Source organism: Lemur catta, chromosome 14 (genome assembly GCF_020740605.2).
Source record: "Lemur catta isolate mLemCat1 chromosome 14, mLemCat1.pri, whole genome shotgun sequence".
Classification (NCBI taxonomy): domain Eukaryota; kingdom Metazoa; phylum Chordata; class Mammalia; order Primates; family Lemuridae; genus Lemur; species Lemur catta.
The window spans coordinates 7,575,091-7,678,924 of record NC_059141.1 but is presented as its reverse complement, the minus strand read 5'-3'; the positions used below and the strand labels follow the sequence as shown (position 1 = coordinate 7,678,924).

Below are 103,834 nucleotides of genomic sequence, written 5' to 3'. Positions count from 1 at the left end.
CCGAGTAGCTGGGACTGCAGGCATGCACCACCATGCCCGCCTAATTTTTTCTGTATATATATTTTTAGTTGTCCATATAATTTCTTTCTAATTTAGTAGAGACGAGGTCTCACTCTTGCTCAGGATGGTCTCAACTCCTGAGCTCAAATGATCCTCCCGTCTTGGCCTCCCAGAGTGCTAGGATTACAGGCATGAGCCACCATGCCTGGCCATCCATGTCACCTTTTTAAATGGAACTCCGTGGGTTGGAAAAGTGAGGTAGAGAGCCTTTCTTCCCACTGTGTGTATTAGTTTTCTATTGCAGTGTAAGAAAGTAACGCAAATTTAGTGACTTAACACATTTAACATTTCACAGTTTGCATGGTTGAGGAATCTAGGCACAGCTTCATTAGGTCCTATGCTCAGGGTCTCATAAGACTGCAATTTAGTGGCAACCAGGCTGTGTTCTCATCTGAAGACATGACCAGGGAGAGTCCACGTCCAAGTTCATTTGGGTTGTTGGCAAACTCATTTTCTTGCAGTTGTATGACTGAGGGACTGACTGCTACTGGCACTTGGGAGAAAGCTGCCCAGGTCCTAGTGGCCCCCTGCAGTTCCCTGCCACTGTAGCTTTCTCTACAGACATTTCAAAACATAGCTGTTTGCTTCTTCAAGGCAGCAGGAGAATCTCTCACTCTAGTCTGCTAAGACAGCATCTTGTACCCGGTAATATAATCATGGGTGTGACAGCCTATGCCCTTTGCCTTGCTTTCTGGGCCAGAAGTAAGTCACATGTTCCACCCACGCCCAAGGGGAGAGGATTATACAAGGGGCCAGCTTAGGGTGTGTCCACCACAGTGTGTTTCCAATGTCTTTGGAAAAGTGACGGAGAGTTGATGGTGCCCTGCAGATAATGAGGTGGGTGAGTTTAGGCTAATGATCACCTTAGAGTCAGACACAGGCTGGGGGAGCCCCCACCCCAGCAAAGAATCCTGATGTCCTGTGCAGTGTGACCAGAGGGAGAAGCAGAGGAACTGGGGGTTGGGAGCCTGTTGGCAGGTCCTCCCCACCTGCAAGCCCGGTTTCCCAGGCTGCTCACCAGCTTGCTCTGGCCAGACCCAGTCACAGGGAAGTAGGAAGAGCTTGGCAGATGAGAGAACAGGAGCAGCCTGGGTAGTTGTCACCCCTGGGCAGGGAGGCATCTTCCTGTAGTGGCTGCGTCTCCTCCAGGGCTCCAGCTTGCATACTCGGACTCCTCCTGCCATGGTTCCAGCACCCACCTGGGGCCCCACTTCTGGTTCTGATTCCACCTCCTCGTCCCTGGGCCCCTCCAATCCCCGGGGTGGTGGGGATGTCCTTTACTGCCAGTCTGAGTTGCCATGTTCTCCCGTTTGGTCTCTCCAGCCTTTCCTCATCTGGGACCCAGTCCTCTGTGTCACATTGGCCCTGTTTGAAATCCCTGGAATGGTGTATGTTTTCCAGGCTTGTCCCCGGTGCAAAGGGTTTTCCTGAGTTGGCAGGTGTAGCCCAGTGGGGTGGATGGTTCGATAACTCGGCCTCAGTAATTCCTCCAATTCCTGCAGGGCGGTGATTAGGGTGAGCTGAGTGAGGTGCTCGCTCGGGCAAAAAAACCTCAGGGGGTGCCAAAATAGTAATCCAGATAAATGCTTTTTTAATGCAATGTTTTAAAATATCGAAATCAACCCCCCAAACATCTATGATGTCGCCCAATGAACTGTTGTAAGGTGAACACACCCGTATAACCAGCAGCCAGATTAAAAAGAGCACAGCCAGGGGACCCCTCCCAGGCATTACCCACCAAGGTAAACACAACCCCAGCTCCCGTCAGCATGAATTAGTGTGTTCATTTAGTTTGAATATTTTATAAATGGAGTCATACAGTGTACACTCTTTTGTGTCTGCACGCTTTTGTTCGAGGTCACATTTTAAAGATTCATCCATGTTTTCACTGGGAGCTGTAATGTATTTTCAAATAAGCATGACAGCTTCACTTAAAAACTAAATGTCACTTCTACAAAATAATGGAGGTTGTCAAAGAAAAGTGAGAAAGGACAAAGAAGAAAATAAAATGGACTGGGGCTGCCATCACTGAGAAGTTTGGCAGGTGACCTTTGGGGAGGATTTTTAGGTGAGCTTATGTTAAATAGTTTTCTTCCCATTCAAAATGGGATCACGCAGTGTGTACTTCCATAGAACCTGATTTTTTTCTCTCAGGAGCTTAACAGGTTGGTTTCTTCAATAGGAGCACAGTGTCTGGGGAGGAAAGGAATGATGTATTTGCTTCACCTTCAAGCTGCCGAGTTGTACAATGTCAGAAAAGTCACTTGTCACTTGCCTTCTGTAAACGTTGCTTCCGTGTCCATGTAAAGGGCATGAACTGGCCCTCTGCCTCCCTCTCAGGCCTGTGGGGCCCGCAGGCACTGCCCCTTCATGGGCCACCCCTGTGTGGACGTCTGGGAGCTCGGTGTTACTGGCTCAAGAGACGGTGCAGCCTCATGGTACTTTATGGCATTTCTACAGGATAACAAGGATGACAAGAACTACAAACTCTGAAAGGCAAATCTGCAGATGTCCAAGAGAGAAGAGGCTGTTTGGAATCATTGCTGAGACGCGAATGCTTGCCCACTGTCTATGGGAAACAACTATTAGGTATTTGAAATATGCAAACTCATACTCCAGGAGTTTGCAAGAGTGGGGAAAACTTGCAAAGCAGCAATGCCAAAAACGTGTCCTTACAGTGAACAATAGAGCTTCAAGGGGTCCAAAAGCCAGGGATGTAGGAGGAAGGCAACCTCCAAGACACGGGGCCAGGGCTCTACTGGGCTGCATTCCCTGCCCCCTCGCCCAGCAACCAGAAGGCGCAGGAGGCAGTGGACTTGTGGTAACATGGGGCGTTTTGACATCATTTCCACCTCCTCATTGTACAGAGGGGGAAACTGAGGCCCAGCAAGCTGGAGTGACAGATCTGGTGGGAAATGCTCACTGAGTACCTCTGACCAGTTAGCCACTTGAGGCACACACCATCCATTGAATTCTCCCAGCCCCATGAGGCGGCTACATTCTCCACGTCTGAGCCGACAGACAGGAAGCCGAGCCCCAGAGAGAACACGGCATTTACTTGTCTGAGGCTCCTGCAAGTGGCAGAGCTGAGGGACCAGCTCTGGCCTGGCCACAGGCCGGTCTATTTCTGTTTACCCCATGGTCCACTGAGAACAGGTGAGATGTTTTAGGGTGCTTAATTCAAGCATTTGTGGAACACCTACTCTCTGCTTGACGGAAATGTGCACCTAGCATCTGCTGCACACCAGGCCACGCTGCACTGGGTGCTGTCACGGGTGATATCTCATTTGATTATGGCAGGGCCTTGGGAAGGTGTGAGGGTGGCTCACTGAGGAGGTGGGACATAGATGGGCCTGGAAGGATGGGCAGTGTGCTTGCAGGTAGGGATAGCGGGAAACGGTACCCAGGTGGTGCTCAGACAGCGGAGAGTGGGCTCCGTTTCAGCCCCAGGGCTCTTGAACTGAATGTGCATCAGAATCAGCTGGGATCTTGTGCAAATGCAGGTCCCTGGGCCCCCGCTGCGAGAGGCTGATTTTGCAGGGAGAAACGCCCAGAAACCTACGCTTTAACAGGCTTCCTGGGGGTCCTGACGGAAGACAACTGTGGGTCACACCCAGAAACAACTCCAGTCTGAAGGCTCAATTCCACAGCAGGGCTGCCCACTGTGCTCCACGCCCGCAGCTGTCTTCCCTACACGGTGCCAAAAAACAACAAAACAGCAAAACCTGTGAATCTACTTCACCACATCGGCTGATATAAAAAGCAAATTTACTGGAATATGAAATAAACAGAACCTTAGTAACAAGGCACCTCCTGCGGGTGAACCATTTGCTATAATAATTCAGAGTTCACCCCTTTCCACTAGGGGGCGTGGTTTGCCTCAAAAATGGGAACCAGAATTGTAGTGGCAGAAATTTATAATCTAAAAACTCATTTTGCAGCACCGAGTCCTCCTCGATTAGTGGTTGAACGTGAACTTTTGTGCATCTTGGGTGAGGCTCTGTTCATCTAAACATCCACAGTGTGCACATCACAGAATCTCTGAACTGGGAAGCCTAAGTCTTCAGACAAAAATTCTTAAGATGATTTTACCAGCTCTTCTGCAAGTGAGAACTTCTTAGAGTAAAATTTTAAAACCCACAGTCCCAATGCCTGAAGGGGTGGCTGTGAGTACTGGTCAACAAAGCTTCTTATGTGTCACATGCAAAACCTCTCTGTTTGCTTTCCCTGTCACCCACCCTCTGGATCACCTCCCAATTCCTGTCCTCTAAGAGTAGCCCAAGTTCGTCTGTGCACAGCAACTCTTTTGGGTTCTAGAGTCAAACTGACTCGGGTTTGAGTCCCAGCTCTGCTGCTTACTAGCTGCATGGCCTTAGGCAAATCATCTACCCTCCCTGAGCCTCAGAACCCGACCTGAAATGGACAGTAAAACCCGTGGTAAGTATTAAATAAGTTGATGTGTGAAGTGCAAAGTGCCTACCACATAACAAGTGCTTGATACAATTCATTCCTGTTTCTCCTTTTAGCTTGGAGTCATGTAGCAGTTGTCAAAGGTCAAAATGGGTGCTGTGTAATCTTGGGCAAGTCTATGTGCAGCCCTGGGCCTGCTCCCCGTTATGCAAAATGAAAAACTTGACCTAGGTGCTCCTGCAGTCATCACATTCTCTGATTCTGAGTGGGGAAGAACAGCTGTGAGCGGTATTGCCTATGAACCAGAAGGAGGAACACCTGGGGGAATGCACGGTCTTATTTTCCCACAGTCTTCTCAGAATGAGGATGAATTAGAAAGAGTAGGAGAGACCTTTTTCCTCTCCCCTCTTCAGAGGGTTTTGCATCCTGGAGACTGGTGTGTCTCGTGGTTCCAGGGAGGGGAGAGGAAGTTCTTGCGCTTGTAAGCTAAGGGTGAGAAGGGGGAGTGCTAGGGCTGGCCAAGCTATTGGGGAGAAGAGTGGGCTCCTCAGGGATGGGGGGGGGTAGCTGCGGGCCCCACTTGCACACAGGGGATGGGTGTGGGATGTGGAGATTTTGGCCCGTAGACCCTGCAGCCTTGAGAGCTGGAATGTGGGAGGTTCTCCTGGAGGAGACAGAGATGGGAGGAACCTCTAGGAGGGAGGGAGGAAGTGTCCTATGTCTACTCTGTCCCATGTGGTAGCCACTAGCCAGTGTGGCCTTTGAGCACCTGAAATATGGCTAGGGCAACTGGGAAACTGACTGTTTAATTTTATCTAATTTTAATTTATTTAAATTGAAATAGCTATAAGTGTAAGAAGAAGAAGCAAGGTAACAACAGTGCCCACCATGGAGCAAGAACTGGGCACTTCTGGACTCTGGAGACCCCCCAGGGTCCAGAGGGGAGGAGCCATGGCTGAAGCCAGCCTGTGGCCTGTGGCCACCCTAGGTCTCTGCCTGGACTGCTGGGTGAAGGCCCCTCCGGGGCGGGGAGAAGCCATGCTCTGGAAAAGGAAGGGTCCAATGCCCGGGAAGCAGGACTTGCTGTGTACTGAGGGTACCATTATTACTTTGCTGCTTCTACTTGTACTGACTGCTATTTCAATTTAAGTAAATTAAAGTGAAATAAAATTCAAAACTTCATTTCTCAATCACACTAGCCACATTGCAAGTGCTCAGTGGCCACACATGGTTAGTGGCTGCCAAATGGGCAGGGCAGAAAAAGGACAAAAGGCTCTTGTGACTCCCTGTGACTTTGAGCTTTGTGACTTTGAATGAGTCATGTGAACTTTGCACTTTCCTTCCTTGATTTCACTCATTGCACAGATGTGCAGTGAGATACTGCTGGGGCCAGGCTTCGGCTATGGTTGCAAAGGTGAAGAAAATACACTTTCTGCCATGGTGGAGCCTACAGTGTCAGGGAGACAGGTGTTAATGGATTAATTTTAATCAAGACTGCCCAAAGGCCCTGCAGAGAGGGAGCCCAGTTCTTTGAGAGCATAAAGCAAAGCAATCTGACCTAGATCCCAGCAGGGGGTTCAGGACTAAGGAGGGCTCTCCCAGGGGAAGTGATGCTTGAGTGGAGATCTGAAGCAGGAATGGGAAGTAGAACAGTTCAGGTGAGGATGTAGAGAAATCAGAACCCTCCTGCGCTGCTGGTGGGAAAGTGCGATGGTGCAGCCGCTTCTGCAAACTGGCAGTTCCTCAAGTGATCATACGTAGACTTACGTGTGACCCAGCACTTCCCACTTCTGGGCATATACCCAAGAGAAATGAAAACTCATGTCCACGCAGAAACTTGCACACGAATATTCACAGCAGCACGATTCACAGTAGCAAAAAGGTGGAAACAACCCAGCTGTCCACCAAGGGATAAATGCAGCGTGGTCTCTCCACACGATGGAATATTATTCAGCCATAAAAAGGAAGGAAGGACTGAATGTGCTACGTCAGTGAACCCTGAAAGTATTATGCTGAGTGAATGAAGCCAGGCACATAAAAACATGTATTATATGATTCCATCCATGTGAAATGTCCAGAGGAGGGAAATCTAGAGACAGAAAGTAGACTAGTGGCTGCTTAGGGCTGGCGACAGAGGAGAGTGACAGCTAAAGGGCACAGGGTTTCCGTTTGAGGTGATGAAAATGTTCTAAAATTGAGTCACGATGGCTGCACAACTCTGTAATACTCCAAAAACCACTAACCCGTACACTTAAATTGGTGAATTGTATGATACATGAATCCTATCTCAATAAAGCAGTCTAAGGGGAAAAAGGAGGAACTGAGGGCTCAGGAGGAGAGTCAAGCCCAGACAACATGTGCAGGGGAGCCTGATGCCTTTAAAAAACAAGACGAAGGTGGCCCGAGTGGCCAGAGCCAGCGGAGCCAGCAGCAGAGGCCGGAGACGAGGACGGGTGTGACCCCGTGGGCCCTGGAGGCTGCATTAGGGATTTCGGTGTCTTTCTGGAGAGCAGGGAGGAGTATTCAAAGAGTCTTCAGCCTAGGTGTCTTGCATTTTGAGAAAGTCATCCCGGAGGATGTACAGAAAAGGAGTTGGGAGTCAGAGGGGGAGTGAGCAGAGTTCAGAGGCTTTTGGGTGACCCAGGCAGAGGCGAGGGGCAAAGCAGAGACCGTGAGGAGCAGTGGACTGGAGAGAGGGAGAGCTCAGCTCTGCTCTGCCCAAAGGAGGGAGGATCCCTTAACCTCCCTGCATGATCCCTTAATTTGCCCTGGTCTCCCAGTTGCCACCCAGGGGCGTGACCGTGGCCACTCAGGGGGAAGAAAGCTCCTCTGCCGTCACACACTGTGCACACCCTTCTGGAAGTGGTTGCACCAGTTTATTTAAAGGCAAGCATTCCCAAAGGACACTGGCTGGGGACAGCGTAAATGGGTTCTGTCTTTCTGCGGTCACTGTGGCAGCATATTAATAGGAAAGAGTTTCAGATGTTAACTACTGTGGTAGATGGTGACAGTAATGGCCCTGGTGAATTGTGTCCCTGTGCACACGCCCCTTGGCTTTGCTGCTCCACTCATCAACAAATGGGGTCTGTTTCTACACCCTCTTGAATCTGAGCTGGCCCTGGGCCTTGTTTTGGCCAATACAACGTGGCGGAAGAAACATGGTGTGAGTTCAGGAATTTGGAGCTCAGGGGCCCTCTTGGAGCCTTGGGACCATGTGGTGCAGCGGCCCGGGCTGCCTGCTGGAGGGTGTGCTGTCACGTGGGGGAGAACCAAGGGCCTCATCCGGCATCAATCACCAGACTTGTAAGGCCCTCTGGAACCTTCCAGCCCAGCCCGCCCATCAGTGATATGCAGCCTCATGAGTGACTCTGGAAGAAACCCTGCAAAGGATTTCTCCAGCCAACCCTCAGAATCATAAGAAATAATTGTTGTTTTAAACCTCTAAATTTTGGGGCAGTTTATTACCTAGCAAGAGATAACTGAAATATATATCCCTTTTGAGTAAGCAAATCCACATTAGGAATTTATACTAATAAAATAAAAATCTAAAAAATGGCCAACAATTTGGCTACAAAGGTATTCCTTGCAGCATTGTTTATAATACAAAACATCAGCATGATCTTAGATGCCTAACAGCAGGAATTAGACAAAAATAGGATATATCTGTATGCCAGGCAATCATTAGTATTCTAGTAGAAAGAATATACTGTTAATTGGAAAAATAAAACAATGTTTGAAGTATGTAAATATGATCACTAAAATATGCATATTTTAAGTATATTTTAATATGAAATTAATGGGTCCAAGAACATGTGCAACTTCAATTTGATATTGTACAATTGCTCTCTAAAATGGCTGTGACAATTCTTCTTCCCACCAGCAGTGAGGAGGACCCTTGCTGCTGCTTTAGGTCTGGTCACTTCCCACCAGCCACCAGTGCTGAAGGTCACTCGACTGACACATGTGAGAGTCAGCTCAATCCACTCAGAGCTGATGTGACTTAGTCAGAGGTTTCTTGAGCACCCAAAGACACTTTCCCCCGACCCATTTGCCGTCCAACCAAAGGGGCCTGATTTGCTCCCGGACTCCCTTAAGGAGAGGGAAACTTCGGATGGCAGCGTCAAGAACAATAAGCAGGAAGCCAGGTGCCATGGCTGCAGCTGGGAGCAGGGGGTTGTCCAATGTCTGCCCTGAGCGCACTATAAAGTGCTCAGTGAGTCTTGAACACAGTGATTAACTTCTCTTTAGTCTATGCCTCACTGAACAGCATGGCCAATTGCTTGGCTTCCCCAACATGAGTCACTGGATGTCTTACTGTGGCCTGAGCACGTTTCATTCTAGGCAGGTGCAACTGTTCGTTTATGTGCCCTTGACATACCCAGGAAGTGAACAATGCTGGTTCTCCTCCTCTCATACCAGCTCAGTATTGAATCAACAATGCTTTAGTTAACACAGTGAATGTTGCTCTAAGAGTCTTTTTTAAGCTGGATCAGTGCCAAAGAGTTAGATAGGTCCCCATTTCTTTTCCTGGCTATTGGATCAAGTCTTTGGGTCCCTAGGATGTGGGTCATCTCCTTAAGTAACAGGAAGTGTATTAACTCTTGGGTTAATTGAGAAACTCAATGACCACACCACATGTGAGCCTCCTACACGGGCACCCCTTGGACTGCCATAAAGGCCAGGGACAGGCAGGGAAAATTGGCCCCAGCTGTGCACTGCATAGCTCTTTTCTTCTAATGTGGGTCACTCCTTGAAGTAGGACAGTCTGCAGGTGTTCCCTTTGTGCTCAGACACTCAGCTCTTAACCCGTGAACGACAGACGCGGAGCAAAGGCTGCTCGGGCATGCTGGAGAAGCAGAGATGGCAGAGGGAAAAGCAGCAGGCCCTGCGCACACTGCAGACGCCTTGTCCTCCCCCGACTCTCTTGTACCATCCGTTCAATTTCACTGGGACCTGCAGATCTGGATTCCACCCCACCCCCTAGCCACTTTCTAGTGGGGTGACTTTGGCAAATCACCTCGCTTTTCTGAGCCTCAGTTTCTCCTCCTCAGAGGATGGAATGTAATGAATGGAGACGTGTGGGAGGCAGAATAATGACCCCGAAGATATCCGTGCCCTAAATCCCAGATCCTGTGAATGTTCCCTTCTATGACAAATGGGACCCTGCAAATGTGACTGAGTTAAGGCTCTTGAGATGGGAGATCACCACGTGGCTCTCCAGGTGGGCCTGTCGTACTCACAAGCGTCTTTATAAGAGGGAGACAGGAGCTCCAAGGGGCAGAAGGCAATGAGATCACAGAAGCACAGGCTGGAGTGAGGTAGCCACAAGCCAGGGATTGCCAGCAGTCCCTGGAAGCTGAAGGGGCGAGGGACAGATTCTCCCCTTGAATCTTCAGAAAGAATCAGCTCTGCTGACACTTTCTCTTTAGCACAGTGACACTGATTTCAGACTTCTGGCCTCCAGAATTGTAAGAGGATAAATGTGTGTCTTAAGCCATCAAGTTTGTAGTAATTTGTTACAGCAGCTGTAGGAAACTACTAAATAGTACCAGCTGCTTTGTAGAGTCCTGTAAAAATGGAAGAATTTGCTGAAATGCAGCCAGAGTCAGGTGGAGCCAAGTGGGGCAGGTGTGCCTGATGAGCCAGCCAGCCCTAGGCCTGCAGGTGTCCATTTGCATGAGCTTATTTGCAGGGAGGGAAGGTGCCTCCCAAGAGGGCTGAGTGTCTGTGTGGCTGCCTAGCTCTCCTGGTCACCCAGATTTGAGCCCAAGCCCAGTGAGCAGACGTTCCATGGACAACGATGACGGGACTGTTTTCCAAGGGACTCTGACAGCTCATGGATACAAGCTGTGCGGCTTTGGGGCCCAGATGACAAGGTGAGGCATAGACGGGGGAAGCGACATTTGCCCCATTTGTGTTGCCCACAACATGGCATGACTGCAGCCTGGTAGGTCCTGCCTGGCACATTCCGGCAGTCTGAAGGCTACATCTCAAGACCACGGCAGAGCTCAGCCTTGGTCACTGCCCAGGTGGCAGTGGACAAACACACCACCCTGCAAGCAGCAGGTATCACAAAGAGGTTTAACAGGAAGTTCTCCTGGAGCTCCCCATTGCAGGGGTTAAGCACAAGCCACTGGCATTAGGACTAACGTGTTCGTGCCCACTCACTGATACGGCCTTGGGACCCTCAGGCCAAGGCAGGGCCTGCCTGTTGGCATCCACCAAGTTTCCCTCTCTTTTTTTTTCTCTCTTGTACAAAATATCAGAGTATGAGAACACAAGTTTCTCTTTGGGATACCTGTTCCCTAGCAGGTCCACTGACTTGGGTTCACAGCACAGGTGGGACCACATCTCCCATTTTGTAAAGCATGTCTTATTCAGGGGAACTCATGTGTGATTTGCCGGGAAGGACACTTCCCGGTCCTGATCACTGCTCCTCCTCTGCAACACGTTTTCTGAGGCCACCTGGAGAGCCATGAGACACAGTGGCAAGCAGGATGCCAGATGCCACCAGGCTTCTCATTCCGACTCTGTCTCTTCACTCTCTCATGTTTTCTCCCTGCTACTTGCCACTCCCCAGGGTGGTCTTGCTCCTGCTGGCTTGTCCATTACAGCTCCACGAGCGCAGGGGCTTTTCCTCCTTCCCCGTGGAACGTCCGGCCCTCGGGATGCTGCCCAGCGCAGAGCAGCTCGCAAACCTCGCTGAGCTAATTAGCTGATGCCCGAGTGTGATGACTGAGAGTGGGGGGCAGGCACTGGGGATCTGAGAGGCACGTGGCACGTCTCCAAGTCCCCTGCTCACTGGGCTGGAAGATCTCAGAAACTGGCTAAGTGGAAGAGGCCTGGGAAGCCCACAAAGTGATTTTTCCACCATGATGGCCTGAGGGAGGGTCGTGGAAGCCCTGGAAGAGTCAGCCTGGTCCTCCAGCCACAGGACAGTTCACTGTCCCCTGAGAGTGCCGAGACTCAAGGCCAGAGGGCTTTCTCCTCGGGGCTTTCTCTTCCTGCTTTCTCCTTGGCGTTGTTTCATAGCATCTTCCCGTACCCACGGTGCCCTACCTGTCCTCCCTTCTCAAGCCTGGCTCCTCTGGTCAGGTGTTAAGGGTACCCTGGAAAGTTTCTTTTGGTGGCTCAGTGCTTAGGAAAATCTCACAGAAGTATCTTAGCATCGCCGTAAGTTTTCCTCTAAACACCTTTCTCAGGATGGGATGTTCTGAGTCATTCTAGAATTTTAAAATGTGTGGTACCAACGTGGGGCAGGAAGGGGGGCAAAGAAAGACAGAGAAGCTCCTCGTTTATGCAAGGTTGTCTCCTGCAAATCAGTCCTCAAACTCCCAGATGTTCTTGATCTCTGAGTCTCTCAAAGGCCTTCAGAGGCAGTGCTTGTGTGTGATAAGGACCAATTCCCCACCCCCCAATCCATCTTTGACACTTCTATAAAGTACAGTGAAAAATGAGTAACTGGAAAAACAAAGACTTAAAAAATGCAACCTCATTGATCATGCATGTGCCGTGGCAACATCGAAATGCTACAAATGTTTCTAAGTGCCTACTCCCCATTTCTGCAAATATCCCCCTGAGGATGGGTAATCAGTGTTTGTGCCCTGGACCACGCCACAGAGCACAGTCCGTAGTATAATGCACAGGCAGATTGCTTGTTTGTTTAAGGCTAGAATCCTGAAAGTGCTCTTTATTCTTTGGTGTATGAATTCTACAAAGACTGTCTCAGCAGAAAAGGAAACAGAAAAGCCGCTCAGGTGGTTTACTACTCACCCTGGTCTTGCTAGAGGGGAACAGTGAACTCCCTCCAACAAATGAGGGCCACCAAAGCCACCATCTCCTCAGCAGGAGATAGAGGTATTCTCGCTGGGTTGTCCAGGACTGCCAAGAAAGGGAGGAGCCACACCGCTATGAGAGGGGACAGGAGGTGGGGTTGGGTTGGGGACTGGACATGGCCCGGTCCCCTGCACCTGTCCCGGCAGGGAAGCTGGCCCACATGAGGGGAGTCGTTGCTGCCACATTAGTGCAGAGCTCAGGATGAATACTGGTACTGTGATTTCAAAGTTGTGAGGAGTCGATGTACAAAATGGTTAGTGGTAGTTAGGATGGCTTGAGTTGCTACGTGGTGTCCCCTTGAGACGTCACCTCCCGCCACCCTATTAGGTTGTTTCCATTGTTAGTGTCACCTTACAGATAAGGCAACTGGCTTCCAAAAGCCAGAGCGCCCCGCCCACGCGGTGAGGTGGTGAATAGCAGAGCTGGGGTTTGCAACAGACCATCTGGCTTCCCAGCGCCTTTATCTGCTGCGTCCCGCCCCCGCCCGGAGCCACGAAGGGGCTTTGGGGAAAGAGTTCCTGGCACAGGGCTCCCGGGGTCAGAGGCAGCCTCTGTGCATTGAAGCTATGTTAGAGCAAGAATTCAGCCACACAGATCACGTTATTTAGACCCGTGGGCCTCAAACTTGAGCGTGTGTCAGAATCACCTGGGGGGCTCCCAGCCCAGCGACTCTGAATCGGTAGGTCTGGGGCAAGGCAGAATTTGCGTTCAGCCAAGCAGTGGACGCTGAGGTTGCTGGTGCCTGGCTCACGCTTGGGGACTCCCTGGTGGAGAGACAGGAAGGACTGTGCTCTGACACACACCCTGCCTAGGGTTGTTGCTCACTGGGCGAGGCTGTCTGTGCGGCCGGGAGGGAGGCCCGATGCTCTCTCTTCAGTCCACTTCAGGGGTCCTCCCACCACCCGACCTGCGGGACTGCCTACACATTGTTCTAAAGGACCAGTGAACTTTGGGGCACAAGGGCTCAAAAGCAGATGCTCTAACACCTCCTTGGCCTGAGGTGTCTAGCCCAGTGCCAGGTGCACATAGGTGTTTGCTAAATGCCCAGGTGTATTGTCTCAGAATAGCAAATCCCATAAATTCCCGTATATCCCCCGAGTAGGAGGAAAAGTCCATAATACTTTTCGTCCCCCGGTATCATTTTACTTATCTTCAGAATTGGACGCATACAGACCCAGTCTAGAAATGACAAGGGCAATCAGAAAATAAGATTCCACAGGGAAATGGAAATTTTATGTAAGAAAATGAAGAAATCAACCCAGTACTTGCTCAGCCCAGGCAGCTGGGCTCTTGATGCACCGGAACCCAATTCTGCACATAGCGGGTGACACTGCATTGTGCCAACCCACTGGCTCTGACTGCCCTCTGGGTATCAGTGCAGGCCAAGGGGAAGACCTGGAATTCCACCCTTACCTAGGATTACACGGTGGCACCTTGCCACCTCCCAGAGTGGTGTCATAGAAGACCTGCTAAAACACAAGAGTTAAATAAGATCCAGAGCTTTAGAATATTATAACTGAATGTCCAATAAATGTTTTAATAAATAAAATATTTCAATAAAAAATCACTTATACCAAGAGCCAATAAGATCTCAACTTGAATTTTAAAAGACAACCGGCACCAACACCAAAATGACACAGAAATAGAATTTTCTGACAAAGATTTAAAGCAGCCATCATAAAAATGCTTCAAAAAGCAATTGCAAACATACTTGAATTAAACAAAAAAATAGAAATTCTTAGCACAGAAATCCAAGTGTCAGCAAATAAATAGAAGATCAAAGAAGAACCAAATGGAAATTTTAGTGCTGAAAAATATTAATATAATATGCAAAACACAACATAATATGTTATTGATGGACTCAACAACAAAATGGAAAAGACAGAGAAAAGACTCATGATCTTGAAGACAGAAACATAGAAATTACCCAGTCTGAACAAAAGAGAAAATAGACTGAAAAACAAAATGAATAGAGCCTAAGTGACCCACTGGATTATTAAAAAATTATGTCATCAGAGCCCCAGGAGGAGAAGTGAAACAGGGCAGGGTTGGAAGGCATTTTAAGAAATAATGACTGAAAATGTCCCTAATATGGCAAAAGTCATAAACTTACAGGTTCAAAAAGCTGAAAGATCCCCAAATGGGATAAACCCAGAGTAATTCATGCCAAGAAGCATCATAGCCAATTTTTGAAAACCAAAGACGAGTAAAATATCTTGAAAGCAGCCAGAGAGAAATGATACATTTCCTATAGAGGAAAAAACAAAACTCAAACAAATAACAAACCAAAAAACCCACTTGAATGACAGCGGATTTTTTCATCAGAAACCAGGCAGGCCAGAAGGAAGTGGCCCAACATTTTTTCCAAGTGCTGAAATAAAAGAACTATCAACCTAAAATTCCATGTCCAGTGAAAATGCCTTTCAAGAATGAAGAGGAAATGAAGCCATTCTCAGATGAAAGAAATCTAGAAGAATTTGTTGTCTGCAGACATACTTTAAAAGAATGGCTAAAGGAAGTTCTCAAAACACAAAGAAATGATGAAAGCAGGAATCTCGGATATTACACACCTATTCGAATGGCTAATATAAAAGAGTGACAAGACAAAAAGGAGGTGAGGACGTGGAGAAACTGGATCTCTTGTGTATCGCTGATGCAAATGTAATATGATACAGCCACTCTGGGAAATGATTTTGCAGTTTCTTAAAAAACTAAACATGCACTGACCATGTGATCCAGCAATTTCACTCTTGGATGTTTATCACAGAGAAATGAAGACTATGTCCTTGCAAAAATCTGGACATGATTGTTCATAACAGCTTTATTTGTAACAGCCCCAGACTGGAAGCAGCCGAAATGCCCCTCAATAAGCGAATGGTCAAATACACAGTAGGACGTCTGTACCATGGGATGCTGCTCAGCAATCGAAAGGACTGGACTATGAATATATGCAACAACTTGGATGGCTCTTAAGGTCAATCTGAAAAGGCCACATACTGTATGATTCCATGCATGTGTCATCCTCAAAATGTCAAAACTGTAGAGAGGTAGAATGTTAGTGGTTTCCAGAAGGGGTGGTTTCCAGAGGTTTCCAGAGGGGTGGATGTGACTATACAGGGTGGCATAAGGGGATCTTTGTGCCAGAATAGTTCCATGTCTTGATTGTGGCGGTAGTTACACTTACCTACAAGTGTGACAAAATGGCATAGAGCAATACATACACATTGTACCAATGTCAATTTCCTGGCTTCGATATTATACTGTAATTGTGTGAGATATAACTGTTGGGGGAAACTGGCTAGAGGGTACGGGAGGCCTCCTTTTACTCTCTTTGCAACTCCCAGGAAACTTTAATTATTTCAAAATAAACAGTGTTTTGAAAAAGAAGTACGTAGAGCATGATGTCATTTTGTAAAATCACTCAGCTTTATCTATGAGTGGATGTATCTGTGTAGAGAGGTATCTGGAAGGGTGTTCACCAAATTTTTGAGGGATTATTACTGAAAGGTAATAATCACATTGGGAGTGATTTTTCACTTCCTTCTTCACATTCTATGTATTGTTTGAGTTATTTTTAATTTAAACCCTAAAGTAGATGAAAGGGCCCTGACAGACACTGGGAAGAAGGAAAATGGGAAGGACACATCCATTCTGCCTTGGCCTGGGGATGACGCGGTGGCCTGGACTATGGCTAATTGGATGGATTTGAGGCTTTTGGCTCCAGGAGGGATACCTGCCCCCTCCCGTGGGGATAGCCCCCCCTCCCGTGGGGATAGCTCCATCCCGTGGGGATAGCCCCCCTCCCGTGGGGATAGCCTCTCTGCGGAGCCTGATACAGCAGCGACTGCTTCCCCGATCATCGGTCAGAGGCCTGGGCAATTAACCTACCCATCCCCTTACCCTCTTCACCATGCTCTTGAGAAGGACTCAGTTAATTAACTCACTTAATTTCAAATTCCCACTTGAGCTGGCAATTTTTAAATTTAGTTTTAAGCCCAAATAGAAAACAGAGAGTAAAGATTCTGCTGTTTCCATAGATGGTGGATATTAACCATCCCAACTAGTAACACTAGTAATTCAATCATAACCTCTTGAGCCCCAATGTGCAAAGCAATGATACCACCAACTCTTAATACATCATAGATGGACTCTTTTCATACAAGTACATTAGATAAACACATGCAGATTCAGTGACATTATTCTTGGTTTTGATGAGCAAGGATTTGTTCTGATTTTCCCACTGGGGAATTTGTGCATGTAGGATTATGGCATTAAAATGAATTGGGGTGTGTGTGTGTGTGTGTGTGTGTGTGTGTGTGTGTGTGTGTGTGTTGTGTTTCTCCTAAGCTCAGCACTCTTTTGTGTCTGTTAAGATAGTCATGCAAGACCTTGGGTCCTGGCTCTTCCATTTCCTAGGTGCATGAGCTCAACTTTTCTCATCTGTGGAATGGGACACATACCTAGCAGGGTTGCAGTTAGCTCTAAATGAGACAAAATGTGTAAAACTGGGTCTAAAACAGAGTCTGCCAACATGGTAACTTGGCTTTGCCTCATTTGTCTGTGTGTCCATCAGCAAAGAGGAGATGACAAACCTAGTGTCTTCATGGCCTTAAAGAAGTGGCAGGTCTGGGCACAAAGATGCAAAAGGGCCTGGAGGAGAGAAGCAGGTGACAGGTGCAGGGGGACGGCTGGCAGAACTGACGGGTTCTGCGAGGAGTTGATGGGAAGCTTTAATTGAACTGGAAGTGAGTCTCAACTTTATCCTGACAGCCTGTAGAGAAGGACGGGGATGTCACTCTCTAACCTTGAGCGAGTCTTTTCCCATACAAGGGCCTCCTTATCTGCAGAAGGCTGGGAAGAGGGGCTGGCGCTGCCTGGCTGCCTCCTTCCCAACGTGGCTGTGAGAAAGAGGCCAGCACTTGTGAATGGCTCCTCAGTGAGCGTCCTTGGCTGACAGGTCTTTGCTCCTTGCCCCGAGGGGGATGCCGTGACTGCCAGGGCCATCTCTGGACCCACAGGCTCACAGTCAGCAGGATGAGAGCCCTGCCCACCCCCAGCTTCCCTCCTCCTGGGATTCTAGCCTGCTTCCCCGGCTTGCCGAGGGCAGTTGCATGTTCTCTAGTGAGGCAAATGCTGCCCCCTCTTCCCCAGGAGGTTTGTGTCTGTGAAAGGGACGGCCCCCTCCGGCTGGGAGGGCACCTGGGCTAAGCTTCTCCACTGGCAGCTCAGAGTGGGCACTTTCTCTAGTCCACTTGGCCCCGGAATGTTTGCTTTTGTTGTCAAGATAGGCCCAGATGCACTTTCCAAAGAGCCAAAAGCTGCTTCTCTTCCGGAACTTTGTTACCCTGGTTACCTGGCAGAGACACCTGTCTGCCACTAAGGGAGGGCCTTGGAGATAACTAGTGCTTTACACATACCACAACGGGCAGGTGGGAGGGGGTCAGCCTCTAGGCCACAGGAGGACAGTCACTTCCCTCCTGTCCTGTTGTGCACTTAGTGAATCACTGTCTCCATTTTTCATTTATTTATTCAGGCACTTATCTGTTGCTTGATTTTATTCAGCTATCAGTTTGGTCATCCACTCATTGATTCATTCATTTATTCAGTTAGACATTCATTTGTCCACCAATCCACCCACCCACCCATCTCTCCATCCCTCCATCCATCTACCACCCATCCATCCTTTTATTTGGTCAGTTGGTAATTAGATCAGCCACGCAATCAACAGATACAAATGTACTCCCACATCCAAAGCAGTGAGGAGGAAGGGCTCTAGCACCCATTACCAGATTACTATGGGTCAGGTATGATGCCGACCTCTGAACTCACTTGATTTTCCCAGTAACCCCAGAAGCAGGTGTTAAGCTCCCCACCTACAGAGGAGGAAGAAAGCCCAGAGAGTCTGGATGGCCTGTTCAGAGACAGTCAACCCGTAGGAGACAGAGCCAGGGTTCCACCCCAGGTCTTCCCAGCCCTTCAGCCCGTCCCCTTTCCAGTTTTTGTTTAACATCACTCTTTACAGAGTTCTTTCACGTTCCCTTGACCCTGACCACGATCCTGAGAGGTGAGTTGTATTGTCGCCCCCCCCCCCCCCACCGTGCAAATGAGAAAAATGTGGCTCAGAGAGGCTGATGAGATTCTGAAGACCACATGGTTGCTGAGGACAGAATCTGGTGAATTGGTTTTGTTCTTTCCACAGCATTGTGTCCTCCAAGAATTAGCCCCATAGGGCAGCCAGCTCTGAGTGGCTCTGCCTCCTGGGTGTGTGGGAGAGAACCCTGGGTTCCAGGGAGAAAGCACTGATCATGTGCTGGGGGCCGGGGAAGGCTTTCTGCAGAGGGGGAGCCGAGCCAGACGTGAAGGATGGGGGAATGCTGCCAGGTGGAGTGCACCCCAAATGGGGCAGAGGTGCAGTCTGTTTAGGGGTTTCACTAGAGAAGAACACACCTGTGTTGGGCAAAGGATAATGAGGCTGGGATGTAGGTGGGGCCTTCCCTTCCAGAAACACGGTGCAAAGAGTCCGGAGAACTGACCTGACCTGCAAATCTGATCGCATCTCTCTCTTACTTAAAACCCTTCAGTGTTCTCTCTCCATTTCCCCTGGATAAAGCCCACACCCTTTGCCTGTCTTATGGTGCCCTGTGTCCCTGTCACTCTGCCTGTGCACCCAACCTACCCCCAGCACTCCTGCCTACAGGGCACCCTACCTCTAACATGTCTGTGTAGGTCCTTGGACGCAATGGCTTCTCCCAGCAATGACTCAGGGAGCAGCTTTTGTTTCAAGAAATGGTATGGGCAGGCCCGCCACTCCCTGGCTGGCCTCATGCATCCAAAACAAACAGTCTGGCGGGTGGCATGTGGGCACCAGAATGAAGAGAAGGAGGGCATTTCAGGATAATCAGGAGAGCTTCCAGAGAAAAGCTTTGCTGTCAGGAAGTGGAGATGATAAACCCAGGAATGGGGCTGGGTGGGGGTGGGTGTGTGCGTCTCCTCTAATGGCCCAAGAGACGCCATCATAAAAGCCACTTATTGAGCACTTACTATGGACTAAGCCCCATCTTCACAACTTCTGTGCAGCAGATGGATCATTTGCCTAATGAGGAAACTGAAGCTCAGAACATTTTAGTGAGTGGCTCAAAGTCACACAAGCCAGCAAGCAGTGGATTTGAACTCAGGTCTGTCTGGCACCAACAGCATCCCTCTACAGTAGCATCATGGGTCAAAAAGCTTGGATCACAGAAAAGTGCTCATTAAGATCTTTGCAAAAGATCAGTCATTTTAATATTTTTAAAGGAGTTTTCCTAAACAATGCTGATCATCTCTTTATAACTAAAAGCCTAAATGGATGGAGGACTGCTGGTCCGGAGCACTGGGCTCTCTGCATGGTGCTGTTGGGCTGCAGCACTGGATTGAGAACTACACTGATGAACCTACTCAATTGACATAAGTGAAGGACAAGAGAAATCAGAGGAAAGGAGTCCTGCAATGAAGCCTGGAATGGCCTCCTCTGACCAGCTTCCCTGGCAACTCCAAATGCCCCACTGGAAGGGGAACAGTAACTGAGGCACTGGAGCCCTGAGGCAGGGCCTGAGATGGAGCTTGGGCCATTCCAGGACTCCAGGCCCCAGTCCCTTGTGGCTGGGCTCACTGACACCCACCATAGGGCTCCATCTCCCGAGAGGCCTTATGGTACCCTGTGTCTAATGCTGAGCCTGGGGGCTTGGAATTCTTTTTGTTCAAAAAATTTAGGGGGTACAAATATTTTTTGTTACATGGATGAATTGCATTATGCTGAAGTCAGGGCTTTCAGGGTATCTGTCACCAGAATAGTATACATTGTACCCAATAAGTAGATTTTTATCCCCCATCCTTCTCCCACCATTCCTCTTCTTAGTTTTCAATGTCCATCACACTACTTTGTGACCACGTGTGCCACTCCTTTAGCTTCCACTTATGAGTGAGTACATGCGTTATTTGTTTTTCCATTCCTGAGATACTTCACTTAGGATAACAGTCTCCAGCTCCATCCAAGTTGCTGCAAAAGACATTATTTCATTCCTTTTTATGGCTGAGTAGCACCCTGTGTGCACATGTGTGTGTGTGTGTGTGTGTGTGTCACATTTTCTTTGTCCACCCCCCAGTTGATGAGCACTTAGGTTGGTTCCATAATTTTGCAATTGTGAGTTGTGCTGTGATAAACATTCAGGTGCAGGTATCTTTTTTATAAAATGACTTCTTTTCCTTTGGGCAGATACCCAGTAGTGAGATTGCTGGATCGAATGATAGGTCTATTTTTAGTTCTTTGAGGAATCTCCATATTGCTTTCCATAGTGGTTTCACTAGTTTACATTCCCACCAACAGTGTGTAACGATTCCCTTTTCACCACATCCGAGCCAACTTCTATTGTTTCCTGACTTTTTACTAATGGCAATTCTGACAGGGGTAAGATGGTATCTCATTGTGGTTTTATTTTGCATTTCCCTGATAATTCATGACGTTGAGCATTTTTTCCTATGTTTCTTGGCAGAGCTTGGAATTAAGTCACCTGGGGCTGCTGCCAGAAGTGAGCCCTGGGCAACTGCACATCTTGCTCATGCTGAGTCTGTTCCACTGGACGTCCAGCAGGGCTGTCCTTCATGGTCTCCAGTGCCTTTCCAGGACTGGGCTTGCCTATTTTCTGCCAGCCTCCCTTTCCACAGCCAGGTCTGCCCCCAGGCTCACCCACCCTCCCTGGCAGGGGCTGCCTCCCAGGCACAGGTCACCACTCCTTGACCCTCCTACATCCTGGACGCTGCACTGGGGGCTGAGGCTACAGAGGTAATTAAGACCTGCTCCCTGCCCTTGAGGAAATCCCGGTGCTCTGGGGAAAACACTACTATAATTTAAAATGGGAGCAGTGAGTTGCAGAGGAGAGAGGGCCGCTTCTCCTGAAGGCTCAGAAAGATTTCTCAGAGACTATGAGTTTTGACTAGGGTGTAACGTTTGCCTCTCAGTGTGGGCAGATTTTATTTGTGGGACGTTAGCGGGTGGGATGGGGCTAGAGGAAAAAGCCATTCTGGGCAGAGGAAGCAACATGAAAAAATCTACCGGAGGGAAAACAGCCCAGTGTCCATAACAGGTGAATGGGTAAACACACTATGGTATATCCATACCGTGGAATACTACTCTGCAATAACAAAGGACGAACTACTGATACACACAGCAACATGGATGAATCTCAAAATACTTAGGCTGAGCAAAAGAAACCACACATAAAAGAGTGCATACTGTGTGATTCCATTTGTAAAAAGTTCTAGAACATGCAAACTAGTCTGTGGTAATAGAAAGCAGACCAGTGGTTGTGGTCGGAGTGGATAAGGCAGGAGGCAGGGATGAGAACCCGGCAAAGGATACTTAGGGGGTGATGGATATGTTCATTGCCTTGATTGTGGCAATGTTTTCACATGTGTATTTATAAGTCAAAATGTATCAAATTTTCCTCTTTCCATATGTGCAGTTTATTGTGTATTAATTATCCCTCAATAAAGCTATTTTCTTTTTTGTTTTAAGGCATGGGAGGCTGGAATAGCTTGGGTGTGGGGAACCCCAGGCAGTTGGGTTAGACTGGAAGGAAGTGCATGGAGGCTTAGAGGCCTGGCAGGAGTTGTGGGAAGGAGTTTGGATTTTATTCACAGGCAGCTGGGAGCCATTGAAGGCTTTTAAGCAGGATAGTGGCTCTATCGGGTTTGTATATGAGAAATATTGTTCTGGAGGGAGGCTGGTCAGGGGCAGACACAGATGGTACAGTCTGGACTAGGTTAAAACGATGAGACAGAGGACTGATGGATTTAAAAATGTTTAGGAGTGAGGACCGGCAGGACTTGGGCATCTCCTGGATACAGGGAAGGAAGACAGGAAGAGTCAAAGGTGGTAACTTCCTTCTGTTTGGGTGACGAGAAGGTGGAAGGACTGAGAGGAGAAGACACAGGGGCTTGGCCCTGTGGCATGATGCCCTCACTGCTGTCTTCTTGGCTTCTCCAGGTGCTAACCACAGCTTGGTTCTTCTCTGCTGTTGGGCCATGGTGCTTCAGGTCATCCCCTTGCTCTCCGTGAAGCCAGCCTGAGGGCTTTTGCTAATTCCTTCTGCTCCCAGTGGTGCTGGGATGCTAAAGTCACACCCAGCTTCTCAGCCAGATCTGCCCTTATTCTGACAGGCAGGCAGACAAGTACCAAGCAACCAGTAGGAAGAGTCCCAGGCCAGGAGTGGGGAGCTCCAAGTTTGACTTTGGCTCTTTCCTACCCTGCCTTCAATGTGCCTGTCTACAAACCAAGGCAGGTAAGATCCTTGGCTGTGTGTCAGAATCACCTGAAGATCTTTTGACACTATTGATGCCACAATGAGATTCCATTACACATCCACCAGAAAGGCTAAAATTAAAAAGTTTACAATATTAACAGCTGGAGGAAATATGGAGCAACTGGAACTCTCATATACTGCTGGTGGGAATGAAATTGGTGTACCACTCTGAAAAACAGTTTTGCAGTTTCTTATAAAGTTAAATGTACTCTTACTACATGGCCCAGCAATTCCACTCGATATCCAAAAGAAAAGAGTACAATGTCCACCAAAGACTTGCATAAGAATGTTCATAACAGCTTTATTTATAATGACCCCAAACTGGAAAATCAGATACCCACTAACAGGAAAACAGAAAAATTGTGCTTTGTTCACAAAACAGAATATTCATAAATGTACAACACACAATGACATAAATTTTATAGACAGAATGGTGAGCAAAAAAAGACCCAAAAGAGTACACAACATAGTGTGTAATTACAACGATATGAAATATAAGAACAGGTAAAACTAATCTATGGTGATAGAAATCAGAATGGTGGTTACTTCTAGTTGGCACAGGAAGCCTTTTGGGGTGTTGGAAGGGTGTCTTGCTCTGGATGGTGGATACGGTTTATTGGGCTTTACACTTAAGAGTTATAGACTTTACTATATTTAAGTTACACCTCAAAACCAAACAAAAAGAAAGAAGGAAAAAACAACAATGCCAGTTCTTTGTGACCACTGATTCTGATTGATCTAGGGTAGGGTCTTGTCCTAAGAATTTTTTTAAGGTACTCCCAGTGGTTCTAATGTGCAGCAGATTCTGACTTGCATGAGATCCACAGGAGCAATCCCCCTTAAAAACCTTCTTTCTCTAAGGTTCCAGGACTTGGTGCAGAAGTCAGCTGCTGGGCTTATCCTGGAATGTGCAGACTGCAGTTTCAGAGAAGGAAATAGGTGCAAAGCTCTCTTTTATCTGGAGGAAGTCTTGCATGAAGTGCCGCTGCAGAGATGGCAGCTGAAGTCTCCAGCCTGGGGGCAGTCTGGCTGTGTCACCGTGCCACTGCACGAGCTTCTCAGCCCCAGTCCCACATGTACACCTGTGCCGGCTGCCCTTGGCTGGGGCCCAGGCTTGGCAGCCCTTCTCAACCCCATGAAAGCCCCGCTGAGGAGGCAGGAAAGTCGTGATTCGAATAAGCCACAGTGGGACTGGGCGAAGAATTGTGAATGGAATTCATGCTTGAGACTTCTGGTTCTCACAGCTGCGGATGGGGGTGGGGTCACCATGGGAATTCTGAGTATTGTTCAGCTCTGACTGCAGCTTCCATTGTTGGGCTCTGATTACAGCTTTTGTTTCACCCTAAAGTACTGTTATTAAATGCCAGCCAGGAACAAAGATGTATTTACATGCCAGGGGGTCAGTGAAGGCAGGCTATTTTTAGAGCTGCCCCTGCTGTTAGTCTGGGGATAGGGAGGGTGTGGGGGGAGGGCGGCAACCTGGGAGCTTTTAGGTAAAAGTGAAATGTTTCTGAAGGAGCCAGCGATGATGGAAAATGATGAAATCATCTCAGTCCTGCTCTAGTCTATCTACGCCAGTTTATTTATTTTTGTGGCCAGGAGAGAGGTGTTGGGTGCACACAGGGAAACAAATCCAAGTCCCCCCTTAGACTGGCAGCCTGAGTCCTTCCAAGTCAAGCCTCTCCCACTTTTCCAACGCACTATCCCAGTGGCCCTGCTCTCCGGCCAGACCACAATTCCATCCCAGTCACTCCGGATACATGTGAGGGCCACAACAAAGTAATTCTAGAACCTACTCAGGGCCCAGGCGAGAGACTCCGAATGTGTCATGATCTTGCTCAGGTGGCCTCAGGAATTGGGCTGAACTAAATAATGCAATCCGTGGCATGGATGTAGTGCTAGTATGTGCCAGAGCATTACTGCATTATTTCAGTTAAGACTCATGGTGAGGCCGTGCAGTAGGAACCACCATCATCCCCATTTTACAGATGAGGAAATGTTGAGGCTCAGAGAAATAAGGTGATGAGCCCAAGGTCAACCAGCTCTTTGGTGCACATAGACTCCAGAGCCCCAGCTCCCTGCCTTCCTTTCCTGGGCTGGGGCCCAGGACATCCAGGGTCCCATGGTAGAAACTATAACTCTGAGCTTCTCTTCCTTTGAGGGTCAGAACTTCGCACACACTTAGCCCTGCTGAACACGTGAGGCATTGGTTCTTGTTGTTGAACCTATGTAAACAAACTCTTTTTTGGCAGGTGGCAAGATGGATGAGATAAAACGCTGGCCTTTGACTTTAGGAGGAGCTTGGCTAGAGTTGGACAGGTGAGGGGCTGGGACCTGGGGGGAATTCCCACAGGCCAAAGAGCTTGTGAAGGCCAAGGTGGATGTGTTCTCAGATCCTCTTACAGTTTTGTCTGAAAAGAGCCTTCACCTTCTAGAATGTTCCCCCACTTTAATGCTGCAATTAGCAACCCAAATATGCCCTGGACAATCACTTTGACTTTAGAAAATCTTGCTTTTCAAGTTTTCACATCACATTGTAGCAAGAGTCCACACATTTGGACGACAGCAGGCTGTGCTTTGCAATTTTAGGGCTTGCCAACATCTTAGACCTGCCATATGTGGTCAGGATAATTAAACTATGATCTAACCGGGGGTCTGATGCAGCTGGAACCTCACCAGACCCCAGAGATCACAGGGTTGCTGGAGAGCCTTTAGGGCTCTGGTGGCACTAGGTGTCCAATCCAGTTGTTCAGTGTCAGGCTCTCTTCCTTGTGGCCTGACAGTCCCAAGGCAGGAAAGACTGGGTTCTACTCTCTACCAGTCTTGCAGGCAATCATTCTCCACAACTCCCAATGTATTTTTTCCTTCATGGGCCTAGAATTTGGGTTGGTTGCTGACCTGTTCAGAAATCCTATTCTTGCATCTCGGTAAGCATAAAATGTGGATGGTCTTTCACAGAACCTTCCTGAAGGAGAATTGTGCCCCAGCCCTGGGATGCAAGCATTAGCTCCAGCCAGACTCTAGTCACCTGATTTGTAATCTGGGCAGGTCACTTAATCCTGGCCGAGGATCATGCTTCCCATCACTTGGTTGTTGCCAGTTGAGTGACAGGGTCAGATTCCTGATTCCTCAACCACAAAAGTGACCCCACTGACTCCCTTCCTGGGTTCTGGTGCCATTTTTGCACTGAAAAATAGGGAAGAGCTGTTTTTAACTCTCTGCTACCCACTTTCCAAAAGGTACATGAAAAGAACACAGCTGGGTTCACAGAATGTTTGGCTCATGTTTAATTCTTGTTCTGTCTTGGTTCTGGCTTCTGGATACAACAGGGGTTTACTTCTGGAGTTGCTCCTTCTGCCTGACTTCTGATTCTGACTCTGTCCATAAAGGGGGCGGTGGCATTCATCATTCAACAAACATCTCTGTTCTAGGCACTAAGGATACAGCAATGAACAGAACAGATAAAATCCATCCCTGTCCTCGTGGAGGTTACATTCTAGTGGGACATGCAGGAAATAAACAAGATCAATAAGACTCATATATATTTTACTTACAAAATATGGGGGAAAGTGACCATTGCTAAGGAGAAAAAAATAAAGCAAGAAAGAGAGGGGAAATCAGGTATTAGAGAGGCGACCAGCACTCAGTAATTCTGTGTGCCTTTGGAATAAGTTGCAGGACTTCTCTGCCCTGCTCCACTCTGTGTTGTTCCAAGGGGCTGATGTCTGTCTGGAGGATCCAGGGACCAGCACTAAGTATGTAGAAGGGGTTCAAGAAATATTTTCATATGAAACATCAAAGTAATTACCTGCCCAAAGCATGATGATGGTGACAGTGATGTTTTAAAGGTACATTGTAGAAAGTTGAATTCAGAGTCCTCCTTTTTTCTTCAGATGAAAAGTATCCATGGAATATTCCAGTATTCCTCATTGCCTTCAGTGCATCCTGAGTATTTTGGTTTGCTCCCAGACTGTCATGTCCAAATAATTTTTTTTAAAAGAACACTAAAAACATATTTATGTAATAAACCTCACCATCCAAAAAAAAAAAAAAAAAGGCTGGAGGAAAAGCAGAGAGGTTTTTTTGTTGTTGTTATTGGTCTCTGCATTTATGGGATGATCTGAGCTATCAAGTTCTGCTTATAGTTGTACCACAACCTCAAAGTAGCCCTGGAATTACCTTGCTCTGTGTCTTTGGGCAAACTGAGTCACTTTTCTGGCTTTCTTCATTGTATGTAAATGTGACTCTTACTGTCAAATAATCGTTGGGTCTTGTTATACAAAAAAGAGCAAAGGAACAATCTTAAATCACCCAGTCAATGTCAAATGGTAACAATCAGGAAAAAGATTCCCTCTGGGTCCAGCTTAGAAGGAGTGAGAGGCTCTCTGCTTCAGTGGTCTGATTCCAGGGCTAGCATTTTCAGATCAAATAAAAGATGCAAATTTGAATTTGAATTTCAAACAAAAAAGGAATGTCTTTTAAGTTTGTCTCAAATATCCCATCTGGAATTTTCTAGGATTCTAAAGCTAAAAAGCTAGAGACTCCTTCCAGAACTTCTAGCCAGGGAAGGCAAGCCCAAATGTCCAGAGGGATCAGACAGATGACATCTGGATTTTTGTGTGAAATCTCTCTATTTTTAAATGTCAATCACACATTCAGTTAAATCAATAAAAACCCACTGTATGGACCAAAGGAAACTATCTCTTCTGGCCACTGTATAAACTATGGTGAGGCCATACCCTTTCAATCATCATTCAGATGAGGAAATGAGGCACCCCAAAGAAACAGACATTGGCAAAGCTGCACAGCTAAGGTTTCTCAAAAGGTAATAGAACAGTCATGCTGGATGAAAGGCAATTGAAAATGAGCAGTCCAAAAGAGGTAGCATGGGAGCATTCCGTGCAGTTTGTAAGGTGTTTTCACCTCCATCAGCTTATCAGATGCTGAGAACATTCTGTAAGTTGGACAGGGTGAATTATACTCATTTACAGTTGAGGTCACTAAAGGTCAGAAAGGCAAAATGTCATCCTTTGCTTAAAGTCACACAGGTAAGTCTATACAGGTAAATCTGGGACTGTTTTTCACTACACCTGTGATTCAGATGAGATAACAGGTAAGTTTCCTTTAGGATTTTTTTTTTTTTTTTGAGATAGTGTCTCCCTTTGTTGCCTAGGCTAGACTGCAGTGGTGTTATCATAGCTCACTGCAACCCAGGGGTTTGAAACTCCTGGGCTCAAGCAATCCTCCTGGCTCAGCCTCTGAGTAGCTGGGACTACAGGTGCATGCCAATACGCCTGGCTAATTTTATTTTATTTTATTTTTGGAGAGGTGAGGTCTCGCTATGTTGATTTGGCTGGTCTCAAATTCCCAGACTTGAGCGAGCCTCCTGCCTCGGCCTCCAAAGTGCAAGGATTACAGGCGTGAGCCACTGCGCCCGGCCTCCTTCAGAATCTTTAAATAGAGACAAACTCAAAATCTGATTTTATGTCTCATAAACAGAAGCAAATCAGGAGGCCAGGCTGAGTGCCCAGACTTCAAACTCAGTTCACAAATAAAGAAGGAGTTAAGTAGTCAGGATTCCAGCCATGTTACCAGTCTCATTGGCATTTACCTCCTGTTTTCTGTCCCAGCAGCTGTATAGCTTGTCCTGTCACTGGACATTGATTTGTCTCATGTACATCTTCATATAGGAAGGATGTTCTGAAAGGTGTCGATAAAGATTTTGTAAAGGTTTTGAAGGGGGAAGGATGTGATCTAAGGTTGTGCAGGGAGAGGCAAGGAAGGATACAAAAAGAACAAATATTTATTGAGAGTCTGGAGTGTGGCGTATATTGTGAAAGGCGTGGCATGTAATTCTTTCCTAGTTCTTTTGCATGTTTGAATATTTCTCATTCTTCAGGTTTCGGCTCGAATATTACTTCCTGGAAGAACCTTCCCTGATCAGCCTCTCTGAAGAGGCTTCCCCTGCCACTATCTCTTGAACTTGCTCAGCCTTGCCATTCTACTGAAATCTGTAATGATCTTGCTTCTTTGTGGACTAGCTCCCTTACAGACTGCAGGCTCCACGAGGGGCAGCGACAGTGTCTGTCTTGTGCACAGATGTATACCTAGTTGCCTATTGCGGTACTTGGTACATAGTAGGTGCTCAACAAATATGTTAAATATTTCCAAGTATTTATGAGACTACATATATGTGCTCCATTCGTCCTGAAAGAATTTCAACTACTCCTTCTTTAAGTTTCTCTTGGCCTCCTGCACTATGAACACCATTGTAAGTAGGAGGTGGAACTACATTTCTAGGGAGAGAAAAATGGCTAGGAGTGAAAAATTGGCGCGCAGAGCTGTAAAGCATTTTTCTGCAAGTCACGCCGCCGCCTGTGAATTTGTGCTACTTGGACCGATTGTGGGACAGCTTGCAAACAAATTATCTGCAAACTAACGAAGCCTATTTTTAAAGATCCCTGTGCCTCGCAGCTCTAGGCGATGACATCAGAGAACCCCAGTTCCACCTCCCAGCCAAGCCCAGTGGTCCTCGAAAACTACGAATCCCAGGAAGCAGCGCGGCCGGGGGCCCAGCCCTCTGCGCGCAGCCTCCATCGCGCGAGAGGCCACCGCCCTGGGACCAGGAAGACACCGGCTCGCCGACGCGCCGCGCGGGGACTGCCGGGACTTGTAGTCTCCGCGGCTGGGAGTGCCGGCTCCGGAATCTCGGCCGCCGTCTGGGGGCTGAGGCGGCGCGGGGACGCGTGCGCAGTGCGCGGACGGCCGTCGTGGGCGCCGCTCCGGGCAGCTCGTTGCCTGTGGAAGCCGGGGCCGCGGCGGCGCGGGTGCTCCGGACCGAGTGCGCGGTAAAGTTTGGCGTGAGGAGCGTGGCCGCGCTGGGGCGGGGGGCCGGGGCCGGGCTCCGGGCGGCGGCGGCGGGGCTCGGGGATCGGCGTCCGCCAAGGGGCCGGTGGCGCGGGATGCGGGGCGGCGTCCCCTCCCAACGTGTCCGCTCCGCGCGCGCCGCACCTGGGCGAGGCCGCCGGGCCGGCTCACCTGCGCGCGGGCTCCGGGCGGCGTCCTCCTTCCCCTGGTCCTCGATTGTTTTTCTGACTTCAGCTCTCGGCGGCGGCCGGCAGGGAGGCCCGCGGCGGTGGCGGGGCGGACGACTCCTGGGGTGCCTGTCCGGAGGTCCGGGCGCGCCCGGCTCCCCCCGGGAAAGACCGCTGTGCACGTTGCGCGCGCGGCCAGCTGTCCGGGGATTCCCGGCGGCGGCGCCTGTCGGGGTGGCTCGCTGAAGGGCTGCGCCCGCGGGGTGCACGGCCCTGGGCATCCTTTTCTGGTAATTTAATGCGCCTTCACTTAAGGACTTGCCCAGGCCGAAGTCGACTCCGCCCAGGGCCATGGAGTCGTGCGGTATTAGCGATTTGCCTTCGCGCCTTCATGGTGCAGATGGCCAGTGGGAGAGTTGGAAGTGACTTGCCCAAGGTCACGCAGGTGGCACCACGGAGACGACCAGAACCCGGTCTTTTGCTTTGAGGCCAGCTGCCAGCCACAGTGCCTTGGGGCCGTCCGGAGTGGTTTGTGGTTTATTTCATATGCTTTCTATTGACCGTCCTGGAAAGAGGGGAAAGTGTTGTCATAATGAAAGCGGTCTTGTTTTTTATGGCGTTATCTGCCTTTGGTAGAATTCTAGTTATGCTGTTCCCCGAAGCCGAGCATCTGCCATGGCCTGGGCCAGTAAATAACGAAACTCGATTGTTCCGTTTGGAGATAGGTCCCAGAAGAGTTTTAAGGAATAAATATTCGGGCAATTCATGCCATTTTTCCTCTTCGGTTTCACCTTCTAGTTTTATACTACTTGTTTCGTATTTTACAATTGATCTTTGTCTGTTTATTATAAGACTTCCTTTGCTTTAATGAAGTCATTGCCCTTTATGAATTAGTTTTCTAAATAGAAAATCTTATTTCCTGTGTGTTTAATGACTGGAACAAATAGCGCACTCTGAGGATTATCCCATTGTCTTTCATTTTAGAACTGATCGGTCTGCTTTATTTCCCCGGAGTACACAACTTGCATACTTTGTATGTTAGTTTAATGCCATTGAAATAATTTAGAGCAAAATTTGGATAAGCATTATGTGATTCACATAAAAACTTTTAAAAAATCATTTTGTAAAACTATATTTTTCTTAAAATGAAGAGCTTGAAGAACTGCTATTGCAAAAATAGTAAGATTTGCTCTGACTAAAATGCCTATTTTTCATATTCTTAATTTTTCATATTGACAGGCTCGTGGCAAAAAATATTTCCCCAAATAGAATTTGTTGAAGTATTCCTTATCTTGGCCAAATCTAACCAAGGGAAATTACATTTTCGAGTACTAATACATTTAAACAAAAATATTCAAAGTTTGACAGAATTTAAGTTAATGCAATAGTTAATTTATTTTTATAGTGCTATAAACCCTACAGTGTAGTCACTGACAAGTTTCTCTTGCAGAGTGTACCTGTATCAAGATATTTGGCTGTTAACTTATCCTTTGGAATAAACAGTGGATAACTTTTGTGACGTTAAGAACATGTGAGACACACACACACACACACACACACAAACTTCTGTCTGGCTTTATCTTGATAATTAGTATTTTTATTGTTGCTTTTAGGGGGGAAGTAGCAGATTTGTATCTTTTCCCCCCAGTTTTAGCAATGTAACAACATAGGAAAGAGATGGTGTATAAATTTGAGTTTGTCATAGACTAGGAGAGACAGTGAAACAGGATAAGTATACAATTGTGAGGAAACTGCCATGAGTTCATAAGCCGGAAGGACCTTTGTAGAAGTATTTAAGGACGTTAAGAATAGCACTGGGTTGTTTTCTTTAAAAAGTCATCATGTACAATATTCAAGTGTTGGTTGATAACATATAGGACGTGATGATATTGAAGATTTCTAGGAAGATACTTGGGAAAGGTGGAAACAGCTCACATTTTTACAGGGATGTTTTCTCTACAAACATTTAATGGAGCTTTTTAAAAAGTGATTTTTTTTTTTTTTTGCTTACGCCTGAAAGTTCTTTACTGTTATTCTTTTAGTCATACTGCAAATCTCACATTATTTTGGCTGTCTGGTGATTTGTAACCCAGAATGAAATCTAAGAAATAATTTATTAGCATAATTTAAGTCAGACTTTGACATTGACATATTGCTTGATGTTAAATTGTTGTTCTTATTTAAATAACTCTGACATTTGAGAATGGGGAAGATAGTTTTCCAAATATAATATAGTAATTATTCATATGTGACAATAATTACACATACTCTGCTTTTACTAGCAAATTTCAAGTACGCATTAACTGCCTTTGCGTACTTCCCAGTTGATTCCAGCTCTGAGCTGAAGTAATATACAAATAATTACTTTTTCACACCCTGGAGCAGTTTACTTTTAGTAATATTAAAATTTGATTTTAAATTTCAAGATTTTTAAAATCTTTAAAATTTCAGATCTGTAGTGATACCGTAACATAACTTCAGTAGGAGATAAATATCAAAATTTGGTATTAGGTCTTTTGACCATTTATGAGTACATACATAGCATTTGTAAATTTATTGACGTAGTATCTGAAGGGAATTCTTGGGGCATAAACTTTTAGTAGTTTTAGATGCTTATCTACAATGCTTAATTATTTTTAGAGACATAAACATATGGACTGTTTTATGTAAACAGCTTCCTGCTGATATTTGTTATAGCAGTAGAACTGTTACACTTAATGAGTAACATTAAACCATTTAATCCTAAGTAATATTTTTTTTCTTGTAGGTGCTGTGTGATAAAGGATATGTGAGTTTGTAATTCCTAGAATATGTTTAAGCAAACATTTAATTTAGTAACACTTCTAATTAATTGAATTGCTTTGATTCAGGAAGATGGTGTTTTGAGGATTTTATATCATGAATTTTCTTTGTACTAGAATTTCTGTTTAATGTAAAGCAAAATTAGAGTCATTTAGGAATTTTTTTAATTAAATAATTTTTAGAGTAAAGTATCATTTCTTACGTGGAGCCCTTATCAGACTTGTCAATCTGATTGCTTTATTCTCCAAAAAGTGTTGTGTTAGCCATTTAGGCAGCCTAGCCTTGTACTGTGTAACCATTGAACTCATTGATTCTGGGTTCAATTTAACCTCTTGAAGGAAAGGACAATCACAGGCACTAGAATTGTAAGCGATCTCATAGGGCTTCTAATGTAGCATCTTACTGGGTACAGTAAATCCCCCATGAGAATTTCCATGTCAGGTGTTCCCTCCCATTACTAAGGGTGGGAATGCTTTTCCATATGTCATCACCTCATTGAGAGTCTGAGCTTAGTGAGAACAAAGGTAAGACAGCTTTAATTTTCACCATTCACTGCTTTTAACTAACTGTGCTCTGTAGTGTCTTCCTGTCTCTCCCTCCCGCTGCCTCATGACATCATGGGTAAAGGATAGCTTTTTTATCATTTACAGCTATTACAAGCTCCAGTCTAATCTATTCCAGTTTAAACCTTCAATCACATATTCAATTTAAAGCTCTTTTCCTGCATTACCCCACTGTCTGGCTACTTACTGCCTGAAGCGCTTGTAGGGAGGGATTTTGGTATGCTCCTGAGATACCTCTTTCCCTCTTCAGGGATGTACTTGGGCAGGGATTAGTCAGAAGAGAAATGGAAAAAGATAAGTATTTGTTGTATGGGGCTACTAAAGCCCTCTCTTGATTCATGGTGGCAGGCCATTGATGTCCACCAATAGGCAAGCAAACTGACATTTTTGGTGAGATCTTGCAGGGAGACTCCTACTGCACAGTACTTGGATATGAAAATTTTTGAGGCTAAACCTTTGCCATCCTATACACCTGTCAGTCCACCCTCTGCTTACTCTGAGTGTGAGGGGTGAGTTGGGGTGGGGATCTTTTCTCTCTACAACCAGATTTTTGGGTGATGGCAAGACAACTCTAGTCCAGGTACTTCTACAGTTTCCACTTAGCCCACTGAAACTCACTTCCTTGAGATGCCAAATGGTGGCATGCAGGCTGCTTAAGTCTGCCCCCTTTCTGTGCCCTGCCATTTCTTATCAATTCTCTTTATCCTCCTGCTCAGATAGGCACAGGTCAGTCCCTCAGTCTACTACGTCAGCAGACATCAAACTGGAAAATGAGAGGCCAGTCGCTCCTTTTTCTAGGCACTTCTGATCTTGGAAAATGATTTCCCTTGGAGGACCTCTGCCACTGTTTTTGGGTGAACACCTTCCTTTTCCTGTGTTCTTTTTCTGTCTTCTGTCAACTGCTTTTACAGAGTGAAAAAGGATGGTAAGGTGGTGGTTAGGGTGCCAGAGCCATTCCTGACTCCACAGAAGTGTGATCCATGATGTCTGTATATCCTCAGCTTTGTGTTTGTCAATGATGGAGCAACAGGGCTAGTCCCACTTGGTGTCTGTTAACAAATAGTAAAGTCCCATGGGCCTGATAAGGTCTCACTGTGCAGAATTCAATTTTTCTTTTTCCTTTATGTCTCTGATTTTTTTTGTTGTTGTTGTTGGGGGGCTTACTTTCTGGTTCCTGACTGATGAAGTGTTGTTAACTGTGAACATGTTAACTTATAACTGATTTGTAAGACCTTAGAGTCAATAAGTGAAGCTGAAGGATAAATTTGGTTGGGGGGGGGAGATTAATAATATAATTTTATCTGTTCTTGCCTCATACTAGCTTTACTAAGAATATACATTCAAACAGAAATATAGTGTTTGAAACTTTTTTCCTTCCATCATTTAAACAAATCAGTTAAATCTGCTAAATGATTTCTTGTCTGATGAGGAAAAAGCAGCTTTCTCTCTAGAAACTTAAACTATCTTTGATGTAGTAATTATGGGTTGCTTTATACTTCATTCAAGAAATAGTTATTGAGTGCCTTCCATGTGCCAGCCACTGTTTTAGGCATTGTAGAAAGTACAGTAAATAACAGAAAAAAATCCCTGCTCTCATGAAACCTATATTCTAGTGTGGGGAAATAGACAAGAAACAGGTAAATAAATAAACTATATCATTTGTTAGATATCAACAAATGCTAAGGAGAAAAATAAAGCAGGGAAGCATGATAGGAAGGGGCAGGACAGTTTGGAGGATTTGAAATTTTAGATAAGATCTTGAGGGAAGGCTTCACTGAGAAAGTGACATTTGAGTTAAAAGGCCCTGAGAGGGGAGCTTGTCTGGTGAATCCAGTGGTGACGAGGCAATTGGAACAGTGTGAGGGGGACGGTAAAACCTGTAGGTCTTATATAAAGGCTTTGGTTTTTAGGTTTTTACTTTGAGATGGGATCCTGTTGAAACAGTATTTCTCAACCTTGGCTGAATATTAGAATTGCCTGGGAAACTTTAAAAAAGTACTGATGCCTGAATCCCATCCCAAAGCTTCTAATTTAATTGGTTAGGGGTGGGAGAGTGGTGCCCAGCCTAGGCATCAGGATTTTTAAAAACTCCCGGGTAATTCTAATAAGCAGCTGAGGTTGACATCAGTGCTTTGAAGAGTTTTGAGCAGAGTGCAGTATTACATAGTATTGACGAGTATGGCTCTAAAACCAGACTCCTCTGGTTTGAATCCTGGCTCTGCTACTTCCTTAGTTTTCTCATCTGTGAAATTATTGTTATAAGGATTAAATAAACTAATATATAAATATTTAGAATAGTGCTTCACAAGTAGTAATATGTGTTTATTGAATAAACACATTACTGTATGTTTTGATGGATCACTTTAACTCTGTGTTGAGAATAGATTGGAGTGGGGCAAGGGCAGAAGCAAGTAGGCCCTTGCAGTAATACAGGTGGGAGGTGATGAACTTGGAGCAGAGTGGCAGCAAGTGGCAAGAAGTGGTGGGATTCTGGATATATTTTGAAGGTAGAGCCAACAGGATTTGATGATGGATTGGACGTGGAGTGAGAAAGAAGCCTTAATCAAATGTGACTTCAAGATATTTTGCCTGAACAACTGGAAGAAGGGAGTGGCCATTTACTGAAATGGGAAAGAGAGGGAGGATCAGATTTCTGAGGGGAATATCTGAAGCTCAGTTTGTTAAGTTTGAGATGTCTGTACATGAGTATGGTGTTCAGCAGAGTGTTCAAGGCTAGAGATACCAGTTTGGAAAGTCATCAATATTGAGACCTGTGAGAATGAGTGAGCTCACCAAGAGACTGAATATGTATAGAGAAGTGGTCCACAGACCACTTCCTGGTACAGAGTTCTGGGAGGTGGAATGTTCCTTAGAGTTTCTAATGTGCCCTAGACAGTTGTAATTCTTTCTTTCTTTCTTTCTTTTTTAAAAGACAGTTTTATTGAGATATAATTTGTCTATTTAAAGCGTACACTTCAGTAGTTTTTAGTGTATTTGCAGTTGTGCAGCCATCACCACAATCAATTTTGGAATCTTTTTATCAACCCAAAAAGAAACCCTGTATCCTCCCATCCCTAGGCAACTCCTTATTTCCCTCCTATCCTCCCATACCTATGTAACCATTAATCTGCTTTCTGTCTTTATGGATTTGCCCATTCTGGATATTTCGTATCAGTGGAATCATATAATACATATTCTGTTAAGAGAGAAGTGGGATCCATTAGTACTTAGCTTCTAGATTCATTAGATACTAAATCATTTGGTAAAAGTGGGGGTTATAAGATCTGTCCGTTGTAAAGATACATTTCCTCTTTGTAATTAGCAAGAAAACTGTAGTGTTGTATTTTGAGACTATGAATATTCTGCTCCCTAACATTTCATCTAGTTTTAGTGCTCACTTAGTGTTCATGCTTGCCTAAATCAGTGATTACATTGATATTGCAGTGATTTTCTATTCCTGTCATATTTTCGGAGATCATGAGTTCATAGTATTTGTAATTCAGATGCATTGTACACAGTTTTTTCCTTTGTGTTTGTACCTGTTTTCTCTCACTGTGAAAATCTTAGTTCCTATTTTAAATATAACGAATAGTATCAATATATTTACATTATCCTATAATGTACATTTGTACAAGTTGTACAATTACAGCATGAAAAATAATTCCCTCATGTTCCTTTGTAATCAGTCCTTTCCTCATCCCAAGCCCTAGCAACTCTGATCTGTTTTCTATCACTGTAGTTTTTTGTTGTTTGTTTTTTTACTTTGCATGTAGTTAAGTTCACTCTTTGTAGTACGTAGGCTTATAGTTTTCACAAATGCATAGTCATGTTTCCCACCACAATCAAGGAACAGAGCAATTGTATCACCCCAAAAGTTATTCTTTGAAGTCAACTCTTGCCTCCGCCCAGTGATCTTTTCTCTGTCCTTATGGCCTTTTTGGTCTGGCTTTTACTTCTTAGCAAAGTACATTTGAAATTTGTCACTGTCGTTTGTGCATCAATAGTTTGTTCTTTTATATTGCCAAATAGTATTGTATTGGATGTACTACAGTTTGTTTATTCATTCACCAGTTGAAGGACATTTGGGTTATTTCTGGTTTTTTCTTTGCCTAATCTTGCATAATTATGAATAATGCTGCTATAAATGTTTGCATCCAGGATTTTATGTGCACATAAGCTGTCAGTTCACTAGGATGAATACCTAGGAGTGGACTTGTTCGGTTGTATTGTAAGTGTATGTTTAACTGTAAGAAACTGCCAAACTGTTTTCCCACCCGCAGTATATGAGAGTTCATTGATTTTGTATCTTTTATTTTATTTTTATTTTTTTGAGGCAGATTCTCGCTCTGTCACCCTGGCTAGAGTGCCGTGGCGTCAGCCTAGCTCACAGCAACCTCAAACTCCTGGGCTCAAGCGATCCTTCTGCCTCAGCCTCCGAAGTAGCTGGGACTACAGGCATGCGCCACCATGCCCCGCTAATTTTTTCTATATATTTTTAGTTGTCCAGCTAATTTGTTTCTATTTTTTAGTAGAGACTGGGTCTCGCTCCTGCTCATGCTAGTTTCGAACTCCTGAGCTCAAACGATCCTCCCGCCTCGGCCTCCTAGAGTGCTAGGATTACAGGCGTGAGCCACTGAGCCCGGCCAATTTCCTATCTTTGACAGCATTTGGTATTGTCACGATTTTTTTGTTTTTGTTTTAGCTATTTTAGTAGGTATGTTGTGGTATCTTATGGTTTTTATTTGCAGTACTTTCCTAACAATGATGAGAATCTTTTTGTGTGCTTGTTTACTATTTGTATATCTTCTTTGTCAGCTTGTTTGTTCCAAGTACTTTTCACGTTTTCCTATTTGATTGTCTGTTTTTTTTTTTTTTTTTTTTCTGAGACAGGGTCTTGCTCTGTTGCCCTGGCTAGAGTGCAGTGGCATCATCATAGCTCAGTGCCACCTGAAACTCCTGGACTCAAATGATCCTCTTGCCTGCCTCAGCCTCCAGAGTAGCTGGGACTATAGGCATGCCCCACCACGCCTGGCTAATTTTTCTATTTTTTTGTAGAGATGGGGTCTCGCTCTTGCTCAGGCTGATCTTCAACTCCTGGCCTTAAGCAGTCCTCCCTCCGTGGCCTCCCAAAGTGCTAGGATTACAGGCATGAGCCACCACGCCTGGCCTTATTAGTGAATTGTAATAATTACCTGCCTATTCTTGGATATCAGTTGTTTTACAGATATATGTATACTGAATATTTTCTCCCATGTTGTGGCTTATCTTTTTATTTCTTTATGGTGTCTTTTGAAGAGCAGCAGTTTTTAATTAAGTTCAATATAGCAACTATTATATAGTTTATGTCTTGTCTTAGAAATATTTGTCTATCCCCAAGGTCATGAAGACTTTGTCTTATATTTCCTTCTAGAAGCTTTATTGTTTTAGCTTTTACATTAGGTCTGTGATCCATTTAGATACAGTTTTTTTTCCACATGGGTAGTCAATTATTCCAGCACCATTTGTTGGAAAAACTGTCTTTTCCCTACGGAGTTGCCTCTGCATCTTTGTTGAAAATCAACTGACAGTGTATGTATGAAATCTGTTTCTGGATGCTATTCTGCTCCATTGGTTTATATCTACTTTTTCACTAATCCTACAGTGTCTTTATTGCTATAGCTTTATTGTAAGTCTTGAAATCAAGTAGAGTAAGTCTTCCTACTTTGTTCTTTGGGAAGCAGATTTGGCTTTTCTAGGTCATTTGCATTTCAATATATATGATGGAGTACCTTGTCAATGTTTTACAAAATATCCTGCAGGAATTTTGATTGGATTAAACTGAGTCCATTGATTTAATGGCTTCTCCAATTTAGGGAGAATCAACATTTTAGTTTTTTAAATTCCAATTTATCTAAATTTTTATTTAATTTGGAGTGTTCCAATCCATGAACATTGTATAACTTTTCATTTCTTTTGGTCTTTTAATTTCTGTGTGCAATGTTTTGTAGTCATCAATATGGAGATCCTGCATATCTTTTGTTATATTTATTTCTACGTATTTTATGTTTTGTGATGCTATTCTAAATAGAATTTTTAAAATCCCACTTTCCAATTGTTTGCTGCTAATATTTAAAAGTACAGTTGGTTTTTGTGACCTTCCTAAATTCACTTATTCTTCCTAAATTATTACTTTTGATAATTTGGTAGATCCTTAGGGTTTTCTATGTAAGTAATCACTTCACTTGCAAATACAGGTAGTTTTATTTCTTCTTTTCTGATCTTTATCCCAATTTTTTCTTGGCCTTATTGCAATGGCTAATACAATGTTAAATAGAAGTGGTAATTCAGGCATCTTTCTTTTTTCCTGGATTTTAAGGGGAAGCAATTTGGTTTTTCGCCACCAAGTATGATGAAATTGTATGTTTTTCATAGATGCCCTCTATAGGATAAAGTTATCTTCTAGTACTCATTTACCGACAGTTTTAATCATGAGTGGCTATTATTCTTCACATATTGGATGATCATACTAAGGATTTTCTTCTTTATTATCTTAATGTTTAGAATTATGGTGATTTTCAAATGTTAAACATACCTTGCATTCCTGGGATAAATCTTACTTAATCCTGATATACTATCCTTTTTATGTATAGTAGGATTTGATTTACTAATATTGTTAGGAACTTTTCTTTCTGTGTTCATGGCGGATATTGGTATGTCATTTTCTTTTTTGTAATATCTTTGTTAGATTTTGGTGTTTCGTTTGTCTCATAAAACAAGTTAGGAACTGTTCTTTCCTCCTGTTTACTGGAAGAGTTTGTTAAAGATTGATGTTATTTCTTCCTTAAGTGATTGATAGAATTCATATATGAACCATTGTGTGAGCTTGGACTTTTTGGGAAGGTTTCAGTAATGAATTCAATTCAATTTGGATTTTCTTTTTTATCTTGTGTCAGTTTTTTCAAAGTTGTATTTTTCAAATAATTTATCTATTTCCCCTCAATTGTCAAATTTGTTTATATAAAGTTGTTCATAATATTCTTATTACCATTTAATATCTGTAGGATGTGTAGTGATAACCTCTCTGCATTTCCTAATATTGGTGATTTGTTTTCTTTTACTTGGCTCATGTAGTTATAAATTTATCAATTTTGTTGATATTTTCAAAGAACCAACTTTTGATTATCTTTCTTTATTGCTTGTTTTCTATTTCATTAATTTCTTTCTTAATATTTATTATTTCCTTTTACTTTGGGTTTACTTTACTCTTCTTTTTTTAGCTTTTTAAGGTGGAGCTTTAGCTCACTGATTTTAGACCTTCTTTTCTAATAAAAGCATTTTAAAATGATACATTTTCCTCTGAAAGCTTCTTTAGCTGTACCTCACAAATTCTGACTTTTTTCATTTTCATTTAGTTAAAAATGTTTTCTAATTATTTTCTTGATTTCGTCTTTTACCCATATTTTATTTAAAAGTGTAATGTTTTAATTTTCAAGTAGCTATCCAGGTGATAATTCCTTGTACAGCATTAAAAGCTAACAAAAATTCAGAATATATTTGTTTATAAAATTCCTTGAATGCTTTATGTATGATATTTGTGTGGTATATTTCTGAGGGTTTTTCTGTGGCATAAAAGAAGGATCTATTATCACCCACTATTCTGTGGGTTGACTGGGCTTATCTGGCAGTTCTTTCTTGGAGTCTCTCATGCAGTTGCAGTCAGATGGCAGCTGGAAGTAGAGTCATTTGAAGGCTTGTCTGGGCTAGATGGTCAGGATAGCCTCTTCACTCACTCTGCTGGGATGGCTGGGACAACTGGGTGTGGGCTGGCTACCTCTCCACACAGATTCTCCATGGGACTAGTTGGCTTTCGCACAACAGAGCAGTCACAAGGTAGTCAAATTTCCTATATCGCAGCCAACTTCTTCTATACTAAGTAGTCCAAGAAATTGAGTTTTTCAATTAGATAATTTATTTGGTCTACTTTTTTAAACTAAGAAGTAAAATAAATGCATTGGGGGCAGTCATTATAGAAATTATCTAATCAGTAACATTAAAACTTCTTTTAATTTTTTTCAATCAAGGTAAAATTAACATAAGATTAGTCATTTTAGTGTGTACAAGTCTGTGGCATTTAATACATTCGCAGTATTGTGCAACCATCACCTGTATCTAGTGTCAAGACAGTTTCATCACTTTGTAGGCAGCCCTTCCCCATCTCACCCTTCCCCCAGCCTCTGGCAACCACCAGTCTACTTTCTGTCTCTCTGGATTTATCTATTCTGGATTTTTCATATAAATAGACTCATGTAAATATGCCTTTTTGTTGCTGGTTTTTTTCACATAGCACAGTGTTTTCAGGGTTCATCCAGATTGTAGCATGTGTCAGTACTTCATTCCTTTTTATGTCTGAAAAGTATTCCATTGTATGTATATACTTTAACCATTCACTTGTTGATAGATGTTTGGTTTGTTTCCATTTTCTGGCTATTTGTGAATAGTGCTGCTGTGAACATTCATGTACGAGGGTTTGCTTGAGGACCTGTTTTCAATTCTGAGTATATATAGGCATACCTCAAAGGTATTATGGGTTCAGTTCCAGACCACCTCGACAAAGCGAATATTACAATAAAACAAATCACACAAAATTTTTTTTGGGTTACCCAGTGTATATAAAAGTTATGTTTATACTATACTGTAGTCTATTAAGTGTACTGTAGCATTAGGTCTAAAAAATGTACATAAAATAATTCAAAAATACTTTATTGCTAAAAAATACCAAAAATCATCCGAGCCTTCAGCAAGTTGTAATCTTTTCACTGGTGGAGGTCTTTCCTTGATGTTGGTGGCTGCTGGCTGATCAGAGTAGTGGTTGCTGAAAGTTGGGGTAGCTGTGGCAATTTCTTAAAATAAGACAGCAGTGAAGTTGGCTGCATTGATGGACTCTTCTATTCATGGAAGATGTCTCTGTAGCATGAGATGCTTTTTGATGCTCTGTAGCATTTTACGCACAGTAGAACTTCTTTGAACAGTGGAGTTAATCCTCTCAAACACTGATGCTGCATTATCACTTAGTTTATGTAAGAGTTTTATGTATGTTGTCATTTCAGCCATGTTTGCAGCATCTTCACTAAGAATAGATTCTATCTCAAGAAACCACTTTCTTTGTTTATCCATAGGAAGTAGCTCTTCACTGTTTAAATTTTATCATGAGATTGCAGTGATTCAGTTACCTCTTCAGGCAATACTGCTGATTTTACTTCTTTTGCTGTTTCCACCATATCTGCAGTTATTTCCTCCACTGAAGTCTCAGACCCCTCAAAGTCATCCATGAGAGCTGGAATCAACTTCTTCCAAACTCCTGTTAACGTTGATTTTTTTTTTTTTTTTACCTCCTCCCATGAAACACAACTATTGTTAATGACATCTAGAATGGTGAATCTTTTCCAGAATGTTTTCAATTTACTTTGCCCAAATCCATCAGAGGAATCACTATCTATGGCAGCCATAGCCTTACAAAATGTCTTTCTGAAACAATAAGACTTGAAAATCAGAATTACTCTTTGATCCATGGGCTGCAGAATGGATGTTGTCTTAGTGGACAGGAAAACAACATTAACCTCCTTTTATATCACCATCAGAGCTCTTGGGTGACCAGGTCAGGTACATTGTCAATGAACAGTAATATTTTGGAAGGACTCTTTTTTTTCTGAGCAGGGGATCTCAACAGTGGGCTTAAAATATTCAGTAAATCATGCTGTAAAACAGATATGCTGTCATACAGGCTTTGTTGTTCCATTTATAGAGTGCAGGCAGAGTAGATTTAGCATCATTCTTATGGACCCTAGGATTTTCAGAATGGTAAATGAGCATTGGTTGCCTCACCTTCAAGTCACCAGCTGCATTGGCCCCTAACAAGAGAGCCAGCCTTTTCTTTTGAAGCTTTGAAGCCAGGCATTGACTTCTCCTCTTTAGCTCCTAGACAGCATCTTCTTCCAGTAGAAGACTATTTCATTTACATTGAAAATCTCTTCCGTAGTGTAGTCACCTTCAATGATCTTAGCTAGATCACCTGGATAACTTGCTGCTTCGCCTTGCACTTTTGTGTTATGGAGATGGCTTTTTTCTTTAAACCTCGTGAATCAACTTCTGCTAGCTTCTGACTTCTGTAGCTTCTTTAACTCTCTTGGCCTTCAAAGAATTGAAGAGAGTTAGGGTTTTGCTCTGGATTAGTCTTTAGCTTAAGGGAATGTTGTATCTGGTTTGATCTTCTATCCAGACCATTAAAACTTTATTCATATGAGCAATAAGGCTGTTTCTCTTTCTTATTAATATCATTTGTGTGTTCACTGGAGCAGTTTTTTTAATTTCCTTTAAGAACTTTCCCTTGGCATTCACAACTTGGCTAACTGGTGCAAAAGACCTAGCTTTTGGCCTGTTTTGGCTTTTGACATGCCATCCTCACTAAGCTTAATCATGTCTAGCATTTGATTTAAAGTGAGAGATATGTGACTCTTTCCTTTCATTTGAACACTTAGAGGCCATTGTAGATTTATTAATTGTTCTAATTTCAATATTGTGTCTCAGGCAGTAGGGAGATCCAAGGGGGGGGAGAGAGAGAGAGAGAGAGAGAGAGAGAGAGAGAGAGATATGAGGGGAATAGCTGATCAGTGGAGCAGTTAGAACACACACAAGATTTATTGATTTTCACCATCTTATACCGGCGTGGTTCATGGTACTCCAAAACAGTTACAGTAGTAACATTGAAGATCACAGGTCACCATAACAAATATAATAGTAATGAAAAGGTTTAAAATATTGTGAGAATTATCAAACTGTGATACAGAGACATGAAGTAAACACATGCTGTTGGAAAAAAATGGTGTAGTAGACTTGCTCAATGTGAGGTTGTCACAAGCTTTCAATTTGTAAAAAACATGGTATCTGCAAAGCGTGATAAAGGGAAGCACTATAAAATGAGGCAGGAGTGGAATTGCTGGGTCCTATGGTAATTTAACTTTTGAAAAACTGCCAAACTGTTTTAGTGTTGTACTATTTTACGTTTCCACCAGAAATGTAGGAGGGTTCCAGTTTCTCCATGTTCTTGCCAATACTTATTTTCCTCTTCTAATTATAGTCTTCCTAGTGAGTGTGAAGTAATATATCCTTGTGGTTTTGATTTGGATTTCCCTAATGACTAATGATATCGAGCATCTTTTTAAGTTCTTGTTGGCCATTTGTATATCTTCTTTGGAGAAATGTCTCTTCAGGTCCTTTGCCCATTTTTAAATTGGGTTGTTTGTGTTTTGCTGTTGAGTTGTAAGAGTCATTTATATATTCTGAATACTAGATCCTTACGTATAATTTGCAAATATTTTCTTCCATCCTGTAGGTTGTATTTTGACTTTCTTGATATCCTTCGATATAGAAAAGTTTTTAATTTTGATGGAGTCAAATTTATCTTATTCTTGTTGTTCATGTTTTTGGTGTTATATCTAAGAATTCATTGCCAAATCCAAGGTTAAGATTTACCCACATATTTTCTTCTAAAAGTTTTATGGTTTTACTTCTTATATTTAGACGTTAATCTGTTTTTTTTTTTTTTTTTTTTTTTGAGACAGTCTCACTCTGTTGCCTGGGCTAGAGTGAGTGCTGTGGCGTCAGCCTAGCTCACAGCAACCTCAAACTCCTGGGCTTAAGCGATCCTACTGCCTCAGCCTCCCAAGTAGCTGGGACTACAGGGTTGCGCCACCATGCCCGGCTAATTTTTTCTATATATATTTTTAGTTGTCCAGATAATTTATTTCTATTTTTAGTAGAGACGGGGTCTTGCTCAGGCTGGTCTCGAACTCCTGACCTCGAGCGATCCACCCGCCTCGGCCTCCCAGAGGGCTAGGATTACAGGCGTGAGGCACCGTGCCCGGCCGTTAATCTGTTTTGACTTTATTTTTGTATATGATCTGAGGTTGGGGTCCAGCTTCATTCTTTTACATGTGGATATCCAGTTGTACCAGCACCATTTGTTGAAGATGCTATTCTTTTCCCATTGAATGGTGTTAGCACCCTTGTTGAAAATTGACCACAGAGTATAGGTTTGCTTCAATTTTTTAACATTGGTCTATGTCTGTCCTCATGGCAGTACCACACAAGTTGATAGTTTTTACATGTGGTATATGCCAGTATAATGTATTGATTTTTCAAGTCTTGATTACATTTTTGAAATTTTTTAAAACTTTGGGTAAATTTATTAAACAAATTATTTCATCTAAGTGTCAGCTTTATAACAGCACACACACAAACTTAATGGATGGTTTTATTTTAAAACTTTTTGCTGTGTTTCATCATTTCTCTGCGTACAGAATAGTGATGTAGGTATACATTGTATCGGGGTACATTATAATTGGATTTTCACTGTGAGTTAAATTTACCTTGAACCTCTAAGTGAAGCACCAGTTACATAAATTCATCCTGCCAGAAGATATGATGGCCCCAGAGTAGGAACAGCGGATTTGGACTAAGCTTTACATCAGGAAGGAATCACATACCTATAGTTTCTAGAGAAAAGATGGTTGGAAATACTGCTTTTTACCCAGGTTGTGGTTTTTAACTTCAGTAAATACAACAGAAGTTTCAGTACTTTAGAACCAGAATATGATATGCCTTTTAATTAAGTCTATTTTAATCTTTCTCTTTTTTCTCTGTAGTACTTTATTTGCTAAAGAAACTAGGTTGTTTGTCCTTTTGTTTCCCACAGTCTAGCATTTGTTGATTGAATTCCTGTGGTGCAGTTTAGTATGTTCCTGTGTTCTTCATTTCCTATAAGTTGGTATTTGGATGTACCAATCCAAATCGTAGTGACTACTTGACCAAATTTTAGTAAAAAAAGTTTTTTTTATTACATGTTCACTTCATAGGCAATGTTTATGTCTTCCATCAGGAGGCATATCATACCTGCTTATTTCTCTTTCCATTGTGTTAGCTAAGTTTACCTCAATTCACTTTAGTTTTAACAATTCACAGAATTTTAGAGAGACAGGGTGGTTGATATAAGCTTTACAGACTCAGAATCCGGGTTCATGTTTTGGTTTTTTACACACTACTTCTGTCATTTTGGAAAGTCTCTTTCCCTTTCAATGTTAAGTTCCTTATCTGTGCGATGGAGATGATGATGCCTATTCATAGGGTTGTTTTGCAGATTAGAAGAGGTAATATGTGGAGAACTATTACTGTTTTGTGCATTTTAAAATATGCTAAATCTAAAGGGTAGATTATCTTGATTTGTAAATGAGGAAATTAAAGTTGGGATGGCTAATTTTTTGGCCCATCTGGATTTATTTTAGGGAAGAAGTAAGTAAATTATTCAGTGATGCCAGTAGCTCTCCTTTGTCCCTATCACTGTGAACAGTTACGTTTAGTAATCGCTCATAATCTTAATTCAAAAGTGATTTTTGCCGATGTTTCAGATGTTGATGTGTGTTTATATTAATGGGCCTCACTTAATGCTGGAAAGTAGGTTCCTTGTTGAACATACTGTATACCATGGTGCATTTTGTTCTTGTAATCCACTGAGAAATATTCTTTTTTTTCCATAGGGAGCTTACTGTTAATGTTTTTATTTTATAGTGTAATGTTCAAGCCCAGAAATGCCTTATGTGGATCGTCAGAATCGCATTTGTGGTTTCCTAGACATTGAAGAAAATGAAAACAGTGGGAAATTTCTTCGAAGGTACTTCATACTGGATACCAGAGAAGACAGTTTCGTATGGTACATGGATAACCCACAGGTTTGTAAAATCCAGAAGGATTTTAAAAGCATAGAAATGTTTTATTTATTTTAGTATTTAACATACATACCGCTTTTAGGATTTGTCTTCCTCAACAGTATGTATTTAAATTTATTTCCACTGGCTCTACTCTCCTGTCCTTCACCCCTGACCCTTCCTGTCTTGTTTGAATTTCAGAAAGTGAAACTAAGTTTGTTTGATAAAAATTCATGCCTTTGCATATGTTTTTCCCTCTTTGGTAGAAAAACACTCTCTCTGGTAGAAAATTCTTAACTCATTTAGATTTAAGATGCTATATCTAGGGATAGAGACTGCTATCTTTTAATAAATAACTACTTAGTACTCTTGCACACATGTAGTGCTTTCATCTTGTAGTGTCACCTTGAGTGTCAGTCATTGTGATGCCATCCCTGAAGTGAAATGCATTTTGATTTTATTGTTGTCTTGCAAATTCTTGGGGTAAATGTTGTATTTTAAAAATCAGAATCCCCATTTTAAGATGTATGAGAGACCTGAGATTAGAGATCATTTGTTGAGTAGTTTTAAACTTTCTCTACCTGTGGAACTCTTTATCTCCAAGTAAAAATTAAAGTTAAATATGGACATATCTGTTACAAGGAAATAGGCAAAGCAAGGGATGAATCCCTAGCAAACTTTCTAAACTGATTTTGTCCAGTGGGCTTCTTGTTGAAGTGAGAAATGGAAAGTCTAGGGAAGAGCGGGGACTTTTAGGAGGTTCTCTTCTGTTTCACAGAACAGAAACTAGATCTCCTGATAACTACTCCAGTTTTCTTTACTGCTAGCTACTGATTTTAGGTTATTCTTTACTGCTGTCTACTGATTTTAGATTAGATAAGAAACATACATGCTAATGTGTGTGTATTTGTTTATATACGATTTGAGTTGTAAGGGACTTTAGTATTAATTTAACCTCCTTAACATAAGAAACCCATCCATCCCTGGTCTTTATTTTAGCTGTTGTTTGAACTACATGTTACTAAAAAATATTATAGTGGGGACAGCTTCAGTTATTTTTTTTTTCTGTGACCCAAAATCTAATTCCTTATATCTTCTACCCATTAATTCTACTTTTGCCCTCTGATTGTCTTATAAAGTAAATTTTAGTCCTTTATGCACAGGTAGCCATTCAAATTCTAGAGGATAATTTGTATGTTAATTCAGTTTATATGATTTGAATACTGACTTTGTATGATACTTTTTTTTGGTAGGAACTGTCTGTTTTCTATCGCTATCCTTATAAAGGTTATTGACAGCCTATTTTTTCCCTTATCTCTGGGTGTAACCAGCTTTCTTGGGTGGTTGCCATCTGGCTATGCAACTATGTGATTATTACCTTTATTTACTTGGTGAGAGTCTGTGGGAGAAACAACAGGTCAGCAAAAAGCAAAAGTGCATGTTTACCTTTTTTTTTTTTAATATAAATCATATTGCTCCCTTTTCTCTTTATCTAGGTCACAATCCCCTGAAAAACCCCATTTCCTAAAGTAGAAACATCATCCTCCTTGACTCCCCCTAATTCCTGTTAACTGGATTCCCATTTGTTCCTGGTTCTCTTCACCCATGTAGGCCATTGCACGGTTCTGCCAACGTTGAACTATTCTCCCCGATTTGTCTCTTTCTCTTCACAAGGTCTGATTGACTTATATATGGTTTCTCCTGAATTGTACTTAAAATTGTTTTTCAATTTTCATGTGTAATAGAGTCTTCTTATAATTCCTCCTTTTATTAGTTATTTCCAAATTAACAGAGCTAAAAGAAGAAGATAAGTACAAAACAGGATATATTTATTACTCTGAATGAAACATGAACTTGAAATTCAGAGGAAGGTTGCAATTATAGCAAGTAGAGGATGTTGAAGTCTTCCTGTAGGTGGTAATATTTGAAGTTGACCTAGAAGGTTGGACGTGATTTTGGCTAACAGGTGGAGAAGTGGTCGAAGAATAATGGGGCAAAGACATGAGAGCAAGAGAGCCTGTGGTATACTTGGAGAATACTTTTCTTTGGCTATAGCAGGGGGAGTATTTATTAAGGTTTATGCTCAGCTAGGTCTTTTTCTCATGAACTTTGTTAAAGCTAGATCTCTACATTGTAATTAACGTATTGGTTTTTCTGGGCATAGCACAGAATTTTAAAATTTTCAGTTCATTCTTATTAATTTTATCTCCTCTTTTCAACTTAGGAGAATTTTTTAAAGTTTTGATTCTGCCAACTGGTGTATTAGACATTATTACCAACTTTGTATCACTTTTAAATATAATAATCAAGACATATCTCTTCATGAAAAGTTTAGTAAAATGTTTTGCTAAGATTATTGTATTAGGTTGAACCATATGGAATTGTCAACATACAACCATTTTGAATTACTTAAAAATGGCAATTTAATATGGTTCAGTCTAGTCTTATGTCAAGGTGCAATAACATGATTATACTGATCATGATAACCCTGATAGAGAAAGAAAATTAGTTTGAGTCACCTGTCTTAGGGAGCCACTTCTTCCTATGATCACTGCTTTGTTTGCCACTAACCATGGCTTTTAAAATTTGTTCTAGTGTATTTCTAGGGATCAGTTTGTGGCTTTCTGTGTTTGGTTGATAATGGTGGAGAATTAAATAATTAAGTAGCTTTATTAGAAAGTGAATTTGATGAGATTTGGAGAAGTATTTGTCAAAATGAGTTCAGGAACTCGTAAATAACTAATGACTTATTTCCCTTTTTACTTAAATGTCATATTAGTTTATTATTTCTTGTTCATTGTCAGGTAACACATTTTGAAACACAGTTTTTTCCAGTTGAACTTGACAGTAATACTAGTCCATAGAAAATGGATATTTTGAATATTCTTTTTCTCCCAGGTGCTTATGTTTCCCTATACTGTGCTACTATTTAATCTGTGACTCTTTACATCATATTTTTGTTTCTCATTTCTCTTCCTTACACAAAGCCTTAAATTTCTCTTCTGCTAGTTAAAATAATAGACTTTTGGAAAACTTAAAAAAAATTATTACCCTTGAATGGGAGGATAACAGTGTTTGAAAAAATCACTTTGGTAATAATTAGAGGTTCTTAAAGATATTTTCACATTTCCTTTCCTTATCCAAAATTTAAAAAACAAAACAAAAAACCTCTAAACGTAAAATATTATGTATAAGATTACAACTAACCTTTTAATGTTATACATTAAAGATTATAATTTTATTTTATATCCACATTTATTATGTATGGTTTATATTTGGAAGTTTATACATAGTATACAGTTTAAAGCAGAACATGATGCAGTTTTACAATACATATAAGTGAAAGTTTTAAAAAGATCTGTCCCTGTCAACAATAACCAACCAGTTCATGTTTGGGAATCTTAAGTCTGAAATATCTAGGCTTCCAGTAAGCTTATAGAGGTCTGAGAAACTTCCTAATTATTCATTAGAATAAGACCATACTTTTTTTTTAAAAAGGTATATTAGTATAAAGTAAGTTAAAAGGTGAATCCTGCTTAATCTCCAGTGGAGGTAATTTTCAAAATCAAGAATGTTTTAATTTTACTTTTGAAATCTTCTGTCATTTGTTTCCTATATTTCATATATTCTTTGTTACTTTTTCCTGGATTCTTTTATCTGGTTTTCCTACCTCCATCATCCCCCTCTGTAGTCTATCCAGTTTATTATATAACAGGATATATTAATTAAAGCAAATTTTGATTACAGGTCTGCTCAGAAGCCTTCTTCATTGGTTTCAAATTCTCTAGGTATAAATTCCTTGCTACTTTGTTTTTATTTAGGTCCTCTTTGTTTCGATTCTCAGTTCAAGTTCTCAGACCGTGGCTCTGTGCTGCAATCCTGTATAGCACTGTAGTATAGCCCAGCACAGCCACTTACCGCTTCTAGCACAGAGCTTCTGTGTATCTTCAGCTGCTTGCCGTAGTTTATGTTTTCTCTGCCTGGAATATTCTCTGTCCTGTTTTTTGTGTTTCCAAATTTTCCTTTAAAATCCAGCTTAAATGTTGTTCATTCCTTCAGAATCTTTCCTCATAGCTTCAGCCAGAAGTGATTTTCCTTCTTCGTAATTCTTTACCCTTATGTCTTTTATGACACAAGCCACATCTAAAACTTGTTTAGGGAAAAATAAAAGTATTTTCTGTGAAAGTTCCAAAATATACATACCTGGCACATGATTTAAAGAGAATTAATTAATAATTTTTTTGGAAAAAAGTATCAATGTAGATTAAATATGATATTAAAAACACTAAACCATTTAAAGGGGGAAAAGCTAATCCATTTTTTCAAGAGATATATTTGGTAAATGTTAATAGAACAAAGTAATATGTACAGTCTTTTAAAATTTCTTAAAATTATATTTCTTTTATGTCTCTAACTGTTTTCCCATTGCTTTCAGGAACAGAATCTCATCTTGTTTATGGCTTTTTAAGCTCATGAAAAAGATTATTAGTTTAGCTACAGTGATAAAAATAGCCTTTTAGTCCTAGAGTGCATTATGATGGAACAGTAGAGTTCAGTTTTGTTATTCAGGTTGTCAGCTTGATTTCAGATGCAGTAAACACTTGAACTGAAAAAAGTTGATTTGTAAAATGTGATATTAAAAAAATCTAATTTCTTAATTTTTGGTATATGTGGAATATTATAGTATAAAATAAATGTTGGGTATTAATTATATATTAATAATTTATTTCCAGAACCTACCTTCTGGATCATCACGTGTTGGAGCCATTAAACTTACCTACATCTCAAAGGTAGTCCTTATACATTGTCTTATATTCATCTGTGAATTAAAACCCCTCTGAGTGGGAGTATGACTGGAAGTAGCAGTTTCCTTCTTATGTCTGGTGGTATTCAGGTTCATATCATGCTGAAAACAGTACCTGATTACTGTGTTTAGGAAGTTCTTTAAATTGATAAAATTAGGAAGAATATGAATTTACTTATAGGGTGTGACAAATTGCCAAAGTTAACATTAACTTTTTTGACAGGTATATGAACATCAGAAAGGGAGAAATCAGTTAACAATCAGGTTCTACCTTGAGAAAATCTGGAGAATTTTCTAAGTCTGTATTATGTTTATTTAGACTGTTTCCAACTTTTAAATTCTGTTGTCTTTGACCCTGTGTTTCTTAATGTTTTATTTTGAGGAAAATGTGGACAATTTTCATGTTAAAAGGATGATTTTTCTCTTTTTTCGCTTTGTCTTTACTAACTTATGTTTATTGTTTGTAAATTGGTTTTTCTGGTATTTTTGCTGTACTGTTTATCTTTTATTTTCAAAAACGTAGATTTTTATGTTGGTCAGATAGCTTTTTTTCCTTACTTTATTATTTTTGAGACAGAGTCTCACTCTGTCTCCCTGGTTGGAGTACAGTGGCATCATCACAGCCTGCTGCAACCTCAAACCCCTAGACTCAAGCAATTCTCCTGCTTTAGCCTTCTGAGTAGCTGGGACTATAGGCGTGTGCCAAGATGGCCAGCTAAGTTTTTCTATTTTTTTTGTAGAGACGGTGGGGGGAGGGGGGTGTCTCACTCTTGCTCAAGCTGGTTTCAAACTCCTGGCCTCAAGCAGTCCTTCCTCCTTGGCCTTCCAGAGTGCTAGGATTACAGGCTTGAGCCACGGTGCCTGGCTCTTACTTTCTTCTAGTAGTGTTTTGGGAACTGAGCTAGAGACGCTGAGGTACTAGCCCTGTGGTGATTTTTGTGTTTTACACAAAAACCATAAAAGTTTGTTGATGACTTAAAATATGAGATGCAAAAGGTAGCAATATTGTTATTAAGTAATGTGTACCATTATGCATATACTGTGATCTGTTGGCAAAGGTAGATCACTTCAACAAAAGACTAATTTATGAATGTACCTCTGTTTAGAAGACAGATTTTTTAATAAATAAAACAGTTTATTATCAATATTACATAGAGCTATTCATTCTCATTGACCAAAAAAAAAAAAAAAAAATAATAATTGGGCTTGGAAAATAAAAACTACATATTTAAAAGGAAACCTTTTCTCTTAAAGTCATACTATGTAAATTTACAAAAGACAAATCCTGTTTAAGTATACCTCAAGTGTTTCTGTTAATTCAAACATTTATAAAATGCTACAGGGTAGCTTGCAGCTTAAATTCAAAGATTATTAATATTATTAGGAAGCATAGAATTCTATTGTAAAATAAACTTCAAAGCCCCAGTTTGCTTCGTTGCTTGATTATGTGCATAATGTAACATAAATACATTGCCAAGCAGTTTTTACTCTCAGCAGACTGATGCCGGAAGGCCTGTTTTATTGGAATAGGTGGTTGAGGGAGACAGTGCCCATTTGCCTATATCTTTTTAATTGTTGCTTGGTCTTTTTTAAAAAATGGGTGTTATTTTTTGAAATAAAGTATTAATTCAGTACAGCAGGCAGGGTGACTGGCCAGCTGCTTTTCCCACCTGCATTGCTCCCCTTTGAAAATATAACCTCTTTTCTGGCTGGGCGCGGTGGCTCACACCTGTAATCCTAGCCCTCTGGGAGGCCAAGGCGGGTGGATCGCTCGAGGTCAGGAGTTTGAGACCAGCCTGAGCAAGACCCCATCTCTACTAAAAATAGAAAGAAATTATCTGGCCAACTAAAAATATATATAGAAAAAATTAGCCGGGCATGGTGGCACATGCCTGTAGTCCCAGCTACTCGGGAGGCTGAGGCAGTAGGATCGCTTAAGCCCAGGAGTTTGAGGTTGCTGTGAGCTAGGCTGACGCCACGGCACTCTAGCCTGGGCAACAGAGTGAGACTCTGTCTCAAAAAAAAAAAGAAAATATAATCTCCTTTCTGTACAGTTCTGTTAACTTTTATCTCTGTCCTAAGCTTACCAAAGTTTGAATTGTACAGTTTGTACTCTACTTTAGACATGTCACTTTTTTTCCAGAATTTATTTCTGGAACAAACTTCAGTGTGACTCAGAGCTGTGAATTTGTAGTTTAGAGCAGTGAGAAACCCCAGACTTAGAATTCCTTTTGAACGTACAAAACAGATGTTACAGTTGTGAGTTCTATCATTGGGCAACAGCATGGCAATGGTTGTGAATGGGCTGCCAAGAGCTACTTTATTTAAAGGGATAGCAGCAACCAGGTGCAGCTCATTGCTTCACCTTCTGAAATGAACCATGTGCTGCATTTAATGAAGTGACCCCATTATCCTGGGGTATTCTCCTGTACAAGAGGGGATCAAGTGCCATTTTGGTTTCCTCATAGCAGATTAATGCTTTAATTAATTAAGATTAAAAATTTAAATGCTTGTATTTTAGGGCTTTAAATACACAATCTCTCCCTTGTCTACAACCATTTTTGCTTACAAATTATTTATAGCTAATTTAGAAATATGTTATTTGGGAAGAATTCATAGTTTCTATAGAGTACTCATTGAGGATATTTTGAAAATTATGTTAAACTAAAAGTATTTGTATATGGACATAAAGCCTAATGATTTACTTTCAATTTCTCCTTCACATGTTCTTTGAAGAAAAACCAAGTTTGTTTAAAGAAAACATGGAAGTATCATTTGTTATATCTTATAGTTGAGACTCACATCCTATATTTAATTTACTATTCTTTTTCAGTTGCCTTTAAAGTTTAATTTTAGATCTATTTGCCAAATGCGTATAACTATTGGGAAATCATACATCTGGAAGTTCACATGGTATTTAAGATTGGTTATAGGAGAAAATGAAGTGAGTAACTTATCTTTATTTTTCTCATTAGGTTAGCGATGCAACTAAGCTAAGGCCAAAGGCTGAGTTCTGTTTTGGTAAGTAGCCATATTTTATGTTAGTTATTTTAAATTAAACTGATATAATTACATCATATTGTAAAAGAAATCACAAAAGACCACACAAAACACACCTATGACTTAATGAATTATTCTAAGGAGAATTCCCTTGTAACCACCATACCGATAAGGAAGTAAAACTTTGCCCTTCCACCTCTACCCTTGAAGCCTCTTTCCTGTGGCCCATCCTAGCCACAAGCTTCTCCCTCCATCCATATGTAACTGTTATCCTGGTATTTATAATAATCACCTCCAGCGAGATTTGAGGTAATTTTTAACTTTCTATTTCATTCTATATTAAATACATAAATAATGCAAAGGAGTTGGTCTTCAGCTTGTGGGTAATAGAGAAATTTACAGTTAAGGGGCAGGTGTAGGTGAAGGTATTGGATTAACTTGTTCAGCAAATGCTTAGTGGATGCCTAGTACATGCCAGGCATTGTGCTTGGCACTGGGGCTATGAGATGAACAAGAAGCAGTTGCTGTCCTTAAGGATCTCACAGGCTGGTTGCTTCATGGACAGATACAATACCAGGTAATTATCATTGCATTTGTCACAATTAGTAGATAAAGGGGTGTGCAGTCTATTAAAGAAACACAATCAAAGAGCTTCAAATGCTTATTGGGGAGCTCAGGAGTCAGGGGAGCCACACTAGAGGAGGAGATACTTGAGTTGGTGGCCAGCTAGACTCCCGATCATCCTTCACCACTGGGGAGAAAAGGTGGAGGACCGTGTGGGCAGAGGCATGGGGGCAAAAGAGTGTGGTATGTGTGGAACTGACAGTGAAGTTGGAGGGGATGATGAGAAGCTGGAGAATATAAAGGCAGGTGGGAGCCAGGCTTCAGTGTGTTGACAAGGGATGTGTTCTATTATTTTGAAAAAGGGAGGAGAGAAAGATAGCATCTAGAAGCAGACATAAGGTGAAGGAGGTTGGTTTGCTTTTTTGTACGAATAGAGAAGTTTTGATGCAGGTAGATTACAAGTAAGTGGCTTTTGAACCACATATACACTACTATATGTATGAACTACGACATGTAAGGTCTTGAGTTAGGATGGTGGCAATGGGAGAAAAAGGAAAAATGAAAAACATTAGAAGGAAAAGGGCAGGGACTTGGTGGCTGGATATGTGGGAGTTGAAGGGAAGAGAGAGGTAGCAGGGAAGTTTGCTTTAAGGAAAGAAATGAAGAATCAGGGAGATCTGATTAGATAGGGTGAAATGTTTGCTAAGGAGTTTGAAATGGGGGAGAACTTGCCAACGGAAATCATCAGGTAACAGTATATGAAGACTAGATGGAGCTTGAAGATGAAGAATGGAGAAATTTGGATTTTTAAAATAGTGGGTGATAGTTGAAGCTGGGAAAATTGATATCCCCTCAGAGAGTATGTTAATGGAAGGGACAAAAATTTGAGGTGGCCAACAGACATCAGAAGGGAATATTTTACATTAAAATAAAAAAGATACTTTTTGGGGATAGAATTGATACTAAAGATCTTTGCCCTCTTTTGCTTGCAAAGGGAAGGTTTCTTCTGTGGACAGTATGTTAGGAGTTGTATGTATCCAGTAAGAAAATATGATATGAGCAGGATGAAATATAGCTGTTCAGGGAATCCTCTATAATGCTTTTATCACTACTAAGAAACTACCTAAAATGTTACATGTTTATTGCAAATTATAATTTTGATTACTAAATAGGAAAATTTGCCTCATGGCCTTGTGAATGAAAGGCTATTGGGGGCAAGTCAAGTAACAGAGAACTTGGAATTTTAGAACATACAATCCACATACTTTTGACAAATCTTTTTTGGTAAAATCTCAAACTTATACTTAAAAAAATAGTAATATGTAGTAATAGATTCAACATTCGTAGTTATTGGGGATATTTAGAGTGGGTAATTTTCATTGGAATCAGAGATTAGTCATTTACTGGTTCTGTCAGTAGTTTATTAGTCCTCTAGTGGGAGTAGAGAAGAGATTCATAAAATGCTGTCTTCAGAGAGAAAGGCACTGGCTTCTAAAATAGAACCACAACTTCCATTCAGAATGACAACACATATCCTCTCAAATTGCTCCAAAACAGTGAGAACAAGAAACACTCAGACCATCTTTGATGAAGGGAGCAGATATCTGTAACCCTCAGTGTACAGAGATTGAGAGTAGTTGGAGGAATGGTAGGTAATTTAGCAGAATACAGGAACAGACCAGTGAAAAGCTCACCGTTTGTAGACTGCCCCAGCCCAACTCTAGACAGGCTTAAGTACAGGCGGTACACTTTCTGGGGGAAGCAATAGTGAGGAGGGACCAAAAAATAGGAACTTTGTTTCAATGTCCATATAAGAAGCAACCTCTAGTCCCTACCTCTATCTGGCTCAGTCAGTCAGCCACCCTTCCTCTATCCTAGCAGGAAATGGGATAAATGCAGTCTCCAGAAATAGAATCAGTGAGGCTCCATGCTTGGGACACTAGTTCCAGAGAAGGAAAGGAATGAGGCATGAAACTGAAAATAGGAGGATTAAATGAAAGTCTGCATGGTGAATTCAACCCTTTCCTGCATCCAGCCTGAGCGCACTGGGCAGCCAGGTTTAGGTGGGATGAGACTCTGAATACCCCAGAGAAAAGACCCATAGGTCCTGACATCTGGACATTTTTACCAGGGGGGCTTACCATAGTTGACCTCCGAGGTCCAACAATCAAAAACCCTGCAACAACTCAAGAGAGCTTCCTTTCAGTCTTTTTAGTAACTTGCTTTTAAATATGAACAGTTAGCCTAGGATTATTGAACACTTGAGGAGAGGGAATTATCAAGTAGGAAAAGGAACATGAGACTAGGCAAAACTCAGAAGAAAAGTCATTTAAAAGTAAAACAAAGGTAAAGACAGATAATAGGAAAGAGATAAGAAAATGAGAAACTCCGTCAAGGAAGTTCAACATTTAATAGAGAAAGAGTTTAGAGAAAACAGAGTGGAGAAAATTGACAAAGGAATGGTATGATAGAATGTCTCATAACCACTTAATCTATAACCATATTTGAACCATAACCAGTTGATCCTAGGCTGTGAGGTAATTTTTATTTGTAGTTAAGCTAATGTTTGTGCCTAAAATTTCATCCATTTGATGGATTCATGCATATTATAAAAATTTGAGATAAAGAAGTACTCAAGTGAAAAGGGTAGGAAGGACATAAGCCCCTGGGGACGCATTTATTATTCAAGATGAAACCCTTGCTAAAAGCATGGCAACTTAGTGGTGTTAAAAGTTTTTTTTTTTTTTTATTATTCAAAGCTTTTTTCTTTCATTTCCTGTCTCTTCCCACCCCACCGCCCATATTGCTAATATACCACTTTTCAGTAATTTGCTTTATGTTTTTTTACAATGCTTTCTTTTTGGAAATCTCCAGATGATGACAATAAGGAAGAATGTCTATTCTATCCCAGACACTGCATTAGTTTCTTTACATCCTTCATCTTCACCTCTTAAGGAAAGGGTGGGTGGCATTCCCATTTTATAGATGAGGAAGATGGGGCTCAGAGAGATTGAATGATGTTTATAAGATGATATTGCTTATAAGTCCATAAGCTAGTCAGGTCTGAGTGATGCCAGGCTCTGATTTTTTTTCTACATCATATCACCATGCTCCTCTTGCTATGAAATAATTCTTAAGGAATATGAACATTTATTCAAACTGCAAGGTACGCTAAGAGTCTTTTTAGGGATATATTTGCTTCTTGGACCTTATATAAATATTATTCATTCAAAACTACATGTATTAAGCATTTGCTTTGTACCATATGTAGTGTATTAATAAGTGCTTAGATTTTCAAACTCTTCAGATGGTCTGGGAAGATTCCCAAAATAACATTGAAGGGAAGAAGTCATTAAGGGGAGAGCTCCGCTTCAGCCTAAGCCGGAAAAAGACTGTAAAAGGAGGACTTAGTGATTGCTAGAAATTAAAAACATAAGTTTTCTGTTGACATATATAATGTCCTAGTGAGTTAGTAATTTATCTTAATATATATTTGTGGCATTTATAAATGCCATAGAAAGATATAAAAGATACAAAAGAACAGATTTACAGTGTATTAAATTCTTTAAGTTTCCAGACTAGTTTTGTAGCACTTCATAAGATATGCTTTGACTTCCTTTCTAAAGCTGTCATCTCAATTCAAGGAAGCTCTGGTTTAGAGTGTCTTGGTCTCAGTCCCAATTTCAAAATCTTGTGTGTTTGAGAAATAATTTTTTTTGCTTGAGGGTTTTCGTTTCCCTCTTCTCTTAGTCATGCTCAGCTGGGTGCTAGTATATTATGTAAAATGGTGGAGACTCCTGGAAGTTATTTTTGTATTTGAACAATTGAAACAGTGTAATTATACCTTAGCTCCTAGAATAATATTTGTGTTTTAAAAAATAAACGCATTGATGTATAATAAATAGCTTTAACTCAGGAGTTGATGATGGTAGTTTGTAGACAATTGTATATGCGGTTGTGCTTTGCTTGATACAAATAGATAGTCCCTAAAGGGAAATGTATAAATTAAATTGCCTAAAAAGTTCCAAATGTATTATGCTTTTAAATACAAAGAAATTCATAGGGGCTGGAAAAATAAATCTTAAGTTATGGAGATTTTTCTAAATATGAAATCTAGAGGCATTTAAGGAAAAGATGGGTAGAATATTTCTGTTTGATCAAAGATAACTGTGAACAGAGTGAAAAGACAAAAGTGACAGACTGGGAAAAGTACTTTTAATAAAACAAAAAGGATTTATAGACACTACTATAAATAAAAAATATATGAACAACTCAGGAGAAGTATGGGTAAGGAAAATAAAGTTTACAAAACAAATATAGATAGCTTATAAACATACAAAACTAATTTATCTCAATAATCAAAGAAACTCATATTAAACAAGTTATAATCATTCACCAGTTAGGTTGTTAAAGAGCACTGTATCAGTCAGAGTCTGGTCAGGAAAATGCCACACTAGGTATTTCAAACCCAAGAGATTTGTTGCCAGAAATTGGTTACCTACATGTTGGAAGGCTGAAAGAGCACAAAGGGAATACTGAAGTAACCCAGAAATGAGAAACTGCACGATGCAACTACCACTCCTGAGGCTAGAGAGACACAAGGGAAGAAGACCAAGGGCTGCGGAGGAGAAGCCACTGGGAGGCTAGTTATTAGCATCTGAGGTGCTCTGCTAGGCTGGGGTAGGGAGCAGCAGAAGGCCTGGAACAGTAGTAGCTCGTTGTATGCTGCTGTTGGAGGGAGGTTATCAAGAACAGGAATCAGCAAGAGGGTTTCCTCTCCCATCCCCCACTCCTACCTTGCAGTCAGTCCCTGCATTGGCCCAACACCACCCCTGCTAGGGTCTAGGAAGTATTGTTTGCAGACTCCCAGCCCCAGTGTCACAGAGGCTTTGAAAACTGGAAACTAGAGATATCCACAGGTACTAATAACCAGCATTGCTGAGGGGTATTAGATGAAAATACACCTTTGCATATGCTGTCAGTAAGTGTGTAAATAGATTCAATCTTCTGGGAAGACAATTTGCTAACCCCTCTAAGTATTTTAAATGTGAATTGTGTTTGACCCAACAATTTCTTGACAGTCTGTGACAAGAAATTTATCCCACAGATATGCTAGCCCAAGTATGGAGAAATATATGGATATGATGTTTCATTGTGATATTTTATGTAATTTCAAAAACTGGAAATAGCCTAAGTATCCATCATTAGAGGATTGACTAAATATATTGTGGTATATCCATTTAATGAAAAACATGACCGTAAAAAATAAGAGTTTTACCTGTGTTATTGTGTGATAAAAGCAGTATTATGTGTGGTTTGACATATTTTATGAAATCCAAGAGAGTCACAGTGTCGAACCTGAGGTTTCTCAGCTACTGCAAACATAAATTTAGAGGTAACACGTACAATATTTCCTGTGTTTATTTTTTTTCTCTCAACAGTTATGAATGCAGGAATGAGGAAATACTTCCTACAAGCCAATGATCAGCAGGACCTCGTAGAATGGGTAAATGTGCTGAACAAAGCTATAAAAATTACAGTAAGTATTTGTATATTTTTGAAAAATTTTCAACATCTGGAAGTAATCTTTATATTTTGAAAATACACCTACTGAATGTCCCTAACTTACCAATAAGTTTCATACTCAAGCTTTGTTTAAAAGGCAGGTATTCAGAAAGTGAATACATTTTCTTGTACATGGTGACTGTCAGCCCTTTAATCAACCCATGAATACCTTTTTAACCTGTTACATACCTAATAAGGATATAGGTTACTGTAGATCTTAACCACTGCTTTTAACAATGTTTCTAGGGGAAAACGAACTTAGTATGTAGAGTTCTACCTGGAGGATTTTTTTTTTTTTCTTCCAGACTAGTATGAGACTTCCTGCCACCTGCCTAGGTAATAGGAATGGGCACTCCTGTCTTCTAAGCCATGACTGGGACTGGTATCAGATAGGGCAGGAGTTGAAGATATGAGCAGGCTAAGGGGAGGTGAAGGCTAGACATGAGGTACAGGGACAGGTATTGGGTCTGAAGAGTTGTGCAGCCAGACTGTCCTGCCCGTGTGCCCTTGGGGATTCTGTCTCAGGCTCTAAACTTCTTTCCTCACCCGATTTTCCCCCTTGAGTCCCAGGGGTTGGTACCTTTGCCCTCTTTTCCACTGCTACAACTTCTTGCTTCCAACCTGGGCTTCTTTTCTTTTTGGTTTTCTGATGAACATTAATATTTATTGATTATTTACACTGTTGCCAGGTCTTAGACTGAAGGTTTTATTCAAGTTATCTGGAAAAGTAAGGCTTAGAAGGATTGAATGACTTTTACAGTTTTCATAGCTGGTAAATTATGGAGCTGGGGGCCCAGCCCAGTCCAGTTTGTGGGCTTTGGATCCAGAACTCTGAAGCGCTGTACCTTACTGCTTCCTGAACAATGAGGCTTCTCCTTATTCTTTCATTCCTAAAGCAAAAAACAAACTTTACTAAGAGAGTTTACTACTGATGATGGTGAACAAAGGGACAGGTTCTGTTCCAATTGTACCTTGCCTTACCCTTTTCCCCTTACACACTTGTAGAGAAACACAAAGTAGGCCCCTTGGAAAGGGTGGAGAAGGAGTTCCTGTATGTTTTTACTGAGGTGCTGTTAGTTTACTGACCCTAAATGACTTATTCTTAAAGAACATGTGCCCTGAAAGTCAGCATGTGTTAGTTACTTGTTAGTTTCCATCTAAAAATGAATGATTCCATATTTGTATCAGAGCACAATAAAGAGTTAACATAGCTAAAGCTGTTCTCAGAGTTAAGTCAAATTTTTTGTCTTGTGCTAGAACAGCTTGTTACCACATGACAGAAAACGCCTACGCACTGCATCTGATCTGTACATGAAGCAGAAGTTATTTTAGGTTTCTGCAGTTTCAGGAAAGCAATTTTTTGAAGTGATTCAGACATACATATTTTTAAAAGGTTTTAGCTGATTGTTTTTAGGTTTTTTAGTAAATATTGCCTACTTGGAAAATTTCTTTAGAAAGGCAGTATCTAGTAACTTTACTGACTTAATTCATTTTTTACAATTTGTAGTAATAAGCAGCACTGGTTTCTTAGTGCCTTAAGAGAAAAAGTGAATGGTCTCAGTTTTGGGGGCTTCACTATAGATTTATTGAATTGGAATTTCTGGGTATGAAGCCTTGGAATTGTATGTTTTTAATAATGTTCCTGGGTGATACCTTTTTGCACACTAAAGTATGAGAAACCACACTGCTTTGGGATCACACTAATAAATGGTGGCGTCTTTGAATACATTGTGAATGGTGTCCTCTGTAGTTCTGCCAATACCGTTAACAGGATTAGCTATGTGACAGGAAAATTATTTAAGTTTTTGTACTAGTACTTCTGTGATTGTCAGTAGTGTTTGTCACGTTTCTGAAAGATTTCAAGATCTCCAAATGCCCCTTAATTCACCAGAGAGAGACTAAATTATGTTGAACATCATAATTGATGCTGAAAGTATTTTGTTACATTTTATTCACAGCCTTAAAATTTATAATTCAAATACAGACTGCATGCTTAACAGTCTATAGATAGAAATAATAATTAGCCGAGTACCTTATTCCCCGATTAGTCTACATAAGAAAAGCTAAAATAGATGTTCAACATTAGTGATACCTCTGATTTTTGATTCTGCTTTAATGAGGTATTAATATACAAGACTCTGCTGTTATCACAGTAATTGTCTGTTTATATTTGTGAGTGTTTTATCACTAGTACAAGGATTGGAACTCCTTCTTTATTATTTATTTATTTATTTATTTAGAGACAAGAGTCTCACTGTCACCCTGGGTAGAGTGCAGTGGTGTCATCGTAGTTTACTGCAACCTCAAATTCCTGGGCTCAAGGGATTCCTCCTGCCTCAGGTTCCCAAGTAGCTGGGACTATAGGCGTGTGCCACCTCGCCTGGTTAATTTTTCTATTTTTAGTGGAGACAGGGTCTCACTCTTATTCAGGATGGTCTAGAACTCCTGACCTCAGGTGATCCTCCTGCCTCAACCTCACAGAGTGCTAGGATTACAGGCATGAGCCACCACCCCCGGTCTCCTTTAAATTTCTAATGAGAAGTTTTATTTTATTTTGAACATTTTGATTTTTGACTTATGTTAAGAATTTATTATTCTTTTTTCCTGCTGAGTTTGGATTCATCATTGAGTCAGTCTTTCAACATTCATTGAGTCCTTACTATGTTTGTGGTAGTAGACTTTGTCTTGAAGCCAGGAAATATTGAATATACCATGATCTCTGTCCTCAGGACCTTGGTAAGAATGGAGGAAAGGGAGGATTAACAGCAACAAGCTATAAGCCAATATTGAGTGCTCTGATAAACAGAGTATAGAGTATAGTCCTTGAGTTTGAAGTGTTACATAAACTTGACTAGAATGTCATAGAACCAGGATCTAAACCCATGTTGCCTAAGGCCTCTGAGCCTCTGTTTTCTTACCTCTCAGATAGGAGTACTGCCCCTATGCATAGGGTTGATAGGAAGAGTAAATGAGAAGCTGTATGAAATAGTACTTTCCTATGTAAGCACTCAGGGAGTGCTGGCTGTCTTTATAAAGGATTACTCTAACAGGAAAATTAGTGGGAGAACTTACAGGAGTACATACACACACACTATAAATAATTTTTATATAAATTTGTGGGTTACATGTAAGTGGATGATTAATTAGAAAGTCTGTGATAAAAGAGGCTCACATATATAATGCTGGTTGCAAAATGATTCATTTTATTTACTATTTTAGGTACCAAAGCAGTCAGACTCACAGCCTAATTCTGAAAACCTAAGTCGCCAGGGTGATTGTGGAAAGAAGCAAGTGTCTTACAGAACTGATATTGTTGGAGGTGTACCCATCATTACTCCAACTCAGGTGGTAGATTAATTCTTCTATCGTGTGAGGGTCTCATCATTGTATGTTGATTATTGTATTGTTATCAAAACTAAAACAATACATCTTTACTGAATTAATATACTGAATTATTACAAAAATTTTATTTTTGTTTATTTCAAAAGCATATGTTTATTATGAAAAATATGGAAATCACAGATAAACAACACAAAGTTTTTCATGTTTTCTCTGAGCTTTTCTTCTGTGTACTTTCCCCCTCAGAAATGAAGATATGAATTATATATTAGACTTTGTAAACAGATTTTTTTTTACTTACATCATGAACATTTTCCAAGTCATCAGAAGTTCTTCTATATCATTTATAAGGACTGCATAGTATAATAGTTCTTCCATGGATTTACTATAATTTACAAGTCCTCTCTTGTTGGACAAATAGAGTATTTTTTTTCTTTTATAGATAATGCTATGATGAACATTCTTGTAGCTTAAACCTTAGAGACATAGATGATATTTTTTAAAGAATAAATTACTAGAAATAAAATTGCTGAGTCATAGAGTTTGCAAATATGTATACTTTTTTAAACCTGTGTTTTTCTACAACCTGGCCTGTGTGAGCTAAACAGAGGACTGGAATTTTTCTTAATTCTATCCCCAAATTACTGATATGCCAAATTAAGTCTTCATTTAGGTATTAGGAAAAATGTAAATTGATAAACAATTTTTAATGAGGTTAAAACTTTTGTATGAACTTAAATTTCTTGTGTTGCTATTGAAGGAATGAGTTTGTAATGCAAATTAAATTACTAGTAGTTGAGAAACCAAGAATTTTAAAGTAATTAATCTATATCGCCAATCTTAGGCATTTTCATTACCTGTGTGTCTTTTAAACTTAAAAGAATTTAACACTTTATAAATCTTTTAAATCAAATTGTATTATACACCACATTTTCTAGTCTTTTGCCAGGGGAGGGTGATTAATAGAAAGAGAAATCTTACGTTAATTAATTAACCATTGACTACTTTCTTTATGATCCACAAAGGGATTATTAATGAACAAAAATCCTTGCTCTAGTGGGAGCTTACATTTTTCACCATAGTTGGATAAAAAATAAGCTAGGATTTGTATGTGTTTTTACGTTTTCCAAAAGTAATGATTTTAACCAATTAAATTTCTGGTTATCATGTGTCTGAATTAAGCTTCTTTCACTTGTATTATGACTTGTGTTGACATAAGGGACAAGACTATTGGTATATATTTGAATTAAGATATTGTTGTAGTTTGTATCTGTGGCTGTTTAAATTTTGTATAGAATTAAGATTTTGTTGCATTTTAATTTTGGTATAGATTTTTTGATGGATTCTAGGATTCTGTGACCAAGTGCCATTAAAAAGATCCCAAAGAATTCTATTGCTTTATTTTTTGTAGTATAGTTTTTAAAAATTATAAGGTAATATTTACTTATAAAAGCATTTGGATGATAAGGTAATAAGAAAATGTTAAATAAGTCTCATTTGCATGATAAATTTATTCAGTAAATATTGGGTAAACAGTGAGCTAAGTGCTGAGATTACAAAATTAAGTAATAATTAATGTTGATCTGTCTAAATATAGAATAGGTTGAAAATTCTTCAAGATTTGTTTGACTCTTAAAAGACTTAAATTTTCTCTTGAAATTTAGATATTCTTGAAAATACACTTTGGACTTGTGGGATTCTAGATTATCAGATGTTATAAATAAACAGGAAACCAATGCTTTGAGGAACATGAAAACCTGAGTAGAGTTAGTTTTTTTAAAATATTGGACTTAACGTGTAAAACATAAAACTACAACACTTTAAATTAGGAGCATAGGAGAAAGTCTTCAGGATCTAGGACTAGGCAAAGAGTTTTTAGACTTGACATCAAAAGCATGGTCCATAAAGGCAGAAATTGATAAATTGGGCCTCATCAAAATTAATAATGTTTGCTCTGTGAAAGACCCTGTTAAGAAGATGAAAAAAAGCTACAAAACTGGGAAAAAATAATTTGCAAGCCACATATCCAACAAAGGACTTGTGTCTAGAACGTATAACAAAATACTCAGAACCAAAGAGTGAAAAACCCAAGAAATCCAATTAGAAAATGGGCAAAAATCGTTAACAGATATTTCACCAAAAGGTAAAAGATTTACAGTTGACAAATAAGCCCATGAAAAGATGTTCACTGTCATTAGCCAGTAGGGAAATGCAAATTAAGATCATAATGAGATATCACTGTACACCTGTCAGAACGGCTGAAATAAGAATTAGTGACAACACAAATGATGACAAGGATGAGGAGAAACTGTATCTCTCATACATTGCTGATGGGAATGTAAAATAGTACAGCCACTCTGAAAAACAGTTTGGCAGTTTGTTTGTTTTTTTTTAATAAAAGTAAACTTGTAATTACTATAACCCAGCATTTGTACTCCTAGTCATTTATCCTAGAGAAATGAAGAATTATGTTCACGCAAAAACCTGTACATGAGTGTTCATAGCAGCTTTATTTCTAATAGCCAAAAACTGTCAACAACTCAAATGTCTTTTAATGGGTAAATAGTTAAACAACTGTTAGTCCATCCATACTATGGATACAGCAATAAAAAGGAAAGAACTATAAGTACAAGGAACAACCTGGATGAATCTCCAGAGACTTATGCTGAGTGAAAAGAGGCAATCTCATAAGATTACCCACTGTATGTTTCCATTTATATTATATTCTCAAAAAGTCAAAATTACAGAGGTGGGAACAAATTAGTGGTTGCCAAGGGATTAGGGATAGGAGTTCTAAAGGGGTAGCACAAGGGAGCCTTGTAGTGGTGACCAATTCAGTATCTTGAATGTGGTGGTTAATACACATCTCCACATGTGATAAAATTGCATAGAACTGTGTAGACACACAGACAAGTGAGTGCATGTAACACTGGTGAAATCTGAATAAGGTGTGTGGGATGTACCAATGTCAGTTGTTGGTTTTCATAATGTGCTCTAGTTATTTAGTTTCCCTTTTGTGGGAAACTGGTTAAAAGGTACGTACGACCTCCTGTATATTATTCAGGGCAACTTCCTGTGAATCTGTGTAATTATTTCAAAATAAAAAGTTAGGCATCCCCCATGCCCCCCAAAAAAGCACTGTGGCAGGGCTTTTACAGAACAAGAGAAGTGGAAATCTATGTTTTAATCAATCAGTGATGGGAAAGTTAAGACAAAGTATCTCAGATTAATTAGAAAACTCTTCACTTCAAAATCTGTGTTCCTATCTGAACAGAGATTAGATTTTAAGATTTTCTGCTAGGATAACAACATGAAATAAAAGTATGCTTTGAAGGTAAACAAGCAAGAAAAGAATTTATTTATTTTGCTTTATTTTAGAAAGAAGAAGTAAACGAATGTGGTGAAAGTATTGACAGAAATAATTTGAAACGGTCACAAAGCCATCTTCCCTACTTTACTCCTAAACCACCTCCAGATAGTGCAGTTATCAAAGCTGGATATTGTGTGAAACAAGGAGCAGTGGTGAGTAGCTTAAAAAAATATGTGAAATAATGAAAAATGAGTATATACTAGCATACTCTCAAATTAACAGATAAATTGTTTGCTTTATTTTATGAAATGCCAAAAGTGAGAGACCAGCATGTGAGAAAGGGAGCCAGGAGATAAAATAGGAGTTATTCTAAGGATAACTCAATGCTATTATTTCCTTGGTCTGCAGGCAGCCAGGAAAGTTAATGCCTATTACTACTGGCCTTCAGTTTAAATGAGCTTTCCTCACAGTTGAAATTTATTCGAGAAAGTTTTTCTGTTGATCCCCACCCTTCCTCAGGAGTGAGTCAGGGAAAGAGAGCTCTAGAGGTCAAGGGCCAGGGGTGAGAGGAGGAGTGGGGTTTGGAAGGATCCTTTTCTTGATCTGGGGTTGGGCTGACCTCAGTGGGAAGCTCCGTGACTTTGGGCCACCTACTTAACCTCTCAGGCTCTCAGTTTCTTTTTAAAGGAAAATCATATTATAAAACTTACTGTTCGGGAGTGGGTTTTGTTTTGTTTTGTTTTTTAAAGATGTAACTAAGAGGTGTAGCCCTTCATACAGCACCTGGTGATTAGTAAGAGCTATTACAGGTTAGCCCAGATATTCCCACACAATCAGCTCCATGGTAAGAAATTTCTTCAAGAGCAAGTAAATTTACCAGTATTTCTAATTTAAGGCATTCTTTCTGTGTGAACTAAATCTTTAGAATTTCGTGAGAAAATAAATTTAAAGTTTAAAAATAAAAAAAATGCCTGGGAGTAAAGAAATGCTTTAAACTCCATTGGCTGTTCTGTTTGACTTCTCTTCACTTACCAACAACTCTAATTCCCTTAGGTCAGTGAGGGAAAGTTCTTTTAGCCCTGTCTGACCTTTTAGGCTAAGGGAAATGAAGGCAGTGAAGGCTGGGGGTTTCTTACCTAAGGATGTCTGCAGGGAGTGTCAGAATTCTCATCTAGCTATGATACTCAATTGTGTGTTAATTAGGGCTTTTAAGGAGTCAGTCTTCTTAAAAGTCTTCTTGGGTCCAAAATGTTAATCTCTTAGAGATGCTGAAGTGCTTTCACAAAAACTGCATTACATTGTCAAAAAAATTGTAAAAAATGGGTTTGCTTTATTAAATATTTATTGCTTTACTATTATGTATAAAGTACTTGTAGAAGAATTCATGTATTTTACAGATGGAGAAACTTAATGTGGTTTATTATCATTTCCATTGCTTGCTCTTTAGGGGAGTGGGGAGGAAGGAAAGTGCATTTTCAAAAAACTGTTAGAGCATTAAAAATATACAGTCATATCATAAAAATCATATAATAAAAACTGAAAGCCAGCCACTAAAACTTGAATTAGGAGTTCAAGGCCTGGTAGCAAACGAGGGATGAAGTTTCATTTTATCTTTTCACTAAGGGAGGTAGTGAGATTTTTCAGTGCTTGACATTTCTGATTGTGGGTTCATGTATCAGAATAATTCAGTGGTGATTAACATTTGACATCATTAGAAACAGAAGTCTTATGTTTGTGTTCATCTCTGGTAGATGAAAAACTGGAAGAGAAGATATTTTCAGTTGGATGAAAACACAATAGGCTACTTCAAATCAGAACTGGTAAGTTGCTGTGTCATCCATGTTGCCTTAAAAATGTTTAAGAAGTGTTACATTGTAGTGATTATATATAATTTTTTGTACTATTCTCTGTTTTTAGGATAATTCTAGTTTTGAGAGGTGCACACAGTTTATTTTGTTGTGATGCTTTTGGTTAATGATATTTTTCTTAAATACATCTTAAATAAAAAGATCATATCTTCAAAGCGGCATTACACCTTGAAAGATCTAAAAATATCAGACCGCCCCCACAGTCTATCATTTTCCTCTAAAGGGGCATTAGAGGAGCTGGTGTGTATTAATAGAATTAAGTCTCTAGAAGTCAACACTTAACACTCTGTATTTCTACCTTCTCTGGACATTTTCTTTTCCTATTTCAGATTGATTTAAGATCACAAGATGTTTTTGTCCTATCTGAAGGTAGAATCAAAGATTGAAATTTCCTCTTTCCCTTGTTTGAGTAACATCCTTTTTTAAAATATTGTCAGGTGACCTGAGTCCTGTAATATATTGTTGGATAAATTGAATGCAATTCTGTACTTCAGACATCTATCCTGCCTCTTGTATGGAACCTTTGAGAGGGAAACCATATGCTTTATTGGAATGAAAGCACCAGAACAGCATTGTCCACTGGAACATTCTGCATGATGGGAATGTTTCCTGTCTGCGTTAATACCAGTACATGTGGCTGCTGAGTGCTGGAAATGTGGCTAACGTGACTGAGGAGCTGACTTTATTTCATTTTAAAACTAAAACTGATTTTATTTCATTTTCATTGATTTAAATGTACATAGTTACACATAGCTAGTGGCTACTATATTGGAGATTGGAGTACTAGAGAATAGGAAGGGAATATTTTAAGATTCACCTCAGGTGTCAGCTCTACTGGGAAGCTTTTAGACCCTGGGTTAAGTGTCTTCTCTTATGTGCCCATGGTACCCTGTGCATCCTTCCGTCATAATACTTCCCACTATGTTTTGTAATCACATGCATGCTTGTTTTTGCCACTAAATTAAATGAGCTTCTTGAGGGTAAAGACTCTCTTGTACCCTTTTATGAACACAGGACCTGGCACTTGGTAGATAATAAGTGTTTTTGAATGAATGAAAAATAGTGTAGTATAGCAAGCATAGCTATTTTGACAGGGGGGGCCTTTCTCAGACTTAAGTGCCTCAACTAGAAGCTGTAGTTTCTTGGTTCAAAAAGTACTAGGCTTAGTGTCTCAGAAGGCTACGTTTATACTTAGTTAGCAGGTTGACTAATTCGTTTTAATTAATGCCAGTACTCTTGGGAAGAGTCATTCATGCAACAGACATTCACTGAGCTCTCCATGGCCCTGTGCACCGTTCTGGGAACTGGAAATAAAGAGAACAGTTAGCAGTGGTCTCTGGCCTTCAGGAGTTCAGTTTTGCCAGGGTAGTTGACATGTGCCCCATCACCAACAGTAGTTTTAATGAGACAAGAACTATTATAGAAATATTTACCAAATTTTGAAAACCTGCATGCAGAGTATTATGCTATAAAATCTGAGGGGAAGAATAAAGAACTATTACAGGAGATACGGAAATTACACTCTGTAAATAATTTATAATTACTGACCTTTATCAATATTAAGATGCACAGCCCGCCATTCCTCCTCCATTTGAACATTTTGAAATCTTAGGCATGTGTCTTAGCGTTGCCGAAGGTGAGGGGCAGTCAGGAGGCAGCAGCTGGGCTGGAGTTGTTACTGTTTGCATGTGTGCAGCACCTTTGGGTAAGATCCAGAAGACATCAGCATCAAAATGTGCAGAAAAAAGTGCTGGCAGCTTGGAAGAAAATCTCAGGAACACAATGGAACATTCTTAAGAAATGCTGCATCACAGACACTCTTGGCACAGAAAACGGCATGGAGTGAAAACATGGGCATTGATGGCTTCAAGTCAAAAGTGTTTTAGAAGAGCTGGAATCTGAACATGAAGTTTTAAAAAACTATAGCCAGTTTATTTTGTTTATATTTTTCTTTTTTACATGCACTCAAGAATAATATGATAACAAATATTTAAAGTATAAATGAGCTCTCTTATGATACCTTTTTATCATGGAGAAGTGTAAACATCAAGTAAGTAGAACAGTACACAGAACCCACATGTACTCTTCACCGAGATGTCATAATTATCAACACATGGCTCAGCTTGGCTTGTTTCTTCTGTTTTACCTCCCAGTTTCCACTTCACATTTTAAGGCAAACCATAGGTACCTCATCATTTCTTCTGTAAATATTTTAGTATGTATCTCTAAAAGAGAACTTAAATGTTTTAAAAATAAGTGTAGGCTGGGCATGGTGGCTCACGCCTATAAGCCCAGTGCTTTGGGAGGCTGAGGTAGGAGAATCGTTTGGGGCTAGGAGTTCAAGACCAGCTTAGGCAACATAGTGAGACCCTGTCTCCGCAAAAAAATTTTTAAAAAATCAGCTGAGCATGGTGTCTTGAGCCCATAGTCCCAGCTACTTGGGAGGCTAAGGCAGGAGGATTACTTGAGACCAGGAGTTTGAGGCTACAGTGAGCTATGATCATGCCTGGGTGACAGAGTGAGACCCCATCTCTAAAATAAATAATAAAAAACAAGTTTAAAAGATTTAAGTGCACAACTGAAAAACTGGTGCAAATATTTGTGACATGTATTAAACATAAAACATTAACATTCCTCATATGTGAGGAGTCTTAAAAACTGAGGGGATTCTTCATCATCCTCTTTGCCCTCTTCTCCTTCCATCAGTCTCAAACAATTTGGACTCAAATTTGTTAGGTGAGGCACAGCAAGGGTGAGCAGCCACGGTGGGGGCCGTCTCTGGCAGTCAGAGCCTCTCAAGTGTGAAGAGGCTTAGCCCTGCGTGGAGTGGGGAGAGGAGGGCATCCACATGGGGAAGGGGGTGTTGGCAGAGATGGTCGCACACATGCTGAGTGATAGATTTACTAAGGATGATAAAAGCCAGGCTTCTTGCTGTCAGAGAAACTTGACACTTTTTGGTGAATGGATGGTATGTCTTTATGTACAATGAAGAATGAGATAGTTACATAGTTTCAAAGTACCTGTCTACAAAATAAATATTTTAAGTATAAGGGAAAAGAGTAACTTTACAGTGCAGAAACTGGCAGATACCACTTTAATCAGGTGGTCAGATGATTAAAATGAACTTCATTGGTAATGAGATAAATTCTTTTTTTTTTTTTTTTTTTTTTTTTTGAGATAGAGTCTCACTTTGTTGCCCGGGCTAGAGTGAGTGCCGTGGCGTCAGCCTAGCTCACAGCAACCTCAAACTCCTGGGCTCAAGCAATCCTTCTGCCTCAGCCTCCCGAGTAGCTGGGACTACAGGCATGTGCCACCATGCCCGGCTAACTTTTTCTATATATTTTTAGTTGTCCAGCTAATTTCTTTCTATTTTTAGTGGAGATGGGGTCTCGCTTTTGCTCAGGCTCAGGCTCGTATGGAACTCCTGACCTCAAGTGATCCACCCACCTCGGCCCCCCAGAGTGCTAGGATTACAGGCGTGAGCCACCGTGCCTAGCCGATAAATTGAAATCATTTACCACCTGACAGGATAGCGTGAGAAGAATGCAGTATCACTTCTGTGATATTCCTGCCAAAGGTACATGATGTGAATCTAATCATGAGGAAATATCAGGCATACCCAAATGAGGGACATTCTACAAAGTAACTGCCTTGTCTTCTTCAAAAGAGTCAAGATTATGAAAGAATGAGGAACTATTCAAGACTAAAGGAAAGAAAAGAGATATAACAAGCAGATGGAGGCCATGCTTCTGAATGGAATCCTTTTGCTCTAATAAAAGACATGTTGGGCACAATTTTCTGATTTTGGTGATTGCATTGTGATTATGTAAAAAGATATCTTTGTAGGAAATACTAACGTATTCAGGGATAACCTGGGCCAGGTCAGCAACTCACTCTGAAATGTTTCAGAAAAATCAATTCTTTGTGCTGTATTTTCAACCTTTGTGTAGATTCATGATTGTTTTAAAGTTTAAAAAAAGAGAGAAAATCAAAGGGAAAATATCTGGTAGAAAAATGAACAGCAGACATGAGTAGACAATTCATTTAAAAAGAAATTAAAATGGCCCTTAAAAACATAAAAAGATACTCAGCATCACTTATAATGAGAGAAATGCACTAAAATTCTCATCTACCATGAGAAGCCTGTGGCTAAGTGAAGAGACTGGCAAATCCTCTTCCTGAAAGGCAACTAGAAATGCCATTTTATAAACAAATGGAACCAGGACCCCTTGGAGAAATAACTGCTTTCAGAGCTGGGGCAGGTAAAGTATAAGCTGAGCCCAGAACATCTAGTTGTGCCAGAAAATAAGGAAGTGACTCAGAGAATGAGGAGGACATGCCAAAAGGACATAGAAGCCCCCTTGAATGGGCTTCCAGTGGCCAAAACTTGGACAACTTAAGCAACAAAATAAATAAAGATAGTAATGGATTATAACCCATAGAGTAAAACTAGTGAGGAATAAATAAATGGAGAAGGAAAAGCATCTCCTTAGAGTAGAATTCTATTTTAATATATGTGGATAGATTGATGGGGTTAGAAAAGTCACCATTCAGCAGCCACTATCGTAATAATGATTTCAGGCAAGAATCCTCAATGTTTGATAAAACCAGTGGGCAGAATTATGATGGGAATCTGGGTATTTCATAGGCTACAAGAATCTTTTCAAAAGACTCTTAACAATGAAAAAGGGAAGAAGTGTGATTTTACAGTTCACAGCAAACACAACCTTATGCAAGAGATCAGGGTTAACACACCAATAATGGGACAAACCACTGTTACATATGTGCCTCCTGATAATCATGCACTGAGAAGAAGACAGTGTCAAATCTGTGGTTTCCTGTCCAAAACGTATAACCTGAATCTCAGGGCAAATAAACATCAGACAAACTCAAATTGGGAGACATTCAACAACAACAACAACAAAAAAAAAAACCAAAACTGGCCTGGACTTTTTATAACACTAAAGTTCATGAAAGAGAAAAAAAGATACAGTAAAAGATACTAAGAGACATGGCATCTAAATACCAGGTATGATCCTGAATTGAATCCTGGATCAGAAAATAGTTTTCTTTTGCTGTAAAGCATAATGGTGGAGCAATTAATGAAATCTGACTATGGTCTGTGGATTAGATAATAGTATTGCATCAGTGTTGAGTTTCTGGTTTTCCTAATTGTACTGTGGTTATGCAAGAGCACATCCATGTTTTAGGAAATACACACTGAAGTATTTAGTAGTAAAGGTACATCATATTTACAACTTGCCTTCAAACATTTTAGGAAAAATATATACTTACATATTTATGTATATATACACAAATAGACAATGATAAAGCAAATGTAAAATGAACATTTTAGAAGACAAGGTGCAAGGTAAATAGAAATTCTTTGTACTATTTTTTAAGCCTCTTATAGTCTGAAATTATTTCAAAATGAAACTATTTTTTAAAACTTAAAAAGTCATGGTTTAATTTTTTGTTTTTAATGCTACATGTGTCTTAATCTCATGATATCATATTCAGTGAAATACGTATATTGTATTTCATGGAATGTGTTGTATAAATGATGCTATTAGGAACCAGTTATGTCCTATATTTGTATCTTATATCTAGTTTTGTAACCTTGAGTGAGGTACTTAACATGTCTAACCACAGTTTCCTCAGGTGAATAATAGTACACGTATTGCATTGTGGAAAGTGTGAGAGCAAACATTTAAAACGTAGCAGGTGTCCTGGCACTTAGTAAATGCCTAGTAAATAGTGCTTGTTAAAATAATGTATTTATATAAAAGTGATATTTATAAAGCGACAAATTTAAGTCAAAGAAGCTGGATGTTCACTGCTCTGGTGCCTTTTATATCAAAGTGAGATTCCAAAAGAGGAAGGACAGCACTTAATGGCACACAGGGTTCTATTAGGGAAAGTCTGATGGTTAGTGGCTTTTAATAAGCTACACTGTCATTAAACCCAGAAATAATGTGAATAAGGGTTATTCCTTGTTTCAGACAACTGTATATATAAGGTCATAGTATTTGAGCTATTCTGATGTTGGATGGTTTAAAAAGGTATATTTGTGCCTTAGGCGTACTTCAAGAAAGAAGTATAATTTTCACATAGATCTCCAAGTAATATATCTAACCCATGAAAACATTTTAAGAATAAACATCTAGCTAGGCATAGTGATGAGCACCTGTTGTCCTAGCTACTCGGGAGGCTGAGGCAGGAGGATCGCTTGAGCCTAGGAGTTGGAGGCCACAGTGAGCTATGATGATGCCACTGCACTCTGCCTGGGCAACAGGGCAAGACCCTGTCTCAAAAAATAAAAATTAAAAAAAGAGTAAACATCATATATCTGTTCGCTTTTTTGCCAGGAAAAGGAACCTCTCCGTGTAATACCACTTAAAGAGGTTCACAAAGTCCAGGAATGTAAGCAAAGGTAAGGAACAGCTCTGACTTGATGCCTGAACAATTTATTAATGCAGAATAGTGCCTTAGTTCGAACACTGTCTTTTTATCTTTTTCTGTATTCTAGGGTTATTTTTAACTTTTTATAGTTGGGATATACTAGAATTTTCAAAACCCCGAGGTTAAAGTATTGAAATATTTTATGTATTTGAAAACTATGTTAGGAAACAATCCTTTTGTTTATTTGAAATCTAATACAAAAAACAACTTATTAATGGAAAGAAAATAATTAATATGAACAACTTATGTTATCAGACTTGATAAATTGATATACTAATTTTAGTATTTCAAAGGTGCCGCAGAATAGAGCTTTACAAGAAAATGTGTTAGCTGTGCCAGTGTTTCTTTGAGCAAACAGATTTCTTCAGTTAAAAACTTTGAACTTTAAAGTTGCTTTATGAACTTTTTAAAAAGTATAACTATATAAAATATGTAAAATTTAATGCAAAAAAAGGGAAAAGATGATAATTTGATTTTAAGTCAGTGTTTTACCTCTAATATTTATTGACATATATTTGGTGCTGGGTAAACAAGTAAAAGAAAAATTGTCAAACTACTATTTAAATAAAATTGGATAATTTTTTTCCCCATAACAGTGACATCATGATGAGGGACAACCTCTTTGAAATTGTAACAACGTCTCGAACTTTCTATGTGCAGGTAAGATACTTATTTGAAGATGATAGATCCTCCTAAGAGAAATTAATAATTTTAAAGGTGAAATAAACATAAATAAGCTCGTTGCTTTAGAGGTTTCAAAAAATAGGACAACTGTAATTTACGAGCTTAGCAAAAGGGTGTTATATATAAAGTTATTGGTAGGTTACATGTTCAGGAAATGGGAGTATTCTTTGTTATGAATTAGTGAAATAGAACTAAATCAGGAAATGGGAATATTCTTATGAATTAGTGAAATAGAATTAAGTAGTATTTGGAGTAAGGGAAATGCTATGTTAACTTAGATGTTAAATGTGTACCTTCACATTGGATTAATTGTACACATATTTTAAAATTTTCATTTTTCTATTAATGTCATTTTTGATAATCGTATAAAAAAGGAGGGCTCATGATAATTAATAATCCATAATAAAAGTAAACAGTAGATCTATGTAGTTTCACTAATGGTAGGCATCCTGTATTTAAGTTTAAAATGTACTTTTTTGCTTACCACATTGAATTATTTAAATAGAAAGTTTTATAAAAGAAGATTTGGCTTTGTTTTAGTAAAGTTACATATGCTTATTGTAGAAAATTTGGAAAATATAGAAAAATACTAAAGGTGATTTATAAAACACAATCTCACATTCGGGCAACCATTTTTATTTTTTTGCTGCCTTTCTGAAGACAAATGTTTTTATAATAATAATAATATCTTAGTATTAACATCTTATTTGTTTCATAATAATGTCATTAAAAATTGTCTGAAAACCTTTTAGAATGGCACCATACTGCATTGTATGGATGTTCCACAAGTTAGCTGTTTGTTGTCACTCTGTTATCAAACATACCCATTTGCATAGTTTTCATGCATTTGTTGCAATAATAAAGACAACATCTTTGAGTGTAAATTTGCCTGAATTTCTTATTTCTTTAGGGTAAGTTTCTAGATCAAGATTAACTATCAGAGCACGAACCTTTTTATTTTGTCCAGTTGATTTCTAGAATTGTGTTTCTGTTAGTAATAAATGAAAGTATACTCTACCTTTGCCCCCTTTGAGGTTTTCCTAAGTCTTTGTTAATATCATTGATTCATAAATGTTATTCTGTATCTTTAAAATTTTTATATTTCTAGAGTCTAGAATCTAGAATTCTAAAATATAGAAATAAGGGACAGTAGTATCTCTGCACCCTTTTCAGGATCTTGTTTAATTGGATTATTTCATGGTAAAGTTTTAAATTCATTTGAAAGCCAGGCCCTATCAAGTAATATGATACTTTGGAATATGACTACCAATACTTCTTTTAGGATGTAGGACACTACTAGAAATTATTTCTAGAAAAATAATACGTAAAATCATGCTGAAATGTTTTTTAAATTACACAATTCCATAAATATTCTTGTAGTAGATTCAGACAATGTAGCAGTAGATAGAGTGAAATGCAAGGGTTTTCTTTGACTATTTCCTCTCCTTGTTTTCTCTCTATAAGTATTCATTATAGATACTTTTTGATGTGTCTGATCCTAAAACAGTTAAGTGCCCGACTTAGGTCTCTGTGTAGTAACTTATCCAGCAAAACCTGGTTTTAAAAAGTGATCTCTAAAATGATTTTGCTGGTGACAATATTTAAGTGACCAAAATAAATACATTGGATTTATAGAAATAGAAGGTGATTTTGAAGAAAAACTGACTGAATAAGTCCTTTTTTTCCTTTAGGCTGATAGCCCTGAAGAGATGCACAGTTGGATTAAAGCAGTCTCTGGCGCCATTGTAGCACAGCGGGGACCGGGCAGATCAGCGTCTTCTGTAGGTTTCCTGCTCTCTGGGGTGATAGTCCCTTGAGTCTCCCCATCCTGTTGAGTTGTTTTCCTTCCTCTCCCCTTAATCTATCTGGTTTCTTTCTTTATTGAGATTTATTTGCATGTTGACTTTTATACCAATTGGACTTGCAAAAAAATAATGCATTTCTAATTTAATGCTTCCTTGTAGTGTTATGTATACATAACTTTCTGTGCATTGTACTGTGTTAAATGCACAAGCAAGGCAACTAAAGAATAAACATTTCCTTGCTTTGTTTTAGGAATTGTTACTTGTTGATAGGTCTAGATTTGACATAATCTGACAGATTCTTAGTATGGTATGTGGCCTAATCACATAAGACACCTTTAATTGTAGCATTACACAGTTTTGTGAACATCTTAGTTTCCACTTTACTTCCTCTAATTTCAGTTCAGGTTTTTTGGTGGAACCTGCCATAGGATCACTGAACAACTGGAACCTTAAGTGCAGTTCAGAGCTCCCAGTCAGTATTTTCTACCTCATGTTTTCATTCTCATTTTCTAGCAGATTGACTTAAAGCCGCCTCATAAAAACTACCACAATTCTCTTTGTGGTAGTATGATAAAAAGTTTTACCCAGAAATAGTAAGAAAAATGTATTTTATTTATTATGTTGAAGAATATCATAGAAATTAGATTTGGTTTTGGAAAACTTTGGCCACTGGTCTCTGATCTGAAAATATAAATTCTAAGGAATAAAAAATTAGAAAGAGTCTTAAAATGTAGTGCTGTCATTTGTAGAAAGTAGTGTAATATATAACTTGATAACCTTTATTATTTATATTCAATATAGATGCTAGATATTTGTACTTTTAATATTTTTCCTTGAGTAATATTATAATAATATTGCCTTTTATTATTTCCTGGTAGTGATGACTACAGATCAGTAAATAGATATCTATTTTTCTCATTTCTTAATTAAGTCATTCTACTTATATCCTTTTTGGAATATCTAAGAAATCACTTTCCTAGGTGTTAATTTTGTAGCTTCCTGTATTTTATGTGACTTTTTCAGCAGACAACTATGAGACACTGCAAAAACACTATGTCTGTTGGGAAGAGGGAAAATTGGAGAAGGGTGTTTGTGTTTTGTGCTTTGTGGTGGGGGCAAATTGAACTATCTAGCTATGACTATCAGCAGAACTTTCTCTTTTCCTACCTCTCTCCAGTATAGGTTAACTCTAATCTTAGCTTTGCACTGTGTTCCAGATGCGGCAGGCCAGAAGGCTGTCGAACCCTTGTATACAGAGGTATACATCAAGAGCTGGTGAATGCAGCACGTATGTGGGCTCTCACGCAAACGTGCCTTCTTAGTAGAGGGCCCAGCCTTACTCACTACTCACAACTGATCATAGAAAGTTGAGTTAACCAAACTGCCTTTTGCAGTTATCATAACTGATTTTGTCAATACTAACGCAAACTATTTCACTGTAGTCATCAGGTTGGATATGTGTACTTAAAAAAAAAAATACAACTTTACTAATGGAAAGAAATATTAAGCTAGCTCTAAAAATTAATATACTGAATTGCTGCAAGAGTTTCACTCTCTATATTATATATTTTGAGATTTTTAAAAATATTACAACACTTGAAATGCACCTTTGTTCTAATAGTATATGCAAACTCATGCATGCATATGCACTGGATAAACTACATTACTCTAGTTTGCATGGCATTTTAAATCTCTGATGAAAGATAGCCATCTAATAGGACTCTATAGTGTTTTGGTGATTTCTAGCACTTTGTTTTCAAAGCCACTAGAATCATAAAGAACACAATATACTAGGAAGTATATGGCAATGCATTTAGAATGATCATACTTAAGGATATCTTCAGATATGATCCAGTTAGAAGCATATTGAAATTAATATTCGTGACTGATAATTATTTCACCACAGTTTTAAAAATGATTAAATATGTGCCCTTTATCTTGAGAATCTTAAACCATATGAATATGTGATATATTCAAAACTAAATAAATGAAATTAAATAAAAAGTGAAAAGACTGTGCTATTATTGGTGCAGAGAAATTTAGGGAAGCGAAAACTAAGTTTAGTCAGACTGCCAGCAAATAATGTTTGAAAAATGTTGATTCCTGCTTATCAAAGAAATATGGCCTTTCATTGTTATATTCTGCATTTTCATTTTTTATTTTTCTAAAATGTGTGGGATAATTCCTAGTGTTGATTGTAAATATACTCTTAAATAAAATGATAAAGCTGGTAGGCACCCTTACAAACACAGTTCAGTTGCAGGTGGAACACTGTATTCTAGTTTAGGCTGGCTGAGTCTTCAAAGTGTCATAAGCTGCCAAATTCAGCTTTGATGACAGAACTGGTTTCCTAGTGGAAATGGTTGTTGGCTGTCATTGCTTTAAACTCACCCCTAAAAATGCATTGCTTTGGGAAAGAACTTGCACATTATGCTGCATGGCTCACGCTTCTGCGTGTGTGTGTGTGTGTGTGTGTGTGTGTGTGTGTGTGTGTGTGTGTTGTGTTCGTTTTCCAGAGAATCAAGCCTCACACTGAGTTACTAACCTTGTCTTTGGTGACTGACTGTGTCTGACCCACACTCCTCTTTACAGGAGCATTCAGAATCCAAGCACGCTTTCCGTCCTGCCAGCGCAGCCGCCGCCTCACATTCCACAGCCACCCGCAGCAACTCTCTGGTCTCAAGCTTTACCATGGAAAAACGAGGATTTTATGAATCTCTTGCCAAGGTCAAGCCAGGGAACTTCAAGGTCCAGACTGTCTCTCCAAGAGAACCAGCTTCCAAAGTGACTGAACAAGCTGTGCTAAAACCTCAAAGTAAAAATGGCCCTCAGGAAAAAGATTGTGACCCAGTGGACTTGGATGACGCGAGCCTTCCAGTCAGTGATGTGTGAGACGGAAGCGTGTGGAGCCTGCGCCGTTGGCCATCCTCGGTTTCCTTTCATGAGGCCTCCAGCCAAAGATGATAAAGGGTGGAATGGTTTCTAATGCATATGTTATACCGCCTCTTAGATGTACCCTTTATAAGCTGGTAAACCAAGAATCTAGGGAGTGGCCAAACTAAATATAATTTCTTTTTTAAAACAAAGAAAGAAAGGAAAAGTGCTAAGTGTCTCAGTATCATCTGTCTGAAGCTTTGTGTGTTCTCATTTGGGTGGTAAAAATGTGTGTGTGATTTTGTTTTCCTAGTGACTTTGGCAGTTTAAATGTTAAACAACTTAAACCATGAAAAATGCTTATTGATTATTTTGGTCATTTTAAAATGGCTACTCTGAATTTCTATTAGATGTTTGATATTTACACATTCTTATTGGTTAATATTACTGAATGAAATATTGCCAAACTAAAATACCTAAACTCATGAAGTCTGTGGTGCTGTCAAATTTATATTATACTACAATGTGGACTATTTTGAAATTATAACTATTTTTGATGCCCTGGATCTTGAGGTGAGTGGTAAATTTTGCAGAGAGGATATTATCAGTGAGGGTTGTGGGTTGTACTGGGGTAGAGAAAAGGGGAAAATTAGAATTCAAACAACTGTATCTTATTTATTTGAAAAAACTTAATCAGGACTTGCAGCAGTCAGTGCTTTTATTCAGTGAAAATTATTTGGTAGAAAATTTTGGGGGGATCTGATTTTCTTATCAAAGTTTTGTAAATAGTTCTGATTTCTATATTTGGATCATCAAAAGACCTCAAGTTTATATGTAAAGACATAACTGCCCTTAGTCATGAAATTGTTGTGGCCTCCACTTTTTGTCACTAATGACCTATAATCAAGTGCCTGTGTTTTTTCATCTTGTTTAGGAATGTTTTCAGATTAATGTGCTTAAAAGTCCCACATGATTGGTTTTAAACATTGGGATAAAATTAATTTTCAGTAGCATAGTTTAATGTGTTAAGTAAGATAGCATTTTATGTTAGAAATACCAGAATGCTGGTATTCTACTACCTGTGCAATATATATCTTCTAAAAAACAAATTTGGATATACATTTAATCATGGGATATCATAAATATAAGCACCTCTCTAAAGAATCCTTAGTTTCAGGTGTTGAATTATAGACCAGTTTGAGCAAGTACCATTTTTTCAGTTCAGTCTTAAACATTTGCTTTAAGAAAACAGCCTTGAATTTCACATGCTGCTATATTTATGATATTTTGCCATTTTACAGTACTGTTTTGTTTTGAATTCGTACATATCACCATTTCTCCTTTTCATTTTCTAAGATGACTTTTTGTCTGAGACAGAGAAAGAGAGAAATTTCCTACTATAGTGGTGGGGTCCAGAGGTTAAGATATATTATACGAGAACTACATAGTCTCAGTTTAAAAATCCATATGCATAAAGAATGCACCACTCAATTTTTTTATTCATAAGCTAATATTTTTTAAAAGTTATATTTAGATTTTTTTCTCTTTTGCAGCTACATTTTAAGATGATAGAATGAAAAAGTTTTAAGTAATCACTTTTTCTGCTGATATGTCCATTATAATGATTCTTTTGAAAGGTCCTTTTTCATGAACACACCTAAGAAATCTTATAGACACTTTGCAATATTCAGAGCCTGATCCTGTTTTCTTTGGTAGAGCTTCCACATTGCATGTTCATTTTAGCGTATTTTGGTATTGGCAATTTGATATATTTAATGGTGGCAAAATATTAGCTCTATTTTGGGACTTTTTATAGAATTACCCTTATTCAGTAGTATAGGAAATGTTCTTGTGATTGTCAGGGTCTCTTAATATTTATCTCAATTCCTTTATAAGTCTATGGAAATTATTTAATTATTTTAAAACTTACACTTTTGTAAATATGTCACATCTGAGTTGTCAGAAAATTACTTTGAATATCTTAATATTTGCTGCATTTTTTTCTGTATATATACCATGTCTTCTTTTGGAATGGAATATGTGTACCTCCCAATGTTTATTGTTATGTCCTTATCTTTATATATGTCAAACTGGTTGAACACTGTAATGACTTGAGAATAAACTGCTCAGAATTTATTCTAACTTATTTCTCATTTTGTTTGGTCCAGCTCTTGTGTGATCAAGTAAATAAAACTAGTATGGAAAGTGCTTGGTTAATTGACTTGAATTTACATATTTAAGGACAGTAATAATTTAATAATCTTTGAAAGAATAAGAAACTTCAGATCTGTGAATTCTTAAGGCATAGCTTCATGTGAAGTTGTACAAGGTAAGTTTTTTTTTTTTTTTTTTAAAAGAACTTGCCTGTTTTGCTGAATTAAAAAACGTGTTCTGAAAAGCAAAATTATATTTGCTTCAGAGTATAGTTTGAATCATCTGGGCTACTTACAATGCTTGGTTATTGGTTAAGCTAGACATGATGTGAGGCTGAATCCAGAGGGCATTTTGATCCCTAGATGGGCATTGAGATGTACTTATTAAAAATTCCACGTCAAGTGTTAGAGGCTGCTTGTTGCAAATATTCCCTAATGATAGTAAATATCCTGTGTCTGCTGCAGTGAACAGTATACCCAGAGCCTAGTGCAGTGCCTAGTACATAGGTAAAGCTCAAATACTTCCTGAATGAATGAGGACAGGGCATTAATATAGAATGTATGAACTTTACAGAAAAGTATATCCCTGTTTACATTGAAATATAAATCATACTTTTGAAATTCTGATTATAGAGCAACCTTCAGTGACTTTAGATGTCTTCTTTTGTTTCTTGTATCTGGTTCATTGTCAAATCCTTCTGCTTTTCCCTCGTGTGTTCATACCATGTCCTCTAAAGTGCAGCCAAGAATGACTTTGAACCAGTGTCTCCTCTCCTATTCATGTCATGTTGGGGCTTTGCTGGGAAAATAGGCTAAAACTCCTGAAACCTTTCACCTCTCTTAGCCTATTTTCCCAACAGGGCTCTTCTGGATCTCCTTATTCCTGTCTATTGCTCAGGCTGAGCATCAAAGTGGAATCTTGATCTGTTGCTTTTGTCACAAAAGCTGAGTGACATCTTAAAGATCAGATAAGCCAAGCCTCTGCCATCAGTGCTAGCTGAAAGAAGTGGAGACCCCAGGAAGGAAAAGGATTTATACTAGCCCGTGGGGCAAGTTAGCAACAAAGCTGGAATTGTTGGCTGCTTATTGTATTTGAGAACGTCATTAGGATCTTCACCCTGGGCTTGGCTAGAGTAACCTAGCCAAGTATACCAGGTCACTTCCTAATATCCTTTGAGAGTTCCTCCACCCCTCTAAACATAATCATTTAGTGTTCTACTCTTTTTCTCTCAATCTTTCATTCTCCTAAGGCCACTTGTCCTCTGAAATGCTTTCTTAGGCCCTCAGTCTCTGTTCAGTCAAATGACTTGTGAAAATCTAACCATGGAGCAGCAGCGTTAACTACTTAGTGTGTGTGTTCTAATTTGCTGCTGCTACATTGGAACATATTTGCCCTAGAATGCAAGGGCCTTGAGGTTTGGGTCAGTGTGTTACACCTGTCAGAAACCTGTTTTCTGTGGTTTCTGTTACACCATGGATATTTTATGCTTGATAAGCCTACCTGTAGCATATTCAACACTTTCAAAAGGGGGAATATTGTTGGTTTTATTTAGGAAGAGCTTTAATTATTTCCAAGGACTTACTTGGGTTTCGCAAATAAGGTTTTAATTTTTTATTACATCCTTTCTGTGAGGTTATTTTTCTTAAAGATTGAGATTTTCTTATCAACAGCGCTATTGCTTGTATAACTTGTATTTTCTTGTTCATGCCAGCCATGGGAGGCAGTCATAGCCTGGGTAACAATGTGAACCACATTTGTCCGGGAGTCTCCCTCCTTGAAAGTGACTGGTGTTCCAACCTCTGGTCCTCTCTTTCCTGCTGGGTCTTGGACACCTCATTATTATCATCCTGATTGGTGTGGTCTTGTTGACACTTCTTGTGTTCCTCTAAGTAGTTGTGTGTTACGGATACATAATTTTTATTTAAAATTTATTCATGGGCACATTTTGTCCATTTTTGAAAAGAGCTACTTAAAACTAATTTGACTGTTAAAATTAGAACAAAAATACACAGTTAAGGCAAAAATACTGCCTTTTGCATTAAAAGTTTCTTTCTGCCTTAGTGTCTCGTTGGTCTATATTCAACAGCTGTCTTAAACTAGGAGTTCTGGGCCCTGGATTCAATCGTATCTCTGTCATATCTGACTTCAGGCAAGTGTCTGTGTGTTTTGGAACTTCACTTTCTATGTTATGGAAAATGACAGAACTGGATAAAAGATATTTGTGTCGTGGTAATTTTTATTAACTGATGCAATTTAATTTTTTCCTTTGAAAATTAAATGTTTTTATCTTAAACCCAAAATGGAAGGAAAAGTTCTAGATTTTTTGCTTTAACAAAAAGATCCCTTCCTCAGCTTTTCTTTTCTAGTTGAAGTACAGGAATTTTCTGTAAGTGGTACTCATGCCTTTATCCAAAGTTCTGTTAAGAGTTTGTGAGACAAGAAATACTTGTATGCAAAATGCAAAGATATACCAGCTTAATACTAGATTTGGTAAAACAGCTTAATATCAGATCTTTGTGTTTGGAAGGGTTTGTTACCCCATACAGGATTTGTGTATGCTATCTTATTTTTTAATGATTTCTGAAAATTGTAATTTTTCAAACCTCAGTTAAGATACATATTGAAAATATTGCTGAATTGAGGTTAGCATTTATTACACAATTTTGATTGAAATCCTAATATTTCATTTTTTTGATGTATTTAAGTGAATTGTGCCTTACTATAGTATATTCATGTGGTAATAGTGCCACCTTCTGGTTATGCCATTGCTAAATTCAAAATAAAGTAATTTGGAGTCTATTTCACTTTATTTCACCCATCAGAGAAAATTAGAGAAGATATGCGATTGCCTAGGATAGTTTTGAAATCAATATAAAATTTAAACCAACATTTATAAGTGCATTTTTTCAGTTAAACTTTTTCTTTGGAGATAATTGTAAATACACATGGAGTTGTAAGAAATAATAGTGATCTCGTGTACCCTTTGAGTTTTTCCCAGTGACATCTTGAAAAACTGTGATACAATATTATAATCAGGATATTGACAGTGATACAGTCAAGATGGGGAACAGTTTCATCATCACAAAGATCCCTCTTTGTTGCCCTTTCATAGTCGCGTCCATCTCCCATTTTACAGATTTGGAAACAGACGTAGTCACTTGCCCAAAGTCACATTAGCTTACAGTGCTATCTTTTTGATACCAAAGTTTGGGCTCTTAGCCACTATGGTATTGCTGCCTCTGTAGGAGTATTGAAAACTGTTCTTTGTTTGTATTATCTTCAGATTATTAAATGAGTTGAATTTTTATTCAATTTTCAACATTTCTAGAGCGATATTATTTCAAATAACATTTCTTTATATGTACCTTCAAGTTAACCTATGAGAATCAAACATAGGTGGGTATCCTGATCATAACCTCCCTGAAGGATTTCAAGCCCTGACTTTTGACAGATGAATTAATAAGTTTACCACAATAAGGTCAGTAGTAAGTAAAATTATTAGATTAAAATAGCATTAAGATGCCAAATTTTTGAGTTAATATTTACAGAGACTGGTTATAAAGATCATCACTTAAGAGCGAGGTGTTTTTCCATGTGAAGAAGCTCTTGACCAGATGAAGTCTGGGTCAGATCTGTGTTTTCAGTGTACAACGTGCAGCACACAGGAGGCCGAAGAAGATGATGAAGATGTGTACAAGGAATTTGCCACAAGAAGTATGAAGTGTACTGTGTGATAAAATCTAGCATGGAAAACCCCAGCAGCATGGAAAACTACACGTCCAGAGAGAGGTGATCCATGGATGAGGGCGCAGGTAAGAGAAGCATCGTGGTGGGCAAACAAATATTTTATCATGTTAAAGAAGTATCCAACTATTCCTATTTTACTGAGTGGTTTTTAATAAAGAAGAGTGATTGAATATTGTCAAATATCTTTAATATCTCTGGAAATAATCTTTTCCTTCTTTAATTTGTTGAAAAACACTAATCCAGTTCCTAATATTAGCTATCGTTACATTTCTGGAATAAATCTCACTTGGTCAAGATACGTTATTTTTTAAATATATTGCTCGATTCCATTTGCTATTTTATTTGGAATTTTTGCATAAATATAAGTGATATTGGTCTGTATTTTTCTTTTGTGTGGTTTTTGCCATCTTTATAGGTTTTGTGGTGGTATACTACCTTCATAGAAAAAAACTTGGGAGGTTTTCTTTTAAGGTGTTCCAGAATAGCTTAAAAAGAATTAGAATTACCCATTCTTTAAGGAGTTGGTGGACTTTTCCTATGAAACCCTCTGGACCTGGTGTTCTTTGGAGGATGTGCTTCTGGCAACGTCCTTATAACCTCTATGAAAATTAATGTGCTTAGGCTTTTTATCTTTTCTGGGATGTAATCTGATAAATTACTTCTCTAGAAAATTATACATTTTATCTAAATTTGCCAATGCATTTGCATGGAGCTGTGCAAAATATGTAGACCTTATTTAAAGAGAAACACAGTGCAGCCTCCACTTTGTTCTCAACTCAAAATATGCAATTATTGTGAAGACTTTGTTTATAAGGCAAGTCGAGATATCTTCTGATTTTTACCTGGCAGGACGTGATCACAAACATACCACCAGAATAAAGTATTAGTACTCAGGTATAGGCAGGCCATCTAAAGCAATCGTACAAGTCTTTAAAAAATTATCAAAATTCAATGTAAAATGTATAATTTCTCATAAAAACCTCTGATCCTTGGAGAACATGTCTAGGCTCCCCATTTGAGAGACATTGTCCTAACGAGTGGAGTTTAAACTCCGTAGCTTATATTCAGGACCCTTCCGTTGCCCTTTTCACACAGTGTAATCCTACACTGTGTGTATCCTACACTCCAATTCACTCGAACGATTCCGTTCCTGGTTTTCCCACCTCCCTGCTATTATTCTTGCTGTTCCCCTGCCTGGAGGCCACTTTCCCAATGATTATCGCCTGTTAACTCCCCCCATCCTTCAATTCTCACTAAGATGCCCTGTTCTCCTTGAGGTGTTGAAATTGCTTTCTCATCGTTCCCCAACACAAGCCACGATGACCCCAAAACACCTGATGCCCTGCTCCCTTCCCGTGCCAGCATTCAATTCAGGTCATTGGAACTGGGTGGACTTTAAGCTTTTGCTCTTCAACTCTGGGCTGACTAAACAGCTTTTCTCTCGTCAATGAAGTCCTTGGAGGACTTCAAAATTTGGACCAGATTAGAAAATGGAAACAGCCAAATCCAGCTCTTTGTTGATTAGATTGGCCCAAAGGAGAAGTAAAGAAGCAAAATTCAAACATCCTGGCAGTGACGGCCACTCTGTATGAGGACAGCGCTGACGCAGTGGTTTCAGCAGGCACGAGCCCTTTGCGTAATTATGCATGTTCAATTTTACATTCAGTTTCGGGGGCTCACAATAACCCCATGGGCTCCTCTAAGAGAGAAATTAAACTCTAATCCCCTAAAGCAGTAATTCTCAAAGTGTGGTCCTTGCTGCCTTCTGTGACTCAGTATGTCATGTGACAACATGTGACATCCTCTGCGAAGCCTTTCCTGACTTCTCCTGCTGGCGGTGACCATTCCTCACTTCGGGGTCTCTAAGTCCCCGTGAACAGGAAGCCACCTTGACTATTACTGTACTAGTAATATATTTTGCTTACTATTTTTGTCTTTCACAGGGCTAAGACTTCCTCAAAACAAGGATCTTTGTTTTGTTTAAAAAAAGAATAGCCTTAATTGTCTTTTTCTGATTTTAAGGTGAACGCATTATTGTGGAACATCCATGTAATCAAAAAGAAGTGAAAATAACTTGTAATTTCATCACCAAGAAATGACATTTCAGTGATTGTACTTCCATGTCTCTTACTACATGTGTAGTAAGTAGCTTTATTTGTGTGAGTAAAAATGTTCCCATCTTCTTTTGTGAACAAGCCAAACAGCACACACACCACACAAAACGATAAAAAAACCACCTGACTTCTTATCACTTAGCTTTGCTCTGGATGTCTCTTTGTGTTTATCTACACATGTGCATTGGTAAGTTTACATATTTGGGATCGTGACATATACATACATATATACATGTTATTTTGTAGCCTTTTTTCCATGTAGCAATATATTATAGACACCTTCACTTATCAATAAATATGTATTGACACCACTATTTATAAAGGTTTAAACCTTTAGTGTATATATACAGAACCCTTGTGTATATATACAGAAAAAAGTTAACCATTCAAGTATTGGACTTTTTTTAAATTTCCATTTTTTCAGTATTTTAACAATACTGCAGGCCACATCCTTTCTCCACTAGTGGTATATCCCTAGACACAGGTTTGTTGGTCTCCAGGTATGTGTGTGTATTTCATCTCTTGACATCATCAAAAGATCTTCTAGGAAGGATGTACTAATTTATTTTCCCACCAGTAGTGCACGAGAGTGCCCATTTCCTCATGTCCTTGACAGGGCTGGGTTTTGTCAATACATTTAACTTTTGGCAATCTGATTAGGGAAAAATGATACCTTGTGATTTTTATTTATATTTCTTTGAAAACTATTAGAAGTTTTTTAATGTTAATTGACCACTTCTATTTATCCTTTTTGTGAATTGCCTATTTTTAATTGTCTATTTTCCATTGCTATTTTAAGTTTTCTTATTTATTGTTAAGAATTTTTATATATAAACTATTAATTTTTCTTCTATATTTACTTATCTTTGTCCTGTATCTAAATATGATTCTTATTTATCATTTGTCTTTTGTTTATGGTACTTTTGTTTATGGGTATCTTTTATTCCTTTACGGATTTTGCCTTTGCTGTCATGTTTAGAAAGCAATTTCCCACACAAATATATATACTTATATTACTTCTCAACACATTTATTTTTAATGTCTTCTAAAAGTTAAATACAAGTGGAATAATTTTGGCAAATGGCATAAAGATCTAATAAACTCCCCCACCCCATGCCCAAAATTTGGCCAGTTTTCTCTATGCTATTTGTTTTTAAAATCTATTTTCTCCCACTGATTTGAAATACCACTTGTACCAGGCACTGTTTGCTTGCAATGGTGTCTGTTTCTGAACTTTCTATAACATTAATATCAACATTTCTCTACCAGTGTCATGTAATATTAATGTAATATTGTAATTGTAGTTTATAATACATTGTGACATCTGATTGAAATGTTTTTCTATTCTCTCTGTTTTTGAACCTGCAACTGCTGTTGTTATCTGTGTGGTGGAAACACTATATACTGATGTGCTACTGTACATGTTTCTTGCTAATTTTACATTCAGTGATGTCACGTTGGTAAGCCTGACGAGTATTTTCCATTACTCCACACAGTGGGAGTATTTGCATCATGGAAATCGACACATACTGCAAATTAGGTTTTGATTTATTGTTTTGTTGATTGTCTAGATGAGGGGGCTGGCAAATTTTTCTGTGAAGGATCAGATAATAAGCGTTTTGGCTTTACAGGGCCATACAGTCTCTGCCACAACTAATGCTGTTACAGGGCAAAAGCAACCATAGATAATACGCAAATGTACAAGCAAGGCTGTCCCGAAATATCTTTATTTGTGGATACTGAAATTTGAATTTCATATAATTTTCATGTGCCATGAAATACTATTGTTTTGACTTTCTTCCATCATTCAAAAATGGAAAAACTATTTTTAGATTGTGGGTTGTACAAAATCAAGGGATTTAGGGTATTGTGTATTATTTATAATCATGTGCTATGTATCTCTTAGATAAGTAACATAGTAAACTTGTTTCTTTTCTAGAGAACTGGTTGTTAAACATTTACCAGCACACCACTGCTTCAAGCGTTTTCCAAATTAGAGGAGTGGGAATGGGGTGTCTAAGGGCACCCTGGGGACCTCTCCATAAATCGCTGGCTCTGGGGACAATGTGAACTTGCCCCTAGAGGATTTGCCAACAGCTGGCTTGAACTGCTGCAAAGGAAGAGCAGAGGAATCTTGCTCTTGTGTGATGTGCAATACTCCGGAGTTATCAGAAACAATCCGGAGACTTTGAGGTCAGGGCAGGGTCTGTAGTCGCAAAGGAGAGGCCTGTGAGCAGGGCACTTTGTGTGTCTATAGACTAAGGAATTCAAAAATTTCAGTTATATAACATTTTTCCCATCTAGAAATATTATAGTATACCTTTCCATTTAGCCAAGTGTTTATTTAAATCCTTTAGTAATGGTATTTATGTAGCTCCTGTATATTTTTTGTCAAGTAAATCCCTAGGTAGGTCTACTTATTTTTAGAAATATTCTACATTTATTTATATTTTTATTATATTCAATTCTTTTATTTTTTATTTTTGTTCTATTGAATGCTTTCCCCCCTATTGTTTTAACTGCGTATTGCTGGTCTGTAGGGAAGCTAATGCTTGTATAAATTAATTTTTTAAACTAGCCACCGTACTGAATTATTCGTTTTTTAAAGTTGTTTCTGTTGTGTTTTTAGTAATAATGTCATCTGAAATAAATGATCCTTTTGCCTCTACCATTTTTATTTTTGATATTTCTTTCCTTACTGAATTGGCAAGAATTTCTAGTGCTAGGCAGCCTTGCTTTAGTCCAGATGTTAATGGGAATGTCTCTAGTGTTTTATTATTAATATTTTGTACATGATGCTGGCTGTTGAGATATTCATTATCATGTTAAGAAAGTTTCTTATTAGTTTACCAAAAAAAGTCCCCCTTAGGAATGGAATATTATATACTCTTTGGCAACTTACGAGATGATGTGAAAATTATATTAATACAAGTGTTAATACTATGACATTCTTTCATTCATATCTTATTCCTTAACATAATACCAGGTGGATTTACTTATGTCATTGGCAGTAGTTCCACGCCCGTACCCATCTATGGTTCTGATTTGTAGGGTTTTTTTTGCCGGGGGAGAAGGGATGCTATCTTTGACAAGTTTTAATATTAGAATTTGTGAAATGAACTGGGGAGTTTGTCATTTTTTCCCATGGTCTATTTCAGTTGAAAGAGCATGAAATTATCTGCTTACTTGAAGTTTCAAAGAATTCAACCACAAAACCTTTTTGGCTTCAAAAATTTTTCCAGAGGTGATTTTTGTTTGTTTGTTTTTAACAAATGTTTCTTTTTCTCCATAGATGCTTGTTTATTTAAGGTGTTTTCTTTAGTCAAAATTGGTAATTTATGACTTCTAAGAAAATCTTTGATTCCATTCCCATTTTCATTCTTGCCTCCCTCCAGTCTGTTTTCCAGCCAATATGCCCTCACTGCATTTAAAATATCAGGTGGTCACTCCCCCATACAAAAAACTCTGACAGTTTTCTATAGACAGGTTTCCCCTGCTCTGCATGCATGGTCTATGAAGGCCTGCTATGTCTAGCTCTAGCTCCCCTCTCACTTCCTGTGTCTGGTGTCATCCTCCTGCTTGGAGCGACAGGTGCGCCCCCAGAAGAGGAGCTGAGAACTGGATTTCACTGTGATTCTGCAAACAGCAACAAGCTGACCTGAAGGAGCCTAATTGTTCGGGGATTTTTGCTGACATAATACAGCTTGGCTCACAGCTGATTCTTGTCCTTAGGCTTAAAGGTGGAACACCCATTAATAAATGCCACAAAGTGTCTTTGGTTGAGCTCAGCCAGTTTTTTTTTTTTCCCCAGAAGAAGAAATACTGTGCTTAATTAAATTCAATCAATATTGTTCAAGGGCTTCCTATAGACAAGGTATTTTGCTGAACTCTGGGATATAAGTGAGGCAGACACAAGTTATAATACCTCTTTTGCAAGGTAGACTGAAAGAAAACGTATTGATAGAACATAGTAGGTTATGCTACAGTAACAAAAATCTCAAAGGTTTATTAGCCATTATAGGTTTATTGATCAGTTATGCTATATGTCCATTGTGGGTGGGCTGTGGCTCTGTTCTTTGTCATTTTCACCCTGGCACCCAAGCAAATTGAGCAGCCTCTACCTGGAAAATGTCTGGTGGTCACTGCTGGCCAACATGCAATCACTCCTAACACTTTGTTCAGAAGTGACACCTGCCCTTAAAACTCACATTTTATTGGCCAGAGAAAATGACATGGTCAAGTTGGACATCAAAGGGGCAGGGAAATATTAGCTTGAACCATATGAGATTGGCATTTTATTAAGTCAAAACTGATTGAATATCTCAATTACATACAGTTTAACCTAGCATAATCCTTCTATAGAGAGGATGATGAATATTTGAACAATGCAATCTCCTCCATACCAGCAAAATTGCAAAATAGCTATGAGATTTTTAAAAAATTCAGGTGAAAATTTTAACACATAAATCCTGCATTTCACTTGTGATAGCCACATACAACCAATGCTTCCATGTGTAGAAACTGATAATAAAACCACAGGGTGTCACATAAACCGTTTTGTTGGATTTAGGGGCCATTGATTTTGGATTCCACCTTCAAGGAACATGTCTAAATAAATAAAATGTGCTGAGGTCTTGCAATGTGCCAGGCTGCGTGGAAGGTGCTGGGATAGACAATGAACAGACTGACAGACAAGGTCTGTCCTCAGGGGCTTGAGAGTCTAGTTCCTGCTCTACCATTGTGCAAAAATGATCTTTAGGAAGGCAGAATGGGGATGAGGAGGTTGTGGGGTCTTGGAGTGCATTTCTAATGGAGCTCACATGACTGCTGGCCAAATTCATTTCTGTGCAGCTGCAGAGCTCATGGCAGCTTGCTGCTTCAAGGCTAGCAGGAAAATCTCTCTAAGCTCAGGGCAGGCCTAAGCTGTCTGTTAAAGGGCTTACCTGGCAAGGTCAGGTCAACCCAGGGTATACTCCCTTTTGATCAACTCAAAGTTAAACTGATTGGAGACTTTAATTACAAAATCCCTCCATCTTCAGCATATGTGGTAACCTGAATGTGGAAGTGACATCTTTATATCCACAGGTTCTACCCACATTCAAGGGAATTGTACGGGGTGTGGACTCGAGGGGTGGAAATCTTGGAGACCACCTTAGAATTCTGCCTGCCTTAGGGTTTAGTTTTTTAAAATTTTAGCCAATCTTGTGAGTGTATTTCATTGTTGTTTTAATCTGTGTTTTCCTGATGTCATTGGCCATTTGTATATCTTCTTCTCCTTTTTTTTTTTTAGAGACAGGGTCTCCCTCTGTCACCTGGGCTAGAGTGCAGTGGTATCATCATAGCTCACTGCAGCCTCAAACTCCTGGGCTCAAGTGATCCTCCCACTTCAGCCTCCTGATTAGCTGGGACTACAGGTGCGCTCTAACATGCTTGGCTAATTCTTCTATTTTTTGTAGAGATGGGGTCTCGTTCTTGCTCAGGCTGATCTCCAACTGCTGACCTCAAGTGATCCTCCTGCCTCAGCCTCCCAGAGTGCTAGGATTACAGGCATGAGCCATTGTGCCTGGCCTGTATTTCTTTTGTGTGGTCTTTTGCCCATATTTTTTTTCTTAGTGGGTTGTTTGCCTTTTTATCTTTGAGTCTAATATTCTGACACAAGTGTTGTTGATGGTTTGTTAATCTTTTCATTTTTGATGAACATAAATTCTTCATTTTAATTGTCATATTTAGTAATTTTTTTTTTAGTGGTTAGTGGTTTTTGTGTCCTGTGTAAGAAATCCCCTGCCTAGCCAAAGGTCATAAAGCTATTCTCCTGTCTGGTCTCTTTTCTCCTGGACCCTTTATTGTTTGGGCTTTTCACATTTAGGTCTATGATCCACTTTGAATCAACTTTTGTATCTTGTATCTTGTGTGTATGGGATCAAAAGTTCATTTTTTTTTCCCCCGCAGGAATAGCCGGTTGATCCAGCACGATTTATTGAAAAAAAACATCCTTTTCCTATGGAATTGCAGCTTTGTCTTCATTAAGTCCGGTGCCTGCAGGTAGGTGTGAGTCCGGTTTAGGTTCCTTTCTGCTCCATTGATGTATTTGTCTGCCGTGTGCCAACACCAAACCGTCCTTGTTACTGTCAATTACACTGCGAGATCCAAACACCATCTTCAAAGGTGTCCTGGGAGTTGCCCCCTCTACAGAGACTTTGCAAGGCCGTGAGGACTGGGGGAGGTGACACTGGGAATAAAGAAAGGGGGGAATAAGCCATGTCCAGACACTGAAGAGCTTTTCTGAAGACTTAAAAGTCTCTTTTTCAAAAGATGTATAGATGTTCTGGGGGATTAGAAAGTGTGGAAAAGTATCCTCTTTTTAAAATGTCAAAAAAATATACATCTGGAACAAGCTTTCTGTCATCACCCGGTGCTAAGCATGTGGTGCTCTCAGCTGCGAGGCCGACACGCAGAGGGCTGACATGGAGGGCTGACACGCAGAGGGCTGACACGGAGGGCGTTCACAGAGCAGTGGCCCAGCCCAGATGCTGAGCCCAGACGTGAGAGGGCGGAGTTTGAAGGGCCTGAGGGACACAGAGTGACCACAGGAAGGAGCCGGGCCCAGCATTGGGCGGGGCTTTGGAACGGGAGCCCCTGCCTCGAGGACAGCATGCCCAGGCAGCCACCCGCACGGCCACACGTGGAAAAGGCTTCAGCTTTCATTACCTTTTCTTCCTTCTATTTTTAACTGTCCGTCTCCCCCAGTATTAATGGTCTGTGCAGAAAATAAAAAGTAGAAAATAGCACCTTTCGCCCTCCCCCCAGAATGGACCACGGTTAACACTGGGGCTCAGCTCCTCCCAGGGCCAAGTCTGAGCATCATTTTATTAAACGTTCAGGAGCAATGGTGCGCACAGTTTTATAACCTGCATTTCTTGCTTAGCGTCAAAGCATTACCCTGGGGATCTGATTTCCTTTTGAATCTCAAACCAGGGAAGTTTGGCCATTAGCGAGGATTTCCTCAATTTCCTTGGCATCATCACAGTGGCTGGGCTTGGTCTTCCTGAAGCTCAGGGCCATTTCTCGCTCCCCTCCTTTCAAGCTGCAGGTCTCCGTGAGAAGGAGGCGGATGCAAATGCAGAGACTCGATTTTCAGGCCTGATTTCTCAAAGTGGAGATTATTCTTTTAAAAGAAATAGAGAATCAATTTCATACTTGGGTCCCAGGCTCTGGGCTAGGCTTGAGCATCCAGAAACTGCCCACCAGAAGCGGAGGCCAGTGAGAGGGACACACGAGTGTCTACAATGCCAGGTGACAGGGTTCTCACAAAGGATGGAGAAGGGGCTGTGGCGGCCGGCCCAGTGGAAAAGTACCTCAGCCGTGATTCATCAGGGATACTGCTCTGCTGGTGCCAGGCCATCACCCCGTCCCGGAGACCAGACAGCTGACAGCTGAAAGTCACATCAAAAATGGAACCAACTTTAAGGGAAGAAAGTAATTGAAAGTTAAGATAAAAATGTGCTATTTTGATGTTATACCTGGGTTCTGCTGCAAGCATCTGTTTAACATAACCAACAGGAGACTATGCCTGCTACGTGGTGGTTGGCACCGTCTGGGCACAGTGGGCAAGGCGGGCTCCAGTGCCAGGCAGCTCCCAACCTGCAGGGGAGGACAATGTGGAGGCCCAACGGGACACAGGCTGGCTGATTAAATAATAGTGTGGTTTAGACAAATAAAATTCCCAGTGTCACCGAACTTGAAGCCCTGGCTGTAGACTAACTGGATGGTTTAAATGTGTAGCCACATGGTGTCAGTACACAGAAATGACCTGTCTGTGGGTCTCAGCCCTGCTGCTCATTGGAGTCCCTGGGGGGCTCTTCACATTGGAGACACTAGGGAGGCCCAGTCTCCCCCTACCCCTCTGTCTCTCTCTCATACACACACAACTGTGTGTTTTTAAAAACAGCTTTGTTGAGATATAATTCAAATAACATAAAATTCACCCATTTAAGGTGCATAATTCAGTGGGTTTTAGTATATTCATAGATATGCACAATCATCAACACAATTTTAAAGTATTTTATTATCCCAAAAAGAAACCCCGTACTCTTTAGCTATTCTGTCCCCTCATCCCCACTCCCCCCAGCCCTAAGCAACCACTAACCTATTTCTGTCTCTGTAGATTTCCCTGCTCTAGACATGTCTTACGAATGAAATCATATAGTATGTGGTCTTTTGTACCTGGTTCCTTTCATTTAGTGCAATCCTTTCAGGGTTCATCCAAGTTGTAGCACGTGTCAGTACTGCATTCTTTTGATGGCTGAATAGTATTTCGTTGCATGGATATGACACAGTTGGCTTATCTGTTCAACAGTCGATGGACATTTGGATTGTTCCACCCTTTGGCTTCTGTGAATAACGCCGCTGTGAACATGTGTGTACAAGTTTCTATGTGGACATATGTTTTCACTTCTCTTGGGTGTGTGTAGGTATCGCTAGGAGTGGAAATGCTGGGTCATCTGCTAACTCTTTGTTTAGCTGTGTGAAGAGCTGCCAGACTGTTTTCCAAAGTGGTGGTACCATTTTACTTTGCCAACGGCAGCGCGTGAGGGTTCCAGTCTTTTCACATCCTTGCCAACACTTGTTGCCATCTGACTCTATAATTCTGGCTGCCCTAGTGCACGTGAAGTGAGATCTCACTCTGGTTTTGTTTTGTTGATTTTCTGATGACTAATAAGGATGTTGAGCATCTTTTCATGTGCTCACTGGGCCCCCAGAGTGTTTGATTCAGTTGATCTGGAGTAATTTCTTTTTTCTTTTAAAAAGCATTTTTATTTTGAAATAACTTTAGGTTTAGAGAAAAGTTGCAAAAATAGTACAAAACTCCCATTTACCCTTAACCCAGATTCCCCAAATGTTAACTTTTACCACACTTGTTACATCATTCTTGTTCTCTGAAACATTTAAACCATTTAAGCTGCAGTCGGGTCCTTTACTTCTAAGCACTTAAGTGTGTTTTTTTCTTAAAAAAACAAAAACAAAAATTTTCTCTTATGCAAACACAATAACATGATCAAAATCCAAAAATCAACATTGATTCAATACTATAATCTGCTAAACTTAATCAAGTTTTGCCAATTCCCTGGATATCGGCATTTTTTGAAAGCTCCACAGATGCTTCTAGTGGATGCCAGGAACCTTGGTAGCCTCCTCTAGCAGACAAGCTTCGAGGGGCAGACCCTTCCCGAGGTCACCCAGTGATTAAGGGTGAAGTTGTCAGAGTGCCCTGACCCCTAGGGCAACTTTGTATGACTTAGGAAAAGATGGCTCTTCTCCTAGCTCAGCAAGATGGGCAGTGGCTTTGGAAGGGGACAGCACCTTTGTCACCACACCATGCCCCTGCCCCCAGCAGGCTGCACCTTCTGCACCCAGGACCTGCTGCAACTAATAAGGAGGAGAGGGGAGGACCTGGACGGTGAGCCCGTCCTCCTTGGTGGCACGTGTGCCCTTCATTTCCTGCTGGGAGAGGGTGTGCCATCCCCTGGGGTGGGGGGAGGTTGCTGGCTAGACACAGAGGGCGAATTGTGTCTGCTGCCCTCTGTGATCCCAGTGGCTGAAACCCACTCTGAGCGCTATTTACCAGCCCCCGTCTTTCCTGCTAGAACCTGCCTCAGACACTCCCTCCTTCCCACCCCTCCCTCAGACCAGCTTCCTTCTGGTCCCGGTGGTCTTTCTGGCACAGGAATCTGACTGCATCCCTCTCCAGCCTCTAAATGAAGCCCAGGCTCCTCCACAGTCAACAGGTGTGAGCACGGCTGTCCCTGCTCTGCCTGCCCTGCTATCACCTGGACTCCCACGCACTCTTTGAGACTTGGCTCTGGGGACTCCCTGGGGAAGCCCCTCAGAGGCTGGTTGTCTCCCCACCTCCCCCTGCACACAGCCACCCAGAGTGTGCATGAGGAGAGGCTCACATGAGTGGAGAGTGGACAGGAGGTGGACAGGGGCAGAAGGGGTACACAGATCATCCAATTTAGTGCCTTATTCCCCAAAGTGGGGGCCCTGGACCAGCAGCCTTAGTACCACCTGAAACTTGTAAGGAATGCAAATTCTCAGGCCTTGCCCCAGGTCTGCTGGATCAGAAACTCTGGGGGTACAGCCCAGCGTCTGCATTTTAACCAGCCCCCCAGGTGCTTCTGATGCATGCCCTGGTTTGAGAACCGCTGGCCACAGGGTGGCCCTCCTCTGGTTCCGGAGTACAGCTGGGGAGTCAGGAGCATCAGCAAATATTCCCAGTGCACCCTCCGCAAGCAGACAAAGGAACCCGGGAGAATGTGACTGGGTGAGCAGAAACCCAGAGCCCGTGGAAGGCCACCCGAGTGGACCTCAAGCAGGTGGACTGGGCTCGGAGTTTACTGAGGAGGCAGAAACCTCAGCCGGCAGCGCTCTCTCATCCGGGGTTTTCGAGTGGTCATTGGGGAAGCTGTTATCTATCATTCTCTTCATATTCTCACAGCTTTCCGTTACTCATTGTCGCCTCTCATTTGGAGAGTAAAAAAAAAAATCTTGGCTGTATGTGTAAGAAAATAACAATGCAAGTTTGTAGAGAAAGAGTCTTGGCCCTCTAGGTCAAGTTGACATCTAAGCACCTTCACTTTTAAGCACCTTGGAGACCGTGTTGCCAAAGCTTAGTACATGCTTTTTAATGCTTATGGAACTTTGAACCTTTACGCTTACTGTAGTGCATACTTAGTTAGACAAGGAAATAGCTCAAAGGTTGAAGCCCCTACCTCTCTTTTGTAAAATTTCTTTTTTACAAGCACACTTCTGTGATTCTGGCTCATAATTTCCTTGATTCAAAGTCAAGCAATTTTGCCCAGTGGGCAGCGTGTTCTAAAGGTGTTTGCTCCGCTTTCCAGGCTGCCCCTGAGTAACATCGACAAGTTGTCATTCATTACACCTTGGCAGCTGCTTGAGGTTCTGTTTAAACTTACATCTGTCTGATATTTCATCATTGAGAGTGAAGAATTTGGTCACATGTTATGCACTTTTAATTTTCTAAAGCAAATATGTTGAAAGGAGACAATTAATGCAAACATGGACTGCTGGTTGTATGCAGTTGGTTTAGGGAAAAGTTAGTCTAAATTAATGAAAGATCTGAATTATAGATCTTAAAAATACATGGAATTTAAAGGCTTGAAAGGAAACAGAGTAGTAGCCAGGCCGGGGATTGGTTTTTAAGGGTCCTTCTTTAATGGACGTGAAAGTTTTATGATTTGATTAGAAATGTTACTACTGTACATCCAAAGTGCTTCAGGAGTTCTCAAGAAATATTTGAAACATCCTCACCTTTGCAATACTTTTGAAGGAGGGTTTTGCATTGAAGAAGTCATACCAAAATGAGTTAATTGTTACAAAGCTAATGGAGTCTCTTTACTTCTTATCCTATTGGGTTACATTAACTGCTTCTTTAATTTAATTCAAAGTGCTCCTCAGTCTAAAATATAATAATGTATCTATATTTTAAAATGCATGTTACTGAATCCATTTTCTTTTCCAATCTATCATCCATACTGAGCAAGGTGATTCTGCCAAAGCCCATCTCCTTAAAAGCAGAACGGAACCTCTCATCAGCACGAGAGTGAGGTCCAAATTCCTCAGGAGGACAGTGGGCTCCCCTCCTCTCCAGCTGCTGCCCCTGTCCCTGGGACCCTTTCCTGCCTGCAGCCACATACACTGCTCAGCTTGGAATCTGTCCACCTGGGCGGACTTAATATCGACCCCAACTGTGCGCTTCCCCCAGCTCTGCTCACCTGGAGAAATCCTCCCCACCAGTGTCCCCATTCCTCCCCCTCATTGAATTCCCTCTTGTCACTCTGCATTTGTTTTCTTACCTGCTGTCTCTTTGGTGTGACAGGCACTAGTTGCATGTGGTTCAGGGAGTGCACTCACATAGCTATTTAAATTTAAATTAATTAAAATCAAATAAAAGTAAAAATTCAGTTCCTTGTTTGCACTCGCTAGCATTCCAAATGCTCGATAGTCACATGCAGTCAGTGGCCACCCTCTTGGACAGCACAATAGAGGACATTTCCATCATTGCAGATAAGTCTGGACTTTGAGTTTCCTCACAGGCTTTCAACACTGCATCTCCAGGGTTTGGCAGACTGTCCAGCCTGCGGCAGATGCTCAAGAATTTTCTTTCAAACTAAACCAGACTAAACGACATGGGACTGTCATCAGGGTGTGCCTGTTGTCAAAGGAGGTTCTGACCTTCTGATGCTGGGGTGGTGATGGGAGCGGGCCCAGCACTCAGAGGAGAGGGAGCCAAAACCAGCTCAGAAGTCATCTCTTATCTGGAGGCGCGACCTCAGCCCGGACTCTGTTCCTGTGGGAGCGTGGATGGGCAGGCTGGCTGTCTGCCGCCCTGGAACTAGAGGACAACCTGGCTTGAGGGGTATGGGCGACTTTGGAAGTCGGGGTTAGAAGCTCAGGCTTCATTTTGCTGGGACTGAGAGCCCTAGAAATTACTTAGTGGAGTGAGGTGATAAGATTATAGGAAGAATAAGATTATAGGAAGAATCAAAAATATTAATACAGCTCTTTGAATTTTAGATCCCATGAACTAGGAAGGGCAATATGAACCTCTGAGCATTGAGTCCTTTGAACATATGGGAAAACAGGGGCCCCAAGTAGGAGATCTTTCTCCTACTGGGCAACAAATACAGTTGCTCTGTTCCAATTCAGAAGCCGCATTTCCTGATTAAGTCTTTGGCAGCCATGGTGTTTCATTGTTCATTATTCATGAATAGACTTGACTCTGTTCAAAATTAAAGCTTAAATACTGAAAATGAGGGCTGCAGAGAGGATGGATGGTCGGGAACTTGCCTGTTTGGCTTAAGAACTACCCCCTTTTCTCTGGAAAAATCCTCTCTAGGAAACTGTGCCAAGACCTGGTGAGTGAGAAATGAGTTTTCATGATATCAAAAAAAAGTACATCTTTTAAGAAGCTGTCTTTGTAAATGACAGCAAATGTGAAGAACCTAAAAGAGAAAGAGCAACCCTTTCAGACCGAAAGCATTAGGTCCAGAGACCGAGACGTTAGGAGTAAGGGAAGGCCAGTGAGGGGCCCACGATGACAGGTCTCAACTGATTTATTGTTTCCTTCTACGTGTGCACACAGATGGACAGACATAGATGCACACACACCACACCCTCCTACGTGCACTGTTCAGGGCTCCCATAGTCCTTCCAGTGGAACTTTTATTTCTCCGTGTCGCGGTCGGAGCAGGCAGGGTGAGCTGTACTCACAGGTGGGAGACGATCATGTGATCGTACTGCGCAGTGCCCCTGCCAGGTGGGTCTTTCTAAAGCACTGGGTGTTGCAAATCTGCTTCTTGGGTACCACTTGGACCTCCAGTCCCCTCTCTGTTGACCCTCCTGATGAAGCCACCTGCAAGGCTCCCAGGGTGTTACCATCTTCCTTCTCTGGCAGAACAGCCACGTGGCCTCCTAGTCATCACTGTCATAAATGTCTCTTTAGGCTGTGAACTATCACAGGAGTGGTTCCAGTTCAACAGACACTTCCTGAGGGTGTGCTTTGTGCCACAGCACTGTGCTGGCACCGGGGTGTGCAGTGGTGAGGAGGACAGGGCCCCTGCCCTGGGGAGGAGGTGCGGAGGGCGGTACCAGCAGCACAGGGAGCGAGAGGTGGAGGAAATGGCACTGACTGGGGACATGAGGATGGAAGAGGAGTGTGCCAGCCGGCACTGGAACGAGCATTGAACAAATGGAACCTTGCATCTGGCGTGTCAGCCTTCGCTTAGTCACTCCAGGAGATGTGCAGTCACTGCCATTTTGCTGGTGAAGCTCCTTGAGGCTCTTAACTTGCCCAGGGTCACAGAGTTAAGGGCCAGAAGTGGCATATGAAGCCAAGTCCCTCAGATGACACAGCTCCTGCCCACGTCAGTAGGTCACACTAGCCCACACTGGTGGGGAGGAAGGGTGTTTCAGGCAGAGGGGAGATGGTGAGCAAAGGGATGCAGACTTTACGCAGGAAGGTATGTTCTGGAAGATGCAAGTTATTCAGCACTGGGGGAGTAAAGTGTGTATGTAGGGGGAGGGGGGAAGGGGTGGAGAATGGTGTGATCCCCAGGCACTTAATTCTCTGACAGAGGAGGAGCTTGGAGACTCCCCCCACCTCGCACAAAGCAGCAGGGAAGCCGTGGTTGCATTGTGTTTTTGGTTATCCCCTTTGCCCTGCAGTCTGGCCACTTGGCTGCAGGGTGGAGGATGCGGCTTGTAGGCAGAACCAATTTAGAAGGTGCCCCAGCTCTTTACTTGTGGTGATGCCCCGGGTAGTCAGTACCCTTTCTGGCCTGCAGTTTTCTCAGCTGTAAAATGAGGGATTTGGACAAAAAGCAATGTTCACACTGATTTATTCCCTGACACATGCCTCTTTTATTTCATCTGCCCCTGGACAGCAGTGGAAAGAGGCTTTCTCTTTGCTGATGGACTTTGTTAATTATCCCCCTCTTTTTCAATTTTTGTTTTTTGTGATAATCACAGCTAGCCAGGAAGTTGGGGCTTCTAATCAGCAGAGGTCTCTCTGGGATCCAGGGCTGAGTGAATTCTGGATCAAGGCCTCCCTTCCCACAAGGGTGAGGTTCTGGCTTCATGAAATGTCACCGTGAAGGCGAGGGAGCCAGGCTGGGGACCCCAACTCTGCCTCACGCCCCAGTCTAGGGGGCTTCCCGTTTCCCTGCCTTTGGTCTGAGGGACCCCTCT

The 103,834-nt window shown here is 40.4% G+C and overlaps 1 protein-coding gene across 1 annotated transcript; it reads left to right on the top strand.

The window, feature by feature from the left end:
• The first annotated feature begins 29,350 nt into the window (after window positions 1–29,350).
• On the top strand, window positions 29,351–83,258 carry PLEKHA1 (pleckstrin homology domain containing A1). The gene is made up of 12 exons (XM_045568330.1): window positions 29,351–29,491; window positions 46,642–46,802; window positions 51,512–51,568; window positions 54,558–54,603; window positions 60,588–60,685; window positions 63,931–64,056; window positions 67,429–67,572; window positions 69,112–69,180; window positions 75,597–75,661; window positions 76,287–76,350; window positions 78,066–78,155; window positions 80,772–83,258. Exons 2-12 carry the CDS (start codon window positions 46,662–46,664, stop codon window positions 81,069–81,071), a joined length of 1,200 nt encoding a protein of 399 aa, XP_045424286.1. The 5' UTR covers window positions 29,351–29,491; window positions 46,642–46,661; the 3' UTR covers window positions 81,072–83,258.
• The last annotated feature ends 20,576 nt before the right edge of the window (window positions 83,259–103,834 follow it).

Excerpts from the sequence above, each read along its gene's own strand:
- PLEKHA1 (XM_045568330.1), top strand. The coding sequence starts at position 46,662 with ATGCCTTATGTGGATCGTCAGAATCGCATTTGTGGTTTCCTAGACATT. Across the intron at positions 76,351-78,065 it reads CTCGAACTTTCTATGTGCAG|GCTGATAGCCCTGAAGAGAT; the intron begins GTAAGATACTTA and ends TTTTTCCTTTAG. Across the intron at positions 78,156-80,771 it reads CGGGCAGATCAGCGTCTTCT|GAGCATTCAGAATCCAAGCA; the intron begins GTAGGTTTCCTG and ends TCCTCTTTACAG.